The sequence below is a fragment of the Anguilla anguilla genome, chromosome 8 (assembly GCF_013347855.1).
Source record: "Anguilla anguilla isolate fAngAng1 chromosome 8, fAngAng1.pri, whole genome shotgun sequence".
NCBI classification, from domain to species: Eukaryota; Metazoa; Chordata; class Actinopteri; order Anguilliformes; family Anguillidae; genus Anguilla; species Anguilla anguilla.
In genome coordinates this window covers 32,190,337-32,298,160 of record NC_049208.1, presented here as the reverse complement: position 1 = coordinate 32,298,160, position 107,824 = coordinate 32,190,337, and the positions used below count along the sequence as shown (strand labels likewise).

At 45.2% G+C, this 107,824-nt stretch overlaps 7 protein-coding genes across 19 annotated transcripts; 6 read left to right on the top strand and 1 right to left on the bottom strand.

The window, feature by feature from the left end:
- Window positions 1-3,976: 3,976 nt before the first annotated feature.
- LOC118232891 (protein MTSS 1-like) lies at window positions 3,977-52,853 on the top strand. Of its 7 annotated transcripts, none has more exons than XM_035428116.1 (16): window positions 3,977-4,642; window positions 7,157-7,218; window positions 9,655-9,728; window positions 34,989-35,073; window positions 35,918-36,009; window positions 36,940-37,014; window positions 37,925-37,933; window positions 41,901-42,058; window positions 42,572-42,679; window positions 42,807-42,904; window positions 45,061-45,187; window positions 47,125-47,250; window positions 47,531-47,755; window positions 48,092-48,265; window positions 48,797-48,962; window positions 49,369-52,853. In XM_035428116.1, the coding sequence occupies exons 1-16, from the start codon at window positions 4,571-4,573 to the stop codon at window positions 49,971-49,973; spliced, it is 2,256 nt and encodes a 751-aa protein (XP_035284007.1). In that variant the 5' UTR covers window positions 3,977-4,570; the 3' UTR covers window positions 49,974-52,853. The 7 variants fall into 7 exon arrangements, with proteins under 7 accessions (XP_035284007.1, XP_035284004.1, XP_035284008.1 ...); XM_035428113.1 differs by having other exon boundaries at window positions 44,977-45,187; XM_035428117.1 differs by lacking the exon at window positions 37,925-37,933.
- Window positions 52,854-53,574: 721 nt separating this feature from the next.
- On the bottom strand, window positions 53,575-56,051 carry ndufb9 (NADH:ubiquinone oxidoreductase subunit B9). The gene is made up of 4 exons (XM_035428125.1): window positions 55,895-56,051; window positions 54,843-55,035; window positions 54,620-54,733; window positions 53,575-53,827 (listed from the first exon to the last, which is right to left on the bottom strand). Exons 1-4 carry the CDS (start codon window positions 55,981-55,983, stop codon window positions 53,696-53,698), a joined length of 528 nt encoding a protein of 175 aa, XP_035284016.1. The 5' UTR covers window positions 55,984-56,051; the 3' UTR covers window positions 53,575-53,695.
- A 136-nt stretch (window positions 56,052-56,187) lies between these two features.
- On the top strand, window positions 56,188-60,573 carry tatdn1 (TatD DNase domain containing 1). 2 transcript variants are annotated; one of them, XM_035428122.1, is made up of 12 exons: window positions 56,188-56,367; window positions 56,720-56,785; window positions 56,876-56,925; window positions 57,061-57,124; window positions 57,289-57,432; window positions 57,912-57,954; window positions 58,066-58,151; window positions 58,248-58,288; window positions 58,411-58,487; window positions 58,750-58,820; window positions 59,315-59,441; window positions 60,088-60,573. In XM_035428122.1, the coding sequence occupies exons 1-12, from the start codon at window positions 56,283-56,285 to the stop codon at window positions 60,188-60,190; spliced, it is 957 nt and encodes a 318-aa protein (XP_035284013.1). In that variant the 5' UTR covers window positions 56,188-56,282; the 3' UTR covers window positions 60,191-60,573. The 2 variants fall into 2 exon arrangements, with proteins under 2 accessions (XP_035284013.1, XP_035284014.1); XM_035428123.1 differs by having other exon boundaries at window positions 56,214-56,367; window positions 57,061-57,151.
- A 1,167-nt stretch (window positions 60,574-61,740) lies between these two features.
- Window positions 61,741-66,542, top strand: LOC118232892 (E3 ubiquitin-protein ligase RNF139-like). The gene is made up of 2 exons (XM_035428121.1): window positions 61,741-62,115; window positions 63,511-66,542. The coding sequence occupies exons 1-2, from the start codon at window positions 61,953-61,955 to the stop codon at window positions 65,364-65,366; spliced, it is 2,019 nt and encodes a 672-aa protein (XP_035284012.1). The 5' UTR covers window positions 61,741-61,952; the 3' UTR covers window positions 65,367-66,542.
- Window positions 66,543-68,162: 1,620 nt separating this feature from the next.
- Window positions 68,163-91,256, top strand: tmem65 (transmembrane protein 65). Of its 3 annotated transcripts, XM_035429911.1 has the most exons (9): window positions 68,163-68,626; window positions 69,140-69,462; window positions 75,526-75,615; window positions 79,211-79,255; window positions 80,942-81,009; window positions 82,573-82,627; window positions 84,379-84,421; window positions 85,654-85,759; window positions 87,507-91,256. In XM_035429911.1, exons 2-9 carry the CDS (start codon window positions 69,177-69,179, stop codon window positions 87,633-87,635), a joined length of 822 nt encoding a protein of 273 aa, XP_035285802.1. In that variant the 5' UTR covers window positions 68,163-68,626; window positions 69,140-69,176; the 3' UTR covers window positions 87,636-91,256. The 3 variants fall into 3 exon arrangements, with proteins under 3 accessions (XP_035285802.1, XP_035285803.1, XP_035285804.1); XM_035429912.1 differs by lacking the exon at window positions 75,526-75,615 and having other exon boundaries at window positions 68,166-68,626; XM_035429913.1 differs by lacking the exons at window positions 68,163-68,626; window positions 69,140-69,462; window positions 75,526-75,615 and adding an exon at window positions 75,643-78,180.
- Window positions 91,257-92,927: 1,671 nt separating this feature from the next.
- Window positions 92,928-97,484, top strand: LOC118233204 (tripartite motif-containing protein 35-like). The gene is made up of 6 exons (XM_035428616.1): window positions 92,928-94,636; window positions 94,869-94,964; window positions 95,050-95,280; window positions 95,412-95,434; window positions 95,943-96,061; window positions 96,478-97,484. The coding sequence occupies exons 1-6, from the start codon at window positions 94,232-94,234 to the stop codon at window positions 96,999-97,001; spliced, it is 1,398 nt and encodes a 465-aa protein (XP_035284507.1). The 5' UTR covers window positions 92,928-94,231; the 3' UTR covers window positions 97,002-97,484.
- Window positions 97,485-102,887: 5,403 nt separating this feature from the next.
- srfbp1 (serum response factor binding protein 1) lies at window positions 102,888-107,422 on the top strand. 4 transcript variants are annotated; one of them, XM_035427809.1, is made up of 4 exons: window positions 102,888-102,993; window positions 104,453-104,503; window positions 104,740-106,443; window positions 106,498-107,422. In XM_035427809.1, the coding sequence occupies exons 2-4, from the start codon at window positions 104,477-104,479 to the stop codon at window positions 106,510-106,512; spliced, it is 1,746 nt and encodes a 581-aa protein (XP_035283700.1). In that variant the 5' UTR covers window positions 102,888-102,993; window positions 104,453-104,476; the 3' UTR covers window positions 106,513-107,422. The 4 variants fall into 4 exon arrangements, with proteins under 4 accessions (XP_035283700.1, XP_035283699.1, XP_035283702.1 ...); XM_035427808.1 differs by having other exon boundaries at window positions 104,740-107,422; XM_035427811.1 differs by having other exon boundaries at window positions 102,892-102,993; window positions 104,743-107,422.
- The last annotated feature ends 402 nt before the right edge of the window (window positions 107,423-107,824 follow it).

The following is a 107,824-nucleotide window of genomic DNA, read 5'->3' as shown; positions in this document are numbered from 1 at the left end:
TAGAACATGGCTGTCCAACCCTGTTCCTGTAGATCTTCCACCGTGAAAGTTTTCATTTCAACCCTAATTTGGCACGTCTGACTCTACTATTGTCAGCTCAATGAGATCTCTAGCTGTTGAATGAGGTGTGTTTGGGTTGAAGTGAAAACCCACAGGACAGTAGATCTCCAGGAACAGGGTTGAGCAGCCCTAACGTAAATGAATCCTCTGCTGTGATAATTCTCATATTTTATATAACACAATCAGCGGCAATTTCACAAAAAGATACAACAGAAAATACAAAATACTGTTTTGCACACAAATGACAAATGTAGAAATAATACATTGTCCATACCTGCTGTCTTTATATTATCAACCAGTAAACACCAATGCCTGAAGACCCCAGAATGTTAGCATTCCTGCCCTCAACATCCGAATAGCCAATTTCCATCTCTCGTTGTGATCTTGGCAATGCGTTTTCAGCCATAATTACAGCATGTTTTACCACTGGCCACTGTGTATCCACAATCGCCGAATGTACATTTAAAAACATCAGATTGTATCCAAGCTTGCATGTCAAATCCATCCCATATAGTACGCTATTACAAATACACAGATGAAAAAGATGTTTGAGCAATACATTTTTCTGACAATTTCTGCAAATGAAAAAGATTTGCAGTGTATTTTGGTGAATGTGTACTGAAATATTGCAGGGAAATTATGTATATTTAATCTCATTCTATTGGCATGTCTTTGTAAGAAGCCCAATAATTACAAATTAAATTGGAACAGACAGCTCTCTCCTGCATTTGCTGTGTGTGTTTGATTTCTGATCCTTAAGAAATGTTTTATTATCCATAATTTTTTCTTCATTCATGTGTTTTACTTTTTCTTAGCGAATACCCAGAATTAATGTTTGATTTCTTAGTTATGAATAAATGGGATGGTCAGTGTTTGAATAGCAGTACGTTCTTTGCAATGCAATCTTTGGGAGACCTCTGGTGGTTGGTTGTAGTGCTAAAGCATGTGTTGTAGACTTTCCTTTGGCAGTTCAAAAAAAGAGACAATTACTGAGAATTCATTTAATGGATCTGTATATATATGTACATATTCTTTATATTAAAAAAAAAAAATACATATATATATATATAATTCACTATACTCAGAAGTGTTCCAGAAAGCACCATTAAATTAAATGTACTAATATTAGATGTATCAAATGTTAAATATGTCAGGATTTCATGAATGTTGTACATTACACATATTACACTAATCTGCCCTATTAATTCAGTATGATGATTCTGAATGTCCAATAATACCAAGTTATGAGCTCATTGTATTTCAATTATTATTTGTGAATTTGGACCAAAAAAAATAAGAAAAAATTAAAATAAGCTTACTGGGAAGTCATGTTTTTCTCAGAGGCAGCATTTAAGCAGGTCATTTCACCTTTCTGGAGGGCAGTATAACTGAATGATTATATTTATAGTCTGTCCCAAATATATTCCAAATTATGAAATGCCAGTGGCATAAATATCTATAACATTCAAAATTAATAAGTTCCTCTATTGTGTCTAACATTATGCCTACTCCGTGAGAAAAGAAGTATGCTGACACTTTTACCCCATTGAGAGGTGGTGAAAGAACGAATCTATTTATTCTTGCGGCTCTCTATAGTGTTTTGCATTGCGATGATCCTTGTTAATTTCCATTGTGAAAATTCGACATGCTTAAGCACTGACAAAGGCCCGTGTTTCAGTAATTAGATTAATACCATGTTGCCCCCCGCACACACACACTCCCATACCGCTAGAAGCGGTAATGACTAGCGATGCCAGGGAAGGACCCTCCTCTGCTAATAAATACACTGCTGTAGCGGTATCCGAGGCTAAGGGAGGAACAACAAGCACAGACAAGCGGGGTGCAATCCAGATAGCCTTAGGCAGGCCTGCAGTCTTAAGAGAGAGGGGCGGTGGCACACAAATAAGCACAACAACAAACAATTACGCTGAGAATACACGTCCCTACGGGCCCCCCTGCATTAGACAGAAGCGTCTGTGCTGCTTACGGTGTTTTCACATGCGTGTCTCTCTGGGTTATATATTCCTTTCAGATATGAATTGATATAAATCCCCCGATGCAGAATTGTTTGCAATATTTATGTATTGCTTGTTTCCCCTTTTCAGAACGTGTAGGCTATTGTGCTATCGCGTCACAACTATGCCACCAGGCCAAACACTGAGTAAAGCGCTGCAGCTTAGACGGTGCATTGGCTATTTTCAATACGACCAGCCCCGTAGAATTCTTGCGCATTCCTCACTGATAACAAATGTGTTATCAGTAGCTAGGCTACCACCATATAGACATAGACCAGAGACTGTAAAAAATACATAGACGCCGCATTGGCCCAGAGACTGTAAAAAATACATAGACGCCGCATTGGCCTTTGGATCGTACATCAATGTCGCCGCCATATTGGTCCAGGCAAGACTGGCCTGTAAACAAGTGCAAGTAAACGGGGGGGCTGCGGTTTTTCTGGATAAAAAGCACTATAACGTTTACATTCCTCGACCGATTTCAATTAATCATTTTTATATTCAAGGGTTTATGATCTACGTGGAGGACAAAAAAAGTTTTATGGATAGTTAGGCTATAATCGCTGCTAGAGTGTGTATCAACGTTAGGTTTACATGAACTTAATTACTTACGTGGTGGAAAATAATTCATTGTCATAACTTATGACTCATAAGGAATTGCCACTGTTAATTTTAACCTGGCAACCTAGCTAGAAAGTAATAAATGCATTGCTAGCTAACTTGAGTAGGATTGTACGCATCAAATAACCTTGATTGTAGGCTAGCTTTGCTTGTTAGCTACCTACCAAGGATTTCTTGCAAATGACCTTCTTCTTCTTCTTAATAATACATTAATTACTTTCTAGCCAGCTTGCCAGGTTAAAATTATTGTGGTTATGCTCAATTTAATTCGTTCAAAATCAAAACACGTCTGTGGGGGGATGAAATTTGTTGTGACAGCTCCATAATAGGACATATTCAGCCTGGCTGTCCCGCGCATAGATGTTTTCGTGTGGCTGGGGTAAAAGTCAGACGCGAGTCAAAACTGCAGTAGGAAACAAATTGGCGCTTTTCTCCGAAGCATAATATTCCTTTGATGACCTTCACTGACAGCAGAGTCCCGTAGTATTTACAGACAGTTACAAATAAGCGCAGCCTACACTAGCATGCTGTTGTGTGTATTTACAGCCGAATGGCATAGGCCTATTTTTATGACAGACTGGTTTTGCTCAGGTTACTTGGTATAGCCACTAGATGGCCTGCTTTGATTGAATGCGAATGAGTTCTACATCTACACATAAGGGTAACGATAAGGTCCATTCTCTAAAAATCATCGACAGTAGTATTGCAATATCTTAGCGATAACGTGGTCACAATTCAGCATCACTACTTTAAATTATACGCTAGTGATTCTTATGTAGGCCTTTCGCTCCACTACAGACAGTAACTTTCAAAATAGGTCAAATAAGCGAAACAAATTTGAATCAAACTTTGGGTCAACAAGGTGAAAAATAAAACATCTTAAATCCGTCAAAGTCAAGACCTTTCCATGAGATAAGAGGGCACAAGTGAACCCGGTAAAAAAAAAACTACTACAATCACTGGTCATTAACAGGTTTGATCCCACAGCAGGATTTAACAACAACATTTATGGCTTCCTAGTAAGGCCACGGCATACTGTACGTGTCTCTGAAGTTATTAATCTCGTTATATTTGGGCTGGAGAAAAAGAAGAAAAAAACATCGATTAGACATATCTTAGTATTCTTTTTTTATCTAGAACAATCTGTTGTCAATTGTACTGTGCATCTAACATTTAAATGTGCCTTAAAAATATTAGCTATTGAAGGGCCATTCAGGTAGCCTAAGCCTAACACATTGCAAGGCTTTATCAGGGAAGGAAACGAGGGCGCGCATTTCTTGCGTAGGGACGCCAGGTTCGCGCGCCCCGTGCTCTCGTCAGCTGCAGTGAGGTGCATTGAAATGTCTGAGCAGCTGAGGGAGAACTCAGCAGGAATTTCTGTCTCAGTGGTCTTGTTTCCTGCGTAACTCACATTTTTTGCGTGGAATACCGGCAATTTTTCACCTTTCCCATTGTGGCTGGGTAGCTGGCTACGACTTTTTTGATATGGCATGTACAGGAGAAACATGGAACTTATTCCAACGTGGAAAATAACGTGGGTTTTAAATCTCATCGACATCGCCCACTGCTGGCTTCTCCCTCTGCCTTGTTTGGGATAGCAGCACTCAGCCACACAGATTGTAGTCTAGCTTGATATCGCTACAGCTGTGTGAATAGATAGTCAGTTTGCAAGATAGCTAGGCGCATTTCTCGCCGAAATTATTTGGAGAAGCAGTTTTATTTTTTAGTCTGATCGGGCATCTTTTCAGACAAAAATATAACGCGGAACGGTCTTATTCAGATTTCACTCAAGGTAGCTGGTTAGATAGCTGGCTAGCTAGCTGCCCAGTCCGTCAATCTAGCTAGCTAGCTGGCTAGCAAGGTTGTGTCGGAAAATGGAGGCGGTTATTGAAAAAGAATGCAGTGCGCTTGGAGGACTTTTTCAGACCATAATCGGCGACATGAAGGTAATGACAATGTTATTAAAATGCTTCGTAATCGTTTTTCCCCAATCTAATGCAAGGCCCTTTTATTTGGTAATGATGTGTAGCACTAAATATGGCTATCCGGTAAACTGGCCAATGGGCTGGTTAGCCTGTTTTTATTGAATGGAAAACAATATCGACATCTATTATGACTGGATAGGTGGCTGGCTAACGTTAGTTGGTTCCCTGGCTAGATTAAAATGAATCAATTAGCTAAGTGGCAGTCACTGTAGTAGGACAAAATACGTTTCTACTGGCTTGAAATTCTAGCATACGTATCGATACCAAGCAAATGTTAACCAGCGCGGTATGAAAATCTGTTAAATTTTAAGTAATCCAACGCCAACGAATTGCTTAATTTGGCTCTCTCGTTTGTGCATATTTCCCCTGACACAATTCAGACTGAGAGCCTGCTCGAAATCATTGTTCAATAAAGCTCAGTGATATATTGTTCGCTAGCAATTGGCATCTAGGGTATGCACGGTGAGTTTGTTTTTCATTGCGTTCTGACCAGCTCGATACCACACAACCATACTGTCCGTTCACCAATTTCTACGTTGCTGGATAAAGTGAGGAATTGGCGACAGTAATGCTCAGAAGGCTAAAAAAGTTTAGTTAGCTTCATGTACGACATCAAGTCGTTATATTGCTACGTAGAATGTTGCATTGGAACGGCAATTGTTTAATTTAACCACAACTTAAGATGGTGCTTTCCGAAATTACTGAATTTATTTATTTGGCTTTTACATTTTTCTTTTCGGTCGTGGAATTGTTTATCCATTGGACTTGAGAATATATTGAGGGCAAGGGAACGAACACGGATGCGATCACTGGCTTACGTGGAACTGGACCCCATTTCACGAGGCATCGATCGTGTCACCTGTTGCAAATGCCCGAATGTTGAAAATAGCAGGGTGACCTCCAAGGGAGATGTGGCACTTGGTTGCATGTGACCATCTTCACTGACACGATAGAGGATCTTTTCCGCAGCGAAATTAAGCAGGGTCTAGCGTTAAAACGACAAATCCCAGAAGACTGCTAAGAGAGGTACATTGACGTATGGAACAGAAAACGGAAAATTCGGTTTCATACTCAAGCATGGTCAGAGTTGAAATGCACACATGATTCTCAAGTGTAGACTTGAGCACAGATCTTTATCATTAGTATTGCGGTTAAAAGTGATAACAGGTCTAAAATGAGAATGTCTGGGGGTACAGTTGTGATTGCAATTCAGCATTTAGATATACTGAAGATTTTAACGTTTATGGCTGTAAAAATTAATACGAAATAATCTTGTGCACTTTAGATGATTAATCTGAATGAATATCAGTAAAAATGTGCGGTAAGATGTAATCCTCTTGTATGGAAAACATTTTTTGGGAAGCAGTGGAAGAGACAACTGTGGTGTCTTATGGTAAAAAAAAAATCTGTGCTATATTACAGTAGCTGTTATTTAATCACACAGTGAGTTATATCACAGTCCACGATAAATCGTGCTTCCAAGTAAAGAAAGCAATTTTTTTTTTACAACTGAGGATGATTCATGCTATCCATCAAATTAGGCTTCCTGTCTCTCTGCTTCCTCCTGAGGGCTTCCATTTGTTTTATCTTGAAATGTCAACTCTGTTATTCAAAGACGGAATGTAATGAGGGTGCTGCTTAGAAAAATAAAAAAATGGCATCTTAATTTCTTTGGAGCCACATGGTTTCATGTGTTGCCAAGGTAACAACTGACTTGGTATCATGTGTTGTCTTGGTAACATTTGTTTGACTTATTACCTGAACAACAAGGGAGGTCCAAGAATACACATTTAAACTGTGGGGGGCAGTATCTGATTTAATCAGTTACTGTTGAAAACTGACCTTGTTATTGGGTTCTTAAACTTGAGCTCTTCGCTGTAGTTTCACCCTTCCCTTTTGCCTGTTTTCATGCTGCTTGAACCAATGGATGTGTTTTTTTTTACACGCATTTACCTATTGTGCAAGGGTACTGCCATTATCAGTTATAGTATCAGTCTTTCCGGTGTTCTGTTTTGTTTGACTAATGTTATAGTCATGTCTCTCCTGTTGAACCCTGGGGTCTTGGGCCTGCCAACTCTTGTCATGCATTGGATTCTGGTTCTAAACCCTGCCCCATTCACAGATCCTCAGACCTTTCAGTCTACAGAATATTTACACCTCTTATCTTCCAGCTTTGCTCATTTAGGCTATTTGTTAAAATTGTGCCCCACATTCACTGTGCTAGGCCAGTGTGTCAGAAGTCACACAGACTCATATATTGAATGCATGTAGGACAGGCCTGTAATATGGTTACAGAAAAAGATAGTGGTTTCAGATGTATGGATTTAGTGTGTTGACCCCTCTGATAGTGACTTGCGTTATTTTCCTGGTGTGATGCGCCATGCAGTTGATGTGTGTTTATTAAAGGGATGGATGATGTGTGTTTATTAAAGGGATGATGCATTTCCTGAAACGGTGTTTCCTTTGTCCCCACAGAGCAGCTACCCAGTCTGGGAGGATTTTATCAGCAAGGCTGGGAAGCTGCAGTCCCAGCTCAGGTAAACTGGGCTCCCATGTTACTGTTCTCTCTCTTTCTCTCTCTTCTCTTTCTCTCGCTCTTTATCTCTGTCTATCTCTGCTCACACACTGAGCAAAGCAATGACAGCTGTAAGCTGTATGACTGCTCTTTTGATAGAGGTCACACCAGAGCAGTTTATTTCCCGTTTTGCAGACCTGTCAATCATTTCCTTGCATGCACTTGCATCCACGTCAGAAGCCGCGAGCTGTTTTCAGAACAAATCCTATTGGTTGCACACATTCCTCACCTCATTTTTTTTTTTTTTTTGGAAGGCAACACGGCAATTTCCAGCTCTTTTTTTTATTGTGCTGTGGCCAGCAAAACTCCTGTTCCCACCCTTAGGCAGTGGAGGTCACAGTGGAGGGAACTCTGTTAGCTTCCACAGGTGTATGGGTTTCAGTTGAACTCCAGTCTAGCTGAACCGAAGCCTCTGACGGAATGTGGAACACCTGCTGGATGGAATGCGGACCACCTGCTGGGGTCAGCCGTTAGCTGGGGTCAGCCGTTAGCTGCTGGCCAAAAGGCATTTCTGTGGATGTCCAAGACACCACCGACTGGCCTGACCGCTAGATTCTGCCCAACTCTCCCCCTCACAGCGTTCCTTGAAAATGAAGTTTGGCGTTTCAAATGGTGTGACTATCCAGCGCAGAAGGTTATGTGAGCTCATTGGGGGGAAAAAGGCAACTAACCTTTATCAGGAGAGATTAACTGAGACTCATTTTGTCCTCGTTGTGGCTATAAAAGAGTGTCAGTGGGTGTGTTTTTGGCTTTTGTGGGTTAATAATTCACTCAATTGATCAATCAATCTGTCCCGCGCAACGGCCAGAGATACGTTTGATTTACAGAAATAATATCTGGATTGAGGTCTTTCTCTGCAGTTTGTAGTGCAGAGTAGTGGAAGGTCACATGTTATTTTCGGAGTGGATTACCTCCCTGTGGCCAAGTATTACTTTAGTCTGATTAAGTATATGTAGCAGTCACAAGAGTCAACATTAATGAGTTATTTCACACATTATTGCACTGATTTTTGGTAAAAGCAACACAGTTTAACATTTCTAAAATTCTTTGAAGAATTACCATTTGTAATTGTAGTAATGTAAGTCTTATAATTCTTGTAGCTTTTGTCTGTTAACTATAAGAGCTCCAGTCAGAATGATTTTTCTTAATGACATGCTTATTTTTTATTTACCATTATTTTCCTGACATGATTCAAGTTTGTCCCACATGTGAAATGTATTGAAATGTTGGGGTTTGAATGTGTCAGTGTGTAGTGCTGTGTGAGCAGTACTGAGTGAGCAGTGAATGGAGGATGACCCCTGTCACCTCCCACCCATATCCTTCCTCACTGCCCTTGGCAGTCGTCAGTCAGGTCAGCAGGGCAGAGTCCAGGCTTTGAGACACACACACACACACACACACACACACAGTCTCTCTCTCACGCGCACACACACGCACACACACACAGTCAGTAGTCACAAGGAAATCCTGTGTACAGAGTTCAGCTCCTGTAGCTACAGGAAAGAAGCCCAGTGAGCAGAATCTGCTCTTGTGGAGACTTGAGTACAATGTGCGCTTCCTTTTCTGGGGAGCTGGGATGCATGGACTACTTGGGGGCCCCTGCCACATTTATTTTCAGTTTCCCTTCAACAGAAATTGTATTTCTATAAAATTCTGCAATCTATAGGCTATGCCACCATAGTTGTCGTTCTTTCCTCAAGTTCTCACACTCTGGCTTAAGTCATTGCCTTCAATAACTTATTTTGTGTTTAGAGATCCCTGTTGAAACATTTCAAAGAAAATATAAATGGTTTCCACATTAATGATGTTTAAACATTGCAAAGATCCACTTAACTTCTTTGCAACTACCAAGGTTCTGAAAATACTGCTCCATGATTTAGGTCTCCTTTTCCAGTGAAGTCATTATGTTTTTTTTAAAAATAAATGTAAATGGAGAATGTTTTCCAAAGAGGTTAACTAGTTTAGAAGTCCAGTACCCTTACTCCTGAATTATACTTCCACCAAGGAACCTAACTCATTAATCTCATTCCCCTATCCCTTATCATCTCAACCTATCCCTTAACATTTAAAAAGTATTTTCCTTTTGGTTCAGTGTGACATAAATATAATTATCCATTAAAGCATTACTGGCAGTTGGATTATTAATTTAATCTACAAATGTCATAGCAAAGGGGTAGTAGTCAGACACAGAGAAGTAACCCTGCACCAAAGTCCAGCTTTAAATAATGGCTTATAAAAAGCATTGGCTCCCTGCCTCCCCTCATTTCCCTCAGTGGCTGATGAGAGAGATAAGGTGTTGAACGCGGTCCAGCCGCCGCAGATGCACGTGCAGCCGGCGTGTGATTTCCCTGAAGCGCGCACGCTCGTGAGCAGCTGTGTTTCCCCCTCTCTCTTCCAGAGCCACCATGGTAGCCGCCGCCGCCTTCCTGGACGCCTTTCAGAAAGTAGCGGACCTGGCGACCGGCGCACGAGGTGAGCAGGTGTCCCGGACTCGCGGGAGGGACGGAAGGAAGGGGCGGGGTGGGGTGGGGGAAGGAAGGAAGGGGTTGGGGGGTGGGCTGGGCGGGGCGTGTCCGTAAACCCATCTCCCGGCAGCAGAGGCGGGGGGCGGAGTCGAGCGTGTAAGGTGGCAGGAGGAGGGTGGGGCCGGTAAGCGAGCCGTCAGGAGAGCTCCTGTACGGCATCGCAGCGCTTTATTTGGTTTTATGCTCTGTGGCATCTGGGGCCGTAACTCATAATGCTGCAGGGCTGAGTCACCATCTGGCCTTCGGGAGGGTAAGACGGCTTTACTGGTGGTCAGATACTTTATGGAACCACGTAACGGCTGGGTCTCTAGATTGGAAATGGTGGTGGGGGGGGGGGGGGTTGCCCAGTGTATTTTATTGTCTTTGGAGCACAGATGGATAAATCCCATCAGGCCGTCAGTTTATCTTCCTTCCCCAACGACCACGTTCTGTCCCCAAAGCTCGGTCTGCGCTCGGCACTGCCGGCCTCACCGCCGGTCACTGCTCGCGAATCGGCCGCTCGGGCGGGCGAACAGGTGGGCATTTTGAGAAGCTTGCTCAGAAACGGTGGACTTGACCTGCGGCTAAGCGCTTGGGAGAGCACAGGCAGGAGAGCGTGGCTTCAGAATTTCCCGTAACCCCACCCAGTTTGGGCTCTGTTCTCCGCAGGGCTCCTGGAAGCCCCTCCCCTTCCTCCTCCTCGTTGTTTTCCGCTCGCACACGCCCTCCCTGCTTCTCCATGCCTAATGCTGCGGAAGGCTGGGGTGCATAGAGCAGACTGGTGGTGCTAAACCCCACTAACGCTAAACCCTCTCACAATTCTGCTGCATGTAGCGGCAGTGTTATAACATTAACAGAACGTACCGCTAACATTGTGAAAACATTCTGCGTTGGCTGGGAATCCCTTCAGTACTGCGCTTGCTCTGGGATGTTGAGGAACTGAAATTCATTTGATGGGTTTTGAAGCTGGTGACCTTTGTTTTTTCCCTGATCAGAGTAAGATTTCAGCTGTTGGCTGCAGCTTGCATCTGTGTCCTGCGCTCCAGTGTAATTGACTGCAGCTGTGACCCGCATGGCAATTTCTCCGATGCGTATCTGCACGCGCTGGCAACCCGAGGGCTCTTCCCCGGTCCCGAGCCGACGAGCGTGCCAGCGTGCCCAGCGCCCACGTTCGTTCCGGCTCCACGCCGGCAAACCCGCCATTTACATCCCCACGCCTCTGATTGGCGGTTCAAAGAAACGTTAACGAGCAGAGCAGCCACCCCCCCCCCCCCTCGTTTTCGGAAGCGTGGCTAAGCCGGATCTGGCCTGGCTGTCGGCCTGTCGGCCCGTCGGCCCTGTGGGGATCATGTTCTCTCGTTCATCGCTCTTCTGCCTCTGATGCCCATGGCATGATCCGCTGACGTTAGCCCTGCCTTATTAATTCAGTTCCCTCTGCACCGGATGTTTCCCCCGGCTTGTTGCGTGTGTGTGGTGTGTGTTTGTGTGTGTGTGTGTGTGTGTGTGTGTGTGTGTGAGCGTGTGTGTGTGTCTATGAATGTGTTTTATGTTTGAATGGGTGTGCGCAGGTTTGTTTGTGAGACAATAATAAGCCAGCTGCTGCGACATCGCTGTATCTGTGTACGTGTATTTATGTGTGCGTGTGTGTGCGTGTATGTGTGTGTGTGTGTGTGTGTGAGAGTGTGAGCGTGTGCAGTACCGCAGACTGCAGAAGGAAGCCTGGGAGCTGGGATCCCTGCGTGAGCTCACTGCAGCACAGACCATCATCTGCCGGACACATCCTGCCTCTGTTTGTGCTGCTATTAATAGCTAATGGCTAATGGCAGCTGAGAAAGACACACATCTGTCAGAGCAGAGCAGCGCTGAGGAAAGGCGGGTGTGGCTGCCGTTAGCGTTCACGCCAGAGGCTTTCGCAGAGCGGCTAACGAGCCCGCGCCGCGCGGATCCCTCGCGCGCTTCTCCCTCCCTGTTTCTGGAGGTGGAGGCACAGGCTAACCGGAGCGCGGTGCAAAGCTACCTGCTCCCCCCAGCGTGTAACGTTACATTGCACTGCAGTCCGCTCAACCAGCCCTCTCCTCCCAGCCCCCTGAAATCCCAGCACTGCTGTGGTCCACAGCCCTAATTGTCTGCGCGGGCTCCTCTCAGGGGGCTCGGGTTTTATGCGCCCAAAGCCCCAGGGTCTTTTCTTGGAGGAATGAAACGGAAATAATAATAAAAAAACTCAATTTAGAGCGCGCGTTTTTGTGACTGGCTTTCTTCCCCATATGGTGTTTTATGGCGAGTGTCTGTAACAATACCGCGGCGGGCCACCACCCAGCGCTGGATTTACGCTACGCTGTTCAGGGCTGGTTAAAGTGCGAGATCCCCCACAACGAGTCGTTCACTTCCTCAGGCGCTCCGCGTGCGTGCGGGCTCTCCTTCCGCTCGTTACGGGAAGGGCGCGGTTTTCCTCCAGACCTCGGCGCGCGGCAGAGGCTCGTCCTCCTCGGCCTCCGCCGCAGACGAACGACGGAGCTCTCTGAACGGCGGTAGCAGGGCGTTTGAGAACGAAAGCGGACAAAAACCCGCAAAAAGCAAGCGAGAACCTGGGGCGGAGGTGAGAGGGGAAACGCCCGAGGAGGAGCCCGGACCCGGCCGTCACGCGTGGCGGTTCGGTCCCGTTCCGTGTCTTCGGAATGAAAACGGAAAAATGGGATGGCAGTTTGCCTTTAAGGCTGCTTTTGGGTGTGACCAGACCCAGAGGGGAGCCAAAATGGCGGCGCGCGTAGCTCCCGCTGCGAGGTTCGCCTGAAATAGCGCCTTTCGTTGCGTTCAGTGGGCGCGCTGAGGGCGTGGGCCCTCGGCGAGGACAGCCCCGTGGCGGCGGTGGCGGCGGGGGTGAGGCTGACCGCGGGCTTTCTGTTCGCCGGTCTCCGTGTAAACACGCCAGTGTCCTGGCTTTGCCACCGTTTCCCCTCACGCTGTGTTTTTGTTTTGTTTCTGCTCCGCTCCACCTGGGCGTGGCACTGGGCTCCTTTTCAAACGCGCCTTAGTTTTCCGAGGGATTGTGTAACAGGGTGCCAGGTGTCATGTCAACTCCAGGGCATAACCCCACTTCTGCTGTCGTGGTCATGGCAACCCACAGTCTTACTGAGTCAGCTGCACCTTTACTTGTGGTTTACTTTCACACGCACACATTTGCATGCGCGCACACTCACACACCCACTCACACACAAACACGCACACGCACACTCACACACGCACACACACGCACACACAGTCTACATCGGGGGCCTTCTCATATCTCTCTCATTACTGTATACGAGTTCCCCATAGACCACCAGTGTAGGTCTGCCTTTGTAGCCTTCCTTTTACTAGAGCAGTGAGAGTGCATTATTCATGTCTGTTCCTCTGGCGGTGGTGCGGTTCTCTCTCTCCTGCTTCAGGCTGTGGTTCTTTAATTTTGCGACACCGATACCCTCTGATTTTTTTTTTTTTTTGGTAATGTTTCCCCACCCTGTAAGAGGTGCCCGGTATGGTACACTTGTCAGAACATGTGTCTTCAAGCTTCAGAAGCTCCCACATGAAGCTTTTTATATATTCAGGTGTTAATTAGTTTTTTTTTTTATGATAACCCTTTGGCACGGTTTTCTTGACACGCTAGGGAGAATCCTGTATAAAGTCGGCTTGCCGTATTGCTTTTTGCAGGGAGTCATGGGAGTTTGGTCTTCCGTGGAAGTGCCTTCGCAGCCGAAGGGCGAAATCTGAGACCCCACAGGGATGCAGTGCTGCTTCTGCCGCTTCTGAGAGGTCGTCCTCTGTGCTGTTCCTACCAGAGACTCCCAGTCCTCAGCATCTGGCCCTGTAGGAGAACATTCTGTACCTAGGCCAGAGGGGCTGGCCTCTGATTGGTTAGCCGTCGTGTGACAGCTGTCGCCATGGCACCCCTGTGACAGAAGCATTTCAGACATGACGGTGTTACCGAAGCTAAGCCACCCTCTGTTTTGGATATGAGAGTAAGGTTACCGAAGGTTGGCCACCCTCTTTTTTCAGAAACGAGCGTGACATTACCAAAGGCTCCGTCTGGGGTATGACGGCAGTATTAGCAAAGCTTAACTTCTTCTGTCTGGGGTATGACTGCTATATTACCAAAGGCTATTCATAATTTGTCTGGGACTGGACAGCAGTGTTACTGAAGGTTATTCACCTTCTGGCTTGGACAGTATGAAAAATACCCTCTCGTATCTGATGAATGACAGTAAACTCAGTTAAAGAAAATAAACGGTCTGAACGGGAGGACTATGAAAATTCCCAGAAGCCCTCTAATTTAATCCTTGCACTTATTAAAGTGGGATTATGTGAAATGGTTGTGGCCGGTGGATTACGCGGTCATGCGGTTTGGGGGAAACCCTGGTGTGGCCGGAGAGGGCGGGGGCGTGCTCTGCAGGGGAGCTGGGCGGACGGACGGACGGACAGATCGCCAAACAGACGTAAGCACAGAAAGGGGGGCGGTCCTCCGTATGCGGCACGCTGCCAATAGCGGCCTCGGGCCGTCTGTCTCTGTTCCCGCCTCCCCGAGACATCAGATCTCTGGAGCCTCATCCAGGACAAGTCTTATCAAGCAGCAGAGCTACACTTTCACACTCTGTGGGCCAGAACAGCCAGGGGGAAAGACATGCTAATGAAAGGCCATGAGAAGAACATGAAATGGATTTTAATAAAGAATAAAAGAGGCTTTTACCTCACAAGCGGCTTTTAAACTTTTTTTTTTAAACTCTCCACAAATGGAGCGTCAGTATTGCTGGTGGCTGCGCTCAATTGAAAGGGTGCCATTGCTTTTAGCTGAAAGCTGAAGATTTCAGTGCCATGTGGGGCACAGAATAGACTCGCTCTTTAGCTGTGTGATGCGCTAATGCTAAATGCAACCCCTTGAAGTTTCGTCTTGGATTGACCTCACAGGCACAGGTTTCAAAGTCTGATGCGAAACCCAAAGCAAAAACAAAAGCAGGAGTACCTACGCAGGTGCTGGGCTTTATCTCCCTGGCGACAAACATTTTACTGACGCATGATAAGATTTTAAAGCTCCTTAATAAGCCTGAAGATAAAGCGTTTAGCTTGACTCCCTCTGCTTTTCATACTTGCGCAGTCAAAAGAACATAAACCTGCTTTCAGGCTGGCAGGTTCCTGAAATGACATCACTGCAGATGTTCACTGAAAGTGCCTGCCTGGCTGCTCTGGCCCTCCTCTGGTCTGTTTTTTTTTTTTTTTGCACTTTGCTGAGCTTCCACCATCAGTGAATGGCCTCTTGGCGCATTTAAGCTGTCCAGGGCATTGTTCCTTGTGATTTAAGTTCTGGGTGTCGGTAGAGTTCACCCATCCCTGGGGATTTGGCGCATCTGAAGTCACTTAGAGGAGGTCTGTGTTTATCTGTGCTAGAGGTCAGCGGTTGGGCGCTCGTGTGGGAGTCCTTAAGGGGGCGTGGTCAGCGCAGGTGGTTTTCTGATCAGCATCGCTTTTGGAATGCAGCGGGGCAAATGGTGCGATCTGAAAAACTCATTCATGCTGAAAAGCTTTTTTGCTTCCGAGACCTTTTTAGGGGAGCAGTAATGCTAAATGCTCCTGAGTTTGCCATCTCATAAATGGATTGAAGGTCTTGTGCTGGACCATGTTCTTGAAAGGCCACGTATTTGGGGGAAAAAAAACTTTGGCACTCCGAACAAAACAAATTATTTTCGATCGGACCCTGCAAATGTAAAATCAATATCATTCATGTGCAAATGTTCATTGTTGGTGCATTGTACTGTATTTTATAAGATCAATTTAAGTTGACACTAAATCCAGGATATGTACAACTGACATTTTGTTCTTGTATGATAAAGGGAGGGTAAATTTGGTTATAAAAACATGGAGATTTATTTTATAATATACTTTTTTTATTGTTCCCCAGCCCCTAAATTTGGACAGTCTAAAAGTAAGTCTTGGTCCATTCGAAAGCTTGTGAGCATGCTCACCAGTAGGCACACCGGCCACAGGTAGGTAGCCGCAACATGGAGTACAGCCTATTTTATTTAATTAATTTTTTTATTAAGGGAGGCTTTAGCCTTGGACTGGAGGATGTCCAGGCAGCGTTGCGGGTCTGGCGAACATCAGCGTTTGTGATGTCATGTGCTGCAGTTCTGCTTGTGTGCTGTGCCAGGCCACCTTGCTTTGGCTCCAGCTCTTGTTAGCCTGGTTTCAGTTCCACAGAGGGATGGAAAAACAAGTTTTAGATTCCCTTTAATTCTGCTGGATCAGAACTGTTTCCAAAGCTTCTTTTGAAAATGACACTATGGTCTTTGAATCAGTTAGTTTTCACAGGACAGGTTTTTTGGACCAAATAATAATTTTTCAGCTGTATCTCCTTTTCCAGCCGAAGTATAGTTCTCCCTCCCCCCCCCCCCTTGTACTCAGTCATCGCTCTGTGGAGAATTTGGTCCTTCAGTCACTGTCCTGTTTGCTTTGGCCTGATTCGACTGTTATGAAGCTGCCTCTCCTTAACTTCACATGACATGACTTACCACAAGGTCATCAATTATTAAATTAGGTCAAATCTAGATCTAGATCTTATTAAGCAGTTACTGTGCTTGGGAGATATACTCTGAAGTCTCTCCTAGACTGTACTTCACAGACAGAAAATACTGGTTGTCTGTAACCAGCACATTTAACTCGAATTAGGGCATGAAGCTACTTGATCCAAGACTTAAATGCCTTCGGAATGGGAATGCTCCGGGCAAAATGAACTCATTTGGACGTCTGAAATGCAGTGTCATCCTTGCAAGGATACATAAGAGGGCTTCAGCTATGATATGAGGCTTTCCCCCCTTCCAAAAAAAAGTAGAGTAATTAAAAAAGTAAATAAATAGCCTAATGCTAATTGTTCTCTGACAATTAGAAGTGTAACTAAATATCTGATTTTTATAATGCAGTACCTTACCTTGTTTACTCGGTGCACACATTTAAAAGAAAGACACCTTTTTCGTAGCAAATGTATCTCTGTTTTTCATCAGTTTTACAATGTAGTTGAAACTGAGCGTGCTCAATTTCCCTTCATTATGGTCTCCCAGTTCCCAGAATGCACTGCAAATCTTCTCTCCCCCCTTCTGCTTATTAACATGAGGATAGCGCACTTCTAAAAATGGATATACATTTATATTCCTCGCAGTGAGGCTCAGACCAGCTTAGCATACGAAGCGTGCTCTGTCTGCTTAGCTCAGCATTCAAGGGCTGTATGTATGCATTTCGTTGATCAATAACTTTGTAAAAGAATGAGTGATGACAGAACTGGGAATTGCAAATTTGTTGCAGTCTACCGAGGAGGAGGAGAGATAGAAGGCAGCAGTTTCAGCTTTGGCTCCAAGTAGGTTACAAAACCATGCAAAGCTTAGAGATTTACTCGTTATTGTAGCTGTTAAAACAACTCAAGAGTTTTCAGTTTGGATACTAAGTATTGACGCTGTAAGATTTCAGATTTACTGCAAAGTTACCCTGTAAGTGAAAGTAATGTGTAATGTGAACGTATCACTTTATTCACTGTCAAAGGGGAAGAGGCTTTTGTGCCTAAGGCTCATTGAATGAAGTGGTGGGTTGGTGGGATCGGGCTACTGTACTTGACAGTGGGCTCTTTGTGGCCACTTCCAGCCTCGTCCAGTCACTGGTCCGCGGGGCTGTTAGAGTGGACGGCAGCGTCTGTCGGCAGGGGGACGTCCAGGGCCGCAGCGTGGGCGTGGAGACGGAGCGCGACAGGGAGGGGAGTGCTGTTACGGACGCGCCGTGGGGCCTGCTGGCCAGTGGCGCCCCCTACTGAGGCTCCGGCACACAGGCAGCCAGTCTCACCGCGGCGGACCCAATGGGCTGCCCTGTAAAGGAAATCCCATGAGGTCAGAGTGGCCCGTGAGCAGAGGCACACTGGAGGGCGGGGTCACATTTCGGCCCGGAAAGCCAGAGCTATGCGCGTTCCATTAAGGAGTCACACGTGTTAGCGTTATCTTATTTAGCGGTATCAGCGTTTCCCTCCTTTCCTTACTTACCCTTCCTTATCCACTGTAAATGTGCCGGTAATGGAGTGTGCATAAATAGCGGGGAGAGGACTGAACCGGTGGCCGTGGCAACTGGGGGATGGAAGCCTGGCGTCACAGTTTATTTGCTTATCGCAGGCTCCTGTCAACGCCCGTGATGCGTCTGGACTCGCTGGGTAAGCGTAGCTCAGAACTAGTTTCCCTCGCTCGTAATCACGCAGATTGAGTTGTTATGATAAGGAGACAAGCCCTTTTACCCTGCAGTGCAGAACCTCCTTTAAACCCACTCTATCCTGAGCGGGTGCGGTTGTCGTGCCACTTGACTGCGACCTCGAATCGCCGCCTTTAATTTGAACGTTTTTACAACCCGTCCTTTTTTTCCCCGTCGTCCCGAAATGTGCAATTATCCAGCGCGCCGACGTACGCCGCTCGTCGGGAGATGTCGACCGCGAGGGCGGCGCGCGGTGACTCAGCGTGATTGCATGTTGTCTCGTCGGTCTGCGCACGAATCGAGGCTCGCGACGCTCGGTGTCGAAATGGCGCAGCTCCAATTCCGTGGGATGCTTGCAGTTATTTGTTTTTTTTATTATTATCGCTGCTGCGGACGGGTACCGAATGCTGCGTTTCGGGTTTGTGTGGTTTTTTGTGACGGGCAGGGCGATCGGGGTTCTGGTTCCTGGGCGTCGGCCTCTCCGGAGCCGCTGTGTTGCGTCTCAGTTCGGCGGGCGGCTCTCGGCCTGCCGCGGCCCAGCGTGAGTTCGCGGCTGAATTATTAAGCTCCCCAGCAGGACGCGCCGGCGTACCCCACGGTCTCACCTTTCCTTCTTCAGCAAATGGCGCTCGTTAGTGCTCGGTGAATCCAATAAAAATGAAAAATAAATTGCCTAAATTAACTGCCTTTTGAATGTATGAGAGAGTAAGGACTCTGGACCCTGAACAGCAGTGTGATTGTGCAGTCTGGGCGTAAATGATTTTTCTCCCAGTTATTCCTTTTAAAAATGTTGGTATGACTGTCTGAGGTAAAATAATCGCTCCTCAAAATGGCGAATTAAAACTGGTGCATTGACCCATTGCGTGTGTATAGATGCATGAGGGCAATCTCGTTGTATCTGAATGTGTGTGAAACTGCTGCTATCCTGAGTGTGGCTTGTAGGAGCACCCTCACTCTGTGCTGCTCTCTCTCACTCTGCTGCTTTCTCTCTCTCTCTGCTGCTCTGTCTCTCAATCTGTTCTGCTCTCTTTCTCTCTTGCTCTGTGTTGCACTCTCTCCCTCACTCTGTGCTGTTCTCTTTCACTCTGCGCTGCTGCTCTCTCTCGCTCTACGCTGCTCTCTCTCACTGTGTGCTGCTCTCTCTCAATCTGTACTACTCTCTCTCTCTAGCTGTTTGGTACACTCTCTGTCAGTGCTGCTCTCTCTTGCTCTGCGCTGCTCTCTCTCTTGCTCTGTGCTGCTCTTTGTGCTGCTTTCCATTTTTCCTCTTTGAGGGCAGATTTGCATTCTGTCTCGTGCTTCATTTCAATAGCACGGCTCTTTATTTTCTCTAAATAAAGCTTAATTGCTTTGGCCGTGTCTTCCCAGTAGCCTGTACGTTTGGTCAGGAACGGCAGTTTTGAATTGCTTGCTGCTTGATAAAGAGGCAGCCTGTTTTAATTGCATTTCACCTGCAGTGTGGGCCACGGTGATGTCCATTTCATTTAATTTAACCTGTCAGACTCTCGCCGAGACGGCAGCTGCTTCTCTCGCAGAAGGCAGCCTACGTCCCGACTCCGTGCGGGGGCAAATTCGCTTATGTCTCGCACGTTTCGTCCGTTTCGTTTCTGACCTGACGTTAAATTAATTTGGAGGGTAATTGAATGCAGTTGACTTACGAATTGCTACGAAGTCCCACGCCTCACATACTCAAATAATTATTTTCCCCCAAAAACAAGCTACAGTGACTGGTGGGTACTTGTGTTAGAAATGAAGAGGGGAAATGTGTACAACCGATAGCCTCCCACACTGCAGGCTAAAAACCTGTGAAACTGTACAAAACCTGAGTTACTGAATTGGGTTATTAGAAGGTGTCCTCTTTGTCATGTGCGAAAGGCCGGGTAACAGCGCAGAGGAAACGTGGAACGTTCGGCCAGAGCTCTGTGTAGCTGGGTCAGCCATCTGCAGCGGGATGAGTGCATCACGGTCCGATCGCCGGGAGTGAGAAAGGCCCGCGGCCTCGCGGCTAACGAGACCCAGCGAGAGGCTCGGAGATGACCGGCTAACTGACGGCCTCCCGCGGCCCAGACCCGCAGCGTGCGCTCGCCGCTGACCCCGCCCTCCCCCCATACACAGACCCGCAGTGTGCGCTCGCCGCTGACCCCGCCCTCCCCCCATACACAGACCCGCAGCGTGCGCTCGCCGCTGACCCCGCCCTCCCCCCATACACAGACCCGCAGTGTGCGCTCGCCGCTGACCCCGCCCTCCCCCATACACAGACCCGCAGTGTGCGCTCGCCGCTGACCCCGCCCTCCCCACATACACAGACCCGCAGTGTGCGCTCGCCGCTGACCCCGCCCTCCCCCCCCCAATACACATAGCTGCAGCGTGGTAATATTTATAACTGTGATGCCTAATGGCCCTTAGACTGTAGTCGATATGGTTCCCATCTTCACTCCAGTCTCTACAATGTTTCCGGACTTTTTTCCCGGAAAGGTGTACTTTTCAACGGAGAGAAACGCGGGGAAAGAACTCCGCGGTTCAGACACGATGCGGAGAAGTGCAGCTGTGATCTGTCTGCACAGGCTAAGCGGTGAGCAGGTGTGTAGGCAAGCCCGCAAGCTCCCACAACAGCCTTTCAACAGCCTCGATTTGGCAGCTAAATCCAGTGCAGCGAGGCTACACGCTTACACAAAAGCGCTTTTTTAAATCGCGGGATTCTGACATGAACGACAAAAAGAAAACAACCTGAGCGAGTGTCAGGGTGGCCCGCGGGAGCCGGTGTGGCACGCGGGAGAGACGTCAATCTCTCCGAACGCACAGAAGATCCTGAGAGACAATGAGGACATCTGCTGCCGCTGACGTGAACCATCTGAAGCCTCGCCGGTCCCTGCCCCCTAATTACAGTAACTACAGTCAAGAGCGTTGGATGATAGCTCCAAAACCATCAACCACTCAGAGAGCCAGCTGCAAACGTCCTCGTGCCTTATGGGGCTACATTTCAGTTTTCTCCTGGTAACGTGGTGGAGTTATGAAAACAGGCTTATGAAAAGGAGGGATTTTTGGTTCTTGGAAAAGTTGCCTTTGTGTCTGCAAAGGGGAGTGGCAAGTGGAAACATGTCAGTTGTGTGGACCTTCTGGGGGTGAGCCTACCCACCCTCCACCCCCCGCCCCCCTCTCATTGCTGATTGGCCTGCAGTAGGCTGCACTCCCACATAGTAAATATTTATGAAAATAAAGCCCTGGCTGTGTTTTTTTACGGATGTTCTTTGAGGACAGAGAGGTCTGTTCCCTCGAATGCAGGGCTGTTCGCTCTACTGTAAACTCTGGATCACTTCAGCAGAATACTGCAGCCCTGGTAAAGATGAAATATTCATCTCCTAACGGAGGGGTTTCATTCAGGTACTTTGTTTGATATCGCCCACGTTATCCTCGCATGGGAAACTGCATGTCCTGCCCTACGCTACTGTGTTTCATTCTCTCGCTGGCTGGCAAATGTGGTGATGTGGCAGGATAATCATTCGATGGCACCTACTGGTCCAAACACTCGGTCGAGGGAGAGCCCAAACAGGAACTGGAACGTTGCGTCTGCCGTCCCAGTGTGTACTAAACACCGGCTAAATTACTGTAAACACAGATAGGTGCAATTGCAGGAACCCTCCCAAACAGGCAGGTTTCTCCTCGGGAGCAGTTCTTGCGATTCTTCCGTTGCAGTGGCGTGTCCACGTTCGTCCTCTGGCCATTGGAACAGGCGTTTCCCGCATTTGGCCCGGTTTTCTCTCCGTGCCTGTCGCGGGCGCTCGTGAGCCTTCGGGTGCGACCAGCTGCCCGCTCGAGATCACGAGAGCACCGCCACCCCCTCGCCTGGCCTGACGCGCGACGGGATTCGCTCCGCTCTCGTCCAATCCGCCGCGTCGGGTTTCCCGGCCGCTGGCCCTTTATCTCCGCGGGCTCCTCCGTTAAGGCAGAGCCCAGCGCCGCGATTGGACGTCCACGGCGGCTCGCTGGAAGCGCGCCACGGCGGAGCGCGCACGAGCGGATCTGACCTAGTTTACGTTCCTGCGCTCTGTTATTTCAGAGCCCGGCTGAACTGAGGAAAAGAGGAGGGTAATTCTGGATGACACCGTTTTTTAAGCGGCCTTCATAACGTGCGTTTCACTCTGGGCTTTGGCTGGCCCCCGTCTCTGCGTTGTGTTCGCTTTTACCACGCTGCCAGCCACCGGAGGATTGCGGTAATTTAAGGCTAATTAAATCAGACGGCACAGCCAAGCAGTTTCATTAATGTGAACAAACAGCCGGCAAACCACTTCCTGAAATATACACCACAGAGCAAGCGGGCCTTCGTAAGATCAGTGTACTAAACAATCCATTAGGGATTCACATTTGGAATGAAGAGTGAAAGGTCTGGACAATAGATTGTTAGATATGTCACCACTCTTACTGAGGCAACTGAAATAGCTTTATACATTAAAAGGTTTGTCAGTAAAGCTGGACAGTTTTTATGAATTTATTTTTAAGCAAGTAAGCTTAAGGGTTCAAGCGTATACCCCTCTGGTTAAAAGTTCCCTGGCCATCTTGTGGAAGATTTTCTGCTTTTATTTCTTCCTACAAACTCCCCTGGTTTCTTGTTCAGATCTAAATTCTCCCTCAAATAAAGATTATCAGTAACATCACATTTATTTCTGCCTTGCGGTTGAACCTCTGCTCACACTTGGCCGTCTCGTTGTTGGAGAGGTTGTCCGGTGAATAATCCTGGCTGAGAAAGGTGTGCCTAACGCGGCGAGATTAACAGAGCAGGGCCTCTTTGGCCCAGGAAAAGACACGCACACATGCAGGCTAATCTAATAAAGAGATCTGGGGCTCTGAGCAGTGGATAATGGCCGCCTGTGGCACTCCTTTAAGTTTAGGCCCCAGCGAACACACAGAATGTGGGGCTTTGCTGCTATGTTGGTGGGCTCAGATTAGGGGGTCACAACTGAAGAATTCAGTGATTTACTTTTTTAATAATCCTAAAACTTTCAAGCATTTTTAAACTAACACTGAATTTCTACTGATTTTATACATACTCGTCACCCCTTAATTGCGGGCTTTAATGGCAATGCTTTGGAGGATTACATCATACTCTGTAGTCAATGTGTGGACCGGAGGTGGCCTTCCCACTATCCGTATGGGTGTGCTGACAAATAGAACCGATGACTGTCTGCACATCCAGAAGGCACTGCCAAGGTGGCATTGTTTTTTCAGCGTTGCTCTGTTGGCGAGGGCAAACACAGCTGCCACGCGGCCCAGCTGTGGTCACTGCAGTGTTTACGGCTTCCTTGCGGTGCGCAAGGTTTGCCCGAAGGCCGGGCCATGTCAAGGTCGAAACGTGTTGTGTCTAGATAGGCAGCTTTGTTATTGCCGAACGGTCCTGTTTATTTTCAAATTGTGTATTGAAGTTGTGCGTGAGCAGTTAAGATGAGTGTTACAGGGTGTCAGTTAGTGCCGTACCACTGATAAGAGATAAGAGGTTGACTCTCGTATTGATACTGCTCTTTCCTTACACGGTCAGAGTCACCGCATCGCCGCTCCTGATTGGAGGAGCAGGAGAGCCACTTTCAGGTCCGGACTTAAAGTTCAGCATTCAAATTTTAAAAACCTTTTAAATCACTTTAACCGTTTCCCTCTTCCACAACCCCTGCGATACTGCATTTAAAGATGCGAGAGCGGTCGCTGTCCCCTTCGAAACCCTGGCTGCATGTTTGAACGAGCCCTCACCTGGAGCTGCAGCCAGCTGTGGGGAAAAGACACCGCTGTACTCATGAGCTGTAACTCCACACTAAGGCCTGCTGTAAGTCAAACGACTCGATTCCCTACCGAGTACGCTTCCCTACCGAGTACGCTTCCCTACCGAGTACGCTTCCAGAAACGTGTAGGGACGGGACGCGGCTACGTGCTAGTAATGCCCTTCTCTGAACTTATCTTATCTTGGTCGGCACGCGCGTTATCTGGAGTGAGTGAGGTGTCGTTGCAGGGAACCCTGCTCACACGAGAGACCTTCGTTCTGTGGAATCTGTGGAGCGTGAGGTAAGCAGCTCAGATGCGCCGGGTGCTGATTGGATTGGCAGATGTTCATGACATGTTGATCATGATAGCGTACAGGAGGGTGTGTCCTCTCCATGGGCCTCTTCGCACTGGGGCAAACAGGTTCTTCAGAGATTTAATAAAGCCCATGAAACTATTTTTTGTAGTCTGAAGTAATTCATTGTAGTGTATTTAGTAATTACTGAATAGTTAATAAAGTTTGAGACTTTGGTTGTCAGTGATTAATCGATGGTAAGACATCATTTTACTTCTTTTGGAATTATTTGTTCATGTCTCCCGTTGTCATTTTGGTCGTACTTCATTTCTTTTTAGGATTGTTTTGGAAAAAGTGCTGCACATGTATTCCTAATTTGGACCAACATTCAGTTAGTTTAACGTTCCGATGCTGAAACTTTATCAACTGGACCCCTAGTAGACTAACTGTTCTCTCACCTTCCTCACCATCAAAACTTTGTCTAAATATATTTCCCATGTTTGTTCAGGGTGCCCAGAAAGCTATTAATATTTGCTCTAGAAATTTGATAGCGCATAACCTGGTAGTTGTCATGGGGGCTGGTGCCGTACATGAGTTCCCCTTGTTAACACCACCAATATAGACACTGAATGAGGACATCTGATCTGGCAGATCTGATGAAGCGCCACAATGTGTTGACGGTGGACTATTCAATACATCATCCTTTCTGTTGAGCTGGGTTTATTCAGTATTAATGTGTGGCAGTGGACATACTGATACCCCATTAGGTAGGTGCAGAGGCCATGGACCCCCATCGGTATTGTAAACGAAGGCTCGGCCTGGGGGTCAGGTTTTAGTTCTTCACGCAGTCGTTCCCGTCCTGGACCCGCACATTGTCCCGCGCGGAAACCTGACACGCGCACGTGCACGTCGAAAAAGGCTCGTCTTTAAGATTCCGATTGACATTCGAAGCCGGTTTGCGGGGAATCGAGAATGTTAAGATGACCGTAACAATAGGTGACTGATTATGTAATCCGTGTGACATTACACAAGCTTTGGTTATGTCTAAGAGGATCATAGGAATGTAGGAGATGTTCATGAAATGCCTCAGAGCTCTGAAATGATTAATGGGAGCTCAGGCCTTCGAACAGCTGCAGAAGATGTACGCTAGTGGATCTGTATCAAAGGCGCTGTAGAACCGGGCCTCGCTTGAGCCTTCCTGCTCTGAAAGAGCCTGGCTTCTGAAGGGAGAGTGAGGAGAGCGACCTCATTGGCTGCGGAGTTGTACAGAGCGAGAGTATTCGGTATTCATGAACTTGGAAGTATCCCAAGCTCACCGATCCCTCCGCGCTGCCAGGTGTTCTCACCCGCTGCCAACCCGTTCCCCTGGCCCGCTGACACGGATTGTTGTGAAATCAGCACTACTTTGCCCAGCGTTGGGCAAAAAAAAAGAACAGGTTTGATATAGTTCAGGTTTAAAATCCAGTGCATACCGGTGCATGAACATGAATATTACTGCGCAGAAAGAAAACCTGCCAAAGGTGAGGCTTGGAATTTATCTGAAGAGGGATGAGAGGATTTATAAGTAGTGGGTAATAAATACAGAAGCAGTGCAGATGTATTTGGTGTAAAGCAGCCCAGAACCCTCTGGGGAAACTCTGCTTAGAGTTTCAGATGTGCAGGCCCTCCACTCGAGTGTTTTGTTTTGTTCACTCACGCGGCCCTCAAAGCCAGTCTGTGGCTCCCGTGTGCCAGAAGACCCAGTCTGTCTTTAACAGCGCATGGCTGTGTGAGGTGTGTACGGTGTGGGCAGTGGGCTGACAGAGCCAGGTGCGCTCCCTCACATACCCGGGGGCTTAAAGCTCCTGACCCCCCCCCCCCCCCCCAGCCGGCCCTGCTCTGCGGCTGTCTGCGTTCCCCGAGCGGCCCCGTCTCTGTCCTCCCCCGCGCGGGCGTCCAGCTGTTAGAGCGGCCCGTCTCCGGTGGTGTTGGCGCCGCGGCAGGTGTGTGGCAGAGCTTAAGCCCCGTCCGCTTCATTTGGGGCCGCAGCGGCCGTCAGCTGACTAGACCCTGTCCCTCATCCTCCATTTTCCCCCTCGCCAGTGTGATGTCATATTTAATCTTTTACACTACAGAAACCAAAAAAATATGTCTGAAGTATTTCAGTCTTATCTTTACACTTAAAATCTTATTCCTGCTACTGTTCTCAGACAGAAAATTTGCCAATAAGGTGCGAGAGGTTGATTGATTTCAAGATTTGACAATACAGTAAGAATTTCCTTCATCAAGTGAACTAACTTAAAAACAAGCTAATAGTTTTGAGAGAACAAAATAAGATTTGAAGTCTTATTAAAAGACTAAATGCTTGTTAGCACAGGCTTTCTTCGCTGCGTGTCTCCTCCTCGTTCGGAGTGCTCAGTCGTATCTGTGCATTTGAAGGCCAGTCTCATCACTGCAGTGCCCTTGGATCTTTCCGGTGAGCGCGCGCAGGCGGGCGGGCGGGCAGGCATGCCCTCCGAAGCGAGCGCTGCCAGCCGCTGATCCCGCCAGTCCCGCTCCGCCCCGCGGGGCACGGTCGATACCCCGCTCCAGACCGTGGAGGCGCGCCGGTAACGCTCGGCAACACACCGCCGCCGTCATAATTCCAAAGGGCGTCTAGAATCGCATCGGCCCACGCTTACCTTACCTTACCTTAGTGTGGCCCCGCTTTCATTTCAGTCTCGACTGTGCTGTCAGACTGTGTCTGGCCTGTGTCACGGTGCGGTACTCTCAGTCTAGTCGAGCGGCGATTTCTCCCTCCGCCACTGAGGAGCGGTGAAGCCGAGGCTGCGACGCGCTCCCGCTGCTGGCGACCTTTCGGCAGCGTTCGCGGCTGACGTGCCGCGGAGCGTGGGAGAGACGGCGAGAGCGCTCGGCGAGGGTCGCCCGCGTGCACGCGGCTGTACCGTGACCGAGCCAACATGGCCGCCTCGGAGACTGACGCAGGGCTGTCGGGCCCACGGCGTCACACGGCGCTCTTCAGACAAACCCTGCTGCCCTGGGCTCAAAATAGTTTGGATCGCAAAAAGTGTAGCAATTTTCTGAACATAATTATTTTATGTTACCTGAAATGTCTAGGCTATATCCAACAAATAATTCCAATTTTAAATGTATCATAAGAACACAGAATGATTGCAGATGTGGTGTTCGACTGTGGAATTGCACAGTGAGCATTGTGCTCTTTGAATGCGTGACTAAAATTCCTCTAGAATAGCAGTTTATCTTCGTATTTAGAGCGCAGGTGCGAATGCATGTCCCATAGGAACGTTTGTGTACAGGCCATTTACTGACAGAGACACTATTCTATACAACATTCTGTAGCGGGAACCACTGGTAAACTCTTCCTCCAGATTTTAGCCTAAATTTTAGGGAAAAAAAGTCTCAGCTAAGTTGCCTAGGTTACGACTGTGAGTTGTGGCTAGGCTTCTGCTGTGTGTGCTGCTGTAGCTTAGTGGGATAGCGCACTGATTGTAACTCCTGTGATACAGTGTGAACATTCACGTGAACCAGATTTGTTATTCATTGGAATCTACTGCACAGAGCAGAACACGCTATCATAGGCTACTGGTTTGAGTGCGTGTCCTCAGTGAATAGTGGCTTTGTTGTGTGGAACTCTAGATTCTGGATGTGTTTCAGTAAGAGAATGGAAGCTGCGCCACCATCTTGCCATCTTGGTTTCTCATTGCATAATGCAAAATGTCTCATTTCCATGCCCGCTTCTGAGACGCGTGGTTCTGGAAAGGCATCAGTTGTGCAGTGGTAGGCTACTGCAGTCTTTATGGGGGCGTCCCGCTCCCGCTGCTCCCTCCTGTAGCGCGTTTGGGGGTGGGGGGTGGAGGGGGGGGGGTGTGACTTAAAAGCCGTGCGCGCGCGGCAGCGCAGATGGGCGCTCCTCCGTCACGCGGATCGCTCTCCCTCTCTCTCTCCTCGCTGTGACCGAGGTTAAGCGGCTCACCTCCCGCAGCTGCTCCTGAAAGCCCAACACAAACGCACGCGGCTGTGTTGAGTTACCCCCCCCCCCCCGTCCTCCAGCCCGGGGGCCACAGCCCTGCGGTCAGCGCCATGGCGACCGGGGGTTAATGGAGGCTTTTTGTGGGAGAATATTTTTTTCTCGAATTCCAGCTGGGATCCAGTACGTCGTCTTCGTTCCCCGGCCGGCGCTCTTGGAGCTGCTCGCTCGCTTGCTGTTCGCTGTGAGGCAGCTCCCGCATTCAGGAAGCGGGTTCGTAATAAACAGCCGCTGCTCCGTGATACAGGCGGGGTGATCCGCGCTATTCGGACAGGAGCCCGCAGAGCCCTCTCTCTGCACCGTGCCACAGAAATCATTAGATTAGACTGAAGAACAGCTGGGGAAAGCGGTCACCGCGGCGACACAGCTGTCCGTACCCCCGCCCGTAGCAGTGCGACGACGCCGTACGCATTAGGGAAGGTGCGCGGCGTGCTATCTGCAGATCAGGAGGCTGAGCTTTTGGCGGTATCAGTTTTAGCATATTTCTCTGGAGTGGAGCGAGCAGCTGCAGTGCATACAGTATATCACAGCGCGCGGCAGCGCCCAACCTGCCCTCGAACACCCCCCGCCACCCCCCCAGCCCCTGTTTCTCCTCGCTCGTCCTCCGAGACGGCGCTCCCAGAACCCCCCGAGGCGCCACGGCTGCCCTTGTGATGTCACGCGGTGTAACCGAGATGCGGCACTGTCTGGCTGCGGTGGCGGCGTTTTCGCGCCGTGACTCTCCTCTCACGACGCGGACAGCAGCGGGAAACGGGGGCCCCTGCGTCCCCTGCTGTAGAGGAGCAGCGCCCTTCCTCAGGAAGTCAGTCTTTTTTTCACCAATGCTACTGCACATGCGGACCAGGTTCTCTCACAGTAATGCTAACAGTGGTAGCGGCTCACTACGTGTTTTTGGAGTTGTTTTTGTGTCAGTTCTTATCATTGCTTAGTCAGGTGTTTTATACAGGTTTTAAATTTTTTTTTGTTTTTTTTTTGCTCAGCTGGTAGCATGACATATAGCATGCTTAAGTCCCCTGTTTCACTGCATCCATGACTTCACTGTTTCACAGCTGGGCTCAGTGGAGGAGATCAATCTTCCGCTCAGCTGCGGTAGTCTGTAATTGGTCACTAGAATTACGACTCGCTGCTGTATTCAGGGCCCCTCTGGTTCCCAGGGTTACTTGAAGGCCCCAGGCACATGTGCCAGATCCTGCATACTGCATATGGAGCGGTTTCCTTCTTCAGATCCGTCCCAGCCGTGACCCGGTCACCACTTCAGAAGCTAAATACGGAGGGGCGCGATCTCTCCCTCACTATCCCGCGCTGGCGTGGACCGGAGGCCAGCGGTCGAGGCCCCGCCCCTCGTTTCGGGCACGGTGACCGACGAAGGCCGGGATGAAAAGGCCTTCCTAGAAACTCCCAGCATTCCTGACGCTCTGCCACATTCCGCGGATGCTGGCGAGTTTGGAGAGCGGGAAGGGAGCGCTCCTCTCCGCGCCCGCGGTACACTGCCTTTAGTGCGTCTCCCCAAACCGCTTTGGCCCGGGCTTCTGTTTAAGAGACACGCTCTGTTTTTCTTTCCTTGTTTTTTTTTGGTCCCAGTGCTTGGGTGGAGTGAAGGCAACAGCATTCCTTGAGGATCTATGTTTGGAAGCCGCTCTCTCCCCCCTGGGCTGTAATACTGAAGTAATAAAGCACAATTCTTCTTTAATGTTCCTGAGGAATAAGTGGTTTATGTCCCTGTTCTGTTTTTTTAAAGCGGAGGCTAAGTCAGTCTGCTGTGCATTAGTATGAGGCTGGCTGCTGTGGGTGGCCTGGGCCGCCAGATCCGGAGGCCTGCATATGGTGAGGAATGCTGGGGCCCTGCCTGTTAAAATCCTCCTCCCGTCCCTCCGCCTCGGAGCCCAGCGCCCGCAGGGCGGTCACCCGCCGCAACATTGCAAAACGATCGGGTTCCCTCCGTATCGGAACATTCTGAGGGCGAGACGCGCTCGCCGCCCCTTCCGGCCAATCACGGGGTGGGACTGTTTTGATTGACGGCCCACCTGGGTCAGTAAGCTCCCGGAGCAGCGGAAAGGAGGAGGGTGTAATCCAGCCAGCTAGACCGTGGGGCCCTCCCGAAGCAGCTGCTTCGCCCACTCATTGGAGTTCCAGAGCTCAGCTGTGATGTTTGGGTTCAGTCTAGTGTTACAGCACTGTGGCCCGGTCTAGACCTGGGTTTGACCCGCCTGGAATCTGTAATCACAAAGCCTAAAAAGGAAAGAAAAATATTCTCCAGTTTGGCTGTAGGCTTACATCTCCCTATCAATATCGCAAGTGAGATGTTTTTTGGGAACCTGTGAAGATCAGACCAGTGGCTTCCTCAACATCTTATAGACTTTTGCATCTCAAAGGAGTATGCAGTGTGTTTCACTCATTATAAACAGAGTACTGACTGAAGTTATGTTCTGTGTTGTATTTTTATAGTGTGACCTTGCCTGCAAAGGTTCCATCCCTAGGAACTGTAAAACAACTGAGGCTCAAAAATGTAATGCCAGGAAAGGAGGGTTGGCGGTAGTTAAGGGTTAAGCTGGATGTTTTTTGCGCACACCTATATAAAACACAGCTCGCCGTAGCCGCAAAGCTACACTAACTATAAAGCCTGTTTATTTCCCTTGTGCAAGCTGGCATCCAACCCCCTCGTAAGCCGTTAACTGTGAAACGATGTTCGGGTTTCTTCCTGCCTGTGTGCGGACCCATTACAGCAAAGCCTCTCCCACAGCACCCAGTAAGACCGTGAGACATAAGCAGTAAAACACATATTAGAAAAATGATATAGCTCCGAGCAGCCTGAACGGCAGGGAGAGTGTGTAACCAGCGGGGCTAGGTTCAGCCGGTGTCTCGTAAAGGGGGGGGGCAGGGCTGGCAAGATAATTTCGCGGAGGGGAAGGAAGCGGCTCTCTCCCCGCTGCGTCTGAGGAGGAAGAGGAGGAGGGCAGGGGGAGCGGCGCGACTGCAATGCGGTGGTCATCTCTGGCACCCCCTGCCACGGCTATTAATAACGTCTCCCGCTCCGCCCGCCCGCCGTACGGCAGGGATCCAGCCCGCCGCGGGTATTTATAGGTCTGGGGTCGGGGGATTCGAGTCTGGAGCTCCAGCGAGACGAGACTTCCTGTAAGGGCCGGCGGCTGAAGGGGAGGGAGGAGACCACGCTTGCCCATTACCACCTCAGGGTTTTTAGGGCTTTGCGGTTGGCCCACGGTGTTGATTGTGTCTAAGTCGGTCATGGGGAGCTGTGCTCTTTAGAGAGGACTTTCTGCTCCTCAGCTGTGCTCTTTAGAAAGGCCTTTCTGCTCCTCAGCTGTGCTCTTTAGAGAGGCCTTTCTGCTCCTCAGCTGTGCTCTTTAGAGAGGCCTTTCTGTTCCTCAGCTGTGCTGTTTAGAGAGGCCTTTCTGCTCCTCAGCTGTGCTCTTTAGAGAGGCCTTTCTGTTCCTCAGCTGTGCTCTTCAGAGAGAGCTTTCTGCTCCTCAGCTGTGCTGTTTAGAGAGGCCTTTCTGCTCCTCAGCTGTGCTCTTTAGAGAGGCCTTTCTGCTCCTCAGCTGTGCTCTTCAGAGAGAGCTTTCTGCTCCTCAGCTGTGCTGTTTAGAGAGACCTTTCTGCTCCTCAGCTGTGCTCTTCAGAGAGAGCTTTCTCTTCCTCAGCTGTGCTGTTTAGAGAGACCTTTCTGCTCCTCAGCTGTGCTCTTCAGAGAAGCCTTCCTTCTCAGGGGAACTGGGTGTCTCTCACAAAGGGCAGCTGGTGGACTCCCTGTGGAGGGTAGGGAGAAGTCTGGGCTTTTGAGAGGTTGCAAGTGAAACAGAGTGATAATGAATCATGGCCGTATCCACGGAAACACGCGAGTGCCGCAAGTCGCCATGACGCTGGTCTCTCTGGCAGGACGTCAGAGGGCTGTTGAATTGGACGATGTCGGCTAACCCGACAGGCGAAACGTCCCTCAGACCCGCTACATATCTGGTACAGCAATAACCAGTCTTAAGACCAACTCCCCTGCTCTCTCTCATTGTAGATGCCTCGGTGGTCAGAAGCGTTAAAGAGGGCTGTGCCTTTAAGGCATCGGCCCGCCGCCTTGACCTGGTTTATGGGCCGTGATTTGATTGGCCTACTGTATGCTGCATGTCCTGGGAGACTGGCCTCAGTGTGTTACCCACATAAGGCATCCTGCTGAGTACAGAGAAAGAGAAAAGTTGTTTTCACGTGTGGTTACTATTCATTTGGTTCTAGTCTTTGATGTAGAAGTATTGTTCCGTGTCAGATGGATGTTTTCTTTAATGCTGTGTGCTTTGGCGATACAAAATGTAGTGTTTTGTAATGCCAATAAAGCAAATCGAATTCAATTGCGAGAGAGAGACTTTGACTTTTGATGTTCCTTCATTGAAACTGAGAGCTTTCCACAACTGCCTTAAAACCTATCCCAGCCACCTATTTACAAACCCACAACCCACAACCCACCCCCACATCCCCAAAAAAAACAGAGAGAGAGAAAGGCAGAGAGAGGGAAAGGCAGAGAGAAACAGGGAGAGGCAGAGAGACAGGGAAAGAGAGGGAGAGAGGGAAAGGCAGAGAGGAACAGAAGGAGGGAGTGAAGGAGGGAGAGAGAGGACGAGGCAAAGAGAGTCAGAGAGGGAGAGACAGAGAGAGGGAAAGGGAGGGAGGGAGGGAACGAACAATCAATCTTCCTCTCCGTGACTGTGGCTCTCTTTGAATGGCATTAGTGCAGATTAAACTGTTAATGTTTCACCGCAGAGTAATCCTGCCGCAATGAGAAACCCACAGGCCCCTTCATTCATATTCAGCTGGCCCGGCTCAGCGCCCGGCTCAGCGCCCGGCTCAGCGCCCGGCCAGCGCCCGGCTCAGCGCCCGGCCAGCGCCCGGCCAGCGCCCGGCCAGCGCCCGTCTCAGCGCCCGGCCAGCGCCCGTCTCAGCGCCCGGCCAGCGCCCGGCTCAGCGCCCGGCTCAGCGCCCGGCTCAGCGCCCGGCTCCGCGTGGCCGCATCGCTGCCGCGGTGTTATCTTTTTCCAGGGTAATCTAAAGAGAGGGATTATACCGCAGCCCCGCTCCTCAGTAACAATCGCTCATTTCAGGGGCTAATGGAATGAGCGCCGGGGTTCAGGCAGAGAGCGCCTGAACACAGCCGGTCTGAGCGCAGGGGGGGTGAGGGACCGGGGGACTCTCCCTAGGGGCCTGTTCTGCGTGTCTGTAAGCGCTGAGCGAGTGTCCCTCTGGGCTCGGAGTGTTATTTCGGGAGTTCGGCTTTAGGGCGAGGGTCGGGCCTTGCCTCCCGCACGCCCGCCCCGACCGCCCTTAATAAATCAGGGCGAGGGCACGCCCGACCCAAACTGCCTCGTTTGGCTTTCCTTTGCCGGAGTTTGGAGCGGTTAAATACGTCTGTTCATATTTGGTCTCAGTGGCGTGCTTCGGAAACCCACCCACCCTCCCCCAAAAAAATGGATGGTAGAAATGCCTCCCCTAGGATGCCTGTGTAAATTTCAGACTTGGGGGGTATGCACACACACACACACACACACACACTCTTGTACTCGCACACACACACACAGACGCACACAGACACGCACACACACACACAGACACACACACACACACACACACACACACACACACACACGCACACACACACACACACACACACAGCGGACTGTGCTGACTCATTCAGTATGAGGGGCGGGGAGGTAAAGGTGAACTGGAGCGCTCGTAAAGCAGGAGGCCGTTAGACGGAGAGCCTCTGCGTTCTGCCGGTCCAGCTGCAGCGGCGAAGCGCCTCCCTTAGTTTCAGCCGGCCGGTACGCGGAGCTGAACGGCAGCGGGGCGGTCTGAGACCGCATCAAACAGACCCTGCAGTCTCTGGGCCTTTAAAGGGGCGCTCCCTCTCAGCCGCGTTTCGCCGCTGCTGTAACTTGGCACCCCGGGTCGCTATTTGGCAGCGGTGTGCCACGTTTGCAAGGACGGCGTAAGGACCTGCGCCTGCAGATTTTAAGGCAGGGGCTCTGCTCCCCGCCGTGGTGGGAACCGGCCCTTTTGAGGGTGCTTGTGAAAATTTTTCGGGCGTGTTTTGGCAGCCCCCCCCCCCCTCCCCCGGGCAGCGATGAGGTCATGCGCTTCGTTTGTCTCCTGCTGTCGGTCCTCTCTTCCCCCTCCCCCCTCCCCGAGCCCCACTCAGCCGAAGGGGACGAGTGCAGTAAAACCCGCTGTCATTCTGAGAAGCAGGGCCGGTTTTAAAGGAACGTGGGCTCGTACTCCCTTCTCCCTGTCTCCCAGAGGGTCCCTGTCTCCCTCCCTCCCCTCCTCTCCCTCCCTCCCTACCCCCCTCCCTCCTCTCCCTACCCCCCTCCCTCCCTCCCTACCCCCCTCCCTCCCTCCCTCTGCAAACGGATGAGAAGCGCTGTGAGGCTGTCTTCATTACAGCACACTGCAGCCCTGCAGCTGACTGTGAGCTTCCGTCTGCCCCCTGAATAATTTATTCATTTATTTATTCAGCTCTTACCCTGAATTAGAGGAGCCGCACGCTCCTTCCTCCCCCTCCACCCCCCGCCTAATGCACTGCTGCACTGCGTTCTGCTCTGCCTGCTGGTGTGTGTGTGTGTGTGCGCGCGTGCGTGCATGTGTGTGTGTGAGCGAATGTGTGTGTGTGTTTGTGTGGGCATGTGTGTGAGCGTGTGCGTGTGTGTGTGTGTGTGAGCGAATGTGAGTGTGTGTGTGTTTGTGTGGGCATGTGTGTGAGCGTGTGTGTATGTGTGAGTGTGTGTGTGTGTGTGTGTGTGTGTGCGTGTGCGTGCGTGTGCGTGCGTGTGCGTGCGTGTGCGTGCGTGTGCGTGAGCGTGTGTGAGCGTGTGTGCACGCGTGTGAATAAAGCGTTTAACACGCGTGTGTCCTGCTTCTGGTTTCAGGCGGCACCAGGGACATCGGCTCGGCCCTCACCAGGATGTGCATGCGTCACCGGAGCATCGAGTCCAAGCTGCGGCAGGTCTCCATGTAAGAGCGGAGCCCTGCGCCGAGCCCTGCGCCGAACCCTGCGCCGTACCCAGCGAGCGCACTCAAACCAGCCTGTGCTGCTCTTATATAACACACAGGCTTCACAGGGAATTCACAATAAACCCAGAGCCCTACTCAGCCCATGTAACAAACAAGCGTAATATGCAGGCTTCTGCTGAGGGGCTTGTTTTAGTGGAGTCTAAATGAGGAGAGAGGTCTCAGAGAATGTGGCAGCGCCCTGCTGCGGGGCCCTGGGTTCGAGGCCCAGCTGGGCGGAGTCCACAGAGACCGCCGTCAGGATTGCGCGCGCTGACGCGGCTCTGCGTTGCTCACTGCCGATTGGTGGAATTCTTTGAGTCTCCGTGGACACGACACAGATCAGCACCACGGGACAAACTGTGGGACCTCTCCTACAGAGGGAGGGTCTGGCTTGAGCATGAATGAACTGTCACACGCACACACACACACAGATAAAGACTTATCTGGAAATATGAGTGAGTAGGATAAGTAACTGCACACAGCGCATATGGGCAGCTGCCTGCCACTGAGCTGCAGTAGTATGAATGGAATGCGTGTGCCCTGCAGATAGTGAAAGTGCAGATACTCGTTTTTAACTGTCATGCTCAGTGTAACCAGAGATTAACATCAGGAAAGCTTCCCCCTGGTCTTGACCTGCAGAAGACAGGGTGTCTGTGGGCCCACGGGTGTATTAACCTTTGAGAAAACAGACCCTGAGGTATAAAATATCTGTGGATTCCATACAGCACACCTCATTGTTAAGTTATGTTTCCTTTTGACATCCTTTCCTCTCTCCTTCCCTCCCTCCCTCCCTCTCTCTCTGAAGGGCTTTCATGGACTGCCTGATCAACCCCCTGCAGGACCAGATGGAGGAGTGGAAGAGGGCTGCCAACACACTGGATAAGGACCACGCCAAAGGTGCAGCAATAGCTCCGCCCCCTCTGCCTGTGCGGTGCTAGCCCCACCCCTTCTGCCTGGGCTGCTCTAGCCCCACCCTTCCTGCCTGGTCGGCTCTGTCCTTTCTGCCTGGGCTGCTCTAGCCCCTCCCCTTCTGCCTGGGCAGCTCTAGCCCCGCCCCCTCTGCCAGGGCAGCTCTAGCCCCGCCCCTCATCCCTGGGCAGCTCTAGCCCTGCCCCTCCTGCCTGGGCATCTCTAGCCCCGCCCCTCATCCCTGGGCAGTTCTACCCCTGCCCCTTCTGCCTGGGCAGCTGTAGCCCCGCCCCTTCTGCCTGGGCAGTTCTACCCCTGCCCCATCTGCCTGGGCAGCTGTAGCCCCGCCCCTTCTGCCTGGGCAGTTCTACCCCTGCCCCATCTGCCTGGGTGGCTCTAGCCCCGCCCCTCCTGCCTGGGCAGCTCTGCTCTCCCTCAGCACCTGCAGGGACGTGTGCGCACACGAGCACTCAGACGTAGCGCTTCGCAGTTTTCTAGTTCCCGGGCCTCTATTTTTAGCCTGGCGGCCTTCTGTAGCGTAAATCCCTCTAAAATACAGGAGCAGGACACATGCACCCAGCCGGGCCTTTTGAGCTGAGCACAAAGCAATCACGCTCCCTTGTGTGAAGACCGAGGTCAGTTCACAGAGTCGCGTGAATCAACAAACAAACACAGGGCTGCGTGGAGTCTTATGAGCTTTAATCACCTTTGCGCTTCAGCCTTGAATAGCACATTATGGGCTTGCTGCTGGCTCCTCTGGCCACGTAGACCTGTTCCACTCATCGGCTAACAATGAATGCCGTTGATAAAAGGGGATGTGGGAGCATCGAGCTCCTGCCATGTTGGCTCCCCTTGGCTGCGAGCTGTGCTTTGATACATGGCTGAGATGTGACACAGATGACACGTTCTACTTCACAGAGTACAAGAAAGCGCGGCAGGAGATCAAGAAGAAGTCCTCCGACACGCTGAAGCTGCAGAAGAAGGCGAAGAAAGGTAATGTGGCTGCACCCGTCGCTTCGTGTGCGTCGGGGCGGGTAACGGCTATCCCAGCATGCACTGCTGCTCAGGCTCCGAAGCGCTCCAGCTGGGGCTCGCCTGCGTGTGTCGTATCGTCATAAAGGCCTGAGTCCTCAAAAAAAAAAAGCATCATATTAAAAAAAATTTCACAGCAAACACATTTTTAAAATTTTATTAGATATTTTAATGCTACAAGATTGAGCACAAATGGTCTTATAGCACTGCTTGGGATCGCTAATGCTGAGAACCCCGTGGGGGTTGCATGCGAGACGTGAATTAAGCTGATTTTGAGCTTTAGCGTCAGCAGTTCAGACGTAATTCTCGTGTAATTTGGCGTCGGCGCTCGAGTATTTCATTCTCATTCGGCGGCTGCTGCGCCGTTTTCGCGAAAGATAATTTTCCGCCCAAGCCATTAAATGAATTAGCAGAGACTCAGCAACATGGTATTATGCTGCTACGGTCTGTCTCTCCTAGTGCTCTGTTGCTCTTGGAAACAGTGGCACCAATAGTAGAGCAGTGTTCGTTTTACTCGTGCAGCTGGCACCCTATTAAACTATATTTCCATTTTATTTTTATATAATTTTTGTTGGGGGGGGGGGGGTATTTCTCACTTGCTGTATTGTGTATATTTTACATCTTTTTTTCTAAGTGCCATTTGTGTACTGTTTTGCGGAAATTTAGAATGGTACTAAAGTGCTTAACTCATGTACTCTGTCAGGACCGAATGCGTAGTACTGTTCCCATTGTCACTGGAGTCTTAAGTGCAGGCAGATGGTGGGATAGAAATGCGTTGGTTAGAGTCAAAGCTGGGTGTGAACTGACTGAGATGTTCTCTCTGCGCCCACGTCTGCCTTACTTCCTCCAATCACGTCGCTGCTGGCGGTAGATGCTCTGGGTAAGTGTCGCCACCTCTCTGTTCCGCTGCTCCTCATTGGCCATCTCTAACCCATGTGGTCCGGCGCTTCCCTCTGCCTCCTCCTCTGTTCTGTGGGCCTCCTTTCTCACCGGGGTGAACGCACCAGAGACCCGAGATGTTGATCTCTCCCACCTCGCGCCCCTCTCCCCCCCCCTCCTCCTCTTCCTCCTCCTCCTCCTCCCGGGCTCCCGACGGGTAGAGTTATCTTCCCCTCCGCGCCGGATTTTTCCGTCCTCCCTCCAAATTAAGCCGCGTTCCCTGGTGCCTCCAGCGGTGACACTGTTTCGGTAATGAAGCCGGATCGGGCTGGGAGGACGGCGCAGAAATAATCCTGACATTCATTAACCGCAGCGGCTCCTATTTAGATCATCTCCCGCTCGCTCGCTCGCTCGCTCTCTCTCTCTCTCTCTCTCTCTCTCTCTCTCTCTCTCTCTCTCTCTCTCGCCTACCGCGGCACAGCACCCCGCCCCCCCCCCCCCCCCCCTTCGATCGCGGTCCCGCCATCTTCTCTCTACCTCGTTTAGAGCGAAGGCAGCCGGGCGCTTTCCGCGTGCGGGTCGGCTGTGAGTCTCGCGCTCGTGGGCGACTGTCCTAACGCAGCGCCATACCGCAGGCGAAGGAAAACGGGGCCGTACCCATCGCTCCGCCTCCTCAACCGAACGCCCCACCCCCGGCTTTGCGCCTTTGCGCCTCGGGACGTCGTTAGGGGCCCGTCAGAATGGAACCGGGGCTCGACGCCGCGGCCCTCTGCTTTAGCAGCCCACTTAAACGTGCCTCTCTGGCCTCGGGGGGGGGGGGGGGAGAGAGACCCGGTAACGACACGTGATGGAGGATAATCCCGTAGTTAACACGCAGCGGTGGAGAGCGGCTCAGTGAAGCCGTAATTAACGTTATGCGGAGCGCGTCTGCGGCAGGAGCGCACGGTCTCGTCTCCGTCGGCGTCCGCACCGCGCCCGGGTGAAGGCCGTGGATACGCGCTCGCGTCGATGTCAGCGAGGCCCCAGCTTCAGCCGCCGCCCCGGGCCGATTGTCTGACCGCGTGAATGGCGCTGCACTGGTGACCTACATGCGCAAAGCGCGTGAACACGGGCCTGCAGCTTAGCTTAGCCCCAGCGCCTTCTGAGGAATGGCCAGTATGAGAACAAGAGCCTGACAGTCAGGCAGTGTGTCTGTCTCTGTCACTATTTCACATGGATACACAGTGACACACACAGACACACACACCCACACGCGCGCACAGACACACACAGACACACACACACACACGTGCGCACAGACACATGCGCACACACGCGCGCGCACACACACACACACACACACACACACACACACACACACACAAACACACAGGTGCCCTGTCCGGCCTCTTTGACAGCTCTAACATTATCCAGATGCGATGGGGGTTTCTCAGTTGAGGCTCCTGGTTCTCTGGATGCTGGTTAACCTTGGTTGAACCTGGGCTCCTCCGCTGTCTGTCATCTCCCACTCTGCCCCGCCCCGCCCTGTCCTGCCTGTTACGGAATCGGTGTCTGGAAACACTCACCAGCTCTGCCTGCGGTGTTGTCTTGCCGATCTGCTGAGGGAACTGTCCAGCATATCGGTCAATGTTGTGTTCTGTGGCAGAGTTCTGCGTGCGTGCGGGTGTGTGCGCTTGTTTGCGCACGTGTGCGCATGTTCAGGTGTGTGCGTGTGTGTGTGTGTGCGCTTGTGTGTGGTGGGGAAGTCATCGTGTCCCCAGTCACAGCAGAGCACTGCCACTTGTCTGTCAGTCTGTCCTGCTGTGGGGAAGCGCTACAGCCTGTCTGCAAGGGGTGAAACAAGGCTCGGAGACCAGCATGCACTGCAACAGCCTCACGCACCTGTCTGTTCAATGTGGGGGAGTGGTTGGGGTGTGTACTGGGAACTGTAGTTTTGTCATATCCAGACCACCTGGGTCAAATACGTATTTGTTTTGGATTCAAATACTCTTCTACGCTTTACTGATCTTGTCTGGTGTATTGGACCCAATGGAATACTCTAAAAAAAGAAAATCACAAAAAAGTACAGACCCCACCTTCTGGTAATATTGGCTGGCTCAGTTACACCAGGCAATATTAATAGAGCACAGAAAAGTATTTGAATCCAAAACAAATACATATTTAACCCAGGTCTGGTCACATCTGACTGCATTGGTTTTAGCTGGCCACTTTCTAATTATAATCAAATGAGTGTGTTTACCAGAATTTATCGTAATGTAAGGAATGATTAGAAGTGGTGATCATTTTATTTTTACCACCAAGATTGACCTCATTTCAGTCAAAGGCTCCTTTCTCCAACTCAGAAAAACGTCTAAATGTTCGGTTTAGGGTAAGTGCGGAAGATTGCATGCTGTTTTATAGCATATTATAAACGCAAACGGGAAATGCTATCTTGGGTGGCCTAGCGTTTACCAACCAGAAATTGCCCCTGAAGTAAATTGGACTCAAGTGCGGGGTGAGGGGCATTTTAAATGTGTGTGGTTTTGGGTAGAGGGAGCGGGGCACTGCAGCCTGCACGGCAACGGCATCGTAACCGACGGACGCAGGCTAGCGGCCGCTGCTCCTTTTAACTGCGATAGAGAGCCTGTTATTTAGCACGAGGAAACTCCCAGCGCCTGGTGTAATGAGCGCAATCGAGAAGGCATGCAAAATACAATCCGTCTGCTCCTCTCTAAATGCTGTGGGAAACCAGACTGCATTGTGTGGGCGGAGGGTGAAGACCGCTGCAGGACTTCCCTTCGGAAAACTTGGGGGGGGGGGAGGAGAAAGGGGAAAAAAGGCCCATGCCCCGCCCGCATCGGCTGACAACCCGGCTCTGTGGAGAAACTGGCTGCTGTAATTGTATGGTTTTCGTCCTGAAAGCTTTTCTTGGATTACTGCACTGCGCATTGAAGACGTTTGCACCATTACTATCGTTTTAGTCGACGAGTAGGAGATCGTTCGTCTATTTCAGTCGTTAGACCCCCGGCTGTTCGTTCGGCTCTAATCGCGTTCCTAAAATTGCCGTAGGAAAGCTGGGCGCTGTCGCCAGAGCGAATCCCACTTCACGGAGCGAGCGATTTGGCTGGAACGGCAATAAAGCCCAGATGGGAAAAAATGGAAAATGTGTGCCTTCGTTCAAGAGTAACACGAACAACATGAAGAAGCAAGATTTTGACTTGTCCACTTGGTTTTGTTTAAGAGCGGCCCATTTAAGTGCACTCCAGTGGATAAGCACTTGATCTGACTGTAATGGCCTCGGGCTGTGCAGTTGTGCTTGTACAGTGTTGTACAGTGATGCTGTTGGGTCATGCCCGGTTGTGCACATTGTGGCGGGCATCTCCGCGACAACGATGCGACTGGGCACAGCAGTCTGCAGCGCTGGAGTTGGTGAGATTTTCCATATAAGGCAATAAAATGGCTGATTTGAAGGAGTGGCTAAGGGCAGAGGCATGAGAGGTGGCCGAGTCAGCAGATATTTCCTGTAGAAGTAGGACATCGGATTAACAAGTTCTCTAAAATACTGTCCTTTTCTGCGCTTAACCAATACCTGACCAACTTAAATGGTGCCTGAAACCAGACCTCACACGATCTCTCAGGCGTGTGCGCTCCCAAGAGTGAACTGTCCTTGGGTGTGGTGCCCATTGGCTCCTTCAGAGGCATGGATCAAGGGATGAGTCATGTATGTAGCTGTGAAAGAGTGGCTGCCAGCAAGGTTGGGAAAGAGTGGCTGCCTACCTGTGTGGGAGGGGCAATATCCAGTAGAAGGCAGTGGGAGGGGTCAGTGCAAGTGAAAGGGTGTGAGAAGGGCCAATGATCTGTGGGAGTAGCCAGTGATCTGTATGGGAGGGGCCAATGATCTGTGTGGGAGGGGCTATGTCCATTGGAAGCCCAGTGAAAGGCAACAGCCGGGGCGGGGCCAGGTGCGATGAGGCTGCCGTGTGTTTCAGGGAGGGGGGACATCCAGCCGCAGCTGGATAGCGCCATGCAGGACGTGAGCGACATGTACCTGCTGCTGGAGGAGACGGAGAAGCAGGCGGTGCGGAAGGCCCTCATCGAGGAGAGGTCCCGCTTCTGCACCTTCGTGTCCATGCTCCGTCCGATCGTGGTCAGTCCTCTCTCAACACTGTTAAACACTGGTATTTTAGTCATCCTTCACCTCTCTCAACACTATTAAACCCTGGTGTTTTAGTCATCCTTCACCTCTCTCAACACTATTAAACCCTGGTGTTTTAGTCATCCTTCACCTCTCTCAACACTATTAAACCCTGGTGTTTTAGTCATCCTTCACCTCTCTCAACACTATTAAACCCTGGTGTTTTAGTCATCCTTCACCTCTCTCAACACTGTTAAACCCTGTTGTTTTAGTCCTCTTCACCTCTCAGCACATTTTTGACCGGTTGTTTTATTACATCAACTGAATGTACAAGAAAAACATCTCTGGTGCCACCCGTTTCATGAAATAGTATTGTCCGCTTGGTAAACATGACACAAGTAAATAATGTATCATAATATGTAAATAAAACCGCCGACTGCTATTCACAAGTGCGTGTGTGTTTTGTTAGTCCCGTGCAGGACTTACTTCCTGTTGACGGTGATGCGTTGTTCTCACCCTGTGTAGGATGAGGAGGTGTCCATGCTGGGGGAGATCACTCACCTGCAGACCATCGCTGATGACCTGAAGGCCCTCACCATGGACCCCCATAAGCTGCCTCCCACCAGCGAGCAGGTCAGCGGGCCACCTTAACCATTAGCTTCATGCCTTTTGGCCCCTTATGTGAGCAAATGGCTTGCTTTTAGTCCTCTCCACCTTAAAACCCAGTCAGTTTAACTTCTCGCTGTTTACTTTGTCCCAGGTTATTCTTGATCTGAAAAGCTCCGACTGCACCTGGTCTTACCAGACCCCGCCCTCCTCTCCCAGCACCACCATGTCCAGGAAGTCCAGCATGTGCAGGTAAGTGTGTCAGGCTGACCGCTGAATCACTGCCTCAGCCTATCACGGCATGGGGTTGGGCTGCCTTTGCTTGGCTCCTTTTGCCCCCTGGTGGTAGAAAGGGAACATTGCGGATTAGGATGTCCGTAGAAGCTTCCATTGAGCGCTTTTGAAGTTGAAAAGCAAATTTGTAATCAATAGTAGGAGTAAAATTTTATTTATGGAAATAAATATTTAATCAAATATTTTCTGTTACAGTGCAATTCAATGTAGTGCAGTTTCAATTGCTTTGCTGTTTTTCAGTTTGTGGCATCAGTTAGTACACTTTACCCAACGGAAAACTCCACTGTGTTCATAATGGAGAGCTTATTTTTCTCTGCATTCATCTGGCTGAAATAGGCTTATTCTATAAAGCACAGAAACCTTGTTAAATATAATGCCTCAATTTGGCAACTGGACCCTGGGATTTCCAAGATTGCAAACTTCTCTAATTCTATTTAGACCGTATGAACCAATTGGATTTGGGCAGTTTAATAGCCTGGCAGTGTGTTCTTAGTGCTGTCAGCCTTCTGATTAGACGTCTCAACTGCTCGCCTGACTTGCAGGTAATTGGGATGCATTATGAAGCCGTGCTTTTTCATGGCTGAATTTGTCTCTTTCTCAAGTTTAACACAAGATACGTCTAATCAGGAGGCCGACAGTGTGCGCTTGGTATTTGTTGGTGAAGAGGTTGGCCGGGTTCTGATTAGACGTATCTTGTGTTAAACTTGAGAAAGAGACAAATTCAGCCATGAAAAAGCACGGCTTCATAATGCATCCCAATTACCTGCAAGTCAGCCGAGCAGTTGAGACGTCACCATCGGGATTTATTTCCTCGGTTGCTATGGGAACGCTCTATTATCCTGTCAGCGCATGAAGGCTGTAATAGAGACGTGGGTCCAGCCTTAAAACCCGATGTAGGGCTTACCTCAAACAATAGGAAAGTATACTGTACAAACTGGCAGTGCAGAAACAAGGCGAGGTGGGTGTTCAGGCGTCACGTGTCGCGTTGCGGCGATGCCCTCGAATCCTGTTTGCACACGCTTCTGTCTCGGTGTTCTCTGAACGGTTCAGGTCTTGTCTGTGTTTGTTTATTTATTTTTTTACTGTGCCAAGAGACTGGAACGGCTGTAACAGCGCCCATTAATACCAAAGCACCTCAGAATAAGAGCCGCTATTACACACTGTCCTTGGAGCTGTACTGACCGTACCGAGCATGAGGAATGGGTGATTTGTCTCTGTTTGTCTCTATTTTATATAGTTTTTTTGGTGGCTTTTCCTTTTTTTTAAACTTTATTTGGTACAATATCCCCTTTACGGTGTCCAGCTGTCACTGCCACCCAGCTGCAGGTGTTGTGATAAATGTATGGCATTTGCAGCACTAATAATAGACACCATAAACCTGTACCTCATAATCAGCTCAGCAAACCAATACAAGAATGTATAGCATTGTGTGGGCACTGGGATTGAGTATGCGCATAAACACAGAAGTAAGAGACTGATTAAGGTCCATAAATCCCCTGTACCTCTCTCAGTTCTCTCCCAGAGTTTGGAAATGATAAAAATAAAATGAATTCAGATGTTTGTTTTGTTCCACTTCTATCCACAAACTTGCAGTCCAGAACATCTGTTAAGTTTAGTCCTCTGCAAGAACTAGTTGTCAGACATGCCCACTATGGTTCATTGTGCTGCTAGTTTAGTATCCCATAAAACAGGCAGCGCACAATCAGTTTTCTTTTGCCCATCAACTTTTATGCCGTAACATTATCACTGAAGTTCATCTGTGTAATAATGATTGCAGTTGTCTCTTAAACCATACGATTATGGTGTTGCAGTGAGGAAAATGTACCAGTTTATGGTGCCATTTTATTATCTTTACTTTCTGCATGATGTTTTTGTTTTGGTTTTGGTTTGTTCACTGGACTGTCCACCCTGCCTGCTGCACTGGAGTGCCGAGTGGTAATTGTTCCTCCTCCTCTCACCCCCCTCCCCACCCCCGCCCCCTGCCTGCCTCCCGGCCCCGCCCCCTTGCCCCGCCCCCTTGTCTCTAACAGCAGTCTGAACAGCGTAAACAGTAGCGACTCCCGGTCCAGCGGGTCGCACACTCACTCTCCCTCCTCACACTATCGCTACCGCAGCTCCGCCCTGCCCCAGCAGGCCCCCGCCCGCCTCTCCAGCGTCTCCTCCCACGACTCGGGCTTCATCTCGCAGGACGCCTACCAGTCCAAGTCCCCCTCGCCCATGCCCCCCGAGGCCGTCCCTCAGGTAAGGGGAGCCCGCCCCCCCCCGGGCCCGATGCAGGAGCTGGGAGACACAGTACAGCGCTTTACTGTACATAAGATGCTGTGGTATAGGACTTCACTTTGTTCATTCTTGCACAGTCATGACACACTGAATGACACACAATGGCCGCCTTATAGCATTTAAGACTCCGCAGCAATGTTTTTCAGTTAATAAAAATGGAAATGAAGAGAGACTCTGGCCTGTAACCATAAATACGCTTGCAGGCTTGTTTTGTAGGTCACACATGGTTGGTACACCCTTGGGCAAGGTAATTGGAGTCAGGAGGGAAGAGAGAATTTCTCCTCCCCCATCGGAGGAGTCGGACTGTCTGACTTATTTACACATCTGTTGTAGCTCCGCTCCTAGGAGGGTAATTGAGTTTACTCTGCCGGGGCTTTGACATAAATTAAGCCTGGGATTGACCTGATTGCCTTTGAGTGCTGTTATTCTCTGTAATGTATGAGTGTACCCAACCCCCAGAGCACTGTCCAGCCCTCAGTCACCTGTAACAAAGAGATGCGCACAGGCATTCCGATTGGACGGCCTGGAGCGTGAAGGTCCCCGGGCATTGGAAAAGGGCCAGTGTGTTTTCTTTTGTGCCTCTAGCTCCCGAAATGAAGTAGCGTCTCTTCCCTCGGCCGTAAAGGCTGCCTCATAATGGGATACGTGGGATTTGGTTTGAATTATTCCCTTTGAGAAGGCCAGAGGCCTGTTCCGCACGTGATTTAGCCGGCCCTGTCACCAGCGAGGGGAATTCCAGCCGTGCCGGTGCTCTCGCCAGGTCTCAGAGGTTCCGTGAGGGAGGGCTCTTCCGCTCCGCTCTCCTGCGCTGATGTCACTGATAGCGTAGCGCCTGGGAGCTCTGTCCTCCACGAGGCCGAGCTCTTCCTCTAACGCTTTTTAGCGCGGGGCTCGATGCTGATCCCTTTCTCTGAGCTGGACACTAGAAACGCTCATCTCTCCGGTGCCTATTAACACTCTGAGCTGCTCTGTAGACACGGAGCAGGGATTTCTGACTCAAGTCCTGGAGGGCTGCTGTGTCTGCTGGTTTTTGCAGTTAAATGCTGAATTTAAGTCACTGATTGGCTACAGTCTGGACACTTTGTTTCAAAGGCCTACACTGGCTGCTGATTGAAAAAAAAAAAAAAACACGAATTCTAGTTGTCTGTGGCCCTCCAGAACTGGAGTTTGACACCCCTGCAATAGAGTGTAAACCAGCTGCATGCTGGGAGCTTTGGGATTCTTTTTTGTAGGCTTTTTGCTAAATCCTGACTTGCCACTTCTACTCTGCTCTTTTGTCTTTCTGTTTGTGCTATGTGCTGTGTCTGAATTACCTCTGTGCTCTGTGTGTGCTTCTTAACCACTAAACCCTGAACCTCTGCTTTTACACACTTATACACTACACCTCTTCCTTTTACACACTACTTTACACACTACACCTCTTCCTGCTCTCTCTACTTCCTGTGTCTACTGCTGCTATCTGTATGGCTGCGCTGCATCTGGATGTGTGTGTGTGTGTGTGTGTGTGTGTGTGTGTGTGTGTGTGTGTGTGTGTTTGCGTGCTGTGTTTGTTTATTTGTGTTTGTGTGTATGCTTGTGCGCAACTGTGTCCTGTTTGCGTGTGCTGTGCGTGACTGCGTCATGTTTGCATGTGCCGTGTGTGATTGTGTCATGTCTGTGTGTGTGACCGCGCTGTGTGTGTGACCGCGCTGTGTGTGTGACCGCGCTGTGTGTGTGACCGCGCTGTGTGCGTGACTGTGTTGCGTGCGTGACCGTGTTGCGTGCGTGACCGTGTTGCGTGTGTGACCGCGCTGTGTGTGTGACCGTGTTGCGTGCGTGACCGTGTTGCGTGTGTGACCGTGTTGTGTGTGTGACCGCGCTCTCCCTGTGCTTGGCGCTGTGGTCGCCGCGCACCGCAGGCCTCCTCCAGCTCCGCCTCCTCCGACGCCTCTGAGACCTGCCAGACCGTGAGCGAGTGCAGCTCCCCCACCTCCCCCACCTCAGTGGGCTCCGGCACCACCATGGCTGGGGCCTCTGTGGACAAGGTGAACCCTCGCTGTGACCCCCCCATCCCATCCAATCGCATGCTGAGCTGCAGGGAGGATGCATGCGTACATGCACTCTGCTTCCCAAAATGGCGCCAGTCTACACAACTTCATTTCATCATTTTATTTTCCGTTGGGTTCTGTCAGTGTGCGTTTGTCCCTGAGTGCCTGTGGTTTCTTTCGTTTGCAATCCAGTCATCCTCTTATGTTATTTTTAATGTCTTTTGTTTGCATCTGTGTTTGTTTCGTGTCTGTCCTTTGCACACGTTTTTTTTTTTAGTTGACAAACGGTTACGATCACTACGGACCCGCCGAACCGCCCTACCTGGCGGGAGTGGGCTCTTCGGAGCCTCTTCCCCATTACCCTCCCCCTTCCTCATCCTCTTCATCCTCCTCACCCTCGCGGGCGTGGTCCCGGCCCGCCTGCGCCCCGCTTGCCGATTACCCACTGTATTGCACCCTGGGGCCGGGCATGGTCCCCTCCTCCAAAGTCCCCACCTGGAAGGTTTGTTTCATTCCTCCTCACACGCTTCTCCTCATCTTCCTCTGTGATGTCATCTCAGTCGTATAGCCGTTATTCTCCTCCGTCACATGACATCAAGCACAATCTCTCCCAAGGCTTTGGAAAAATTTGACCTGGTAATATACCTGTTTATATTTACATTTACTGTTTTTTATGTTAATCTATTTCTTGGTCAGTTCTGTGCTCCAGATACTCAAGATTAGAGGTCCAGTCAGTCAGTTTATTGCAGTATCTTGGTATGCGATTTACAAAAAACAATGTAGAAGAGAGAAGTTCCTCAGAATGAGGACCCCTGTTAACCAGTAAATTCTTATGCAGGATTGGGCCAAGCCAGGGCCCTATGACCAGCCCATGGTGAACACCTTGAGGAGAAACAAGGGGAAGCATGATTCGGTGGACTCCAGTGGCACCGTCATGCAGACTGAAGGGACCACGCCCACCGGGGAGGACCCCCAGAGGGCTCGTGGCATGCCTATAACTGCCACGCCCAAGGTGAACACGGTTAACTTTCTTATATGATTATGTATGGACTGCTCCTACCAGTTGCGAGTGCGATGAGCACTACCAATGCTATCCGCCTAAACCTGTTTCCTTTGTGCAAGTGTGTCTGGATAAGAGTACCTGCTAAATGCCTATATGTAAATGTGAATGTAAAATACTCACTCGCGTAGAGACTGGTGTACAGTGTACAAAAAGTCAGCATGCAAATGGGAAGGATAATCCACGCTCCTTGTCACATTGGGTTGGTAATGGCGCGTAAGCCATTGCATTCGTTTTCCATTGCTTTGAACAGGGTTCTCTCTTGTCCTGGGAAGCCTGGATTTTGTTGATCCAGTTATGGAAAAGTCATGGAAAATGAGAAAATTGCTTAAATGTACTGGAAAACAATTGGTTGTCCTGGAAAAAAAGTTTAAGTTATAGGCCAGAATGCGAGACAATGCAATCTCCCTCTCTATAATATTACTGGTGTTGCTTACGCGAAATGTCCTGTAAAGTAACGTGTGTGTGTGTCTGGGCCGGCAGGCGGAGGAGGCGGCGGCGGAGGCGCACGAGGAGCTGGCGCTGGCCCTGGCGCGGGGGCTCCAGCTGGACACCCAGCGCTCCAGCCGCGACTCCCTGCAGTGCTCCAGCGGCTACAGCACCCAGACCACCACCCCCTGCTGCTCCGAGGACACCATCCCCTCTCAAAGTACTTCATGCAGGCCCCGATAATGCACCTCTCATTTAATCTGTCTACTCCAGAGGTCAATGTGCCTGGATGTGGAGGGAGCTGTTTTTGTGCTCGTAGCTTTCTGTTACTATGGATAGATGGTTTTCAGGAACTAATTAGGCTGGTCCTAGAGGCCCACAGGGATTTCATTGAAGTAGTTTGGATGTTATGCCAGCTCGCCTGATGTTGCAGGTGTGATTTGGTTACAGATTCAAACATACTTTCAGCGTTCCTCCATTAGTGGAAGTACCCATCCCTGAAGTGAAGTGATGTTGTGAGTGGTATTGACTGTTTTGACCACAAGGTTTCTCATTAGTGATATGTTATGAGTGCATTGACTGTTTAGACCAGAGTAACAGGGTTTCTCATCCTGTCTCCTCATCAGTGTCCGACTACGACTACTTCTCAGTGGGCGCGGATCCGGAGGTGGACCAGCAGGACTTTGACAAGTCGTCCACCATCCCGCGCAACAGCGACATCAGCCAGTCCTACCGCAAGCTGTTCCAGTCCAAACGCCCGGCCTCCACGGCGGGCATCCCGTCCACGGCGGGGCCCGCCATCGTCACCCCAGGCGTGGCCACCATCCGCCGCACGCCCTCCACCAAACCCGCCATGCGGCGGGGGGCGGGAGTAGGCGGGCCCATCCCCATCCGGACGCCCGTCATCCCGGTGAAGACCCCCACCGTGCCCGAGCTGCCGGGCGGCTTCCCCTGCGGGCTCGGGGGCGGAGTCGAGGAGGGGGAGGAGCCTCCCAGCCCGGAGCGCCTCACCCCCGGGGAGCCCGTGGCCACCTGGAGCGGCCAGGCCTCCACCAACCCGCCCCTGGCCCCGCCCCAGCCCCGGCCCGGTGAGGCCGAGGAGGACGAGGAGCCCCCGCTGGAGGGGGGGCCGGACTCCCTGGAGGGAGAGGACATGCTCCTGACCATCCGCAGGGGGGTCAGGCTCAAGAGGACCCTGACCAACGACCGGTCCGCCCCGCGAATCGCCTGAAGGCCGCCGCCGCTCCCCCAGCCCGAGACGCTCGCACGGCTTCCCCAGGGCCGTCTCCATTCCAGTACACGTGCCGCAGAAGAAGAAAAAAGAATGGCTTCCCCCCCCCCCCATAATTGTTTATTGTTTGAGGACATGCTGTGCTGTGGAGTTCTGGAGAAGCAGGAGGGGAGAGACGAGCCATTTTCAACATGGTGGAAAGTTTAAGATCAAATCTTTTTTGTGTTTGCATCTGTACATACGTTTTAGAACCATTCTTATCTTTGGTTGATGTCACTATACTCGCTCCTCCTTCCTCCCTGGCTCGTACACAGAGGTGCCAAATGCTTAGAAGCTGCTGAAGACGACTGAACTCCTGAAACCTCCCGAGAGCGTTTATTTTCAGGGCGGTTTGTTGCAAAATTCTGCGACAGCAGCAGCGTAAACACTCGCTAGAGTATGAACCGATCGATCGATTCGCATTTTATTTTTTACTTTCCAAGTGTATTCGACAGGCAAGCTCGGTAGCATCAAGTACTCAGCATTAGAGGGTACTCATTTCCGAGAGCTGACGTCTCAATAAGTTAATGGTGAGCAATATTATTTGGTTACACGTTTAATTTGATTAATATGTACACTTCCCGACTAGACAGGACAATTTAAGATGCTGTTTAAATATAGAAATTAATCTGGGCCTAAAAGCTAATCTCCTGTAAGTTGTAGGAAGGTACATAAATAAGCAATGTTGAAAAGAGAAAAATGCCATATTTGGATTATGGTATGTTATTTTAAGAGATTCTGCTTATTTTATAGACTTTACTTTATAGTTCCATGAACAATGGATTACAGGTCCTGCTGCAGCAGTATTTATAAGTTGATTCTTAAACCCCTCGAGCTTGAAAAACGCAGTGTATCTGTTATATCCTTCCTATGAAGAGGATATCTAACTTATGACAAAGCAATTTATGTGTAGACAAGTATATTCGTAAGCAATCGCAGTAGTTCTTTAAAAGTCAACCGTAACCAAAATTTGGTTTCGTTCAAAGCACTGATACGGAGCCGTCTATAAAAAACTGTACATAGTGAATGGGACTGAGGAATTCAGAGGCTTAATTTATTCTCTTCATGGCTGTCTTATTTTGTACTGTTCACAAATTATATTAGCTCTTTCATGCATGTGCTGTGATTCTGGTAAATTGAGTTCATATAATTTGAGGTTTGAGATGTTCCATAACGCTGTACAGAAAAGCCCGCCCAAACCTCCTGCCTCGTCGCTTTTCGCGTTTTTTGAGTATTAGCTGCAGATGCTTTTGTATCCTAACGGACTGAACGAGACCTGAGCGTGGGTCTGTCTTATTTACGGGGGGTGAGCTCGGGCTTGCTGGAGACTGGCGGCCATTATCGCCGTCTGTCGCACGACTCTTTGGTCATTTCAGACCTTACACCACTGTTAAATTCTCCGATAACGTGTGCACACTGACCCAGCCTGTCGAGCTGTCTGAGCCCAGATATTACAGCACACAAATACACAGACACACACACACATACACACACACACACACACACACACACACACTCTCACTTGACTGTTAAATTTATGTGAAATTCCTCTACTGTGAAGCTCAACTGCCACGGCTACTCAGGAGCCTAATGAGTGACTTGAGACAAGCCAGGAGGGAACTCCTGATGCATGACATCACACACGCAGTCATAGCTCAACAGCCAGAGCCACCCAAGAGGATGCTTACAATTCAGCAATACACTGTGGGCTGCACTGTGTTTCCTCTCACGTTGTCAAATGTTAGTTTAACACAAAACTGTACAGTGTTGTTTGTCCCTTGCCAAGTCTGCAAGCGCTGTAGCGGTTAGATCCTCCACCTCCACATAGCTACTTCTCCGGTTACCACAGTCCTTACTCCAACATTGAATGTGTGAGCAGGGATGTGACCGTTAAGGTGAAAGGTTACTCGTCTCCCAAGCTGTCAAGGTGGGGTGTGAGTGAGCATTGATCGAGGATAGCCGTCGGCACTGTTCTGTAAAATTTCATAAGTGCGGGAAAAGAAGCAAGCGAGTCAGTCACAGGAACCAGCTCGCCATGAAACACTCGAGCATCTCAAATGCCACGACCGCAGAGAATTTCTCATTTTCATTCATTTAGTCAGGAGCCCTGGTGTGGTCATTTCATGCATGTTGTCCATGAACTAGATAAGCTTGGAGGGTGGAACGGAGTAAGAGGGAAGTGCCACTGCCCTGCTCACTATACAGCCTATCGACAGCCTGCAACTTACCGCACGTCGCTTCTTTACGCACCAGTGTTCATTTTATTTTTTCCACAGCAAAGTTTAACACGGTTAGGTATTCCTCAAGCCCCCGGTTTGAGAAATGATCAGTATACAGAGCAGTTACTGAAGCCTGTCAGTTTCTCATTCAAGACTGGCTTCTAAAATCGTGTACATTCAAAGTAGTTGATGCAATGCGCATATGATGCTAAATACCTGTAAGTAGTTTCTGTCTCAATAATTACAGACGTTTTGATATTGTCCGTGTAAAGGAACCTTAGCTGTAATGAAACCATTTTCCCTCCGAGTACAGCCGTTAATGTTGAGATATAACTTCAAACCATATCTATAGAGGTTTCCTTTTTTTAATTTGCCAAAATGTAAGTGTGTAAGGCAATATTAATAGTTTTAAGTGTTTTTGCATATTGTAAAAGCAGACAGTCACACTTAACATATATATTAGTTCTTTTATCAAGGATTTAGTTGCTTGTTCGGACTGAGAGTTGAACTCTTTTCCCTGTGCGGTCCTCTTAAAGCTATATATTGATCTGTTTCTGTAATGTCAGTTCTCCCTGTGGAATTATTGCTTAAGTCAATATTAAAGAAATGTTGCAAAAGCTTGCTTGACTGCTTGGTGCATTGAGTGGCCTGTTCATATCTTACTGTGCACGGTATGTTAACTGTCTGGTTCACGTAAGACTGTTACTCTAATCACGGTCCTTGAGGGCTGAGATCTGCTGGTTTTCCACCCTCCCTTTACCTGAGAGTCAGGCCAGTAACACTAACTAAAGCTGGATTTGGACTCAAGGGCCAGAGTTGAGTATTCACACATTAAACAATAGCGGTGCACAGCCACTCCATGTTGCTCAATATGCACCCAACCTTAATATTGAACTATGACATGAGTGTACAATTTCCCACCAGAGTAAAATGTGAGAAAATGTTTAAACTGAAAATTTGAGCTATGTTTGACCTTAGATTTAGCCAGGAAGGCTTTCATGGTCAGAAATTTGATAGTTACTTCTCTCAAAAGTCTCTGAAACTTGTGGAATTAGTTCCCGTAAACTCATAATATAACCACCACCCCGCTGAAAAACCAAGGGGGAAAAAAAAAAGGTGGTTTACTTCACCCTCATGGGGCACACTATATGAGCACCCCCCCACCGCAAGATTTTAATGGAACTCTGAAGGAGTTTGAGAGCTGCTAAATAACTAAATAAAAAAACATTTTTTATTGTTTTAAACCATTTAAAAAATTTCCTTATGCCCTTACCACTGGGGAATCATCAAACGCATTTAATGTGCGCATGTATACACACATTATTCAAGCACGCTTGTCTTCGTTATGGTTTCAAAGTTAAACTTTATTATAGTTCGATTGAAGACGACATGCAGGAAATTAATCCCGGTTTGGGTATGTGATAGCCTGTTCGTTTTTTTCCCAGCATCCTTTGCTGAACATTCTCAGACGGGACGCTCTCTGGGCCGGGTGACAAACTGCCACCACAAAGGAGGGAGGTCATCCTCCCTGCGGGCTGGAGGGAGGGCTTCAGATTTGGGCCCAGTGGCAGAGGTTTCCTCCTGCAGCTGCTGGACCTGAGAATGAGAGTATACACACATGATTAAATAAGGCCCACCACAAGTCAGAACTTCAGCAGCTGAAGTTTCAGAAAGAAACAAAGCAGAATAGTATTCACGCATCACAGATTTGTTCATGGACAGTTTCCCATTCTAACAACCAACCAAATGCTGTGCCTGGATGTAGGACAGGAATTTTTCTGGGGTGGGAAGAGGTATAGTAGATAACCTAAAGTATTCTTAATAGGTTCTCAGCTGTTAATCCCCAATACAATTCATTTATGTTACCCTGACACAAAGAATTTCCAATGCCGAAGTGTATTCAAATGACACAAATTTAAAATGACCTGCAACAAAGAGCTGTTTTACAAGCCAGTCACAAATAATATTACAAAATCTTCCTATGTAGTATTACCAAAATTAACAAGACCGCTAAATCATGATGAGGTCCGGCTTAACGTCAAATCGTCACTAATGTTAATACCCCACTGGGGCATTGAAGTTCCTCCAGTGTCCAAATTTTGTTACTAAGAAACTGGAATTTTCAAGATTGGTTTCAACATCTTGTAGGCTATTTTTGCCCAATTCGCTCACTACTTATTCGGTCAACCCGGGTTCAATTAGCCATGCGATTATGAAAACCAATATCTGACCGCAATCTGCTTATATTGCCCAACAAGACTTCACTGGCAAAGCCTCATTCAGTACTCCACTGGTTCAATCGGTGGTTATCCAGGTGATATTACATTGCACTGCCATCAAATGGCTATATTCCACCTGATTGGATGGAAAACCACCAGATGAACGTACCTCTCTGTTCCAGCTCTGCTCTCGCAGTTTCTTCCACTGTTCTCTCTTGGCAAAGTAGTCTGGATACATGGCTTTCTCAGAGGGATGCCAGTGGTCCAGACACCATTCAGGGACCTGCATGCCAAACACACTCATAAGCAAAAATGCTAATAAACGTAAATGCAACTGGATTACAGCTGTATAAATGTAAGGTGATGCATGCTAAATGTCACACATATCCTACCTTGAAGCATTCGTATCTCTCGTAGGATGTCCCCCCTGGTGAATCTGGGAAGAGGTAGGGCTGGGGGTGCTGGTTGTCCCAGAATTCCTCCTCGCCAGCTTTCAGAAGCATTGTAGCTTTAACCATGTCTTTCTCATTCTTGTTCTCGTCAAAGCGCGCCCTTAACAAGCAGGCGTAGAAACGGTACTTATCCCTGAAAGATAGAAATACACAAAAAGTAATTATGGAATGCAACACCATGTTCTCTGGAATGCTTCATGAACAACACCAACATAGTCGTGACAATCTGCACTACAAAATTAGCTTCCACACAATCTGGAAGGAAAAACATTAAGACAAGACATTTATTGGAAGATACATTATGGTGCATAGCAATTTAAATTTAGTCAATATATTTGCTTGATTGCAAAAATTGTGATAAATAAAAATGAAGCATGAGCATGTAAGTATTCAGTCAAGGGAATATTATCGTTTACAGCAAAAGCATCCAAGAAGAACAACTCTAAAACAACTGATATGAGGTGATTGTTCATGCCAATATTCTATTTTGTAATTTCCGCGATGTTTTAAGGTCGTAACAAAATATACGATTGAACTCGGCCAATCCGTGAAAAGCAGTCACGACAGCTGTAGTTAGTCAATAGATAAACTAAGAAAACGCACACCATAACCACACTGTGAAAGTTAAACAGCACGTTAGTGAAGGCCAGCTAACAAGTAAATGTCAAATAAGTTGCAGGTAAATCTGTCTGCATTAGACTAGCTGTTCATTTTTAGCGCAAGGTATCGTATAATGTCAGAAAACTGCGACGTAAAAAGTCTATTTAATCCCACTGATAGCGTTAGCCTAGCCGTAGACCGTTTGGTATTTAACTAACAGTTAACTAGCTAGCTAAACATGTTCTCTAGGCCTTTTATTATTATGCAGCCGTGCGCTAGCCAAGGTGTTTGCTAGTTAGCAAGCTAGCTAACGTTACAGCGGCTTAGTCTAACCTAGCTAGCTAGCAAACAGAATAACAATTTCTCCAGTGAAATCAAAATATTACTCTTACCTAAATATGCACCATGACTCTAAGTGTCTTAAGGACTTTTTGTAAAGACGAAGGACCTTCTGTTGATGAGTGAGATAGGCAGATGCCATTTTCTCTCTCTCAACGTAAACCGGTCACCTTCACAACCGAAGCACAGCCTTGTGGGATATGGATGTGTATACGTCGTACCATAGAAGTAGAAGCGCAGTAAAATCTGTATCCCTAATATAATACTAAATATGATATGTCGTTGCCAATCTCTAGCTATAATGTACTTATGGACAAGGCACATTATCTCCGTATACTCAAAATGACCCAGAGATTATTTTTTGCATTTGATATTTTAAGTAATGCCACCCATACCAACCGCTTCATATTTAGAACACTGTGCACAATTATTATAGAGTTTATGGTTTACCAATGGATTATGGGAAGAGTTAGGATCGCATGTGGATTTTTTAGCAGAATAGCCATGGCTCGTTTTAAATTTGTTGGTAAGGAGTAGTTCGGGGATGGATGGCATCGAATAGCTAATGCCAGTGACTGACAGTTTTAATCTCGTTATAGCTGAAGCTAACCTATTTCGTTGTCATTAGCTGTAGTTGCTGTGCTGAAATTAGATGGGTAATTAGCTCGCTGGCTAGCTGGAGCGTATCCTCTCCTAAAAAAATAACGTTACCTGTTTTGATGTATGGACTTTTCTTGTACAAAATAGCTCCGAGCACATCAGATTTATTTTGCTAGCTAACTTCATTTAGAGTGTTATATTTACAAAGAGCTTGGAGACATTATTTATGTATGTCCTTTAAACACATACACACTGCCAAAATTGTTTATATTTCCCAGATATCGGCATAAATTTGACGGATCCTATGTTTCGAGGAATTTATAGGGGGAACCAGAAACACCCAGGTCTGTAGCTACTGTTGTTCACAAAATGCATAGTGTTCAAATTGCATGTGCCACGTAAATTAGAACTTGTTCCTCTTCTCTGGTTTGCAGATGACTTCCAAAAAATTATTGAAAGAGCCATTAATACCGGAGTCCAAAAGGTCTATTATATGCATTATATACATTACAAATTATATATGTAACATACTAAGATATATGATTTCATAATATATCTATGTATGAGAGTTTACAGAATCTCTGGAATAAAAGTAAGCTGTTTGTGTTCATATTTAAAGTTCATCATCACAGGAGGGAACCTTGCTGACAGTAAAGAAGCGATACAGTTGGCTGAAACGCGAGGTGAAAATCCTTTTCCTACACGCTAGTGTAGGTTGTGTATTCTGAATGATATACATTTTTGAGTAATTTTTTTTTGTTCTTAAAAAACCACTGCAGAGTCGTTTAATTGAGCCTAGATCTGGTGACCAATGCTTGCTAAAATGACCGCATCCCTCAATGCACAGATGAATTTTACAGTACCGTGGGCTGTCATCCAACACGCTGCAGCGAGTTTGAGCAGAACGGGCCAGACCAATACTTCGCATCTTTGAGAGAGTTGGCCTTGTCAAACAAAGGAAAGGTGGTGGCTATAGGAGAGTGTGGTCTTGGTAAGCGAATTACACTTTTTCACTTCTGAGTAAAAAGTTAATTTTAAGTCAGATCCTAAAATTAAACATTTCTTCTGCAATATAAGCAGTCGTATGTCAATTGGCTTTGTAGAACAGTTGTATCATTAAACATCTGAATTTGTAGGGAGGAATGAATTAACAGTTCATAATTCTGTATGTTTCCAGTTTTATATTTAACTTCATCTTAGTAGTTAAATACACATGTGCAAACATTTTATCATGAATTTGTATCTACAATAGCAGATGCAATTGTTCACCTCTCCATATCCTACAGTATTATATTAATAATGATCATTTTCCCAATGATATTGTATATCATTTTTATTTTAGGGTAGCAAATTTTTCATGCCAAATTTTAAGTAAATAACAACTGTAGCTTTAATGAATTTGTATTTTAAAATCATGCTTTTGAGTGGTAGATGATTTTGTCTCACTTTTTGTCTCACAACTACTTTTAGATTTTGATAGGCTGGAATTTTGTCCAAAGGAGACGCAGCTTGTGTAAGTGTAGAATTTATTTATTTATTTATTGTACTTAGGAAATAGGAACAAGTGTAATGTCAGATCAATTTTTTTTTCTCTTCAATTAATTCTAACCCTCTTCTTTTACAGGTATTTTGAGAAGCAGTTTGACTTAGCTGAAGAAACAGGGCTCCCAATGTTCCTCCACTGCAGAAACTCGCATACAGAGTTTCTAGGTACAGGCCCTATGCTGGAGTTAAAACATCCATCAAGCCTGGGAATCCTGAGTAAGACAGTCTGACCCACCTGTCTTTTCTTTCTGACATTCACAGACATCATGAAAAGGAACAGAGGCAGGTGTGTTGGAGGGGTGGTAAGTATGCTTTTTAATTATGAGATGTTATGTTCATTGCATTTTGTGCTGTTGATGGTTTGCACCTTATCACTGCTATGTATACAAATGTCAAAACATTGAAACATTTTGTTCTGTGTTAGGTGCATTCCTTTGATGGGAGCAAAGAAGATGCTGCAGCTCTTATTGACTTGGACCTTTATATTGGCATCAATGGCTGGTAAGGCTCAACGGTGTATTTGCTTTGCAGTCTTATCTGTTAACTGATTGAATTTCAGTTTCCGGTGTTGCATAACTGATGCTGTTTTTTTAATTTGCAAGTTAAGTGTAGTTGTGTGTATAATATCCCTGTTATGCCTATTCCTAAACTCACCGCAACATTGATGTAAATGCATAAAAAAGAGAAACTGGGCTACCTGAAACCGGTTATAACTGTTCTCTTTCTCATTGCAGTAAATAATTTTATTCTAAATCTGCTTCAGCTCTTTGAAAACTGAAGCCAATCTTGAGGCAATGAAATCAATCCCCACTGAACGGCTGATGATTGAAACTGGTATGTATATGGTGTCACAGTATAACAAAAATAAAACCTTTACGTGCTGGACAAAATGAAATATATTCCATTGGTTATGCTTTTGTTTGTGTGTGTGTGTGTGTTTGCGTGTTAGTGTGCATGTGCAGGTGCAGGTATGTGTGCATGTGCGGGTGTGTATTGGCAATGCCTGGATGAGAATAAAGCCTACAAAGTTTAACTTTGTAGAAATCTTGCTTCAGCAATAGATTGAGAATGTTATATTGCATATATTATATTTATTGACCTTTTGGTAACTGAATTTACTTAACAATGTCTCTGCCATTGTGGAAGTACTCTGATTTCATGGTTGATGGTTACTCTTCATGAAGAGAGATGGCTGAAAGCAGAATATCCATAGATAGTGTAGCAACACAAAAGAGGAACACTGGAGTTGAATATCTGGTCCAGGTATTGTATCTTGGTTGGTGTACATTTTCTTTGATGTAACAGAATCTGTCCCATTCTTTTCTTAGATGCTCCTTGGTGTGGGGTGAAAGCCACACACGCAGGTTCAAAGTTCATCAAGACTACATTTCCCACAAAGAAGAAGTGGGAGGCTGGCCATTGCCTGAAAGACCGGAATGAGCCGTGCCACATCATGTATGTCAACAGTCATTTTAATTAATAATATGCAGGGTATACCATCAAACAGCAGGCATGCTCATCTTGCTAGACCAGCAGATTGCTTTCTATATCAGACCTGTGCCTAAAATAGATATATTTTAAATATTATTATCTGTATTGCGGACAAATTTCACACCATGAGTTATATAAACAAGACCAGGTCAAAACCTAGTATATGGCTGGACCGGCCGACCAGTGGTGTAACTTCATAACTCGGCCGACCAATGGTGTAACTTCATCACTCAGTCACAGACATTTGCGTTTGTAGGGTGGGCCCCGCTGTTGCGGTCCAGCCAAAAATAGTGTAAATGGAATTATTAAACTAAAATGTGTACAAATAGTTGTTCATTTATTAATGTTCATTTCTGGGATCAATATTCATATATTTTCTTTTGCGATGTAATTTTTAATTGTAGTTACTTTTCACAAAGAGTATTTAGAACTATATTTATTTGAAGTCTGTTTGGTATTTACATAAATAAATATCAGAATACTGTCATATTTGAATTTGTGCACATTTAATGTTATTCTGCAATGTATTATTGTCATAATAGAGGTGTCATAATAATATAAAACATTAACGAAAGCATACTAATTCTTATCTTCCCCTTTTTAACTTCAGTCAAGTGTTAGAGGTCATGGCTGCAGCAAGAGATGAGGACCCTTTGGAGATGGCGAACACCATTTTCAACAATACGCTGAAAGTCTTCTTTTCGGGAAGCTGATTTTGCTGGCTCCGTCTCACTCAAGATTACAAATGATGTGATTTGCCTTTTTACAGACTTTGAAAGCGTTTCCAATCCTTGGACTCTATAATGTGCTGAACTTGTCATCGCCACAAATGTTTACAACAATGCACGTGGGCACCTGCATGCCTTACATTGTTTGATCCAACACTGATTGCAACTTTTTGAAGATCTACAAACATCCACATAACTGATATTTTACAGTGAAATACAAGGGGATCGCCATTCCATGTTCCAAGCCAACAGCTCCAATTCAGCAATGTTAGGCAGACATTGTGTATCATTTGATGCATGTAATTTGGACGCCAGCCGATTGAAGCACAGACAAATAAACCAGTAAATGTGCAAACATTTCAGAAAAAGCATGTGTCGGATCTTTTACATTGTGTTTGAAATAAGCACTGTTTAAACAAACATGAGTAGCCATTGGCTACTAGCCAAAGACGTAATATAAAAAAATACCCTTATATAAAATTACATGCTAAATTTATAAGATTTACATTTTACCTAGTGGTTCTGAAGAGAGAAAGAAGCATATTTTACTATTTGTATCATAACGGTTGTAACGTCGTTGCACGGAAAGTTGTCGCTACTGTTTGCTGAATCAAACTTTCAATCCCACTGTTAAGAAAACACAGAAATGGCCAAATGTGTGGCTCCAATGAAACCTTTCGCTGAGAGGGACAGTTTACTCTTCAAATCCAAGGGTCCGTCGAGGCTACTGCTGCTCTCTCTGTACATGTCAGTTGTTTAATTGGCAAAATATATTGACAAAATGTAATTAATGAAATGTCAGAAAACTAATTATTGTAGAAGTGTAGAAGTAAAAAAAAAAATTGATTTCACAACTTTGAACTGTACCTGCAGGAGTAATCGGAAGAAATCATTTATGAATTCTACATCTATCTGGAATCTTATCCGTAATAGTATATTTCCAAAAATTATAGTCAAAATTTGGAATCCCCTGTAACGCCAAAGGTGGCTGTTGCGATATCAAGAGTTTAGTTTGAGAGCACATTCTGCACCTCCTTCTGTTCCTTTATTAGATCCATGTGAATTATTTGTAGGTAAACTATGATTCTTTTAAAATCGGAAAAACAGTATTCTATTAGAGAATATTGGGGCTCTATTCCAAAGAGAAATGGTCTCTGTGCCTAATGTAATCTCATACTAGTTGACTATGAGATTACATATCTCAATATTGCGCAAAATTTTCCTTGGCGTAGAGTATTTAAATGTAAATTTACATAAATGTTAATCTATGGTATTTACGCAACTGGTCTTTCGCATATTCATAAATGAATTACAAATTATTTTTACTGTATTATGTTTTCAAAAAAAAGTGGAGATCAATTCGGATTGAATTTTGTTTTGTAACATGTTTTTGATACGGTCTGTTTTTGTAACTTTTTTTAACTTTCCCGGCTTGTTAATTATTAAATGGTTTATCTTTCTGTATAGGCATGCGTGGTTTATGCGTTTAAAAAGTTTGCTGCGTCACAGTGAAGCGGGACACGCTGAAATCGTCCCTCAATTTGACGTTTTCGTTGTGACGTAAAGTTCAAATTAAGGGTTACTTCCGCGTTCCTCGCATTGCAGTAGCTGGACAGCGAAGATGGCGGAGTGTGGGGATCCCGTTAAATAAAGTGTGTAAATCCAAAGAATCCGGACATCCAGGACCGGAGGTTGGGGATAAGAAACGGAGAGACCGCGTCCTCCAGGAACAACGCCCTGCTGTGCCATGGCGTCCGCTCATGCCCGAATCGGCCAACAGGCCTTGGCCGTACTGGATGTGGCATTGCGAGTTCCCTGCATCTTTATTATCGACGCCATTTTTAACTCTTACTATGATCCCGGGTCCGGGTGGGCCGGGGCCACTGGAAAGGTTTTACTCCGGTTTTTGGGTAAGGTCATTCAAGTGTTTAATCTGCTTAATGGGGTTTCGTTCGAGTCCTCCATTTCACTGACTGTCATAGCAGCCATTTTTCCAAAATAGCTAACTAGCTGCACTAGCAAGCTAAGTTAGCTGTCCAGTACCTGAGGTCACCTGTCAAGCGCTTATTATGGGTCTTGCTCGCGCTTCCAAATCCAATTTACCGCTAACTAGCCAGCCAGCCAGCTAGCTAATGTTGTCAACAAGTGGCGTTTCCCGTTGCTGTGCGCAGCTCGAACAACCCTGCTAACTTTATTTGGTGTACCACACAAGCGTTTTGGTTGTCTTTAGCAAATGTTGTTTAGCTAAGCTAGCCATATGGCTAACTAACTATCCATTCATATGCGGTTGGTTTCCCGTGGACGCACAATATAGCCTGCAAACATTTGCTGTTAGCTATGTACCCAGCCTTACAACTGACGTCTATGTCACTTTTCGTTGCAGGCGTCCTCAAAAATGTTTTTATTTTCTTAGCTAGGCCCAGAAACGTTAATAGGACGCTCGGCTAGAAATCTGATAACGTGGCTAATTACGCCATGTTACTGTTCTGTTACGTCGTTAACTGTACTGACCAATTTCCAGATTGGTACTTGTGCTAACAACGTTTGTATGACGCAAACGTCTGCTTAGCTATTTTGCAAGCTGGCAGGCATAGATTAATAGCGATCAAGATATAGTCCCCGTTCTTATTCAAGGGCTACATATAAGTTAGTTACAGTAGAGCTTATCTTAAATACGTAGCTACCTGGCTTGCTAGCTACATTGAGCTTACTGTGTGTAGAGGTCTGTGTTCACTTGTGTAGTGCTATCATTTATTATGGATTTATTTATTACCGGTTATGCACTCGAATGGATAAAAGTTTCCCGTGATCATGTCGCTAGTTATAGCTAATATTTTAATACTTTAGTTAACCAAAGCACTTGTTTCAAACTTTGTTGATGTGTTGTCTTCTGGTCGCAACTTGTTGACTAACATTAAATTGTAACACAAATTTGACCTGAGCCCTATCATCATCGTGTTACATTCCCTTCAGGCATTAAACAGATGCTCTTAACTTACATAACTTAAATTTTGACATAACATACATTTATACAACTGGATATTTACTGAAGCAATTCAGGTTAAGTACAGTACCTTGCTTAGGAGTACAACAGCAGTGCCCTGCCTTACAAACTGGAGTTATAAGGCCAATTGCCTAACCAATTTTATACACTGCTGCCCTTTAACCTGTTACATGTTAACATAATTATGCCTTTTCTGTTGTCAAGAAGGAGTTTTCATGAAAATATGTTTTCTCTAGATGCTTTACTTACATGTTGTTTGCTTGGTTAGTGTCTATTTCTGACAATATCTGTTCCTTTTTAGGTATTATGGTGTCCAGCGTGGTCCTGGTTTTGTCTCAGAGGGCCTTATTCAGGTTCTACATGCTCTTCCTCGCTGTGCTCCTGGGAGTGGTGGCCATCCTGATCAACTACTATGCCACTTTGCACATAGACTTCTACAGTGCATACTACAAGGCAGCACTGGGCTTCAGGCTGCTACCGCGGAATGGACCCACCCTGTGGTTGGGGATGGCTGTTGTCCAGCTCATGTTTGGCATCGGCTACGTGGTGCTGCTCAATGTCCAGTCTGTGTTTGCGGCACTTGTCGTCCTGGACATCATGATCCCCATCTGGGGGCTTATTATCGAGCTGCCCATGGATGTGCGGCAGCTGCTGGCCATTGCGTCCGGCCTGGTGCTGGCCGTCAACACGGCTGTGTACCTGACCCTGAAGCTGAAGTGGTTCTACTACTCCTGTCGCTACGTCTTCCTGCTAGTTCGGCACATGTACAGGATCTACGGGGTGCAGCTGCTAGTGGAGGACACCTGGAAGAGGATCCGCTTCCCGGATGTTCTCCGGGTATTTTGGCTGACCCGGATGACTGCCCAGGCCATCATCCTGGTCTATGTGGTCAAGATGGTTAGGAACGAAAGTGGCGAGCAGACCTACCTGACCTGGGACTTGTTCTGGGACCTGCTTAGCAATCTCATCATCAGCGGTTGCGACTCCACGCTAACAGTGCTGGGTATGAGCGCTGTCATCTCCTCCATAGCTCACTACTTAGGGCTTAGCATCCTGGCTTTCATCGGCTCTACTGAGGAGGAAGACAAGCGGCTGGGCTTCGTAGCGCCGGTTCTGTTCTTCATCCTGGCCCTTCAGACGGGGCTGAGCGGCCTGGACCCCGAGGAGAGGCTGGTGCGGCTGAGCCGCAACATGTGCCTTCTTTTGACCGCCATCTTGCATTTCATCCACGGGATGACGGACCCGGTCCTCATGTCCCTGAGTGCCTCCCATGTCTCGTCCGTCCGCCGCCACTTACCTGTCCTCCTGGTGTCCATATGCCTGTTTGTGCTACCCATCGTGCTGAGCTACGCCCTCTGGCACCACTACGCCCTCAACACCTGGCTATTTGCCGTCACTGCCTTCTGCGTGGAGCTCTGCCTCAAGGTCATCGTCTCCCTGACGGTCTACACGCTCTTCATGGTGGATGGCTACTACAACGTTCTCTGGGAAAAGCTGGACGACTATGTGTACTACGTGCGCTCCACCGGCAACGTCATCGAGTTCATCTTCGGGGTCATCATGTTCGGAAATGGGGCGTACACCATGATGTTCGAGTCCGGCAGCAAGATCCGGGCCTGCATGATGTGTCTCCATGCCTACTTCAACATCTACCTGCAGGCCAAGAACGGCTGGAAGACCTTCATCAACCGGCGGACTGCAGTGAAGAAGATAAACTCCCTCCCGGAGGTGAAGGGCAGCCAGCTGCGCGACATCGAGGACGTGTGTGCCATCTGCTACCAGGAGTTCGCCACGTCGGCGCGTCTCACGCCCTGCCACCACTACTTCCATGCACTCTGCCTGCGGAAGTGGCTGTACATCCAGGACACGTGTCCCATGTGCCACCAGAAGGTGTACATCGAGGAGGAGGCCCGGGACAGCGCCCCCTTTTCCAACAACAACGGTTACGTGGCTCCCAACGAGAACGCCGGCGAATTCGCCGAGGGTGCCGGGGCGGAGGCCGCGGCCGCGGCCGCCGGCGAGCCGGAGCTGGAGAACGAACTCCTGGAAGACAATGACAGTATTGAGTACGACGAGGACGAGTGGGGGACGCAGAACGGAGGGACACCTGTGGAGGAAGACTACATTAACGATGACACAGACTCCAGTGGGGAATGATTAGGGTGTATTTAAATTTGCCGTCACGTTTGTCAACATCAGGGATGTTTTTTTTTTTGTTTTGCATTTTGTCTGTTTTTGTTTGTGTATATGTTAGTTTTTCAAGGGCTTATGGAGGGGTAAATATTATGATGAGGTGTGCGTTACAGTTTGCCCATGGGAGGTGCCTGATATTTTCAGTGCGAGGGATGCACGTTCCTTTATTTCCTAGGGATGCTCATGATCATGTTTTTGCTGGTTCGCTGAAAGTTTGAAATTAAAATTTTGTGAAAATAGCCTTTGATATTTTAAGAAACCTTTAAAGGTGGTCTTACGTTATTCTTCTTATTTTCACCCAAAGGGTTGTAATGCTGATACAGTTTTCTTTATTTCTGTTAAGCTGTTTAAATATTAGAAGGAAGCAACATAGCTGTTATGATGAATCACACAAAAAAAATCTTAAAACAGGCTGGTCTGAGTTTTGTGTCAGGAAGAAGGGTTTGAACTAATGTGATGTGCTACTGTAACCACAAATATACCTCCTCTCATTACTACTGGTCTCTTGTGTGACCTTGCTAAAATTGTGTACGTTATTGTACATGTAATAAAAAAGACTTTCCTTTATAAAAAGAAAAGGTATTCAAATGAATGTTTTGGAACATTGTACCACTGGGGATAGTTCTCATGAGTGAAATGGACATTCACATCTTGGCACCGTGCTTTATTCAAACAGTTCCTGTGTTAATTGGGGATCTTGGCATTTCAGTCTGAAAGTTAGAGTGTTTTTTTTAAAGACATCTGTGACTTGCTATTTTTAATTACACTTGATTACATACAAAATGTATTTGTACCTTACACTGAAATCACACGCTTTTTTTAATGGGTACACCGACTTCCTGAGTAAAAGCAATATGCCTCTAAAAGGATTTATTTCTTTTCGGGTTTGATGTAATAGACTAAATTGTCCCTCAGCCTTCTTTAGAAACAAACAATTCAGTTATAACCTGGGTGTTGGAATCAGGAAGTTTAAAAAAAGTCAGATTATTCTGTGGAATAGTTGTGCTTTTTTCTTTTGGAAATGAAGGATTTTGATTTACAAATTAATCATTTGCTTTTTAATAAAAAATAAAAGAAGATTTAGTATTCTGCCTTTCAGTTAAAAAATGATTCATGTAAATAAAATCTTCTTTCACAGTGGTTCTGTGTATATGTTATGTAATTAAATGCATCAAGTTGAGGGGTCAAATCAAACTGTATACACGAACATAATGAAATGAGTGTGTCAGTGTTTCACATATGCTGATTAACATTTATAACAATACTATAACAATATGTGAAGTTGGGTGATGGAAATGTATTTAAAAATTTGTGTAATCGATTTTTAAAATAATAATTTTTAAACTTGTGATCTTCAATTTTGAATACAAATTAGTTGATGGGTACTAGGAAGCTGAATAACAAGCAGTGTTGTGAATCAAAATGTGTTCCCAAACTTAGACTTTGTTTTGGGACAGTTAAGCATTTTAAAGGTCATCAACAATATAAACTGTAGGCAATGGCTGTGTTTTTCTTAGAAGCATCGTTGTTCATTGATGTGTCACCTAGTTCACGAAGGTAAATGGTATTGGGATCTTTTTGTTTCCTCCCTCCGATGCCCAAATTCAGAGACGTGTCTCTGCATGCCTAGCTGACATGCCACTCACCTGAAACCAGAACCAGAACCAGAACTCCTGTCCCTCCTGACAAGGGGTCCCCCATGGGTGCTCCAGTTGCTGTTGGTGGTTCCACAGTGTCTGACCTGTTCAGCTAAAAGCCTTGGTGTGACTTTGGATGATCAGTTGAACATCACATCACTGCAACTGTAGGTTCTCCCTTCACAACATCAGGATAATCTTCCCCTTCCTCACGCAAGAGATTACACGGCTACTTGTACAAGTCCTTGTAACCTCTTGATGAGACTTGTAATGCCTTATTAGTGGGGATTACTGCCTTGTGCCATCAGGCCACTGGTCCAGAATGCGGTGCTCACTTGGTCTTCAACCTGCCTAAATTTGCACTTACTGAGCCACTTTTGAGCATGCTTCACTGACTTCCTGTGGCTTGCCTGCGTTCAATTCACATATAATTCCACCATAATTTCAGCGGATGGTGGAACAAGCTCCCCAGATTAGTCAGGAAGGCAGATTCATTGGCTGCTTTCCACGAATGTCTGAAGAACCACATTTTCAGAATGCTCCTGAATGTTTCTGATTAATTTTTAGTTAACCATCTCTACTCATGGTGAGCCTGTGATGCTTTTGCCAATGCTGCCAGTTTTCATGTTCTGCAAAAAAATTCTAAACACGTTACTCATAACTTCTGCAGGCTGGTGGCAGGATTTTGACAGTTCGTAGTTACAAAAAGTAAGCATTACAATTTTACGTAGGTAGAACGTTTCTGTCGAGCCCATTTTAACATAATAGGCATATACCAGAAGGTGGTAGAGTTGAGTCGCAGAAATCTAATGCGGCGCATCCCACCAGCATATCTCCGGTAAATAATAAATGCGTTCTTTGTTTATTCATTGTTAGTTTTGGCAGAATCAATGAAGACGTTCTGAAGTATTTATTTTATTTTCTTGTAGTTATCAGTATTCATTTACACTATCCATTTTATAGGCTGTTTTATTTTTTCCAACTGACAACAGGACTACTTCTCCCATCGCACCCCAAAGGTAGCTCGCATTTCATTGTTTTTTGGGAAATGTAGTCCTTATGAAACGTTGTATAAGTAGCTTTTACCGTTGTTATATGGATGTGACATTCTTTTCCCATAATGCATTGCTTACATAGAACGTTGAACTGGGGCGTGTATGTGACCCAGCTAGTGCTATGCTACTAGACACGAAAGTACTAAGCGGTTGGTTTACATCGAAGACTCGTTGTCAACTTACGTTGGAATGGAGTCAGAAAAAGTGAATACCGAAACCAGCTGAGCACAGAGGGGAAAAACTACAGCCGAAGGAATTCGGAAAGGCAATAACTGCAGGTCATTGCGACAGGACTAACCGAGAGAGAACAAGAGACCTTGCACTCGCCAGTGGAAAGAAGTGCTCATTATGAGAAATGTTTCCAACTGACTCATTGTTTTCACATCGGTTACAGTTTTCTGGGTCGAAGGAGACTGCGTTTTTATGGAAGAAGCAACCCTAACCCATGAATGAAAAAATGCGTAACTGATAGATAATATTACGACTTGTAAGGAAATATGAGATTTGTTACGGGGACGTGCTCTTGAGTGAGGTCAGTCGATCATACATTCTGCAGTGTTTAACTTTGCGGAACCAGCTTTATTGAACTATGGGATATGCATGCGTGTATTTGTGTGTATGATTATAGTCATATGTAATTGTTTTTTGAAGTTGATTTGATGTGCTAGTGTTTGCTACATGGGTATTAACTAGTCCAGCTAGCTGTTTTATATGGGTGTTTACTGACAAGTGGATTGTGATATTCATCGTAAGGAGCTGGAACGTAAGATCGTTGGCAGAAGGGGTATGTGTAGAAGTGCACCTGGCTATACTCAGTTGGGTAGTTAGGTAACGGCTGAAAATGTTAAGTGACAAGTTATGTAACGTTTGCGTTAGTACATCATGAAAGCTGGCTAACTTAGCTAATTTCCAGCATATTACTCACACTGGAGCAATATGATCGGGGCTGTCATTTTCTTTTGGGGTGACAACGAAAGCTAGCTAGGCAACTGCATCTTTATGATTTGGCTTTTTGCATTTCTTATAATTTATGTTTTTATTCCAGGTTTACCGGTCCAGGCAAACTTTTCTTTGTCACTACAATGCTGCTGCCGTGTTTGCAAAGAGCTCTACGACCCGCCCTCACGCTAGCGAGTCCAAGGCTAGCGTTGGGAAAGGTCTGCGTTAACCCACCCATGGTCCGCAAGCCTTTTTCACCGGTGCTGTTGATGCAGAGCAGTGGCTTGGGCACACATCCACACAGGGAACCAATGGAGCCGCTTACTTCGCCGCAGGGGGCAAGGGAGTTCATTTATAGCCTTCACCCAACGGAACGTTCATGCTTACTAAAAGAACTCCACCGTTTTGAATCCATAGCTATTGTCCAAGGTAAGATGCAACTTATTATTATTATTATTATTATTGAGAATGCCCCCACTGCACACAAAACAATAAATAAACAATGAATTAGTCTGAGCAACAGTACGACAAATGGACAGAGAGAATATGATCTTGGAAACATTTGGCTCATTGAACCATACTTTTTAGTTATGATGAACATGAAAATTGATTCGCTTTACAGTTGTGTTAACATTATTTGTTCCAGATCAGATATCATCAACATAGTCTTCATCTCCTGTAGAACTCAAGAAAGCAATGATCATCAACAGTACGAACAGAGAGATTTGTAGGCCTAGGTGTCAAGAGCAGCCATTACAGCCGTTGCACTGATTGGTAGTTGAGGTGGAGGTATGAATGACAACACGAGTGCTTCTAGCACAGTGTTATGTGACCGCTGCCATGGTTTTTGCATTCAGGCTCTTGATGTGGCATGTAGATAGGAATGGCCTGTGAGTTTTGTGTGTTAGAGGGTGTGTGCTGCGAGTTGTGCCGGTGGGTAGGGCCAGCACGTGCATTGTAGGTTTGGCCTACAATGCACGCGACTCATTCCAGAGTTGTCGTCTGGAACAGGCCCTGTCCTCCCTCCTCAGGCAGGATAGACTGACTGTGCCGTTGAGCTGGCGGAGCAACTTGTGTGTGAGTGTGTGTGAAAGTATGCTAGTAATTTCTCCTCGTGGACCTGTGAAAGAACAGTGTTGAAACTGGGACACCGCCCTGCTGCGCTAGTGTCTGAGGCTTGTCATATCCCACAGTTTCTTTTCTTTCTTGGAGGATCAGCAATCTTTTCCACTTTCGTTTCACTGTGATACCGTGTGAGCAGTTCAAATTCTAATGCCCTTCTGCACCAATTTTAGTTTTATGCAATCCGTTTTATGCAATCCAAGTTTATTATTTATTGTTTATTATCTTCGAAGAACACTTTGCACATTGGCTCTTCCATTAATTTAATTGTGTGTTTATTTCATTGCATATTTATTTCAAAATGACTCAGCCTGTCGGTCAACATGGAAGGGGTGGGGTCAGCAGTGATCATAGGGACAGTGCAAGAATAGGCCACACCCCACACAATGGGGGAAAGAACTCCTCAGAGTTAGTTTTAGCAAGTTAGTATTAGCAGTCAGATGATTTACAAGATTAGAGTTTTATGTCCTCCTGTGCAAAAAGACAACGCCAATGAGGAGAAATACGTGGATTCATACTATTAGAAGTGACCCAGTGAGAACTACTGCCAAATGTAGACATAATCTAGATGTCTAGACAGGTGGAAATCTAAGTTATGTTCTGGCATAAACAGACTAGGTTAGCTCAGGTTTGCTCCAATTTAGCTCAGGTTTTATCCGGATATAGTTGGCTGGAAAACGTTCACTTTTCAACAAAATATAGCCTGGTTTTCACCAAAAGGTCTAAATAGGAATAGGAGCTAATTTAGCTAGTCTAATCGCTTATGATTGAAAAAATTTATGTAATGTGTCCCCCGCTTAGTGCGTCTGTGAATCTCTGGCCTGATTCCTGGTTCCTATCTTGCTTGGGAACCTGGCCTAATTTTATGAGTGAGGCACTCGCAGCTTGAATGTACTGTGGTTGGTCCAGAGGTATCCCGATATGAGTTTCAGAAGTGCGGTACTGCACTGTAATATGAACTGTGAAATGGAGAGCTTCAGGAAACAGAATCCCTTCATTCTGGAGTAAATGGATTACGGCTGTCTGCAGTTATGAAGTACCCCTTCAGTCTACTTCTGCTGTAGGTAGCTGCATCCCCTTTCAGCTATTGTAATGCCGCCCCTCTGTTCCATCAGTGCCTGAAGGTATACTGAGTGCAGTTATTCTTGCTGTCCAACATGGTCTCTCTGTTGCCTCCCTGCCATACTTTGTCCTCAAGGAATTCCATGAGTGTTCTCTTCCGATCAAAATGATAAATCGGTGCAGTGTTTTGTCATGGCATAGAGACTGAGGGTTCTGTTCAACCTAACCGGAGTGTGATTTGTCCGCAAGAATTTTTAAAAATGTAATTTTTTTACCGTGTTGTACATTGTGGTTTAAGACAACAGATATCCAAAGATGCAAAAATTCAAAAAAATGCTGCAGTTGCGTGCTGAGAAATCAATATTCTGCAAAAGTAACTGCAAATGTACTTTTTTCCTGCCTGCGGCTGGCGGCTTTATCTTCAACTCTTCCTTCAGCAGGTGTTAAAGAGTCACAGCGGGCTCCTGTGCCTGGAGCAGGGTTCTTACAGTGCTCCCTGGGCCCAATTAAGCTGCTCAGTTGTTTATTTTTCCATCTGTCTTATTTATTTTCCCATCTGTCTTCTAAATCTGCTTCTGAAAGGGATCACTCTTCGAGGTTATGTTTGTTTTGAGACCTGCACTGGAGTTTGTAGATGTGTAATCATATTATATCCCATGGTTACACATTAGATAAATTCCACAGTTTTTAATGACACACCATAGGCTATTCCTCTAGTAGAACTGAGGTGGATCTACAGCGTGTATTTCTTCTGTGAATCTGATGATATTTTTTCCCATTTAATTTGACCTTTTCTTGTTTTAGGGAGGGAGAGATTAACCTCTTCCCCTGCTGTTTAATTGGAAGGTCATGGTACCTCCAGGTAACAGGGGAAAAGGCTCTCATGGTTCAAGACTTCACTTGAAAGTTTCACTTGATGAATGATGTTAAATGATGAAGCAAACCAGTGCTAATGAAATCTTATCTGTTGAAGAAACACTTGTGTGATATTGTGCATCTTCAGCAGATGTTTTTTTTTTTTTTTACTTTGATGTCGTTTTGATTGCATTGGTCCATAAAATTAATCTTAAGCATCGGGAAAAAGTAATTCTTGCTCAAATTAATCCCAATTCACTGTAATTGTGTCAAAGATAATTGTAGGCCTACTTGTTGCTCCTGTTCAGTAATTTTGGTGCTATTGATGATCAGGAATGCAGATGGTCTTTACACAAGATGATTCTGTGAATTCCTGTGTCAGTGCAACAGCATGGTACTGAACAGCTATCCTTAGTCTTACAAACATGGTTTAATTTTTTTCCCAGACTCCACTGAGGGACATGGAAACGTTTTTCATTCATTTTCAGTTAACATTGCTAAGCTAGCAGACCAAAACTGAGCAGACAACATCAAACCCATTCACTTAGTGCTTCCAAGCGAAGATAATGGAGCATGTTAAAAAAAGCTCTCATGGACACTGTATCCTCCACCGAATGCCCTGCCCCCCCCCCCCCTCCCCCCCACCAACCAGCTTGCCCTTCATGACACGCTTGTATATTTTGAAATGACCCATCTGTTGAAGTATATAGGCCTACAGCCTAGAATAACCTTCATGGAAAATCCCTGGGGGGCTCCAGTTACACACTGTTGTGTGTGCTGCAGCTGGCCCCCCATCAACACTGTCTGCAATTTGCATTTATGTTTTAGGCATTTAGACTGATACTCTTATCCAGAACAACTTCCATTGCTTACATTCTTTTTTGCACAAGCCATTTATACAGCTATATTCAGTATTTACTTGTATTCTCCTCCCTTTGCTGAAGCAATGCAGGGTGCTTACCTTGCTGAAGGGTACAACCTTGTGCTGTCATCTCCCAGCTGGTCTGAAGGACTCCCCGCTCCTCTGGGGTGCTGTTAGCATTCGCTAGCATGTCTCTGCTCCCTCTAACCAGGAGCCCTTTCTTGGGCCCGTGCTTTTTTTTGGTGCATTCAGATCTATAATTAGCTGACTGGGTCTAGAAGTTCAGGCCAGTAAAATTTTCTGCGGGATTTTGTGTCTGCAGATGTTTAGTAGGCAGTACTGCATAAGACACTGTTACAGCCATTTCTCTGTTTTTCATATATTCTTTGGGTTGATATTTCTGTTTGCATTTTAATTGTGCCTATTCTTAGTACAGCAGTGGATACAGTTTTTAAAAAATAGATAAAATATAATTTATTTTATAGTTCTTTGACTGAGCTGTGATTTTGCTCTATTTTCGTTCAGAATTTTTGTTTACTGTGAAAAGGCCTAGTAGCATAATGCCTAATTAAAATATTTGTCTTGAAAAGCTCTGTTTCTGAGATTGCCAGTCTCTTGGGATCTGAGAGATTTCCAGTGTATTGTTTCTTTTCTCTCATTATATGAGATGTGAGGAAAAAATATTCAGTCAGGAATGACTTTTGAAAAGCTTGCAAATACTTCAAAAAACAGTATTTCCAAAAGTTTCTTAAGCTGTACCCAACAAAGTTGTCTTGGGGAGAAACGCTTGAACTAAAAACATATTAGGCAGAGAGCGGGATTTTTGCATTTCTAAATAATAAATGACCTGTTCCTTGCTGTGCTCTTAGCTGAAGTCACTTGGTGTGGTTTTATTGAAAAATACTGGCCAGGACACAGGCAACTTGAATTGCTGAACTAGACATTCAGCGCTCCTGCAACAAAACTATGGGCGGAAACAATAAACTTTGTTTTCTAGCTTTATTAGTTGACAATACATGACAACAATGCCAAATATGGAGTTTCTAAGTGCCACCATTGTTGTGTAGTTTGTCCATTTCGCGAACACCCCTTGCCCAGTCTCATCTGCTGCTGGCCTGACACATTGGACAATTGCATCTGTTTGGGAATTTATAAAAATATTCTTTCATCAGAAAAAGATTTATATTCCATTATAGCAATAAGATAAAGCCAACAATAGCCTGACAGTATGCCTATACAGCAGTGGCAAATGCTGCTCACTGAATAGGGAAATGAAGAAGAGGAATATTTGTGTGATTCTACCAGGTCATTCTATTATCAATATTTATGTAGTTCCACATGTCACCCTCAAATTTAGCATGCTTGTAGTCAAGGGGTTTATGATCCAAGTTAGCCTTGTAAATGGTGCATGTGTCTTGCTTCATTTCAACCAAGTCTCTGATGCTCACATCTGGAGTTATAAAGCTTTAATGAACACCTCCTAAATGGGTGAGGATTGGCCAGATTTGACACCTGTGCAAAGGGGTTAACCATGGCTAAGATTTCACAAGATGGCTGCTGTGTATCAAATCCTCTCCCAGTGATCCCATTACTTTCCTTCTGCATTAATGAAAATACTCAGCTATCACTTTTAAGGCCTCACTCTCTAAACAGGATGGTCACTAGTGTAACTATCCTCTTCTGTCATTAACAGATTCTCTTGTAATCTTATTGTAAGCACTCATGTACTCCTGCTCTGGATATGTCTACTACTAAAATAATTGTATTTATGGAATTGTAACGTGAGCTTGTGGCTCGCAAATGGAGCCTTTAAACGTTTTGCAGCAGGTAAAAGAATGACTGGCAGGCTGTTGAAATTTGGAATGAATTTGCTTGGCTGTTGAGTGCTGGAAAATGGGACCAATGTTTTGTATTCTGAGAGTGTATACTCTTATTCCTTTTCCTCTACTCCTTTTGAATAACTTGACTTCTGTATGCACAAAGCCTCCTGATAATTATTTTAAGTGCTGTCGCAAAGTCTGTGAACACAATATTGAGCAGCTATGTTTCTGTTTACTTTTGAAAAAATGTTAAATGCCAAAAACACCGTTAACACACTCCACAGTGCTTTCTCTCATATTCATGGTGCAGGTGATGCAGCCACTGTAACTCAGGAATTCAATGGAAAAGACAGTTTAACTCTGCACATTTATTGTCCACGGTTTGGGCTAGAATTCTTTTCAACACTTCTTGATGTCAAGTCTTGAGAGAGGTCCTAGACTGTAACAACCACCATTATGTGCAGAGGTAAATCATGTGTGGGAGTATTACTTTTTTTCTAACAAATTGCTAATGTACCAGTTATTTTTACTTTACTGTGTGTGCCTTTATTAGGCCAGACGTGAGGAGATGTTGCCACACAAGACCACGTGTCCCTCGCACAGCTCTCAGTTCCTCTTAGCCTCTATCCTGGGTGTCTTTTTTGCAGTTATATCTGTGTTCCCTGTCCCTCTCTGTCACTCTCTCTCTCCCTGTCTCCTGAATCTTTCACCCTCTCTCCCAATTTATTCCTCTCCATTTCCCACGAGCCCCTTCTCTTTCTGACCTTCTAGCCTGTAAGAAATCGCGGTACACCAGGGGTGCTGCCGGCGAGCAGCCCGAGGAGGAGGAGCCCCGTGCCGGTCCCGCCTCGGACGGACAGAGTACTAAGCAGCGTGCCCGCTTGGTTCGCACATGTCATGATCACGTGTGCCGCGTCTGGGCTGCCGTTGATTCATCCTCTCTCCCGGCACCACATACCAACAACGCTGTTGCTTCCTGTTGCACTGGGTGTTGTTGCATGCTGTCCTTCTGGGATTTGATTTAGCTATTCTCACTTTATTTTATTTTATTTTTTTGTTTTTTAAACATTTGAATTTGTATTGCTCTAGACTTTTTAGAGTTTGGGGATATGAACTTAGCAGGTCCTGCCCTGCTGTTGAATTTTTATTTGTTTTATTTTATTTTTTTCAATTGTGAAAGCGTGTTAAGTGTATTGCCTGCTTTGCTTGTTGTGCCTGGCTGCCATGGGTGGATCTGATTCAGGGCAGGGGGTCAGGGCTGCAAACAACGAATAATTGACTTCCATTAGAGCTGGCCGGTGTAGCACCTCCGAGGTCTTTAGTGCACCCAGCTTGAGTTGAACCATGGATAATTTAGAGCTAATTTTCAGTGACATTACTCAGGAACTGTGACCACTGAACGAAAAGCATTACCGCGATGTGTCCTCCCCATTGTGTACTTGCCTGTTAATTAGGCCCAGACAGTGGTTTTAGACCGCTTTATTGAAACTCATCAAATTTAAATCATTAATGACTTAGGATTTAATGACTGTCAACCAAGTGGTCAAAACCAGGCTGCGTTTTTGAAGCTGACTTCCTGGTCTTGTTGAGAAACGTTGCTCACTAGCGCCAGTGCGGTTGGCTCCAGTGTTGGTGTTCAGCCACTCGTTTCACTGTAGGTCAATGTTAACAATACGGTCAAAATACAAAGTCTGTCATTTTTTCCCACCAGAAAATGTAGTCCCAGTAGGGTTTTTTCTTTTAATGTTTTCCTATGCGCCCCCCCGTACGATGTGTCGCCCCAGTCCGATTGTAATAATTTGTAGACGAATCGGGGGCACTGCCGAGTCACTGTATCTCCCGCGCTTAGCGAACGATCAGACTTCATGCGCATATAAGGGTCCCCCTTGTCTCTACTGCGCAATCTCTGGCTCCAATTTGTACAAAATGGCGGTGCCCACAAACAGCACTTCCCAGGCTTCAAAACGCTTTTCACCAAGCCTGTGGAGAGTCAATGGGTGACATCACAGTTCCTTGGTGCCTATTTTTTCTACAGTCTGTGCTGCCAACCGGGCCATATTTTGTTGGTGTACCTCCTGGTTTAGGTTTCTGAGTCTTAATAGCTGTATGCTGTGATGCAAACACTTATTCTGCTTTTTTTCTTAAATGGATTGTACGCTTTCTGGGGTCTTTTATATTATTTTATTTTTTATTGGTTTGTTTTTGATTGGCCCTGACAGTGGGGATTTTAGATACAGAAGTTCCTGACAGCCTGTGGCTGGTACATGGGCATTCACACTGTGCCATAGAAAATGGATTTTAATATAAAAATAATATGTAAAACTGAATAACTTCAAAAAAATGCATCATAGCATCACTATAATATGAGCACTGTCATAGAGTGTAATGTGTATATAAAGCGCATGTCATTCTGTTTTACCTACATCAAAGTGTGTGCTCTGCGCTCTGTCACATGAGAACCAAAGTCAAGCCCTTACTGATTTGTGAGCACAACTATCACCAGTTTTGTGAGCATAACTATCACCAGTTAAGGCCTAGCGTGGGTGTCCAGGCTAAATCTCCAGGAGAATGGAGTGAATACTGCTTGCAGTGCTAAAGTGTATCTTGGTACTTTGTCTAATGTAGTGCCTTTGTCTAACTGCATGCCCCTGATTGTTTATGCTTGTGGCTCATTGAGCTTGTGTTTGGCCCTGCTGTGTCTTCATTTCCTCTCCGTGTCACTGCACAGCTTGTTCTGTTCAGCTGCCGTGTCCATACTCTAGGGGAAAAGCCCAGCTAAAGGAGTCTGAGGTGTCTGCTTCTTTGCATTCACTTGAGCCATCCTACATAGAAACACAAACCCAGAACATTTGTCTACTTGTCAGATAATGGTGTTCATCCGGGAAAGCAGTTTTCGGAAGATTGATCGTTATTTCTGAGTAGTTGCTGGTGGCGCAGGTTAATTTCATTTTGGGCGGATTTCAAGCTGTGATGTGGAAATATGACGTTAATTTCTAGTTTGACCTTGCTTTATTGTGTTATCTTCTGCTTAATCGTTTGTGTGAGTAAGCCTCTGATATAACCTTGTATTAGACAGTGAACTATGAACGCTACAGCAAAATACTGTTAACTGTGAGAGTGAGTCCAAATGCAGGACTGATTCTATAGCTACATCTTTCTGTCCAGGATTCTAGTTCTTAGAAGCAGAAAGTGGATGTTTGCTGTTAATGCTGAAGGAAGGGCATCTTTATGATGGGACATAAATTTTAGTGAGGGACAAAAAAAAATGCAGTTATATTTTTCAAATTTATCTGTGACCTTCAGCAGTCAGGCTATGATTTACATGCTGGATGATGTATTGCTTTTTTTGTTGCCCCCGATAAGCCTTTCCTGTTCAGGAGATCTTTGCTGACTCCTTTGTCTTGCCAAATTATGGTCTGATGACAGGTGAGCTGATATATGAAGTATGTCTGTTGACATTACTCTCAGAATGGCGCTATGATTTAGGCCTAAAGAGTTCCATTTCACATTTATCATTGATTTCATATAGCAATCAAGTTGATTTCTGAGTCTCCGGGTCCTCTGAAATCATTTTCTATGGCAAGATTAATTGTAAGTAGTTGATTGCATCTGTTAAATTAATGCAATGCAATGGCATGTAATGACATACTGGCTTGGCTTTGGAAGTCCTGGGCGTTCTAGAAACAAGTCTTCTCATCTTAGAAGTGGATTTGAACAAATGATTATGCAGTTGAAAGTCTAAGCCTGCCATGCTTTTGTTGGCATGGATTGAGGACATTTTACAGTACGGTGTGACAAGCACTGATTTGTGTAATTTTATGTTTTATGTGGTGTTTTTTTTCTTGTTTAGCATGTAGAACAGTGGTGTATGCCTCTTTACAGTACATCATTAAATTGCTATAATGATCCTCTCCCATATATTATCCGCTACACATTGGGCCTGTTCCCAGACTTCATTTTTCTCAGCAGCACCAATACTTGCATCCAGAAACTGCTGCACTCACACAAATAAAAACACGACCTCACCTTCTGGGACCCAAGGCAGTAATAGAATGCAGAATGTGTATGCTGCGGTATAGGCAACTTTATCTCCCACACAGTATAATTGTGATTTGAGGTGCTTCAAAGTGTACAACACTATTTTAAAATATATTCACCCTTCATCCATGCTTCCGAATGACATTTCAGTCATGTGCCGTATACGCACTAGAAGACTTCAGGAAAGGAGGCGTGGTCCTGATTTGCTGTGCATGGTGTTAACATCTACCTGTGTGTCTCACTGAGGGGATTGTCTTTGTTTGCAGTGTTCTGTGTGCAGCTGTGAAAAAAATAATAATTGTTTCTGGGTCCTGTCTTCATGTTGAACATGTTTTAACAAAATTTGGTTCTTCATTTCACAAGGACTTGGAAAAGGATGCATATTTACAGCTTTTTCTGTGCTTTTTTTCCCCCCCAGAGCAACTGGAAATGGCCCCTCCCACTACAGCTCAGCTGAGATACGGTAAGACTTGCAGTTTCTTCACAGTCTTCCTCTGTTACATGGCCAAACTGGACAGGGTCAGTGGACTGTGGTCTCCCCAGAGCACTACGCGAACGCGTTTCCCTGTCGTCGGAGGAATTGCGCCATTTTTCATCTTACCTTGAATCTAAACAAACGTCATAGCACCTGTGGTTTTTGTTATGGCTGTTAGACTGTCCACTGCTGAAATGATTCTCTCTGCACACAGTCCCAAGGTGTTAGTGTCTGAACAGAATCTGTAAGTGAGGCTACTCTTCCCCTTGGAGCTGAAATGAGAGGCACAGGCTCTATTAAACAAGTTCCCTGGGGATTAACCGCACTTTGTACTTCGCCGATGACTGCAGAATCTTCGGCATGCTCATTTTAATACCGTTGACATTGTTAGCGAAACCCTGTCCCGGGGCGCAGTAGTATTTGTGTAGCATTGCTGAGAGGATGTGGAGCGCGCATAAATTATTTGCGGTACCGTAAAGAGAGTACACACAGCATCGACACGGTCCTTCAGCCTGATGGAAGTTTCAGTCGGTCGACGTCTGTCATTTTCGCAATGTCTGTCGAGTCTCTTGGAAGTCGGCTGTTGGAAGTCACTGGAAAAACTCAAATTCCAGAGTGACAAACGGCGAGAGCCACAGCTGGTTTGTCGGCAAGTTGTCTTGCGAGTTTGCATCTATCAACATAAAACGTTCATTTTCCTGAATTTGCATCTGCAGTTGTATTTCCCAATGCGTGACTCTCCCAGCTGTACATGACCTGAGCCGCGGCCCTGGTTGGATACATCTTTCAAACCAGTTTCTTTGTGTCCTTGTTCTGATGTTTCTGCTTTGTTAAATCTACTGGAAAGATGGATGCTTTAGAGTTAGCCATTAGCAATGACACCTTTTCATGGGTTAGTCCTCAGGCTCTGAGATTTTTTATGTTGTTGAATAATATTCAGCCTTGTCCTTGTTTTGTGTAACTTTTACTTCCTTGTTTATTTCAGTGACCATCTAACTTTTATATTGTGCAGATAAATCAGTTGCTAAAAACCTTTTGTTTAAGGACAATGCATTACATTACAGGCCTTTAGCAGATGCTCTTATCCAGATCGACTTACACAACATTTTCATGGCATTTACATTGCATCCATTTATGCAGCTGGATATACACTGAAGCAATGCGGGTTAAGTGCCTTGCTCAAGGGTACAACGGCAGTGTCCTTTCCAGGAATTTAACCTTTGACCTTTAGGTTACAGAACCAGTTCCTTACCCATTATGCTACACTGCCGCCCGGCAAAGCGAAGTACACTGCAGTCAGGTGCCAAAATTCTAGCCTTGGTAGAGATATGTCTGGAAAGTTAGTGGATTTGTTAGCAGAGATCTGAAATTCTGGCCCTCTTCTTTCAGTTAGCAGTAATTTTGTGTCATTAACTTGCCATTTTATCTTAAATGTTTTGGTTTAGTGCCTTAAAGCTGCAAATTAACTTTTTTTTCCTTTTTCGAAGTGGCTTGCTTACAGCAAGTTAACCGTTTTCTTACGATAATGAAACACCATTAAAAAAAACTATAAACAATACTGTTAATGGGTGAATCGTGTTAAAGTTGTATCACGTATTGAATCCATTGTGGAAAGGACATGTGGGATCACTGTACTGCTTTTTGAGTGCATATCATTTCTGTTTCTGCCTGCAGTGCTTCTGCACAATGCGATCCCCTTCGTCGGGTTTGGCTTCCTTGACAACGCCATCATGATCGCCGCGGTAAGTGATGGATCTCTCTCAGATGTGCTTTTTACAGTCAGTTCATAGCATTACAAAACGTCATATATATCGTACTAATGTCTTACTGTTAAATTTGGCTTGAAATGGCTAATAAGCATACAGTCACAGTTGATATGATTTTTGCTTTGGCTTTCTGCTTTTTGGAGTTCTGTCATTAAGTTACAATTTTTAAATTGTTAATTTAAGAACCTGACTTTTTAAACCAATGTGTCTGAACATTATTTTTGCTTTAAAAATAATGATTTTTGCATGATTTCACACCAGTAATTGTATGTTATCTTTCTACTACCTGCTCATTGCATATTTGGCAGCTACCTTACTATGTATTGCTTCCAATGAATTATTTATAATTATTTATAAGAATTATTTACTGTTTTCTAATGGTGTAAATAACTACTTTAAAATAAAGATTGAATGGTGACAGCAAATCCTTATGACTGCCAGCTTCGAAGTCCTTGCGCTGTTGGAAATATAGACCAATGAATGTTATTGTGTCAGTTGTGTCACTGTCTGCTGGTTAGTTATTTGAACATCATGGTTTGATGACTGCCAGCATTATATGAAATATGAAAACTCTTATTGTTTCTTTGAAAGTGGGGAAATATGAATTACATGCTGATTGAAATGCAATTGGAAAATGAGCTCCCTCTATTGAAACACTCTGAACCCACTTGAACCCATTCTAATGGAAAAAGGCTCACTTCTGCACAGTGCATCACAGAACCAAGCGCAGTCAATGTTATCACACTACAGTCACAAAATATCTAGAAAAGCATTTTCCAGAACCTCAGCATTAATCAGGAAGTGAAATTCTCAAATTTCAAAGTAATTCATTTTGGTTGAAGAACGCAACATTTTAATTTAAAGCTGACTTGAAAATCCAACTAGGATTTAATTATTAACCTTAGAGACTGCTGCAATAAAGATAGAAGGTTACTGACTGGAATACAGCAAACATCTGACTGGTGTTTCTCTCATTCATATAATAAGGACTGTTTATAAGAGCTACAGCCTGGATTATTTTTTAGTATTGTGCCATATGATATATAGCAATTCACCTTTTTATTTGACTAGGTAACCTAACTAATTTAACCAATAGGTCAACATGTGACTACCTGGGGAATCCAAAGTGGATAGGGAAAACAATGGATTATTTAGCAAATCAGATGTAAGGGGAATGATTAGGTGGCCAGATGTAGAGAGACAGGGTTTTGGAATTTGGCAAAGACACCAGGATTTTAATGATCACAGTGAGTCAGGACTTTTCATCCTGAAGCACTGCGCCCTTGATGGCACAGTGCTACCATCACTGTGGAGGGGCATGAGATTTTATTTGCTCCAGAGAGAAGAGTGCCCCTTGCTGACTCAACAACGTCATGACTAGTACATGACTGCTGTATATGTATTCCCTGTTTAGTTATGCCATTAACTAATATGAAGTTTCATTATATTTAAACATTCAAATTGTAATGTGCTCAAGTATACGGAGAATTGACAAACATGGAAAATTAAAATTATTATTTTATATTTTAACATTTTTAGGGGACGCAGATAGAATTGTCCATAGGTGTGATCTTCGGAATATCAACTATGGCAGGTATGTGTAATCTTTTTTCTTTTTTCAAAATAAGATTATGGCCCTGTGAAAGCTATGCGGAGGTTTATAGACAATTTATCCTGATGATTATATTCAGAAATATGAAAGTTCCTGTCTCTGTGTACAATGGCACTTATAACCTGTGCAAGCAACCTAATGGCTTTGTAAAAATGCATATGAAAACGTAAAATTTGAACACACAAAAAAACCTGTGATCTGCACCTCAAGTTGTATACATAACCATAATAAATTCTACAGATCTGTGATATTTAACCAACAAATGTCCTTTTTTGCCATTATTTTGATATATTTTATTACTCTGCAGAATTGATAGTATTAAAATCTTTTCTTTTTTAATATGACTAAAAAAATATTATTTCTTTTGTTTTCAAGCTATGATGGTTGTAAATAAGTTTAGATGCCAGTATGTGAAGCACCCAACAGATGTACACACTGATTTTGACTGTAAATATATTCATTCTGTAGTCATATTGCAATGTGATTGCTGTTCTCTGTCATGCTGTTCACAGCAGGTTATCGCTGTGGCAACAACACTGGTAGACATGGAGAGGCTGTTCAAATGTGCCGCCTCTTTTTAAATTTCACAGACCCTGCTATGTCAGTGGATGGCATTCATTTGACCAGAAAGGTGTGGCATTTAGAGAGCTTGCTGTTTCCCCTTATGGGTAAACTTGCAAATGCACCCGTTCTGACCTGAATCATAAGTATGGAGGCCACCCTCAGAACATTTGTTAAATCATTCGCATACACGTAATTTCTTGGACAGAAAAGTGTTAGCTCTGGGTGAATGGAGTGAGAAAGATACTTAAAACTAAAGTTGTCATTAACTGTTTGCCCTGTGTGTGTGAGGCACTGGAATGAATGAGCAGTGCACACTTCCTTTCTGGGGCTTTCCTTTTCTCCAGCTTCAAAAGAGATCCTGATAATTGTCGTCTTTTTATAATGCCACTGTGCAAGTGCTGAGTAAACCGTTCAGCCGCAGTATCACTTCACTCCACGGACTGCAGCGTTCATCTTTACACACAATTAAAAGTCTGGAGTGCTCTTGTACATTCTGTATGGAAGGCAGATCGCCACCCACCCGCTGGATTGTCATGTGACCGAAGCACGTTTGCCACGACGCTCCGATCAGCGGCGCTTGATTGGAGCGTTTAGCATCTGACCCACCGCGGGGTCAGTGATCGTTGGGCTGACTGCATTAGCCCCCTGCCCGTGCAAAATCTGCACCAAGCGCCTCTGAGAGCAGCTTACCCACCGTGCCCATTTTATCCGTGGAGGTGCTTCTCATTGGCTCCTGGAGTTTGTTAGATGTGTTCTGTTTGCCAGTTATATATACACAGAGCATGCACAGTGAACTGGTGGGTGCCAGGCTCACAGGTTGCCTTTTTGGTGAAAATACACATCAAACATGCAGAATATTCTCCTGTACAAAAGTAACCCTTTACTGCAGCTATAGATCCTGCTGTGAATTGGAGTCTTGATATCGTGAACCCGCCTATTTAATTTTACCCAAATTTCATTTTAGCAGTTGAAGCTGTTATCCTATTGTTTGTTTTCTCAAACGTATATAGAGCAGCTTACACATAGCTGATTTTATATTTTGTCCAGGTACAGTGCAAGATTTTTATTGAAGCCATTTAGGTTAAGGCCCTCCACAATGGCTGCTTTGAAATGCTTCCAGACGTCTGAAAGAACAGGTGGTGTAATCTTGGCTGTCTTTGTGTTGACAGCGGCTGCCCTGGGGAACCTGGTGTCGGATCTGGCTGGCCTGGGGTAAGAGCTCTGCTGACTCGAGCCTACGCTGCCAGGGAAACCCGTCCACCCTCTCTCTGTGTGCTCCTGTTCTTAACTCCCAGTGTGCTCGGGCCGTTAAGGTCATAAGGCGAGAAATTGCATTCTCACATTTCCGCTCTGTTTCTACTCTGAGGGGGGGGGGGGTGCATCCTATCAGAGAGAAGGCACAAGGGAGTAATGCTAATCGCTTCTGTGTCTATGATGTCTCATATTGTATTGTGTTAAATTGTCGGGGATGTCCCATGTTGTATTGTGTTAGAAATTATTGTGATGTCGGCGTTAAATGTTGGGACCCTGCTGTTTTTACTGTTCTGTACCGCTCACAAATTCCACCAAGCCTTGGCTGTGTGGTCATTGAAGAATCTGAATCTGAATCTGAATCTGAGATCAGTTCCTTTACTGGGACGTTTACCCCCTCAAAAGCCTTATGGCCAATGAGACTGTTTGGCTATCAGTCGCTGCTTGGTTGTAATGGTCGGACGCAGAGAACGTGAGCAAAGCGTGGTGAGATTAATTTGAATATGGTTGCTTTACATTTTAAACCAGTTCTGCTTAGACAAAAAAAAGACTGATTTTCAGACAGAAAGGACAGATAGGGTATTGGTGGTGGTAAAATTAGCAATTGCACTTTTTTTTTCTTTTGTTTTGTTTTTCTTTTCCTGCTTTGTAATGCAGTTGTAATGCAGAGGTAGCTTTGGGATTTAATGGTAAAGTAAAGCAGATGGTGATGTTGACTGAATGGGATTTCATTGCAAGGCCCTTTTTCCCCCCTTTAGTCTTTTTTGTATAGTGGCACCATCCCTACAGGCAATTTGCATTCAGTGGTGTTAGCAATAACCCTGGTAGCAATCATGACCAAAAATGAAAACCGAGAGAGTGATAGTTATATACAGCAGGAAATAAAAAGCATAGCATATGCTGTATAGCATACAAAGCAGGAACTCTCACTGTTAATCCACCATCTTGCTGACCTGCTCTTTTGAATATAAAAATGTTAATACTCAAAAATGAGCTTCAAGGAAAGCCTTCAGAAGGACTATGTTTACTCTCAGACTGTGGTCCCCTATAGGGATTTATAATGTTTGGTACAGCTGAACACTTGTCCTTGGTCTTAGCATCTCATAGTCACCTATGGGAAGAACGTGACCATATAAGGCAGAGCCTAGATGGGTTGGATGTCCTTGGTTCTGATTGGTGTGCTGCTCTGTCAGTCTTGCAGGGTACGTGGAAGCTCTGGCCCATAGGCTGGGCATGCAGATCCCGGACCTCAGCCCCAAGCAGGTGGACATGTGGCAGACCCGGGTCAGCTCCCACATGGTAAGTGGCCCATGGCGGTGTCCGGTCAGTCGGCTGATTGGTGCTCATTAAGTGTGATGGGCAAGGCGGGGCTTCGCAGGGCACCGATTCCAGTTGAGAACGGGGGGTTTGCGTGGGCATGCATGCACACAGATGTTTGCTTATGTGTTTTTATTTGCACAGCTGTAGCTTTGTTTTTTTTTTTTGTTTTGTGGGGAGGGGGTTAATTTACTTATTAGTATATAGTCATTATTTGTGCAGCTTGCAGTTTAAGATAAATAATTTTGAATTTTCTGAAGAAATATATAAAAAGGCAAACTAGCCATCAGTCATTACACTGCAGGTTTATGTTCTCCAATAATTCAGAGTAAAAAAAATTATTCAAAAATACTGGCAAATTAGCACATTTTCCAAATGTGAAGTTCAGTCCTCAATATGAGATCATCGGTGCACAGTATTTGAATTAGAAGTGAGTAAACATAATCATGAATCAAATTTTGAAAATGCTTCCACTCAAAAAGATACAGCTAAATGACCAATACAGATGAATTTATTAAAGATTAGATTTGGGTGTGACTGGAAACAACAAAGCTTTTGTCAGCAACTAAATGCTTTTAAGCTAGGCATTATCCTCTGCTTTTTAATTGAATCATACCTTTTTCTTAACTCTGTGTTATTGTTTCATTTAAAAGTCAGGGCAAAGGCAGGAAATTCCAATTTCATCATCTGCTGAGTCATCAAAGACTTGGGCTTTGATCTTGCTAAGTCTGCTAGTTGCCTCTTTCAGACGATATGGATTACCTCTTGATTCAGTCTCATTTATTCTGAGAAGTAATCACAGCAGGATACCAGCACAGCAGTACTGTGATGCCTTTCATGCCCCCATGTATTATGTATAGATTTAAGGATCTGCAACCAGCAAACATTTGTGGAAGGAAAGGTGTGTACATTCAAACCCTTGTCTCCTTAGCCAGATATTCAAACAATACCTTTTAAAAAACCTATGATTACAGTAGTTTTATTAATCATAATGGCAAGGATTCAATCCATGGTTGTCCTGATCTAGGATTTCAGTCAGATGTGAGTGAATTTTGTTTTCTTCACAAGCAAGAGTTCACAAGTTCAGCTACATAGTTCAACCATAATTAGCTTTGCGCCATGGATTAAACAAGGTTCATCTTATGGAATAAAAAAGCCTTTGCAAATATTTCCGGAACCTTCTCTGAATAGCTCTACCACCCCCCCTATCCCAGACAGAAGACTCTGCAAATAAATCAGTGTAAGGAAACGAGACACCTCCGTCTCCCTTGTGTAGGGATGCCAGTGAAGCTGAATTAAATCTGCTTTATCGTAATGGAGTCTCCCGTCTGGTCTGCACGTGGCTGCACAGTCTTGCTCTCTCTGACTCACACGAGGGCTTTCCCACTTTCCCCAGGCATGATTAATGCAGGTCCCAAAGAACAGTCCCGCCTATAGTCCCTGCCCCGGCGCCTGCCAGATATGTAATTATAAAAAGGTGACAGAAAGTGCTCTTGAGATGATCCATCCATGTGGAGCTAATACCAGGAGGAGAGAACAGCATTGTTAAATTGATGGTGATTTATTCCCTGCAGCTTTGCTGTAGCTAAGCAGGTCGCGGCCTGTTAGCGGGATTCTGCGCGTTTCTGCTTCGCGTGCGTCGCAGTTGGCTGAAACCGCGTAGCCGAAATCGTCCCCGTGCAGTTTCGCCACGGCGCTGTCTGGAATAACCCCGGTGTGTTTTCCGCAGGGGAAAGCCATCGGAGTCACCATCGGCTGCCTGCTGGGCATGTTCCCCCTGTTCTTCCTCGGGGACGACGACGACGACGACGACAAGAAGAAGAAGAAGAAGAAGGACGCGGCACCCAGCGGCAACTGACGCCGCGTCGCCGCGCAGACCTCTTCAGGCGTGAAAAGCCCGGCGCGGACCGGTCCGCCGCAAACTGTTCCACATTTATCATAGCATAGCTAGCCTCTCTGCGGCACAGGAGACCCGCACACATTAGAGTATCTACACTAAAGACGTGACCCGCTGACGATGCCATTGTCTGAACAGCATTAATAAAGTCTACCTTCTAATTTTTTTCGGAACCACCAGCTCCTAAATCTGCTTCTTGGGGCTAAGCCTACGTTAGTGTAGTCTTACATTTTTACAAGGTAAAGTCATAAAGCTATGAGGTTTTCCCCAGTTTTCAGCAGATAGAGGGGAAGGTGATTCTCTGCTGGAGTCACATCACATTTCAGTGAACTCATTTCAGCACTCCTTTTGAAGGTGCATCGCACTGCATTTACTTTTAGGGTTGTGGGTATGTTCTGTAGTCCTGGGAGGCAGTTAGCGTGGGGTTTTGATAGGTTCTCACTGATTGCATTGTTAAGCTCCAGGGGGGCTTTGATAACCTCTCCTGGTGTTGTATGTAGTTTTGTGTGGATTTGGGTAGTGTTGCATAGTCCTTAGATAACTTAGCAGCTGCAAGTCAGAATATTATAGGAATAGATAGGTGGGGTATATTTTGGGTCCTTGAAAAAAATAGTTAACCTGAAATAATTTGTAATACCTAGCTGTTTAAATGGGAAAAAAACCTGTGGGGAATTGTGTATTCATGACACATTTGGGAGTGACTTGGCAAGGTTTTGTTTCCATTTTTATTTTCTTAACATCACTGTACAAAATATTTATTTCCCCACAGTGTTAGCCATTTTTTATTAGTAATATTACTGTAAAGTCCAAACACACAGGTTAGTTTTAGTTTATACGTGTACGTATATATCCTGATTGAAATGTAACCAACAGATGCAGTCATTTTTAAATGTTACTCAAAAGACAATGAAGTGAGGGTAAAAGATTCAGGGGTTTTTTGGAACTGAATTGAAGCCTAAACGCAGGGAAATGTAGGAAATATGAAACTGGAAGGAGTGAAATTTTTTGACTGTCCTCAGACTGTCACAAGCATCCCAAAGAGGATGATGTTTTAATACACTGGTTCTTAAGCCTTTTGATATCGGGACCCAAATTAGAAATACGTTTTAATGTCTGGACCCAAATGTGGACCCGTAAAAGTATGCATACTAGCGTGCGTGGCCTAGTGCACTACACACTAATTCCGGGACCCAACTCACACTCCTACTACCCATTTTGGGTCCCGACCCAGAGTTTAAGAAACCCTGTTTTAAGACAACATGCATTTAACTTTATTTCCTTAGTTTGCTTATAAATATTTTTTATATTATGCAGGAAAATGTATTTATTAAGCATTTGTGCAGATAACATTGTTCTCAGTGTGCATATGGAAGGAAAAAGCTGTATATTTTGCACAGAATTCGGTCTTATCATAGGATTTCTCATTTGGAATGAGCTCAAATTACTCTGAATCCATTAGTATTCAAACCACTCATTAGGTCTTGATGAGGATTTCCTGAGTCAGAGAGATGCATGCTCTTAATATAATAGTGCTGCTAGTGCATGACTGTCTTCTGATTTGGGGCAGAACTAAGAAAAACTTTATTTGTTCATTTAGTCCATCTGCCACTTTATTCAACATCGGATCTAGTCGTTATATTGTGTGTGCTTTAAAAAAACAGTGTAATAGCCTATCCTTTTCTTTTCATCTGTCTGCTTAGTCCAGTCTTTGGAGATCAGCTCTTGGATTTTAGCCGTACTAGCCCTTGAACAATGAAACCGCTTGCCGTCATCCAAGAGCATGATTGCAGTACTAAATTATGGGAGACCAGTTTGAAGTAAGGGTGTGAACCCACCACTCATGGGCTCCAGCTATGAATATGTATGTTCAATATTTTGAAGAAGCTCAACATGTACATGGCACAAGTTGAGAGCCTGCACAATTTGAAAAAGTATGCAGATGAGACTGGTTAAAATCACTGGCGAGAAACTGATTCACAGTGAGAACACGCACCCACAAGTCTCGAGCATGCAGCCTTGCCTGCAGTGCTGCAATTTGTTTTGCCTTGTCTATCATTGAAATATGAACTCGTTACTGAATCAGATACGATTCAAAGATTTTCATTCTATGCATAGATTTAATGTACATTTATTATGACTGATCTGCATGATCCCATCTACTAACCCAGTGTAAATGCAATAATTCACCAACATGATTTCTAATTGAAATCAAGGCATATTTATGGTCTCCATGCCTTAGGTAAAATATTTTAGCAGTGGTCATGTACTGTTGCCATTAAAAAAAAATTTTTAAAAAAAAGATTTATAGTTTGAACAATTTTGTGTGGGATTTTTTTTTACATTGATTTGTATGTATCGTGTGACATTTGGACTGGAATACCTCTCTACTGGTTGCTTGAGTATGAAACTATTCAGCACTATGACTTTAAGACAAGACTATAAAAGATTGCCAAGCCCTGTTCCCGTAACACTAGATTCGAAGCTCATGGATTAACAGTGTGCTCAATCCTACAGTACAGTTCTCCTCTTGGTTGAGTATTGTGCATTCCTTATGTTGCACCATCTTTCATGAGAGAGTCAAAGAGCTCATTTCCATTGACCACAGTGCAATGCTCTGCTACACTGAAGTCACCATGGCACGCGAGATGCAGTGAATCTGTATGCTTTTGGCTGCACTTACCCTACAGTTTGTTTATGGTGTCTGGTGCAGTCCTCTTTGAATGGCCTCCGCTCTGCTTGTATTCTAACTGGAAAGGTTTATGATGCATGGTGCGTAGTGTCTGAGCAGGGTGGGGTCAGCATGCATGTGTGAGGCAGGGGAGGATAGGTTCAGGTAAACACCTTGTGGTCTGTGTTTGTACCTAAGAATGCACTGTCCTGTTCCGGTTTGGGGAAGGGCTCCTCTGCATACTCTTTCATAACCTGAGAAGCAGGACATGTTGACTGCTGTCTACTAATGAGCAGTCAGTGAACAATTCTGCAAACTCTCCCATCTTTTAATTGACTCCCATGCACCAAATTTTCCAGAGCATTTCTTCATGCTTTCTTTCAAAATCCCCAATATACTGATGCCATTTTACTTGCAAAGTACCGTCATGAATCAAACTCCCATGCATGGAGAACAAATAATAAACGTAATTTGGCCATGACACTACCAGTGAAGAGAATATAGAATCGACCACACTAAGCACTGATTCTGTCAGTGCCCGAACTTCTGTAAGGGCTTCAAATGGTGCCAATATATTACAAATGGGAGAGAAATAGTCACTCCGACATAAAGCAATGGAATGGCATATATCTTTGCATCAAAATCTGCTATGCTTTTTAATCTGCATGCTTTTAAAAATATTTTGTTGGTAAAGTGGGAATGTATAGTACTGGTCTCCCCAGCACAGTAATTACATTTCTGTGAAATGCATTTGGAAATTATTTATTACATTTGATTTTCCAGCAGATACATGTTGCAAAAGAGAATTATTTTAAGCCAAAAAAAGTGCATTGTGGTTCTGTTAAAATGCCTCAATTTATTTTGCTCTTAGTGTAATTACACTGTCTGATCCTCATTAAAACGATGAATCAAAATGCAAAATGTGGAGCCTTTTGTGTCGCGTTTTCAATTCAGACCAAATACGGCTGTCCATTTATATCTGCCTGTGAGCATTCATTTGCCATTCCCAGACAAAGCGAGACATCAAGGAACGCAAAAGTAATTAATGTAGTTCCAAAATTGCTGGCTGTGTCACCTGTAGAAAAAAAGAACTGGAGATTCTTTGGCGGTACTTTTTATATTCAGTCAATTAATAAGCATAAGACTCCCTACACATTATGTTCAATATGTGCATAGCCTCCAGGGACCCAGCAGAAAAAAAATTGAATATAATTATTCAAGTGTCTTATGTAAAAAAAAAAATGTTGCAGTGAAAATATTTTCAAAAATATATATATTTTTTGAATGTCCCATGTAGGTTTCAGCATAGTAGAATATATTGTTCTTGAGATTATGGCCTGAGAATAGTGTCCCCAACAAAAATGATTTTCTCAGTCTCAGGAGGATGTATTGAACTGAATTTTATCCTCAAAATGGTTCTTGCATCAGGGAAAAAAAACTCTTTTGCTCAATTGTTTGTTCAACACCATTTTCAGTACACATGTTTCATGTAAGTATGTTGCAAATCTGCTGTTGCTTTTTCTCTATGTAACCAGGCAGCAGTGTAAAAATGCTATTTTAATACAATACTTGAAATCTTCCATAGTGTCTAAAAGTGGCAATGATGTACATATGCCTTTGTACAAACACCCCTACATTTAAAAATATTCAGCCGTGTTGTTTAATGGACTGAGGGTCTATCAACAGCCCTGTCGTTAATCCCTATGTCGTGGTTTAATTAAACAACCTCTCTGGAATAGCCTTGCCATTTTGATTTTGGCCAGGTTAAAATAACGAAGACTGGAAGCCGATTAAGCAGGAGCTATTACGTAGGCTAATGTCCTATCAGGACACAAAGGCCTGCTGTGAGGTTGTTGTTCTCCAAAATAAATCGATGAAACCAACAGGAGTAATGGCCATTAGTGTTTGCTGCTTCTTACTGTTTTAATCATTGCTGTGGATGGAATATAGTGTCTAGCAGTACATTCAGGGCTACACGTTGATGCTAGTTTATTAATATTATGTGGAAGGATGAAATGCATCAAGTTGGGTCAAGTTGTTGTGGGAGTCACACTGTTCTTCTGCTGATTAATATTAACTTTATGTAAAACTTTGATTGGCAATTTTCTGGTTGACAGGCAAAATATTCCCTTTACAATAGGGTGGCCATCATTTAATCCTTTGATATTTGAATTTTGTAAAATAAATAAATAAATTAAATTTAAATTGATTGGTCATTTGGGATACAAATCAGAAAAAAATAATTCTGACAGCATTAACTACGTGCGGGATTTTAGAAAGGATCTTATACCTCCTATGGTCTTTTAACTTTACATTTTCTCTCAATAACTAAGTATGTTCTAATAAATTCCCTGCTATTACATTACATTACAGGCATTTAGCAGACGCTCTTATCCAGAGCGACTTATACAACTTTTACATAGCATTTTTTACATTGTATCCATTTATACAGCTGGATATATACTGAAGCAATTTCGGTTAAGTACCTTGCTCAAGGGTACAACGACAGTGTCCTTACCCGGGAATCGAACCTGCGACCTTTCGGTTACAAGCTCAGTTCCTTACCCACTGTGCTACACTCCGTACTATTACTGCGGAGTAAAGAAAAATGACTTTAAATTGAATGGCATACAGTGTGATGAAGTTCCCTGAAGCACACAACAGTTCATTTCAGCCTAATGTATGAGGCATTTAAATCTGTCTCTCTTTTTTGTGAAAGTAACATCATCGCCATTATTTCACTCACACAAAAAGAATCACAATTAGCTTTATTGTGTACTGCCGCTAATTCAAGATCACAGTATCGAGCTAGCCTCCTCACATGCATTGTTTTATACATCACAATGATCATTATCAGCACTTTGTGTTTATCTTTTAACACTCAGTAAAACTGATTATTATCAGTAATTATTTTAAATAGTGTGAATAGGGATGCCTTGAGACTTACAGGCACGTATACGAAGTGGGTGACTTGGTTTCTGGAACAGACTGAGTCATGTTTAACATTGAGGATGGCCTCTGCAAACAGCCAGCTTATGTCTTTTGGCTCTTTAATGGAAGTGAGGAGCAGGCTGCTTGAGGTGTTTGGGAAGCACATGTCATGAAAGGTCAGATCTCTCAGAAAAAAAGAACTTAAGAAACTGAGCAGGAAAAAAATAAAGATCTAACGAGAATCGACTGCGGTTACAAGCCAGTTGAGAGAAATGCAAGTCGTGGCACTCCTGTGTTTCCCTGATAATCAGCCGCCAGTGTAATTAACCACCTCTTTTTATGTATAATGACTGTTTACATTCTTGGACTTATGGTATTATTTTGATGAAATATGTGATAGTTGCTTTGCACCTATTGTTCCAAGTAAACAAAGAAGCAGACAACTTCTCATCAGGACCAAGCTTAGTACTTTGCATGCTTCTGTGGTACAGATCCTGACCTTTTTTTTTGTTAATTTGACTTAAGCATTGTTCTTTCTGTTCAGTTCTATTCCCAATGTTTGCCACTGAACTCTCTCCATGAAGCAACACCTAAAAATAAGTAATGTGGACTCACCTGTCCCCGGAAATACGCCACTGAAGTCTGCAAGTCCATAGTCCAGGAGTCCAAAGGGCTGTTTGGGACTGGGCGAGTGTCTTGCACTTGGAAGGTTTAGTGACATACAGGACCTTAATGATATGATTTTAAAATACTTTTTTCAGGAAACACGAAATTTCTGAAAATATACTGAAGTTGGAAGCGAAATAGCCAAGATTAAGAAGACAAACAGAGATATTAAAGTGATCTTTAAAAACAGTCCTTCTTAGCTGCAGTTTGTGTAAGAGCAGGAGGTAAAACTGAAGCTAAGCTACTGTATTCAGCAGAGATCATTACTGAGCTCAGAACAGACCGAGACAGAATGGCGTCTGGATCTTCTCTCCTGGAAGAGGAGCTCTCCTGTCCTGTGTGCTCTGACATCTTCAGGGATCCTGTTGTCCTGAGATGCAGTCACAGCTTCTGTAAGGCCTGTCTGCAGCAGTATTGGGAACAGAAGGGATCTCAGGAGTGCCCAGTTTGCAGGAGAAGATCTTCTATGGATCTACAGCTCCCTAACCTGTCTCTGAGGAATATCTGTGAGGCGTTCTTAAAGGAGAGAAGTCAGAGAGCTAAAGCAGGATCTGAAGTGCTCTGCAGCCTGCACGGAGAGAAACTCAAACTCTTCTGTTTGGAGGATCAAATACCTGTCTGCCTTGTCTGTCAAACTTCAAAAAAACATGAAAATCACAAAATGCGACCAGTTAAGGAGGCTGCAGAAGAGTATAAGGTAATTCTCAAATAAAAGAATTCACATTTTACCAAATTCTTTCTTTCTTGTAAGAATGTTCAGTTTACACATAGCATCAAATTGTGTATGCTTCCACATTTTCTTCAGTAAATTTGGGACTCTTAATTTGGGATTTAGTAAATCAGGGGCTCTATTGCTGTCTGTGTAGGCGGTGAAGTTTACTGTTGGTCTGTTTCCTCAGTAGAGTGTGGTCTCTGTCATTTCTTTCCAGGGGAAACTCAGGACTGCACTGGCTCCACTGCAGGAGAAGCTTGAATCTATTAATGCAGTGAAACTAATCTGTAATCAAACAGCAGAGCACATCAAGGTACTGTACTGAGGCCTTTAAACCACAGTGTTTAAAATGCAGTGCTGGATTGTGTTGAAATGATGGTGAATAATGTTTATTCCAGAACCAGGCCCAGCGCACAGAGAGACAGATAAAGATGGAGTTTGAGAAACTTCAGCAGTTCCTAAAAGATGAAGAGGCAGCCAGGATCACTGCACTGAGGGAGGAAGAGGAGCAGAAGAGTCAGATGATGAAGGAGAAGATTGAAAAGATGACTGAAGAGATATCATCCCTTTCAGAACAAATCAAAGCCATAGAACAGGAGCTGGGAGCTGAAGACGTCTCATTCCTGCAGGTAAGTCATGTGTCATAACCACAAACATGTTTATCAATTTACTCAAATGGGAATATATTACATTGATACAGTTTTAATAGTCTGAGTATTGGTTATAGTGATAAAAATCAACTCTTATTCGCTTATTTTAGAGCTACAGAGATGTGAAGAAACGGTATGTAAACTCCAGCCTTTCTCTCTATTTAATCATTTAATCTCCTCTTCCTTTCTCTCTTCAGTTTAAATGTGAGGGGTAGTTTACAAGTAATGTAGCATTCCACCAATGATGAGTAAAATGGGACCAGATGGAAAAATTAAAAAAAGAATGTTACATTCATACCCAAATGAGTTATCAGATTAGATTACACAATGGTTACATTTATTTATAATGATTTACATCATTATAAGTAATTTAACATCATTATCATCATGATACAGATAATAGGTAATCAGTGATAGAATATAAATCTCCCCCCCTACCCCCCGCTCCCCTGCTCCTGTTAGTGTGTCCCTCAGTGGGGTCGGGCTGTTTCATATCTGGCAGCCAGTGGGGCTGTGCGGCAGAACGCTGGGAGGGATGGGGCCATTATCTTATAGAATTAAGATCTGATGTTGCTGTTGATAAACTTCCATGGTAATGAAGGCACGCTCCCAGCACAAGTGACTCCTGAATATTATTTCAGAGCCCAGTGCACACTGGTGGATCCAGAGAAGGTCTCAGGAGCGCTGATTGATGTGGCCAAGAACCTGGGCAATCTGAAGTACAGAGTGTGGGAGAAGATGCTGGGGGCTGTTCAATACAGTGAGTACTGGGGGCAGGGAGCTCCACATTGTCACTGTACAGGGGGAATCTTCAGAATACTTTCCACAAGGTGATAAAGCCAGCCAGAGTCATATTGGCCCTGTCTATGTAAAAGCCCTGGAGTGAAGAGACTGAGCACCAGTCCTTAATCTCGCTGATGCTCATAATAAAATTCTGCTTTAAGAGTGATAACGTATTTTAGGGGAAGGACAGGCTTTGCACCCGCTTCCAATGATTATACAACATGGAACATATACAAATGTTATTAGCTTTTAGTTCTGGAGCTTCTCTCACATGTGTCTGAGGCTATAATGGTTGTTTATGTGAAACCCAGTGTATATCATTAGGAGCCCATTGTGACTGAAGGTTTCCGTTTGTGCAGATCAGTGCTGACGTCTCATTCTCTGTCCCTTCAGCTCCTGTGACTCTGGACCCAAACACAGCACATCCCATCCTCTCACTGTCTGAGGATCTGACCTGTGTGAAATGCAATGGTGAGAGACAGCAGGTTCCTGAAAATCCAGAAAGATTTGAAATGGTGTTGTGTGTGCTAGGCTCTGAGGGATTCAGCTCAGGGAGACAGTGCTGGGATGTAGAAGTGGGGGATGAAGATTACTGGATGGTGGGTGTGGCTGAAGAGTCCATCAGCAGGAAAGGGTTTGCGGATCTGAGCCCAGCAGGACGAGTGTGGGGTATACAGTGGTGCAGTGGGAAGTACACAGCCCTGACCTCCTCATGTACCGCCCTCATTGTGTCGGGGAAACTCCGGAGAGTCAGAGTGCAGCTGGACTGGGACAGGGGGAAGGTGTCGTTCTCTGACCCCAGTACCAACACTCCTCTCTACACTTTTAAACACTCCTTCACTGAGAGAGTGTTTCCATTCTTCTGGCCTGGTTCTGTGCAGATCTGTCCACTGAAGGTGTCTGTAAGAGTGGAATAGTGCTGTGATTTGTGGGCAAGGATCAGGTGAACAGACTGCTTCTTTCACTTTGATTAATGAGATAAAAATATCTATTACGATGTTTTCTTTAATTATATATTTAAAAAATAAATAAATAAATAATAAATATATATATATATAGATCCATGTCTGCAGCAGTTCATGATGAATGTGTCTTTGTAACCTCATGATATCAATGTTGGAATTGGTTTGTGTGTAATCAGTTGAATTGTTTAAAAAAAATGCACCAGTGGAATCACTCCAGAGTGCTGCTCTTTTCCTGACATGTCACCAGTGTGTTTCCCAGGTGTGTGATGAGTTAAGTCTCTCTCTCCAGGGCAGTATGAACACAGACAGAGTCTTGTAAGAGATGTCCTTCTGTATTACTGCAGAGACAAAAGGTCAAAGTGGACACAGGAAACTTCTCTTGGCTGTCATTTCCTATTGAGAGTAGTTTTTTAAAATAAAACTTTTGCATGTGTAGCTGATTAATCATTATCAGACTTGTGAAGAGAATACTGTCCCACACATCCTCCCGGTCTCACATCACCCATATCTTGAAAGATTTACACTGGCTCCCAATCACATCACGCATCACATTAAAACTCCTCCTCCTAGTTTACAAATCCCTAAATGGCCTCGCACCCACTTACATCTCTGATCTCCTGCTCCCCTACCAGCCACCCAGACAGTTACGTTCATCCACTGCCGGCCTCTTCACCACCATTCCCTCTCAGCGCCGTTCTTTTGGCGACCACACCTTCTCAGTTGCCACCCCCAGACTCTGGAATGCCCTCCCCCTGACATCCGTACCTCAGACTCACTCACCTCCTTCAAATCTAGTCTTAACACCCATCTCTTTTCCTTAGCTTTCCCTTGATGTTTGTCTTCCACCACTCACACCCCTCCTTTTTTTTTCTCTGAATTGTATGTTTCATTGTATGTATGTATGTATGTATGTACCATTTATTGTAAAGCGTCTTTGAGACCATGAAAAGCACTATATAGGACGGAGTGTAGCACAGTGGGTAAGGAACTGGGCTTGCAACCGAAAGGTCGGAGGTTCGATTCCCGGGTAAGGACACTGCCGTTGTACCCTTGAGCAAGGTACTTAACCTGCATTGCTTCAGTATATATCCAGCTGTATAAATGGATACAATGTAAAATGCTATGTAAAAAGTTGTGTAAGTCGCTCTGGATAAGAGCGTCTGCTAAATGCCTCTAATGTAATATAAAATACATTTATTATTATTATTTCTTTTCATATGTAAAAGGGTTGAGTGAAAATTTTATGTACAGTGGTATTGGCAGTCAGATAAACGCACAATTAACCCTAATAAAACTGGACGGTCAAGTACTTCAGGAAGTGTGGTACAAACTACCCAGAAAAATAAGAATTAAAATGTTCCAGGTGCTTTGATGAGAGTTTCTGCCGAGGATGAATTTTCGGCATTTACATTCCATAGCCCTTCCACGCCAGCCTGAGTCACACAGCATGGCGTTATCGGTTTCTGTTCCCAGCTCCGTTCTCCACAGTTGTTCACAGATGAGGATCTGATCTATTGACTGCCTCCCAGGCAGAATCATTAAAACCATGCACCCTCTGCACTAAAAGAGAGGGAGATCTCAGGAGATTTATTGGACTTTAAAGGAAGGAGGGGAAAACAGATATACAAATGGATTGTTTAGAGGGGAGGCAGGGCTTTAGGTGTTACATAGAGGGATGCGTACCATCACTCACAGCAAATAACAACAAGAGACGATTGGCTGATTTACTTTTCTGTCGTGTGCTTTGTTGGACGGCCTCACTGCTATTTAATCATGGCTATGAGAAGACGGCCTCTGTTTTTTGAGCAGTCCATCCTCTTCCACCCAATTTATCATTTGTTTCTAGCCATGCAGTCAAACAGTATCAAAGGTAGCCCAGAAATAAACTAGAGGGCCTGTTTTTGCCTCATAATAACCAGTTTATACTCACTGAAATCAGTGAGTATAAATGAAACCTGCAGCCTTTCTAAGACAAAATGAGTTTAATGGCTGAAAATGTCTTAACACTTGCTCCTAGCAAAAACCTTTTGTAAAATTAAAATTCAGCATCAATCCACATAATTCTAAGATGAAATAATGGGCTTGGTGTTACCCTGGATGACCAGCTGAGCTTCACCGAACACACTGCAGATAAAATTAATGAAATATCAAATGCAATGTTAATTATTTGTACATCTTTTAGCTTATATAGAAGCTCATTTAAATTGAACACCAACTATGCATGACACAATGACATATTAAAAAATAAAATTAAAAAATAACATTTTAAGAGGCTTTTGAAGGCCAGAGTAAAGTGTCTACAGTATAGACATTCGCTCAATAAAATTTAATTCTCTGTGATAATTATTCTTTTTAAGAGTGAGTGATGAAGTTTGGCTATCAGGTGTCAGTCCTGTCAATCAATAAAATGTTACTTCTGTGGATCCTTCTTTGCTCTTCTACGGCAGTGGCATTCAAGCTCATCATTAGACAGCTGCAGGGTGGCTTGCGTCCCTGCAGCTGTCTAATGATACTGTAAAATCAGAAAATCATAGTAACTACTTCATGGGTTACATCTAACCCAACTTTTGGATAAAATTATAACCCCATAGGTTGTGTTAAAGAAACAGTCTAAATAATTGGGTCAAAACAACCCACAGTTCAGTATGTGCCAAATCAATCTATAGTTGGGATAAATTTTGGGTTATTTTTAACCCAATAATTTTTCGGGAATACAGTATAGAGTGTATGTTGACATTTAATGTTGATTATGCCCGTTACAGCTACACTGAAACAGCTGTGCTACAGATAGAGAAAGAAATATTGGCCTCATGCTATTGAAATTCGGACAGTATTTGGCTGCAAGCACACTGCAGACGTGTGGAGGACAATCATAGCAGCTGCCAAGTTCTCACAATGTTGCTGTAACTGCAAAATATGAAGAAGTTTATGTTCTCATTCTGGGGATGCAAGAGATGAGAAAATGTTAACCTGTCCTGGAGCATTTGACTTTACTATGTTTTCTCCAAACCGAAGATGGATTTGCGCACCACAGTTGCTAAGACAATGTGTGCTGCTGGTAAAATCTGAAAGAGGCGAGGGAAAAAGAATGACTAAATTCCAGCTGTCAATCTATTCTGACATGCGTTATTCATCTCACCTTGTTGGGGTAGTCTCAAAGCTTGCATTCATATGTTATACTACACAAAATAATTCACCCTGTCTCCAAATACCTTGTGTGGACCCAAATATGTTATTTTTTCTGTTGTGCTTATATTGCTTATTTTGACTGACAGTTATAGTGCAGTAGATGCAGGATTTCTCTTAGCAAGCAGGTTGACATAATGAGAGGAAAGCATTTGGCTTACATTTTTCAGTGCTGAAAAGGAGGAAACATAAACAACATAAACAGACTATTTCCTCTCATTAAACGCTGCACAGAAAGCCAGGAATATAAGGAAAGTTATATTCTACAATAACACATTGAAAGAAAGATACACTTTAAAGCAAGCATTCAATATAGCTCTAAACAGAAAATACACCTTGCAGAACCATTGGAAGTTTTATCTATAGTTGCTGAGGTGGCCGTCTGCTCCTATTTCTTAATTTGATAAGCTTGATAAGTAGACTCAAGTGCTTAATGCTTTCCAGGCAATAAAGACATTTCTAATCACATTTCCTTATTTCCTCAATTTATATTATACTTGCAAATATATATATATATATATTAGACCTTCAACCCCATGAAATGTTAATACACTGAAGAATAGTCCACTTCTTATAGTTCCCAAGCTCGGTCCTGTGTATACCGGTTTTCATTCCAACCACAACTGCAATCCCAGAATTTTAACAAGTGGTTATTTTTCCCAATTAGGTGCTTTTCACATTTAGAGGAATAATATTGCCCTGCGATACATTGGCAGCCTGTCCAGGGTTTATTCCTGCCTCTCGCCCAATGGACGCTGGGATAGGTCCAGCACCATAAGCGGGTATAGATAATGGATGGATGGATAGATTATAATAATATGAAATAACATGTACACATTGCATATGCCGGTAATGAAATTAAATGTTGGATTTGAAGTTGGTGTTTAAGGTCTGATGTCACTTCCTCCTCTGCTGAAGGAGAGGCAGGGTGTAGAATAGAATGCAATTTAAGAGGGTAGCTCTACGGGTAAAACAAAATGTTCCATCAGTTCATTCCAAACATAATTTCACATCAATTCTGAACAAACATTTTTTTGGAGACAAGAGATGTGCAATGAGGGGTATAGGCTAAATGATGATGTAGAGTAAATAGATTTAGTTGAAATGGGTTTTAACAGACAGGAGGCAAACTCAATTTCCTGGAAAGGAACTCATGAAGTAGTCTCTATATTTTGGCGGATTTTACTGGTGTTATTATTTTTGTTTCAAAATAAAACCATATGTCACAACTTTGTGGATAAGAAAGTCGACATTCAAGCTCCAGACATGAAATGACCTGTTTGAATTGAGGTTATATTCCATCTTTCAGCTGGGCCTTCAATTTTCAATACTGATATTTGAAGTTTCTAGCAAAAGCGAGATGGGATGCATTTACGTATTCTCCAAATTCAACTGTAACCCAGATGTCAAGATGGACACAGTTACTCACAGTGGCCTTTCCGTGAGTGTATGTGTGCGTGTGTGTTTATGCTTGTGTTTGTGTGAATGTGCGTGTGTATGTGTGTGTGAATTTGGTACTCTATTCCAGCTTTGACTAAACACTAATATTTAACTCTTTCATAACAGTCACAGATTTATAATTGTGTGCCTCTTTTGGTTTAATATGTGGCCATCCACATTTTCACATCATTTTTTAAATTTCCTTAAAATGGGCCAGGGCCATGTACATCACTGCACTTTAGAACTCCCTGTTCAAGCAGTCCTGTGAGGTCACTTACACTTTATCAATTAGTAAGCAGCAGCTGATAAATCATTTGTCTTTTGAGTTTTTCAAAGGAAAGCTAATTAATAAATAAGCAACAATGCAAGCTGAACATATACGCTTTGAGCTGAAGTGGTTTAGTTGTGTTCATATAATTCGACTTGGGTCAAAACATATTTTCATGTGTGCAGTTCACAAAGTGAGCCTATATGGTTTTGAGGCTAAATTATCTTTGGACCAATCACATGATAAGAAATGTATATACTTACAGGTTGTGTACATAATGAGTTCTTTATGAAATGCCATTGTTTATGTCATTTCTCTAATCCACTGTGTATCTTCATTGGTATGCTCGTGGTTGGAATTGCTTCTTTGTATGTATATTCTTTATAACACAATTACCACAACATTTTTTGTTCTGTGTCTAGAGAATTTATGAATAATCAATAATTTTGTTTCATACAGTTCTGCATTGGGGTATATCCAAGTCAGTTAACGACATTGGAAGTGAGACATTGTCTGAAATCAGGTAAGAAACAACATAATTTATATCTTTTATTATATAGTACTCCTTTTACTAGATAAAATGAAAGATTCCTGTCAACAGGAAATGCCTTTATTTGTTGGAGATTTGTTTTGAAAATGTTGTTTTATTGACAGTGCCCTCAATCACTAAAATGTGTGTACCTTGAGCTTCCCCTGCTGGATATGTATGGAATTACCAGCAGTTACAAGTTACTGTACCAAACCAAAACTACACCTTTCATCTCCAATGTAGTTTAATCAGCACCGACGCACGCAAGCGTGCTGTCACAACATTCATACAACAAACGATGCCAATCTATATCGCAAACAGTCATACTTTGCGACTAGCCTGGTGGCCACAACGATGTCATTTACCTGTGCATCATCAATAGCCAGACAGTAGCTCGGCAGTAACAGACACAATGCGCGTTCTGTGTACGTCATTTGTGCGTGCGCGCTCACACTACTTAAAATGGCTGCGGTCTGTGCTGTACCTAAACCGATGCTTTTCTGCATGTTTATTCTGTGAAGGTATGTATATTATATGTTTTATACGTTTAAACTGTATATTCTTTTGGGTTTGTTACATAATCAACTGCCATTAAGTTGAAACAAAGTTAATTTAATTTCGGCTAATTCATGCAACATGTGTGTCTTGCCTCACTGGAGTAACGTTAGCCGCACATGTGTCGCTAAAGCTAACGTTAGCTAGTCATCTTGTAACTTTACTAGCTGGCTAGTTAGTCTAACTTACAACTTCCTAATCGTTGCTAGCTAGCAAATGACACTCCCACCAAGTCATTGACATACTCGATAAAATGGGAGATTATAAGGGTATTTAAGAGTATCTGGATATCTACTTGGATATACTTTCCTATTTACATGTCAATGTGACTCTGATTTGCCAACTAGCACCACAAGCTGACGTTATTTTGGTAAACTGTATTGATTGGTATTTTTCAGCTGGGCGCTACAAAAGCTTCCTTGTTGGCTTTCTCAGAGAGGCAAGCCATCTTGGACATTGAGACCATGTGGATTTTAGAGATTTCAGTTAAAACCACGTAATGCCAACCCTAATTCACTCAGTGTCTGGTAGTTGCTCACTGATCCTAGCCTCCATTATTGTTGTTAATAATTTCAGGTAACTTGGCCCTGTGTTTTTGCATTTTACCATTTGAAGAGAATGTGGTCATTCAAAGTTTGTCACATCAGTGTCAAATGGCAATCATTTGTCATGGAAATAAATGTTGCTGTGTTACACCTACATTTTTTTAAACAACTGCTCAATATGTTTGAGCAGTTGTCTGGATTCGATGCTTAGGTGTATGAAAAGCACATAATTAATAAAATGCATTGTTGTTATTATTTGTTGCTAGGAAAATGTTCCCGTGGGTATAATGAAGTATACTATGTATGTACAGTATCTATTTTACAATCTGTATTTATTTGAATTGCAAATATACAAGAACTTGTACATTTTGCAAAATTAACTTGACAACCAAGTATAAACATATCCTTTCTGGGGTGTTTTCATCAGTTGTTTAAAACATTAATTTAAATGATGTCTTCTTCCATGAGGCATTTTTTTTGTAATTTGACACTTGGATGTGACAAAAAGTTTGCGACCACATTCTCTTAGAATGGTTAGATGAAAAAACACAGGACCAAGTTACTTGAAATAATTTAGGATATATTGGGTATAACAATTTGTCTGAGCCAAGATAGCCAATATGGTTTCTTGTAACTTGGCCTAATTTTGATATCATCACAGACTTGCCGATATTAACGGCAGACCTAGATTTGGCAAGTTTTGATCAATGACTTACAGTGCTTTGTATGCATGACAAATTGGCATTTTTGCATGTTAAATATGTTTTTATTTAGATTGTTTTGGCCTAAAGCTTGAAACTATCTTGCACGTGAGGAAACAGGGTTGTATGAGATTCGGCATCAGAATATCATAGACTTTTCTTCTCTTTCTGTATTTCAGAAGCTGCAGAACAGGCCACTGCCTATGCTTAACAGGCTGCCATCTTTTGTTGTAAGTACTCCAATTATAAGTAAGGGAGGTTTAAATGCAGAAGACTGATTGTGTACACTGATTTTGTTCCATTGATTAAGGTTGCCACAATTGCCTCAAAATGCAGACAATGAGAGAAAGCATTGTAACGTTGGTATTCTCCCAACATAGTAACAGGTTGCTGGGCCCTTCTTAAACCCCATCATTATGTCTGTCAACAAAAGTTCACTTAATTTAAAAAAACTTGTCGTTTTCAGAAGTCGTCAAAGCCAACGTCAAAGATGGCTGAAGTGCTGAACTTGAACAATGAGGTTGTGAAGATGAGGAAGGAGATAAAGAGGGCGAGGGTGTTGATCATCCGAAAGCTCACCAGACAGATCGTGAAGCTGAAGAAGAAAAAGGGGAAGGAGGCCGAGGTGGAAAAGAACCAGAGACGAGCGGCCAGGCTGCTGGAGGAAATCCATGCCATGAAGGATCTGAAGCCCGACAATGTCACGAAGATCGCCCTGATGAAGAACCTCAGCTTCGAAAAGGTCTGCAAGAACCCCGACTCCACGCTGTCGGAGCGAGCGACTGCGCGGATCGCCACGCATCCGCAGATCAGCAAGAGGATCCAGGAGATCAAAGCAGCCGTCGAGGCCTTCAAAGATGAACGGAAAAAGCCTGCCGGCAGTAAGGCCTCAAAGCCTGATAAACCTGCAGAGGACCCAAAGATGGATGAGGTTAAATCAGATGATTCAGAGGAGGATGAGGAGGACAAGAAGGAGAAGGAAGAGGAGGAGGAGGAGGAGGAGGAGGAGAAGAAGAAGAAGGAGGAGGAGGAGGAGGAGGAGGTGGAGGAGGAGGATGATGATGATGATCGTGATGATGGTGATGATGGCGGTGATGTAGAAGATAAAGGGGAACAGAAAGAGGAAGGGCTTGGTGCTGCCAAGGACAGCTCCAGTCCGACTGCAGAAGAAGGGCCTACTGTCAAAATGGATGATGACATTAAGGTGACGGCATCAAAAAGTGAATTAATGGGTCCCCCAGAGGAGGCTGAGGTGCAGCCTGAAGAAAAGGCACAAACCCTCATAAAACCCCAAAAGTCCCTTGAAACTGCATTCAAGTTAGAAGACTCAAAAACGCCACATACTAAGGACAAGAGGATCCAAAAGCCTACAGAAAACAAACCGCCTCCACAGAGTCAGTCAAACTCCAAAATGGAGATCAAGAGCTCTACAGCAAAGGGGGAGAAGAAGGAAGAGGAAAGTGACTTGGACTCATCTGACGACGAAGAGGAGAAGGAGTACTTCGACGACAGCACAGAGGAGCGTTTCCGCAAGCAGTCGTCCCAGTCCGAAGGCAGCGACGAAGAGGACGACTTCTTCCTGGGAAAAGTGAGCAAATTCAAGAAGAGGAGAACTGGCCCTGGTGTGGGAGAGGTGAAGAAGGGCGACGGTGACCGAAACGTTAGTCGGGCGGGTGCACCGAAGGGGGAGGCAGAGGGGGGGTGTGGAGGTGAGGGCTCGGGCCTGCAGGACTCAAAAGCAATGAGGATGGAGTCTGTATTCTGCAGTACTTTGTCAGGGTCGAAAGGGGCCCCTGGGAACCGCGGGAGGGGACCCAGTGCCATCTCAAAGCCACACAGATTTCAGAATGATAGGCGAGGGCAGACTTGGACACAGAAATCAGCCCCGTTTCAGAACCGAGGTGGCGGGCAGGACAGAAAACCGATGTCCAGATTTCAGAATCAGAGAAGGGGAGGTCCGCGTGGTGGCCCCCAGGTACAGGACAGGGGCCCTGCTGCAGCGAGGGCCAGGCCACCGTTTGAGAAGCCCAGGGACCACAGAGCTGCACCCGGGAGAGCTTCCAACCCTTCCCAGCATACACAGCAAGCTCTCCACCCCTCATGGGAGGCCAGCAAGAGACGGAAAGAGCAGCAGGCCCAAATTACAGCCTTCCAGGGAAAGAAGATCAAGTTTGACGATGACTGATCTCAGTCTCAGTTTGGCGATGACTGATCTCAGTCTCAGTTTGACGATGACTGATCTCAGTCTCAGTTTGACGATGACTGATCTCAGTCTCAGTTTGACGATGACTGATTAGCAGTATTGCTGCTGGATTTATGTTGTATATTGAAAGAATAACAACAAAAAAATTCATATTGCTACTGCAGTTTGACAGTTTGCAAAGTGAATATTCTGGACAATTTTTTAAAGATTTCAACTGTGAACATGGTGTACTATATTATTTGACAGCATTAAATTGCTGCAAAGTATTCCTAAATCATCTAGGCTATAACGATTTAATATCAGTCTTGTATAATTGTACATGTTTTCCTTTTGGTAACACCGATACATGTTTTTATGCTAAATACAATAATGCTTTATGTTATTTTTATTTGTGGTTTCTCACAGTTGTCATGATTGTGTATAAACGTAAACCAGAACAGCAATGGTGATACAAATGTGCTTTTTTATTTATCAAACATGAAATGAATGCCTCTAACCTGTTTATTGGAAAAATGAAATCAGTTCTTGCTTCTCTCATCAAACTTAACCATTTCCACATTTGCGTATACCTGAAATACCATGCTTTACTGTCGTGAGAGATGGAATATACTGTGCACTATGTTCATTTGTTGAATGTACATTTGTGATACTGTTTATTTAAGAGATTCCGTTTATTTTACTTTTTTCCGATTCCATCAACAGCACTTTTAGTTGATTTACTGTTGAGTGAATGCAGACTCTGTATTTGAAATCACTCCTTTCGATGGTTATTTTCATAGTTTCCAGGAAGGAAAATTGCTTTGGCAGTATTTGATAATGGTTAGTCTGACAGTGCTCTGTGCGAGATACCACAGTTTCTATTCTCGCACACAAACATTTGCTCTATGTTGTATTCTCATTAAGGCTTTGAACTGGGCTCTGGGTGATAAAAATTCCGTAAGAAAGATTGGGAATGCCAGGCTCAACTATGTTATTTATGTTATTCTTTTAGAATACAGTTGAATATTTATAATTGCGTTTCATTATTGAAAAACTAAGTGTAGTTTACCCCAAAAAATGGGACGTTAAAAGGTATGTTTACCTGAAAAATCAAATTTTCATGTTTTTCCCTTCAGTTCACAATATACACTGTTAGTGTGGAAAACCATTAGATACACTATACAGTAAGCTAATTCCTTGTTTAAAAAATGAGTACATTGTCACACAAGGGGTATAACTCCAATAAATCCTGCATAACATTTTTTCTTCCTATAAATGCAAGAAAAAAATTAATTCATATGAATGTGTACACTTATAAAGTGTACTATCATCTCTCGTGTCATGAATATGAAGGATTTATAAATTCTGC

Coding starts and splice junctions, on each gene's coding strand:
- tmem65 (XM_035429911.1), top strand. CDS start 69,177: ATGCTGCTGCCGTGTTTGCAAAGAGCTCTACGACCCGCCCTCACGCTA. Junction 69,463..75,525: donor ATCCATAGCTATTGTCCAAG/GTAAGATGCAAC, acceptor CTGACCTTCTAG/CCTGTAAGAAATCGCGGTAC. Junction 82,628..84,378: donor CGGAATATCAACTATGGCAG/GTATGTGTAATC, acceptor TTGTGTTGACAG/CGGCTGCCCTGGGGAACCTG.
- LOC118232892 (XM_035428121.1), top strand. CDS start 61,953: ATGGCGTCCGCTCATGCCCGAATCGGCCAACAGGCCTTGGCCGTACTG. Junction 62,116..63,510: donor GGTTTTACTCCGGTTTTTGG/GTAAGGTCATTC, acceptor GTTCCTTTTTAG/GTATTATGGTGTCCAGCGTG.
- tatdn1 (XM_035428122.1), top strand. CDS start 56,283: ATGGTTTACCAATGGATTATGGGAAGAGTTAGGATCGCATGTGGATTT. Junction 57,125..57,288: donor ACAGTTGGCTGAAACGCGAG/GTGAAAATCCTT, acceptor CTCAATGCACAG/ATGAATTTTACAGTACCGTG. Junction 58,152..58,247: donor CTCGCATACAGAGTTTCTAG/GTACAGGCCCTA, acceptor TGACATTCACAG/ACATCATGAAAAGGAACAGA.
- LOC118233204 (XM_035428616.1), top strand. CDS start 94,232: ATGGCGTCTGGATCTTCTCTCCTGGAAGAGGAGCTCTCCTGTCCTGTG. Junction 94,637..94,868: donor AGGCTGCAGAAGAGTATAAG/GTAATTCTCAAA, acceptor ATTTCTTTCCAG/GGGAAACTCAGGACTGCACT. Junction 95,281..95,411: donor AAGACGTCTCATTCCTGCAG/GTAAGTCATGTG, acceptor CGCTTATTTTAG/AGCTACAGAGATGTGAAGAA.
- srfbp1 (XM_035427809.1), top strand. CDS start 104,477: ATGCTTAACAGGCTGCCATCTTTTGTT. Junction 104,504..104,739: donor ACAGGCTGCCATCTTTTGTT/GTAAGTACTCCA, acceptor TGTCGTTTTCAG/AAGTCGTCAAAGCCAACGTC.
- LOC118232891 (XM_035428113.1), top strand. CDS start 4,571: ATGGAGGCGGTTATTGAAAAAGAATGCAGTGCGCTTGGAGGACTTTTT. Junction 42,059..42,571: donor CCATGCTCCGTCCGATCGTG/GTCAGTCCTCTC, acceptor CACCCTGTGTAG/GATGAGGAGGTGTCCATGCT. Junction 48,266..48,796: donor CTATAACTGCCACGCCCAAG/GTGAACACGGTT, acceptor CTGGGCCGGCAG/GCGGAGGAGGCGGCGGCGGA.
- ndufb9 (XM_035428125.1), bottom strand. CDS start 55,983: ATGGCATCTGCCTATCTCACTCATCAACAGAAGGTCCTTCGTCTTTAC. Junction 55,036..55,894: donor GAGTCATGGTGCATATTTAG/GTAAGAGTAATA, acceptor TCTATCTTTCAG/GGATAAGTACCGTTTCTACG. Junction 54,734..54,842: donor AGAGATACGAATGCTTCAAG/GTAGGATATGTG, acceptor TTTGGCATGCAG/GTCCCTGAATGGTGTCTGGA.